The sequence below is a fragment of the Symphalangus syndactylus genome, chromosome X (genome assembly GCF_028878055.3).
Source record: "Symphalangus syndactylus isolate Jambi chromosome X, NHGRI_mSymSyn1-v2.1_pri, whole genome shotgun sequence".
NCBI lineage: Eukaryota > Metazoa > Chordata > Mammalia > Primates > Hylobatidae > Symphalangus > Symphalangus syndactylus.
This window is the reverse complement of record NC_072447.2, coordinates 8,827,150-8,971,328: the sequence shown is the minus strand read 5'-3', so window position 1 is coordinate 8,971,328 and position 144,179 is coordinate 8,827,150.

Here is a 144,179-nt window from a genome sequence, read left to right as displayed (position 1 = left end):
TTTCTGTTCTGTGCATTCAACTAAAAGAGTTGAACCTTAGTTTTGATTGAGCCGTTCTGAAACACTCTTTCTGTAGAAAATGAAAGTGGAGATTCGGAGCGCTAAGAGGGTAATAGTGGAAAAAGGATTATCTTCATATATAAACTACACAGAATCATTCTGTGAAACTTCTTTCTGATATGTGCATTCAGCTAACAGAGTTAAACCATAGTTTTGATAGTGCAGTTCTGAACAATCTTTCTGTAGAAAATGCAACTGGACATTTGGAGCACTAAGAGGGTAGTAGTGGAAAAAGGAATATATTCAAATATAAGCTACACAGAAGCATTCTGTGAAACTTCTTTCTGATCTGAGCATTCCGCTAACAGAGTTAAACCATACTTTTGATTGAGGAGATTTGAAACACTCTGACTGTAGAAAATGCAACTGGACATTCGGAGCGCTAAGTGGGTAATAATGGAAAAAGGAATATGTTCAAATATAAACAACACAGAAGCATTGTATGAAACTTCCTTCTGTTCTGTGCATTCAACTAACAGAGTTGAATCTTACTTTTGATTGAGCCGTTCTGAAACACTCTTTCTGTAGAATCTGCAATTAGACATTCTCAGCTCTAAGAGGCCTATATTGGGAATAATAATATCTTCAAATAAAAACTACACAGCAGCATTGTGTGAAACTTATTTCTGATATGTGCATTCAGCTAACAGAGTTAAACCATATTTTGATTGCACAGTTCTGAATACTCTTTCTGTAGAAAATGCAAGTGGACATTCGGAGCGCTAATACGGTAATAGTGGAAAAAGGAATATATTCAATTATAAACTACACAGAAGCATTCTGTGAAACTTCTTTCTGTTCTGTGCATTCAACTAACTGAGTTGAACCTTACTTTTGATGGAGCCGTTGTGAAACACTCTTTCTGTAGAAACTGCAATTGGACATTCTGATGCTAAAAGGCCTATATTGGGAAAAAAAATATCTACAAATAAAAACTACACAGAAGCATTCTGTGAAACTTCTTTCGGATCTGTGCATTCAACTAACAGAGTAAAACCATACTTTTGATTGAGCCGTTCTGAACACTCTTTCTGTAGAAAATGCAAGTGGACATTCGGAGCGCTAAGAGGGTAATAGTTGAAAAAGGAATATATTCAAATATAAACTACACAGAATCATTCTGTGAAACTTCTTTCTGTTCTGTGCATTCAACTAACAGAGTTGAACCTTAGTTTTGATTGAGACGTTCTGAAACACTCTTTCTGTAGAAACTGCAATTGGACTTTCTAAGCGCTAAGAGGCCTACATTGTTAAAAAGAATATCTTCAAATAAAAACTACACAGAAGCATTCTGTGAAACATATTTCTGATATGTGCATTCAGTTAACAGAGCTAAACCATACTTTTGATTGAGCAGTTATGAAACACTCTTTGTGTAGAAAATATAAATGGACCTTCGGAGCGCTAAGATAGTAATAGTGGAAAAAGGAATATCTCCAAATAAAAACTACACAGAAGCATTCTCTGAAACTCCTTTCTGTTCTCTGAATTCAACTAACAGAGTTGAGCCTTACTTTTGAAGGAGCAGTTCTGAAACACTCTTTGTGTAGAAACTGCCAGTGGACATTCGGAGCGCTAAGTGGGTAATAGTCAAAAAAGGAATATCTTCAACTAAATACTACACAGAAGCATTCTGTGAAACTTCTTTCTGTTGTGTGCATTCAACTAAAAGAGGTGAACCTTATTTTGATTGAGCCGTTCTGAAACACTCTTTCTATAGAAACTGCAATTGGACATTCTGAGCGCTAAGAGGTCTATATTGGTAAAAAGAATATCTTCATATAAACACTACACAGAAGCATTCTGTGAAACTTCTTTCTGATCTGTGCATTCAGCTAACAGAGTTAAACCATACTTTTGATTGAGCAGTTCTGAAACACTCTTTCTGTAGAAAATGCAACTGGACATTTGGAGCGGTAAGTGGGTAATAGTGGAAAAAGTAATATCTTCAAATATCAACTACACAGAATCATTCTGTGAAACTTCTTTCTGATCTGTGCATTCAGCTAACAGAATTAAACCATACTTTTGATTGAGCAGTTCTGATCACTCTTTCTGTAGAAAATGCAACTGGACATTTGGAGCGCTAGGAGTGTAGTAGTGGAAAAAGGGATATATTCAAATATAAACTACACAGAAGCATTCTGTGAAACTTCTTTCTGTTCTTTGCATTCAACTAACTGAGTTGAACCTTACTTTTGATGCAGCCGTTCTGAAACACTCTTTCTGTAGAAACTGCAATTGGACATTCTGAGCGCTAAGAGGCCTATATTGGGAAAAAGAATATCTTCAAATAAAAACTACACAGAAGCATTCTGTGAAACTTATTTCTGATATGGGCATTCAACTAATAGAGTAAAACCATACATTTGATTGAGCCGTTCTGAACACTCTTTCTGTAGAAAATGAAAGTGGACATTCGGAGCGCTAAGAGGGTAATACTAGAAAAAGTAATATCTTCAAATATAAACTACACAGAATCATTCTGTGAAACTTCTTTCTGATCTGTGCATTCAGATAACAGAATTAAACCATACTTTTCATTGAGCAGTTCTGAACACTCTTTCTGTAGAAAATGCAACTGGACATTTGGAGCGCTAAGAGGGTAGTAGTGGAAAAAGGATTATATTCAAATATAAACTACACAGAAGCATTCTGTGAAACTCCTTTCTGATCTGAGCATTCAGCTAACAGAGTTAAACCATACTTTTGACTGAGCAGTTTTGAAACACTCTGTCTGCAGAAAATGCAACTGGACATTCGGAGCGCTAAGTGGGTAATAGTGGAAAAAGGAATATGTTCAAATATAAACTACACAGAAGCATTGTATGAAACATCTTTCTGTTCTGTACATTCAACTAACAGAGTTGAAACTTACTTTTGATTTAGCCGTTTTGAAACCCTCTTTCTGTAGAAACTGCAATTGGACATTCTGAGCCCTAAGAGGCCTATATTGGGAAAAATAATATATCCAAATAAAAACTACACAGAAGCATTGTGTGAAACTTATTTCTCATATGTGCCTTCAGCTAACAGAGTTAAACCATACTTTTGATTGCGCAGTTCTGAACCCTCTTTCTGTAGAAAATGCAAGTGGACATTCGGAGCGCTAAGAGGGTAATAGTGGAAAAAGCAATATATTCAAATATAAACTACACAGAAGCATTCTGTGAAACTTCATTCTGTTCTTTGCATTCAACTAACTGAGTTGAACCTTGCTTTTGATTGAGCCGTTCTGGAACACTCTTTCTGTAGAAAATGCAATTGGACATTCTGAGCGCTAAGAGGCCTATATTGGGAAAAAGAATATCTACAAATTAAAACTACACAGAAGCATTCTGTGAAATTTCTTTCTGATCTGTGCATTCAGCTAACAGAGTTAAACCATACTTTGGATTGAGCAGTTCTGAAACACTCTTTCTGTAGAAAATGCTACTGGACATTTGGAGCGCTAAGTGGGTAATAGTGGAGAAAGGAATATCTTCAAATATAAACCACACAGAATCATTCTGTGAAACTTCTTTCTGATCTGTGCTTTCAGCTAACAGAGTTAAAGCGTACTTTTGATTGAGCCGTTCTGAAACACTCTTTCTTTTGAAAATGCAAGTGGATATTCGCAGCGCTAAGACGGTAATACTGGAAAAGGAATATATTCAAATATAAACTACACAGAAGCATTCTGTGAAACTTCTTTCTGTTCTGTGCATTCAACTAACTGAGTTGAACCTTACTTTTGATGGAGCCGTTCTGAAAACCTCTTTCTGTAGAAACTGCAATTGGACATTCTGAGCGCTAAGAGGCCTATATTTTGAAAAAGAATGTCTTCAAATAAAAACTACACAGAAGCATTCTGTGAAACTTATTTCTGATGTAGGCATTCAACTAATAGAGTAAAACCTTACTTTTGATTGAGCCGTTCTGAACACTCTTTCTGTAGAAAATGCAAGTGGACATTCTGAGCGCTAAGAGGGTAATACTAGAAAAAGTAATATCTTCAAATATAAACTACACAGAATCATTCTGTGAAACTTCTTTCTGATCTGTGCATTCAGCTAACAGAATTAAACCATACTGTTCATTGAGCAGTTCTGAACACTCTTTCTGTAGAAAATGCAACTGGACAATTGCAGCGCTAAGAGGGTAGTAGTGGAAAAAAGAATATATTCAAATATAAACTACACAGAAGCATTCTGTGAAACTTCTTTCTGATCTGAGCATTCAGCTAACAGAGTTAAACCATAGTTTTGACTGAGCAGTTTTGAAACACTCTGTCTGTAGAAAATGCAACTGGACATTCGGAGCGCTAAGTGGCTAATAGTGGAAAAAGTAATATGTTCAAATATAAACTACACAGAAGCATTGTATGAAACAGCTTTCTGTTCTGTACATTCAACTAACAGGGTTGAACCTTACTTTTGATTTAGCCGTTCTGAAACACTCTTTCTGTAGAAACTGCAATTGGACATTCTGAGCCCTAAGAGGCCTATATTGGGAAAAATAATATATTCAAATAAAAACTACACAGAAGCATTTTGTGAAACTTATTTCTGATATGTGCGTTCAGCTAACAGAGATAAACCATACTTTTTATTGCGCAGTTCTGAACACTCTTTCTGTAGAAAATGCAAGTGGACATTCGGAGCGCTAAGAAGGTAATATTGGAAAAAGCAATATATTCAAATATAAACTACATAGAAGCATTCTGTGAAACTTCTTTCTGTTCTCTGCATTCAACTAACTGAGTTGAACCTTGCTTTTGATTGAGCCGTTCTGGATCACTCTTTCTGTAGAAAATGCAATTGGACATTCTGAGCGCTAAGAGGCCTATATTGGGAAAAAGAATATCTACAAATTAAAACTACACAGAAGCATTCTGTGAAACTTCTTTCTCTTCTGTGCATTCAACTAAAAGTGTTGAACCTTAGTTTTGATTGAGCCGTTCTGAAACACTCTTTCTGTAGAAAATGCAAGTGGACTTTCGGAGCGCTAAGATAGTAATAGTGGAAAAAGGAATATCTCCAAATAAAAACTACACAGAAGCATTCTCTGAAACTCCTTTCTGTTCTCTGCATTCAACTAACAGAGCTGAGCCTTACTTTTGAAGGAGCAGTTCTGAAACACTCTTTGTGTAGAAACTGCCAGTGGAAATTCAGAGCGCTAAGAGGGTAATATTCGAAAAAGGAATATCTTCAACTAAATACTACACAGAAGCATTCTGTGAAACTTCTTTCTGTTCTGTGCATTCAACTAAAAGAGTTGAACCTTAGTTTTGATTGAGTCGTTCCTAAACACTCTTTCTGTAGAAAATGAAAGTGGAGATTCGGAGCGCTAAGAGGGTAATAGTGGAAAAAATATTATGTTCAAATATAAACTACACAGAATCATTCTGTGAGACTTCTTTCTGATATATGCATTCAGCTAACGGAGTTAAACCATAGTTTTGATAGAGCAGTTCTGAACACACTTTCTGTAGATAATGCAACTGGACACTTGGAGCGCTAAGAGGGTAGTAGTGGAAAAATGAATATATTCAAATGTAAGCTACACAGAAGCATTCTGTGAAACTTCTTTCTCATCTGAGCATTCAGCAAACAGAGTTAAACCATACTTTTGATTGAGGAGATTTGAATCACTCTGTCTGTACAAAATGCAACTGGACATTCGGAGCGCTAAGTGGGTAATAATGGAAAAAGTAATATGTTCAAATATAAATTTCACAGAAGCATTGTATGAAACTTCTTTCTGTTCCGTGCATTCAACTAACAGAATTAAACCTTACTTTTGATTGAGCCGTTCTGAAACACTCTTTCTGTAGAAACTGCAATTGGACATTCTGAGCGATAAGAGGCCTATATTGGGAAAAATAATATCTTCAAATAAAAACTACACAACAGCATTTTGTGAAAGTTATTTCTGATATGTGCATTCAGCTAACAGAACTAAACCATACTTTTGATTGCGCAGTTCTGAACACTCTTTCTGTAGAAAATGCAAGTGGACATTCGGAGCACTAATAGGGTAATAGTGGAAAAAGTAATATATTCAATTATAAACTACACAGAAGCATTCTGTGAAACTTCTTTCAGTTCTGTGCATTCAACTAACTGAGTTGAACCTTACTTTTGATGGAGCCTTTGTGAAACACTCTTTCTGTAGAAACTGCAATTGGACATTCTGACCGCTAAAAGGCCTATATTGGGGAAAAGAATATCTACAAATAAAAACTACACAGAAGCATTCTGTGAAACTTCTTTCAGATCTGTGCATTGAACTAACAGAGTAATACCATACTTTTGATTGAGCCGTTCTGAACACTCTTTCTGTAGAAAATGTAAGTGGACATTAAGAGCGCTAAGAGGGTAATAGTTGAAAAAGGAATATATTCAAATATAAACTACACAGAAGCATTATGTGAAACTTCTTTCTGATCTGTGCATTCAGCTAACAGAATTAAACCATACTTTTGATTGAGCAGTTCTGATCACTCTTTCTGTAGATAATGCAACTGGACATTTGGAGCGCTAAGAGTGTAGTAGTGGAAAAAGGGATATATTCAAATATAAACTACACAGAAGCATTCTGTGAAACTTTCTGTTCTTTGCATTCAACTAACTGAGTTGAACCTTACTTTTGATGCAGCCGTTCTGAAACACTCTTTGTGTAGAAACTGCCAGTGGAAATTCAGAGCGCTAAGACTGTAATAGTCGAAAAAGGAATATCTTCAACTAAATACTACACAGAAGCATTCTGTGAAACTTCTTTCTGTTCTGTGCATTCAACTAAAAGAGTTGAACCTTAGTTTTGATTGAGCCGTTCTGAAACACTCTTTCTGTAGAAAATGAAAGGGGAGATTCGGAGCTCTAAGAGGGTAATAGTGGAAAAAGGAATATCTTAAAATATAAACTACACAGAATCATTCTGTGAAACTTCTTTCTGATATGTGCATTGAGCTAACAGAGTTAAACCATAGTTTTGATAGAGCAGTTCTGAACACTCTTTCTGTAGAAAATGCAACTGGACATTTTGAGCGCTAAGAGTTTAGTAGTGGAAAAAGGAATATATTCAAATATAAGCTACACAGAAGCATTTTGTGAAACTTCATTCTGATCTGAGCATTCAGCTAACTCTGTTAAACCATACTTTTGATTGAGGAGATTTGAAACACTCTGTGTGTAGAAAATGCAACTGGACATTCGTAGCGCTAAGTGGGTAATAATGGAAAAAGGAATATGTTCAAATATAAACTACACAGAAGCATTGTATGAAACTTCTTTCTGTTCTGTGCATTCAGGTAACAGAGTTGAGCCTTACATTTGATTGAGCCGTTATGAAACACTCTTTCTGTAGAAACTGCAATTGGACATTCAGAGCGCTAAGAGGCCTATATTGGGAAAAATAATATCTTCAAATAAAAACTGCACAGCAGCATTGTGTGAAACTTATTTCTGATATGTGCATTCAGCTAACACAGCTAAACCATACTTTTGATTGCGCAGTTCTGAACACTCTTTCTGTAGAAAATGTAAGTGGACATTTGGAGCGCTAATACGGTAATAGTGGGAAAAGGAATATATGAAATTATAAACTACACAGAAGCATTCTGTGAAACTTCTCTCAGTTCTGTGCATTCAACTAACTGATTTGAACCTTACTTTTGATGGAGCCGTTGTGAAACACTCTTTCTGTAGAAACTGCAATCGGACATTCTGACCGCTAAAAGGCCTATATTGGGAAAAAGAATATCTACAAATAAAAACTACACAGAAGCATTCTGTGAAACTTCTTTCGGATCTGTGCATTGAACTAACAGAGTAAAACCATACTTTTGATTGAGCGGTTCTGAACACTCTTTCTGTAGAAAATGTAAGTGGACATTCAGAGCGCTAAGAGGGTAATATTTGAAAAAGAAATATATTCAAATAAAAAGTACACAGAAGCATTCTTTGAAACTTCTTTCTGTTCTGTGCATTCAACTAACAGAGTTGAACCTTACTTTTGATTGAGCCGTTCTGAAACACTCTTTCTATAGAAACTGCAATTGGACTTTCTAAGCGCTAAGAGGCCAACATTGTTAAAAAGCATATCTTCAAATAAAAACTACACAGAAGCATTCTGTGAAACTTATTTCTGATCAGTGCATTCAGTTAACAGAGCTAAACCATACTTTTGATTGAGCAGTTATGAAACACTCGTTCTGTAGAAAATGCAAGTGGACATTTGGAGCGCTAAGATTGTAATAGAGGAAAAGGGAATATCTCCAAATAAAAACTACACAGAAGCATTCTCTGAGACTCCTTTCTGTTCTCTGCATTCAACTAACAGAGTTTAGCCTTACTTTTGAAGGAGCAGTTCTGAAACACTCTGTGTAGAAACTGCCAGTGGATATTCGCAGCGCTAAGTGGGTAATAGTAAAAAAGGAATATCTTCAACTAAATACTACACAGAATCATTCTGTGAAACTTATTTCTGATATGTGCATTCAGCTAACAGAGTTAAACCATAGTTTTGATAGAGCAGTTCTGAACACTCTTTCTGTAGAAAATGCAACTGGACATTTTGAGCGCTAAGAGTTTAGTAGTGGAAAAAGGAATATATTCAAATATAAGCTACACAGAAGCATTCTGTGAAACTTCATTCTGATCTGAGCATTCAGCTAACAGAGTTAAAGCATACTTTTGATTGTGCAGATTTGAAACACTCTGTCTGTAGAAAATGCAACTGGACATTCGGAGCGCTAAGTGGGTAATAATGGAAAAAGGAATATGTTCAAATATAAACTACACAGAAGCATTGTATGAAACTTCCTTCTGTTCTGTGCATTCAAGTAACAGAGTTGAGCCTTACTTTTGATTGAGCCGTTCTGAAACACTCTTTCTGTAGAAACTGCAATTGGACATTCTGAGCGCTAAGAGGCCTATATTGGGAAAAATAATATCTTCCAATAAAAACTACACAGCAGCATTGTGTGAAACTTATTTCTGATATGTGCATTCAGCTAACAGAGCTAAACCATACTTTTGATTGCGCAGTTCTGAACACTCTTTCTGTAGAAAATGCAAGTGGACATTCGGAGCGCTAATACGGTAATAGTGGGAAAAGGAATATATGAAATTATAAACTACACAGAAGCATTCTGTGAAACTTCTTTCAGTTCTGTGCATTCAACTAACTGATTTGAACCTTACTTTTGATGGAGCCGTTGTGAAACACTCTTTCTGTAGAAACTGCAAACGGACATTCTGACCGCTAAAAGTCCTATATTGGGAAAAAGAATATCTACAAATAAAAACTACACAGAAGCATTCTGTGAAACTTCTTTCGGATCTGTGCATTGAACTAACAGAGTAAAACCATACTTTTGATTGAGCCGTTCTGAACACTCTTTCTGTAGAAAATGTAAGTGGACATTCAGAGCGCTAAGAGGGTAATAGTTGAAAAAGGAATATATTCAAAAAAAGGACACAGAAGCATTCTGTGAAACTTCTTTCTGTTCTGTGCATTCAACTAAGAGAGTTGAACCTTACATTTGATTGAGCCGTTCTGAAACACTCTTTCTGTAGAAACTGCAATTGGACTTTCTAAGCGCTAAGAGGCCTACATTGTTAAAAAGAATATCTTCAAATAAAAACTACACAGAAGCATTCTGTGAAACTTATTTCTGATCAGTGCATTCAGTTAACAGAGCTAAACCATACTTTTGATTGAGCAGTTATGAAACACTCGTTCTGTAGAAAATGCAAGTGGACATTCGGAGCGCTAAGATTGTAATAGAGGAAAAGGGAATATCTCCAAATAAAAACTACACAGAAGCATTCTCTGAGACTCCTTTCTGTTCTCCGCATTCAACTAACAGAGTTTAGCCTTACTTTTGAAGGAGCAGTTCTGAAACACTCTTTGTGTAGAAACTGCCAGTGGACATTCGGAGCGCTAAGTGGGTAATAGTCAAAAAAGGAATATCTTCAACTAAATACTACACAGAAGCATTCTGTGAAACTTCTTTCTGTTGTGTGCATTCAACTAAAAGAGGTGAACCTTATTTTGATTGAGCCGTTCTGAAACACTCTTTCTATAGAAACTGCAATTGGACATTCTGAGCGCTAAGAGGCCTATATTGGTAAAAAGAATATCTTCATATAAACACTACACAGAAGCATTCTGTGAAACTTCTTTCTGATCTCTGCATTCAACTAACAGAGTTAAACCATACTTTTGATTGAGCAGTTCTGAAACACTCTTTCTGTAGAAAATGCAACTGGACATTTGGAGCGGTAAGTGGGTAATAGTGGAAAAAGTAATATCTTCAAATATCAACTACGCAGAATCATTCTGTGAAACTTCTTTCTGATCTGTGCATTCAGCTAACAGAATTAAACCATACTTTTGATTGAGCAGCTCTGAACACTCTTTCTGTAGAAAATGCAACTGGACATTTGGAGCGCTAAGAGGGTAGTAGTGGAAAAAGGGATATATTCAAATACAAACTACACAGAATTATTCTGTGAAACTTCTTTCTGTTCTTTGCATTCAACTAACTGAGTTGAACCTTACTTTTGATGCAGCCGTTCTGAAACACTCTTTCTGTAGAAACTGCAATTGGACATTCTGAGCGCTAAGAGGCCTATATTGGGAAAAAGAATATCTTCAAATAAAAACTACACAGAAGCATTCTGTTAAACTTATTTCTGATATTGGCATTCAGCTAATAGAGTTAAACCACAGTTTGATTGAGCAGTTCTGAACACTCTTTCTGTAGAAAATGCAAGTGGACATTCGGAGCGCTAAGAGGGTAATAGTGGAAAAAGGAATATATTCAAATATAAACTACGCAGAAGCATTCTGTGAAACTTCTTTCTGTTCTGTGCATTCAACTAAAAGAGTTGAACCTTACTTTTGATTGAGCAGTTCTGAAACACTCTTTCGGTAGATAATGCAACTGGACATTTGGAGCGCTAAGTGGGTAATAGTGGAAAAAGGAAGATCTTCAAATATAAACTACACAGAAGCATTGTATGAAATTTCTTTCTGTTCTGTGCATTCAACTAACACTATTGAACCTTTTTTTTGATTGAACAGTTCTGTAACACTCTCTCTGTAGATACTGCAATTGGACATTCAGAGCGCTAAGTGGCCTATATTGGGAAAAAGAATTTCTTCAAATAAAAACTACACAGAAGCATTCTGTGAAACTTCTTTCTGATCTGTTCATACAGCTAACAGAGTTAAACCATTCTTTTGATTGAGCAGTTCTGACCACTCTTTCTGTAGAAAATGCAAGTGGACATTCGGAGCGCTAAGATTGTAATAGTGGAAAATGGAATATCTCCAAATAAAAACTACACAGAAGCATTCTCTGAAACTCCTTTCTGTTCTCTGCATTCAACTAACAGAGCTGAGCCTTACTTTTGAAGTAGCAGTTCTGAAACACTCTTTGTGTAGAAACTGCCAGTGGACATTCGGAGCGCTAAGACGGTAATAGTCGAAAAAGGAATATCTTCAACTAAATACTACACTGAAGCATTCTGTGAAACTTCTTTCTGTTCTGTGCATTCAACTAAAAGAGTTGAACCTTAGTTTTGATTGAGCCGTTCTGAAACACTCTTTCTGTAGAAAATGCAAGTGGAGATTCGGAGCGCTAAGAGGGTAATAGTGGAAAAAGTAATATCTTCAAATATCAACTACACAGAATCATTCTGTGAAACTTCTTTCTGATCTGTGCATTCAGCTAACTGAGTTAAACCATACTTTTGATTGAGCAGTTCTGAACACTCTTTCTGTAGAAAATGCAACTGGACATTTGGAGCGCTAAGAGGGTAGTAGTGGAAAAAGGAATATATTCAAATATAAACTACACAGAAGCATTCTGGAAAACTTCTTTCTGATCTGAGCATTCAGCTAACAGAGTTAAACCATACTTTTGATTGAGCACTTTTGAAACACTCTGTCTGTAGAAAATGCAACTGGACATTCGGAGCTCTAAGTGGGTAACAGTGGAAAAAGGAATATGTTCAAATATAAACTACACAGAAGCATTGTATGAAACTTCTTTCTGTTCTGTGCATTCAACTAACAGTGTTGAACCTTACTTTTGATTGAGCCGTTCTGAAACACTCTTTCTGTAGAAACTGCAATTGGACATTCTGAGCGCTAAGAGGCCTATATTGGGAAAAATAATATCTTCAAATAAAAACTACGCAGAAGCATTCTGTGAAACTTCTTTCTGTTCTGTGCATTCAACTAAAAGAGTTGAACCTTACTTTTGATTGAGCAGTTCTGAAACACTCTTTCGGTAGATAATGCAACTGGACATTTGGAGCGCTAAGTGGGTAATAGTGGAAAAAGGAAGATCTTCAAATATAAACTACACAGAAGCATTGTATGAAATTTCTTTCTGTTCTGTGCATTCAACTAACACTATTGAACCTTTTTTTTGATTGAACAGTTCTGTAACACTCTCTCTGTAGATACTGCAATTGGACATTCAGAGCGCTAAGTGGCCTATATTGGGAAAAAGAATTTCTTCAAATAAAAACTACACAGAAGCATTCTGTGAAACTTCTTTCTGATCTGTTCATACAGCTAACAGAGTTAAACCATTCTTTTGATTGAGCAGTTCTGACCACTCTTTCTGTAGAAAATGCAAGTGGACATTCGGAGCGCTAAGATTGTAATAGTGGAAAATGGAATATCTCCAAATAAAAACTACACAGAAGCATTCTCTGAAACTCCTTTCTGTTCTCTGCATTCAACTAACAGAGCTGAGCCTTACTTTTGAAGTAGCAGTTCTGAAACACTCTTTGTGTAGAAACTGCCAGTGGACATTCGGAGCGCTAAGACGGTAATAGTCGAAAAAGGAATATCTTCAACTAAATACTACACTGAAGCATTCTGTGAAACTTCTTTCTGTTCTGTGCATTCAACTAAAAGAGTTGAACCTTAGTTTTGATTGAGCCGTTCTGAAACACTCTTTCTGTAGAAAATGCAAGTGGAGATTCGGAGCGCTAAGAGGGTAATAGTGGAAAAAGTAATATCTTCAAATATCAACTACACAGAATCATTCTGTGAAACTTCTTTCTGATCTGTGCATTCAGCTAACTGAGTTAAACCATACTTTTGATTGAGCAGTTCTGAACACTCTTTCTGTAGAAAATGCAACTGGACATTTGGAGCGCTAAGAGGGTAGTAGTGGAAAAAGGAATATATTCAAATATAAACTACACAGAAGCATTCTGGAAAACTTCTTTCTGATCTGAGCATTCAGCTAACAGAGTTAAACCATACTTTTGATTGAGCACTTTTGAAACACTCTGTCTGTAGAAAATGCAACTGGACATTCGGAGCTCTAAGTGGGTAACAGTGGAAAAAGGAATATGTTCAAATATAAACTACACAGAAGCATTGTATGAAACTTCTTTCTGTTCTGTGCATTCAACTAACAGTGTTGAACCTTACTTTTGATTGAGCCGTTCTGAAACACTCTTTCTGTAGAAACTGCAATTGGACATTCTGAGCGCTAAGAGGCCTATATTGGGAAAAATAATATCTTCAAATAAAAACTACGCAGAAGCATTGTGTGAAACTTATTTCTGATATGTGCATTCAGCTAACAGAATTAAACCATACTTTTGATTGCGCAGTTCTGAACACTCTTTCTGTAGAAAATGCAAGTGGACATTCGGAGCGCTAAGTGGGTAATAGTGAAAAAGGAATATATTCAAATCTAAACTACACAGAAGCATTCTGTGAAACTTCGTTCTGTTATTTGCATTCAACTAAAAGAGTTGAACTATATTTTTGATTGAGCCTTTCTGAAACACTCTTCCTGTAGAAACATTCATGCTGTAGATATCACCAGTGTACCTTGCCTTCCTGGTAATAATGACATAATCTTTCTTCCTCCCCTGGCCTCTCTCAGCCTTGGAAGTTACTGGCTAGTGGATAGTAGATACTGGATGAGCCATCACACGGTGGCCCTGGCACAGAAAGCCTGGGTGACACGGCTCCACACAGCATAATTCAGACGGGCTGTGGGAAATATCATGTGGGGAAGCAATGTCGTTTCAACAAAGAACTCAGCAGGATAAATACGACCAATCTCATGTCTCACAAATGATCACTTGTGTCTGAATGTCTTCCATTTCTGTTCGTATTCATGCCTTATGGGTTAAGTCTCATCCCCAAGTATGTTTCTAGTTAATATGAAAGACCCTATTGTCACATATTTCTTTCTTTATATGCAACTACCACCATTTCATTAACTTTTGCTTAAAGGAACAATTTTTAAAAGTAATCTGACATGTTACTTTACCATTTTTTGATCAATTTATTTTGTGTCTTCTTTACATATATTTTGAAGGGCCATATCTGAAACAGAACTTTCCTTTTTCATCAAAAAACTAGCATATGTGGGCTATGTGCCTTTATATTCATTTTATTGACTATTTTACAATGAACAGTCTTATATTTTACTTTATACTAATTCCTCCAGATTAATGACAAGTATTTAACCTAACATATTGATCCATCTCACTTAATATTAGTTTAACTTCATTTAATTCCTTCCTTTTTACTCATAATCAACATTTTTCCTGATGAGAAATTAAGAAAGAAGATATGTTTGGCACCTCTGTCCATATCTTTGCCCATTTCTTACTCCTCTAAGAAGGCAAGAGATTCTAATCTGATTACACATTACCAATTAATTGGGCCACATTTACTTGTGGGCCATCTGGCTGAATATTTTTTAATCATGAGCAAACCATGGTGCTCTTCTTCTCTCTTGCCCCTGCCTTAACGCAGTAAGGCATTTTCCTTCGCTTATTTCCTTCTCATTGCAGCAGAGTTGAAATGTGAGACGGGGTGTAGCTTCTCCTAACCCCTGGCACATCATCTGATGGAACTGAAGAGTGAGAAATGACCTCCACGGACCTGGAGCCTCAGCTTCAGGTCTCCACCGAGATGCCACATTGGAGGCAAGCTCAACGCAATGCCTTTATTAGAAACGTTTTTAAAAGGGAACCCGTATTCACGTTTGTCAGGACACTGCTTATCTCTCTAGTTGAACCCGTATAACTTACTTTATAAGATGGTAAGATACAAAGACTCTTAATCTTCCATCTACCAGGACTCTTGACATAAATTGAAAGCTCACTTATAACAGCTCTAGCATCCCAAGTGCCTTTGACTACACTCCAATTTAACTTATTGTTCAGTTTTTATATAAATGTCTTCCTTATATTGTGCTTAATTTTCTTATTAATTTAACATTTTCAGAAGAATACTCATTCTGAGAAGTTCACAAATCAGTTAGGCTTAAGTTTTTAAATAAATGTTTTAAAAATATTAAAGGCACACGTATGAAACAATGATACTAGACTTAATTATGGAGAGCAGCCTCCCCTACAAATTTCAGCCACAACACAAGAGCAGTAAGCAGATCAGTCCCCTCACCTTCATTCCAACATTTCAAGTGACTGGGGAAAGAATAGGGACAAAATAAAATAAATCAAAATAAAGGTTTCTTGTGGAACACTGAAAAATTATTATGTGCTAAAGTGTAAGAATGCTTTATATCCATCCCATCGTTTGTCCTGGGAGGTACTTTCTATTATTGATTTCATTTGACAAATGAGGAAACAGAGGTCTGAATAGGTAGAGAAACAATTGTCAACTTTCTACTTCTTAGTATAACTTTACTACCTCTGAGGCCTGCCTGCATTCCTGCACTGGGGTTTCATGGACATTGCTCGAGACCACTGGCCCTATGTCTGTCATCTTTTATGTTTCATTTATAAACACCCTCAGCTCTTGATCTGTGAGGGTCTTAATAAATAGAGCTGTATTAAATTTTTGCGCTTTAAAAATAATATATGATATTAAGAAATAGTATTTCTGATAACAGCTTAAGCCATAATATGAAGTGTGCTGATACAAGAGGAGTTTGTAGGTCTTAAAAAAAAAAACAAAAAAAAAACTAAGCTTTAATTTAGTACAAGTTTCTGACTTTCCTGCTAAAATTTATCTAGGAGTATATATAAAGAAAAGGCCTTATTGAATAAACTGGTAAATGCATCTCTCAAGTTTTATTTTACATTCAACATAATATGAAGTAAAAATAAAAATAAAATACAACTAAGAAATATAGCATTGGCTACTTTTCGAAACATTTCTCCACAAAATAGGGGGTAAAATATGAAAAAGTTTTGACACAATGTTTTGAGTCTCTATTTATTTATAACCTAAAGGAAATAAGAATTTGATATGCCTCAAGGAAAAAAAATCCAACGAAGAGTTTTTTTGTGGGGGAAAGAAAGTCTACTATCCAGCCTCAGAGATTAGATTTAAAAGCCAAAGAAAACTTTGTTAGATTATAGTGTGACAGAGCAAACCAATCTTTAAATCTACCAAAACACTTCTAGAATGCTAGAACACAGTATGTGTGAGAAAATAACAAGTGTTTTGAGAAACATCATTTTTTAATGTCCTAAACCACTGACTTACAACATATGAAAAGATGTGGCATGACACGAATTTGAGAATATATACTGTAGAACAGCTATTAACAAGCTTTTCTTGGTACTGAAGTGTGTTCCACAAAACAGTTTTTACTCTTACATGAAGAAGACAGTGAACCAAAGTAAATTAAACTACCAGAAACAGGTGTTAGCTTGACATTAAGAACCCACAAATCTACATTTGTTTCCATTCCTAAAAATCAGCTTTCAATTAATAATAATATAATCATTAAAAAATATATATTTTTAAAGCGTCTGTTTACTTTCCTTAACTTGTAAATCACTACTGGTGTTTCCAACTCTCTTAGTGAATTTAAATGACAATATCATTCCTTAATTTTTCTATGACCTGAAAACGTCCGATTAGAAAATGAGCAAATTGCTCACAATGCTGATAAAAATCAAAGTAAAAGCTTGTATTTAAGAACATCAGTCTCTACTAAAACGAGAAATACCTAAAAATACGAATATATCCGAAATGTCGCAAAGCACATAAACCAGGTTGAAATAAAAATTTGAATGGGCAATTATGTAACATAAAGCCAGATAACCCAACCAGTTCATACATTTTATACTCAATATAGGATATTATAAATTAGATAGTTACTGATGAGATAATAGCTTTTATAGTTAACTCTGTAGTAATTAAGCAGGATGGCAAGGCAGCAAAGAGGTCAAATTAATTTCTGAGTTCTTCCATTTATCTTTAGAAATGATAGGGAAAATTCTAACTCCAAAAGTGTTTTGTGGGAATCTAAAGAACAGTTTTGACAAAGAGGGGGTCTCAAGAAAGCATTTATGATTAAGCAACCTGACATAAACAGTAACTGCAAATTATTAGAACCAGTTGATGTTTATCTAAATGGATAAATCATTCATCTGAATAATTATCAACCCAGACAAACTATAGGCCCTGAAATTGCAATTATGAAAGAGAACCAATCAAATGTTAAGACCAAATTTAAAATTTTAGCAATGGTAGAAACTATGAATCATAAAATGCTACCTTTGACTCAAGAAATGCAACCCTTGGTTAGACAGCATATTAAAAACTAGATGGCTAATGAGGTATTTGTATGGTTTCTTTTTATACTTGTTTTTGTGACATTAAGAATCTCAAAGAATCACAAATTCAAATAAAGCAATAGGCCTCTTCTCTCTGAGTTTAGCTTAGACCTTCCCTTACCTAACACGTCTGAAGGTATTCTTTGTTCTTGAACAAGATTTCGCCATTAAAACTCACACAGAAAGAACTTGGCAAGACTTTACTAAACAAAGTTTAGGATGTTTCTAATTTTCATTAAAAAATAGTGTAGGAATTTTAATGAGATTACATAATTTCTAAGTCAGTTATTTAAGACCCACCAAATTACAATAATTTATTTCTTTCAGGAAAAAAAAAAACTAGCCATCAGCCTGCTGTCCGGCTTCATCAGCTCTAGACGCAAACAGGAAACTAAGGCAATATTCCATTGAGAGCTGATGGTGGTTTATACCAAGTAGTGTCAGTGCAAATTACCTCAACAGGCATTCAGTTTAAAAGTAGACTTGCAGGATTTCCTGATGGATTGAATCTGGGAAAACTAGAAATAGCAGGTAAGGATAACTTCATAGAGTTTGGTTTAAATTATCGAAGAATAAAACTGTCATTTATTGAGCTGGCCAAGTTGCGGCAGAACCAGGTTTAGGGAGAAAATCAGAGGGTCAATTTTGCAAATAATAACCTTGAGTTACTTATTAGATTTCAAGAAGTGATATCAACTAGGTGGCTCAATGTACAATTCTAGAGTTCTACAGCACAATGAAGGCTGGGGATTAAACACTTGAAAATCGGCAGTATACGCATAGGAGTTAAAGCATGACACCATCTGAGATAAAAAAGAAAATGCATTTAAATAAAGTAAATAAATGCCAGAATCATCCCTTCTGTGCTGTAACTGAGAAATCAGGAAGATGGTGGTGAACGAAGGAACGCAGGAAGCAGCAGCTGTAACAAGGTGAATGGAACTGACAATACTGTGACCTGGAACCCAGGTGACAAACATGTTTCAAGGAGAAGTCAGTGATTACCTGTGTCAAATTCTGTGAAAAGGACTAAAAGTTGAAGAATATGGAGATCAATGTTGTCCTTGGCAACAACAAATTTTGGACAGTAGAAAAGGAGAAGGCAGATTGGGGTGGAATCTTTAAAAACCAAGATGAAAGGATTTGGGTATAATGGGTGCATGGAGTTTTGCTCTGAGGATCAGAGAACGGAGGCAGTATCTTGAGAGATTTGTAGAATGTGGAAAGGTATTTTAAAATAAGAATAATTGTAGCATGTTTGCATATGAAGAATATTATTAATTAGCAAGAGGAGAATTGATGATGCAGAAGAAAGGGAAAAGTTGGGGGAATGATTTTCCTGCATTAGGTGAGAGGTGACAGTGTCTGGCACACAGGTAGAAGGCTTAGCATTTCCTATGAACACACTGTGGCCTCTTAGGGCACCTTCTCCATGGCACCCACAGTGACAGTTTCTCGTATTAAACCAGACCATAAGGTATGGCTGGTTACAAACTCCTCAGTGGCTTTCCATCTCATTCAAAGTAAAAGCCTGAGGTGTTACGGAGGCCTACAAGGAACTATGTAATTTGGCTCCATTAACCCGCTGTCCCCTTCTGCTCTCACTGTCCTTTTGCTGACTACAGCCCAGTCAGACAGAACTCCTTACCCTCCCTCAAACACACCAGACACCTGCACGCCTCTGTACCTGCAAAGTCTGTGCTCTTAACAACTAGGCTATTCTGCAGGGCTTGCCTTCTCTTTTCATTTGTGCCTTTGCTCACATTTCACCTGCTTAATGAAGTCTTTCCTGACCTTGTAACCCTCCACCCTCCACGTGTACTTCTTCTCCTTAGCACTCACCAATACACGACATATTAAGAGTTTTAAATATTTTCTTTGATAATTGTCTTACCCCTTTAGATTTTAAGAGAACACAAATTTTTACCCGTCGTTCACTGCTATATATCCAGCAGCTAAATTACTATCCATCACATATTACATGTTCAGTAAGTTTGCCAGATAAATGAATAAAATGATATTTTAGGGCTTAACCTCAAATTTTTACTACTTTGCATAAAAATCCTAAAACAACAATGTTTAAACTATATGCAATCATGTACACTAGAGGGTATTGTAGTTTTCAGTGAGATTTCTCGTAAGACTAGAAGGCAAATATAAATACTGGTAACTAGAGCACTGGTGAAAGTTTACAAAATAAATACATTTCCTACTTTGTAATTGGAAGAAACCAGGCCCTCTCGCAAAGGTTTTTGATATGACACCAAGTACAGATAAATGCTACAGGATAATAATAATATAAAAAAGATTCTTTTTCTACTTAATTGTGCGGAGCCTGATATATTTATGGATCTTTAGGTAAACAATAGTTTTTTTTAAAAAAAACATTTCCAAGGCTCTGGTATCTATTGTAAAGAAAAGCAGTGAATCGCAGGAATTCTGTAAACTATTTGACTAAATTTGGCTGCCAATCTCTACCATGTTTTCCAAACATTTGTTCAGAAAGATTCCTCTTAGTCCCTGTTACTAGTATACACAATAGCTGTTATTTGCTGATTATTATGCAGATATTGTCCTCCTTTGATCTTGATATACAATAATTAATCATACAACAGATGTGAGCTGTGTTGTATTCTTTATTATCCCCATTTTTAACAGAAGGGAACTGGGGCTTAGAAAAATCAGATAACTGGCCTGTGATCACATTTCTGATTTGTGTCTAATCTGGGATTCAAACCAAAAAAGCCGACTCCAGAATTCACAACCTGAACCACTTTGCTCAGCTATTGCCTCGGGCTTCCTGTGTCAGCCACACAACCTCAGGAACCCTACAGTCATCGAGCTGGAGACTCGTATTTGTCCATGGAAAGTGTCTTTGTTTCGAAAGAGCTAATAAAGAATTCACATTAAGGCAAAAGACAATTGAAAAGAAATTGCTGGCTTCAAACACACAGCCAAGAAGATAACACCCGGATTCCAAAAGATTCTGATGCAATCTAAGCTAACTTGATTGATTATATCTATCAGCTTAATTATCTTTTAATATTTATATATTATTTCTTAAATTCTTAAAACTCAACATGAAATTTTAAAGAGAACAGAAAAGAACTTATTATAAAGTACCACTAAGATAAATGTCTGAAAACCTAATTTCTAATTTCATTTCTTTGTCAGTCTAACTGATTGCATTCCTTAACATAGGTGAGCCTATGTTTTTTCACATATAAAATTGGCAGACTAAATCATATTTCTCTATTCCTTTCTTCTCTGTGGATTCTAATATCCTTAAAATAAAGTTTTCTCTTAAATTTATTCTTGCTAATTTGAAAAATGTTCAACAAACATCTCAATTTTTGCAAAGTCTTATTAGACTTATGTCTATTGTATTATTCTTAAGAAAATGGTTCATTATAAAAAATATTTGGTTCCGTAATTTAGTATTTTGTACAACTAAAGAAGTTAACTTATATAAAATATTAGCAAATAATTAAATAATTTTGAGTATTCATTTGCATTATCCATTCTAAGTTATAAATTGGTGTAAGACTACAGATTTAATGCAGAGACTGGATGCTGACTAATCATTTTGATGTAAGCTTACAAAGAATAATTTCAACACTCTCCAAACTGGAATGATTTATTAGCATGTCATGCTATTTATTGTGTGATATGATAAATATAATATGATTCATCATGACATTCTATAAATATTGCAAAGGATTATTAAAGCGATAAAATCCATTGGCAGAAATATAATGAGACCATGTCACATTTGTACGAAAGCTACATGATAAGAGGCTGTTGTAACCTTAGACGGATTTAAAGTGAGAATTCTTAGAACAACAAAGCAAAAGAAAACAATCCTAAATCGTACCTAGGGTTCAATTAAGAGCAGCTGTTGAGAGCAGGGAATAATACAGAAGTACAGAAAGCTTATCATCTGCACTGCCATGGGATGGACAATTTTTCAATACAGGGACTATTCTTTAAATAGTTAATCTAAAATATTTCAGACAAAATTTGGAATAACCACTGCACTGAATCAACATGTCTAAGTAAAACTACAAATGGCAGCATATATGTGAGTGTATATATATATACACATGCTTATATTTAGTTTAAAAATTGGTATGAATGTGAAAACTCATATCAGGCTGTATTTTTAGGCATTTAAAATTTTACTTTGTCAAATAATTTTTATTTCTTCCATAACATTACAAAAATATAACCCTTTGGAGGAAAGGTTATTATAAGGGAAATTTCATTTTCTAAGTAGAGGCTTTTTAGGTTTCTGATGCTTTTACAGACAGAATTTGCCAAAGATTTTGTTTCTTATAGTTCAAAATATGGTTAACTAGTGGCCAACAATCTTTGGCATCGATTTGGAAGTAAGTATTCAACACAACACGATTGTTATGTCTTTACCAATGATTTTTGAATCATATACACAGTGTTTTAAAAGCCGCTTTGCAGTCATCTTCCTTGAGATTGTAAATTGTTCTCGCACATTATTTAAAATATCCTGAGAATAAGCACTAATTACTACTTTACAATTGAGCAAAGAAAAACATATTCTATAATTCTAGGATAAGCAACCACAATGATTGTTGAAAGCACTTTTTTGTGAGGAAATCAAGTTAACTCTGACAACAGAGAGATACGGAGCCTGTGTCTCTCACCACATTAATGAAATCTTTACGGGCTACAAATCTTTCGGTTTCTAACAATAATTTTTATGCTATTATATTTATTAACCACTTTTGCTTCATTTCTTTCTGAAAGTTGTTTCAACTTATCTATTTCCCTATATATGGACAATCTGGAATGCAAATATATATATAATAACAATCTGGAATGCAAATTGATTAATGACTATACATATAATCTTTGTTATACTCCTGTGATAAAGATATACAAGTCAAACACAAACAAACAAAGAAAAAAAACTTACCTTTATTTTATGGCAGCATGGCACATTTGAAATAAAATTGGAAAAGATAGGTATTATTAGGTACATACACCCTTTAAAATATTTAGATCTTTCTCTTTTTTATTTTTAAAATGTTATTTCCAGGAGCATAGATTCAAGCTGCCCTGAATAGACACTTCCTCAAATATCTTAGCTCTATTGTGCTTTTACATTGTATGTATTCTTTCAGGCCCCCAACTTTTATTTTCATTAAAAGAAAATCATTTTAAAAGACCTGATTCAGATGTACTTATATTTGCTAAAGGAATAAAAGTAATTATTAGAAAATCTTTCTTTCTTTTTAAGGATTGTTAGAGCTAATCATATATTAGCATTCAGATAAATTTCAAATCACCAATAATTTGTCTTTAAATTTGGTCATCAGAGGACCAAACCGTAATTCTCTAATGAGAGTGGAACTACCTAGGAGCTTGGCCCAGAGGACAAGGGTTGTGCTAGTTCCCTGGACTGGTTCACGGCTGAGTCCTCGAATTTGAAGGCAACCATCTATAATGGGAGAGGCCAGAGGATTTGCAGCTGAGCTTCCTCAGCAAAATACTTAACTCCTCATCAGCTGTGTAACCTTCATAATATGTCAGTTTCCTCTTGCTGCATAACAGATTACAACAAAATTAGAAGTGTAACACAACACAAGTGTATTATTTCACATTTTCCATGGGTCAGGAATCTGAGTGTGTGACTCAACTGCATCCTCTGCTCTGGGTCTCACAAGTCTGAAATCAAGGTGTCAACCGGTCTGCAATTCTCACATGAAACTCGGAGGTCTTTTTCCAGTCTCATTCTGATTGATGGCAGAACTCAGCTTCTTGCAGTTAGAGGACTGACGTCCCTGTTTCTCTGCTGGTTGTCAACGAGAGTTGCTTTCAGCTCTTGGAGGCCACCTTCAGATCCAAGCCATATGGCCCTCTCAACACATAGCAGCTTACTTCTCTAAAGCTAGAGGAAACTCTCCAGCCTGCTATAAGGGAGGCTTATGTAACAAGAAATAATCCCAAGAGGATCACTCTTGTGGTATAATTTGCTTAGTTATATTCACACACACCAATTCCACTTAAAGGTAGGGTATTAAACAAAGCACATGTACACAGGAGACAAAACAGATGTACAGAGATTTTACTCTGCCATAAGTCTGCTGAGTGACCTTTGTCAAGTTACATCTCAGTATATGAATAAGCTTAGCACCTATCTCAAAAGTTTGGTAGAAAGAAAAGTTAACACAGGCTGGCTACAGTGGCTTATGCCTGTATTGCCAGCACTTTGGGAGGTCGAAATGGGAGGATAGCTTGAGGCCAGGAGTTCAAGACAAGCCTGGATCGCAGAGTGAGGTCTCATCTCTACAAAAAAAATAATAAAATTGGTCATGTGTGGTGGCAACACCTGCAGTCTCAGCTACCTGGGGGTCTGAGGTGGGAGGATTGCTTGAGCCCAAAGGGAGTCAAGACTGCAGTCAGCCACCGTTGCACCACTGCACTCCAGCCTGGGCAGCAAAGTGAGACTCTGTCTCAAAAAAAAAAAAAAAAAGGCCGGGCGCGGTGGCTCACGCTTGTAATCCCAGCACTTTGGGAGGCTGAGGCGAGCGGATCACGAGGTCAGGAGATCGAGACCACGGTGAAACCCCGTCTCTACTAAAAATACAAAAAAATTAGCCGGGCGTGGTGGTGGCGCCTGTAGTCCCAGCTACTTGGAGGCTGAGGCAGGAGAATGGCGTGAACCCGGGAGGTGGAGTTTGCAGTGAGCCAAGATTGTGCCACTGCACTCCAACCTGGGTGACAGAGTGAGACTCCGCCTCAAAAAAAAAAAAGGGGGGGAGGAGGGCAGCATAAAAAATTTCTCAGAGCAACGTCTATGGTCTGGACTCAGTGAATGGCAGCTATTTTTAGACTTCGCCCAGTAACTCAAAAGGCCCCATGCCCTCTGCCACATTACATTACGCTCATGATTAACAATGCAAAACTTTTGCATAGCTGCCAAGTATGGTGACTCATTCCCTCTTTAAAGACTATAGTTAGTGTTACCTTGCATAAACATAGGTTAAGTATTTGAGTATCAGTTGTTTAAATGAGCTGATATGTGACAAAATGTAACCAGGCTTTTAGAATGAATGAATCTAATAAGCTTAATCAAGAACTTACAGTAATAGATTTCTTACTTATGAATAGAAAATCACTTAAATGAACTCTGATTGTTAAAAATGACATAGACAAATATTAGTATCAGTAGGCATAATTTTCTCCTATATTAACTCCAACATATATGATTTTAACAATTTTGAAATCTCCCCAAATGTTTTCTGTGATTTCTCACCATTATCTGGGGGAAAACAGAACAAAGCTATGATTTGCTAGGGTCAAGCAACGATTCCGTTCTGACAGCCCTATAGCTAACACTGTTCATGCTTTTTGATCTGCATTTCTTTGAATACTGTGCCTGTGTCTGGGAAAATTTCACCTTATAAATTCTTCTCTAAGATGAAAGCAAAAACCCAATTTCCTTTGCATCTAGAACACAGGCCTATAACCCAAGTAAGAAGAAGAATGCCAGGTAAGACTGAGTATTGACTTCACTTTTTATCAATGAAGGAGGGAGAAACTTGGATTTGAAATTTCGCGTTTTGTGACTGACAAAACCTGGTACAAAGTTTTGCTAATGTCGTAAAACTACAGTGACTCGTACACCTGTAATTGTTTGGGGATCACATTAGTGAAGTAGTCGGACAGCATATAACTCTGCTAGGATTTCTGATAAAAAAAATTATGTTTCAATTGAAATTTGTAAGTTAACTTTTAAAACAAATTATTTTAGACGTGCTGTTTTGATTATCTTATTAATATTTAAATTTTACTGTTGCACCCAAAAATCAGTTATGCCTTTCAAAGATTGTTTTAAGAGTTGGCTCCATCTTTGTGGTGGGCAGAACTAGGCCATATCCCCCAAGAATGTCCGCATTCTAATCTCTGTACACCTGTGAATATGTTAGGTTACATGGCACAGGGAAAGTTAAGATTGCTAGCCAATTGGCCTCAAAATAGGTAGATTATTTAGAGTCATCCCAGCAAGCCCAGTGACATCAGAATGGTCTTTAAAATGGGAAAGAGAAGCTGAAGAGCGAGAGTCAGAGGGAGATGTGACTATGGAAGAAAGAAACAGAGAGAGCAGTGTTGCTGGCTTTGAGGATGCTGTGGGACCAAAGGAATGCGGGTGGCCCCTGCCGGATAGAAAAAGAAAGGAAATGGACCCTGTAGAACCTCCAGAAAGGAATTCAGTCCTGCTGATACCTCGATTTCAGCCCACTGAGACCCTTGTTGAATTTCTAAGATACATAATTTAAGATAATGGATTTCTGGGGTTTTAGCCACCAAGCCACTAGAGGTAATTTGTTACAGCAGCTGCATAGAACTAACACAATTAAAAAGTGTGACTTTACTTTCTCCAGGAGGGAAATTTCTGGTGCTTCCAGCTGTATATCCAAAAAGTATTTGGTAAACAGGTTCATCTAGATAAAATATGTTTTTTTCACAAATTTCAACAGAACATGTCTCTACTATCAAACAACTCTGTTAATAACTCCTGGTCAAATATAGAAAATACAGGCAAGCAATATTTTATATCTGTGTCCACCTTTAGTTACAGAGTAAACAATGACTACAGGTTCCTTTAAAAGTAAAAAATACATCTTACCAAAAAAAGAAAAAAACAATCTGAATAATGAGACTATACTTAAACACAGAGAGCTCAAACAACTCAGCTGAAATGCGATGTGTTTCCTAATTATTAACTTGGTTGCTGACCATGAGATGCAGGATGCAGGTGTTCAAAGGAAGCATGCACTTTACCTGAATTTATTCAGTAAAACAATTCCAGCTTCTAAAATTGGTTTTAGGAATGATAACGACATCTTTTTTAAACTTTGACATTAAATTAACTTGTTGCTGAGAATTTGCACATGTGAATTCACCTTGACATTGATTTTTCGCAATCTTTATAAAGAAGAATAACATAAATAAACATGGCATTTTCCAGGTGGCTGCAAATCATACCAGGGAAAATAAAATCCTCAAATCGAGTGGAGTTTTGCAATAATCTTGTCCTTGGGGTGAAACTATAGCAAGAACATGCTTCTAGGATTTCTAATGTTGAAACACGGACCGCTGTCCAAGGTGAAAGAACATTAAATCAAATTCCAAGGTGGGAACAGGGATGATCATGAGATGGCGAAGTTTGAGATTTCTTATTCTCTGTTATTTCTCTGCCCATAACAAATCATTTTTCCAAGTTAAGAGTCACAGACAAGATCTATTAATTATCTTTCACACAGCAGTAAGAAGGAGATGTCTATTCCTGACTTGAAAAAATTCAAAAGAGTTGTAACATTGGTGTGACACCTTAAGCAAAAACCTTGGACTAGTTATTTACAGTTGTAAAGGGACCCAAATTAGCCACAGCAGTCAGATTATATTTACACTTCCCATTGTTAGGGATGAAAATCCTCGGTGACAGTCACCAGCAGAAATCGCTGCCAGCCTTCGAAACGACCACCTTCTGTGGAAGCCAATGTTTTCCCAGAAGACAACAGATCCGGGGCCAAAATGTCCTGTGCTGATTAAAATAACTAACCCTAGCATAATTTTATAAACCTCAGAGAGATGCAACAGCAGATGGGTTTTATTATTTACTAAAAGGTAAGATATTTCTCAAGATTATGGTTACAGATATAGTTAATCGTTCCTTCACCACATGGGATTATTAATACAATACCCATATTAGGTTTTATTCTATTTCTGATGTACACAAAAATCAGGTCTCTGTGTGAAAATGCTTTTTAATTTATGTATGAATGAACATTCAGCATAGATGTGATTGCTAATAATTTTCCCACAGGTAGTTTTTGGATTATAAGAGCATGGAAATGATTTATAGTTATAGTCAGTGATGATCATCAAATACTCAAATCACATTTTCTTTTTTTAAAAAAAAACATTTTCTAGCCGATTCTGCTGGAAATCACACCAAAATACCTTGATGTGATAATGTCTTAAAAATATATAAAAGAATTTCTCTGGTACCAAAACAGAGATATAGACCAATGGAACAGAACAGAGCCCTCAGAAATAACACCACACATCTACAACCATCTGATCTTTGACAAACCTGACAAAAACAAGAAATGGGGAAAGGATTCCCTATTTAATAAATGGTGCTGGGAAAACTGGCTAGCCATATGGAGAAAGCTGAAACTGGATCCCTTCCTTACACCTTATACAAAAACTAATTCAAGATGGATTAAAGACTTACATGTTAGACCTAAAACCATACAAACCCTAGAAGAAAACCTAGGTAATACCATTCAGGACATAGGCATGGGCAAGGATTTCATGTCTAAAACACCAAAAGCAATGGCAACAAAAGCCAAAATTGACAAATGGGATCTAATTAAACTCAAGAGCTTCTGCACAGCAAAAGAAACCACCATCAGAGTGAACAGGCAACCTACAGAAAGGGAGAAAATTTTCACAACCTACTCATCTGACAAAGGGCTAATATCCAGAATCTACAATGAACTCAAACAAATTTACAAGAAAAAAACAAACAACCCCATCAGAAAGTGGGTGAAGGACATGAAAAGACACTTCTCAAAAGAAGACATTTATGCAGCCAAAAAACACATGAAAAAATGCTCATCATCACTGGCCATCAGAGAAATGCAAATCAAAACCACAGTGAGATACCATCTCACACCAGTTAGAATGGCCATCATTAAAAAGTCAGGAAACAACAGGTGCTGGAGAGGATGTGGATAAATGGATAAATAGGAACACTTTTACACTGTTGGTGGGACTGTAAACTAGTTCAACCATTGTGGAAGTCAGTGTGGCGATTTCTCAGGGATCTAGAACTAGAAATACCATTTGACCCAGCCATCCCATTACTGGGCATATACCCAAAGGATTATAAATCGTTGCTACTATAAAGACACATGCACACATATGTTTACTGAGGCACTATTCACAATAGCAAAGACTTGGAACCAACCCAAATGTCCATCAGTGATAGACTGGATTAAGAAAATGTGGCACATATACACCATGGAATACTATGCAGCCATAAAAAAGGATGAGTTCATGTCCTTTGTAGGGACATGGATGAAGCTGGAAACCATCATTCTCAGTAAACTGTCACAAGGACAAAAACCAAACACCACATGTTCTCACTCATAGGTGGGAATTGAACAATGAGAACACATGGACACAGGAAGGGGAACATCACACTCCGGGGACTGTTGTGGGGTGGGGAGAGGGACAGCATTAGGAGATATACCTAATGTTAAATGACGAGTTAATGGGTGCAGCAAACCAACACGGCACATGGATACATATGTAACAAACCTGCACGTTGTGCACATGGACCCTAAAACCTAAAGTATAATAATAATTAAAAGAAAAAGGCAAAGAAACCATCTTGCAACCAAATAGCAAAAAAAAAAAAAAGAGTTTCTGCTGTTTCGACATGTGATAGTTCATGTGTAACGTTCATCAACAAGTGGAAATTGTCACTCTACCTATTTAATCAATTAGGTCGCAATGAGTTTTATAATTACCCACTAGGTGCTTCAGGCAAAAGGCAGTATTACATTCATAATATGAACTTATTAGAACTTCTAAATACATTCAGTAGTAATAACTATAGTATCTGTTTTCCTTTTAAAAATATTCTCTACAGAAAACCAAACACCGCGTGTTCTCACTCCTAAGTGGGAGTTGAACAATTAGAACACGTGGACACAGGGAGGGGACATCACACACTGGGGCCTGTCAGGGGTGGGAGTTATGGGAGGGAGAGCATTAGGAGAAATGCCTAATGGAGGTGATGGGTTGATGGGTGCAGCTATCCACCATGGCACGTGTAGACCTACGTAACAAACCTTCACATTCTGCACATGTGTCCCAGAAGTGAATGTATAGTTTAAAAAAGGGGAAAAAAAAAGCTCTTTATAATGATTACAATTCTGAAAGTTACAACACTATCCTCCTAAAATAACATTATTGGATTTCTTTTATCTACCTCACTCAGGTTCCATTTTTAATCATAACCCTTCACAAACACATGGTAAAAGCAGTGATTTACTGTACTGGATTTTTAACTACCTATCTACATTTATGCTTTGCTGTTAAATCTGTCATTCCTGACAAACACAGCTAAACAAAAACATTTGTTTATGGTATGAGATTAGGAACAAAAATCAAGAAAAATGATTTAGAACAGGGAATGATCTTATTTTTCAGACCAAAAAACTAATTGAATTGTTACTTCAACAAGGAAAGATAAAACAAAGGACATTTGGTGAATATTTGCAAAAAGGGAAAAAAAAGCTGGTCTCATTGGTCAGCAGCAGTGATCTGCAGCTCTGTATAATACGGTTCCAGCTCTATAAATCTGTTCTACTCCACAATACTTTCCCGAGAAAGTGATATATCTCTAAAAAAGTTCCATCTACGTGTCACCCTGAAAGCTTACTATGCTGAGGATAATTCCAAATGCAGAAGTGTGCAGCACAACCCCTTTTTGTGACCCAAAACTGACTTATTTATCAACCATGAACATGTTTATAAAGGAAATATGGAAATATTCTAGCTTTTTAAGAGAATGCTTGTCTCCTTTAAAGTATTTCGAACCTTCCAAAGCTTCTAAATATTAACATCTCTAAGCATAAGAGCTTTGTTCCTCCTGAGGTACTGAGGATCATTCATACTGAATTACTGAAGTAACAAATGTGTCGTATAAACCCAAGGATGGAGAGTCTAAATGACTTTAAGAAACTCCTTCAATGTCATAGGCACTGCAGGCTGTGAGTGGCACACATTTGAATAAGCCTGCATACGCCTAGTATCAGATTGAAGCACGTATAAATAAAAGGCCCTAGAAGGTGAGAGATGATGGTAACTTAAAATATTACACACAAAGGAACGGAATCCAGATGCTCATGATAAAATATTTTAAGATCTCATTTTGTTTCTAACTGGTCTTTAGAAAATTTGGGGAACTCCAAAATTAGACAGAATATTTAGGTAAATAACATATTTTAAATACATACACATGCATACACAACATAATTATTTTTTTAAAAAAGACCATAATTTTTAGCTGTTTTGTTTTGTTTTAATGAAGGATTGAAACTGCATACTATTAACATATGCCCCAAAATTGCAATTTGCTACATCTGACATTACACTTTCCTCTATTATAGGGTAGACTTTAGCAAATCAATTTGCAGATTATAAAGTGCTACCAATCACCACTTCTGAATTCATAATCTACTGATGTATGTTTAAGATGTGTACCTCCTTAAATTGCCATAAACATCTGCAACCCTCCCATCATAAATGTTCCTCAGAATGTTACAAGACTCAAATTTAAGTCTATGCTAAGTATTCTGAAGGCAATTGCTTCAGTGTAGTGATACATGTAAGATCCTTTTTCTTTTCTTTTTTTTTGGTAACCTCCTCTATAAACAGGCAACAAAACCTCAGTATTTTAAAAGTGAATGGGTTATTTTTTTTCGATTTTATTTTGGAGACCCTTTTAGAACATGTAGTTAAAATTAAATACAACCAACATGATCGTGCCTTTTAAAAAGTCACCATTTTTTAAAGAAAATATCATGTAATTTAAAGGTTTTAAAAGCAGGGTTAGTATTAGAACTATATTATATGGGCCAATGGCTTCTGTTTAAGAATATTTGTTTCAGTCTGAATACAGTCATCCCTTGGTACCTGTGGGGCGCTTGTTCCAGAACGGACCCTCCTCAGAATCTGCAGATACTCAAGTCCTTTACATAAAATGGTGTAATATGTGTATATAATCTATGCACATCCTCCCGTATACTTTAAATTATCTACAGAGTTGTTATAATACTTAATACAATATGAATGCTATGTAGTTGTTATACTGTATTGTTTTTAATTTGTGTTATTTGTATCTTTTTTTGTTTTTCATTTTTTCAAATATTTTCAATTAGCACTTGGTTGAATCCATGGATGCAAAACCAGAGGATGTATTTTTAATCTCCAAAGTGTTGAATGAGTCGTGAGTCACAAAAACCAGTAAAATTAGTCAATCAAGTTTGTTTTTAAAAGCTGGTGGTCCAGCCGGGTGTGGTGGTGGTGCCTGTAGTCCCAGCTACTTGGGAGGCTGAAGCAGGAAAATCGCTTGAACCCAGGAGGTGGAGGTTGCAGCTAGCCGAGATGGCACCACTGCACTCCAGCCTGGCAACAGAGTGAGACTCCATCTCAAAAAATGAAATTAAAAAAATAAATAAATAAAATAAAAGCTGGTAGTCAACAGTTGATTAGATTTAAAAAATGTATATATACACCATGGAATACCATACAGTCATAAAAATAATAAAATCATGCCCTTTGCAGCAATGTGGATGGAGCTAGAGGCTATTATTCTAAGTGAACAAACCCAGAAGCAGGAAATCAAATCATTTCATATTCTCACAAGTAGGAGCTAAATAATGGGGACACATGGACATAAAGATGGAGATAACAGACACTGAAAACTCCAAAAGCGGGGAGGGCGATGGGAATGAGGGTTCATAAACTGCCTATTGTGTATAATGTTCACCATTTGGGTGACAGGTGTACTAGAAGCACATTCCCTACCATCACGCATGGAATAGCCATGTAACAAATAATCTATGTATCTAAAATTAGACATAAGATAAATACAATAAAAAGATGGTGGTGACAATTAGTAAGGTCTGCCTGATATGGTTTGGCTTTGTGTCCCCACCCAAATCTCATCTTGAATTGTAGCTCCCAGAATCCCCACAGGTTGTGGGAGGGACCCCGTGCGAGATACTGAATCATGGAGGTGGTTATTTTCCATGCTGTTCTCGTGATGTTGAATAAGTCTCATGAGAGCTGATGGTTTTATAAAGCACATGCCCTCTTCCCTGCTGCCATGTAAGATGTGACTTTGCTCCTCATTCACCTTCAGCCATGGTTGTGAGGCCTCTCCAGCAATGTAGAACCGTGAGTCCATTAAACCTCTTTCCTTCATAAATGACCCAGTCTCGGGTGTGTCTTTATTAGCAGCATGAGAACAGACTAGTACACTGCCCTTTCAAACTGATAATCAATCAACTCAAGGATATGTCCAGAGATTCCTCACCTCCCCAAACTCCAGCTTAAGGGTTTCAGGGCTGACACGGGATGTGTCAGTTTATGCAAGCTAATGCATAAGCAAGCATACCAAGAGGACAGCTAGAAAATCTCTGCTCTTCTCTCCAACTTTCCCTGATAAACTATGCCAAAAATGCGTTTCAAACTTCCATGTTTAAAATTATTTTTGAAATAATTATTATGCACCTCCACTGATAGGCTCATAGGACTTAATGTGAATAATATAATACATAATCCAAATCCTGTTGGAATTCCCAGTGTCTGTTATCTCTGTTTATGTCCATGTGTCCTTACTCTTCAGCTCCTACTTATAAGTGACAACATGCAATAGGCATGTAAACAAGAAGGCATTAAACTTGGAGGGAATAAAACTAGAAGTATTTTTGGCCGGATAGAAAAATGAAAGTCATGATAACAGTGAACAACAGGGGTATAGTTAACTTTAGTTGACGTTTCTGAATTTCTGTCTAAACTCACTCTATGACTACTACTTTTAGAAGTTTATTCCTCAAGAGAAGTGACTTGACATGTCAGTAAGTAGATTTTCCAATTATTGGAGGTAGGGCTAGGCAGGAGAGGTTTTTCAATCTGAACTAAAGAACTAAATTCAGATAAAATATTTTATACAAATTACACAATACTGTATACAATTTATACAAACATAAACTAAGACATTTCACCTCACCAAATCAGGATTCATTCATGATAGGGGTTGCCTTATGATTGTAATTACTTATAACATTTAAATATTCGAGTAAAAATATAACTCTCAATTACAAAAAGGCAGGACTTAAAACATATTTCCATAAAGACATAAAACTTAAATTTCCCTATATGTTTGTTAATGTCTTTGGTCAATTTAGTTTCAAATAGATAAATTACATTGTTAGACAATGGTAATAGATATATAAAGTACGGATTATTGACTTAAATTTAGTATGTTTGCACGATATTTTTGGGAAATAGGCAAATGTTTATTAAACTATAAAAAGCTCTGAAAAACTATTTTATGAGTACTACTGTATCTGCTAGCCCACTTAATCTACATCAACAAGAGTTCATACAAGAAGATATATCATCAGGAAGCCAGGATTTCAATTTGCCTCTTATCACAGTAATATGAAGTCAATCTCCAAAATAAAAAAGGTGGGTGGAAGAAGTTAATGAACGCATTTATCTTAATGTATGGAAAATCTAATGCCAAAACAGCACATGATATTGTATTCACTATTTTCCTAGTGCATCCTACATTATGGAAGAGTTATTTTATAGCATCTGATAACATTTCTTTTGACTTCTATTTGTATGAAATAATAGTTTAAATATAAAGAAATGTTTTCATGTAGAATGTATTCAAATGCTAAAATATACATACATGTTATTCTCATCACAGTTGTAACAAATCTTTGCTTATTAATGAACTACCTTTAAATAATAGAACATTGTTTAGGTTTTGAAATGAAAGGAAAAGAACATCTACAATGCAGTTTTAACCTTTTTACAACTAGAAAATAGTCTCAGACTTTAAGTGTTTTATTTAAATTTAACTCTAGAAATAACAGTGCACTTCTCAAAGCTCTGTAAGTCTCAGTAACTTTGTATTAGTTGTAAAATTTAAAGAACTAAGTCAGCAGACTTGGCCCTCAGATATTTTATTTTAAAAACAAAAACTAAATGAATCATGTACTTTAACGTAAAAAGTAAAACTGACCCTGAATAAGTTCAGTGGATTATATCAATGTCAGCATCTTTGTTACGATACTGTCCTATAGTTTGGCCTACATGACCACTGCGGGAAGCTAGGCAAGTGGCAATAAAATATCTCTGTATTATTTCTTATAACTGCCTATGAACATATAATTATCTCAGAATTAAAGTTTAATTCATAAAACTAGCTTCTTTCAAATATAAATAACCAAAGGTTATATTTCCAGAGGAAAAATCCAGACTTGAACACTTTCAATGTTTAGAATTTCCCCAGTCAATTTAACATGTGATATGACCATTAGCTATTTTGAAGGTGACAACTTTGTGTTCCCTTGTCCGAAACACAGAATGAGTTTTACAAAATATCACTTACAAAGAGATTGGTCAGTTTATCACATCAGATCTGAAGATATGAATGTTAGATTATGCAGGGAAAATTTCAATTTGGAACCACAAACAATAATTCCTGAGAAATCTGCTGTAAAAAGACATCAACATAGTGAAGGATTACAAAGATTTCTGGTTCTTATATTTTGCTTTATAAAGCAGAAAGAGTATTTGCCAAAGTCCTTACAGAAACACTGAGAAATTTTACTTTAATCAGAAAATAAGGAGATACCCTAAGTTTTAAAAATACTTCACGCAAAATGTGTATCATGCAGTTTAACAAAAAGAATCTCAAGGACAGCATCTGAAATAATTGGGGTAGGAAATTCCATAAGCAAACATTACTAATTTAGATTAACCAAGCATTTCTTTGCTAGAAATTAAACCCATTATTTTATTTCACCAATTAACTTTATTATGGAACACAAACCATCTATGCGTGCATGTGTCAGTCCCAGCATACACATTTGATGCTAGATGATAAATGTTGCAATTTGCAGGGTAAAGTTAGTATTTGCATTACTCCGTTGTCTCTTAATTTTAAACAGAATTGGCACCTCTTCCTGGAAGACATCCTGTCCTTTCCTGTGCCATTTCAAGGGTTGTTAACTTTTTCTGACTGCTGTAGTTCTTAACACATCCTATGACACTGTTGTTTACATATGGGTTTTTAAAATAGATTGAGAACTTTTTAGTTTATGAAGTGTGTGTAAAAGAATGTATGATCATTCATATTCCCATTTCATGAAAAAATAAATCATATTTTGGACGTAAAAATTGTTAAAGGAAAGCTTTTCTATAAATATTTTCTTTTAATAGTACTTTTAATCATTGAAATTTAGATCATTCAATTATGGAGATTTCTTCATTGAAGAGAAAATATCTCTTCAAAACTCTAAATAAGCTGAGCTTTATCAACTAAATTTATAGGAATACAGGCTTCAGAGGCATTAATTTATCTTACAATATTTTCCCTTCTAAAATTTGTCATGTTTTGTCACAGGTTTAAAGTGCAAGGCAACTATTGACATGAAAGATAATGTGGTATATGTAGTATAAGTGAACCTGATCTTTTCTCAAATATTTATTATTTTTATTTTCTTTGCTGTCAAGAAGAGTGGTAACAAATACGTATTATTTGTAAAGCCCCACAAAATTTGCATGAAAATAATTGTTGCATGAACTAGACATGCTTTCTGTGATATTAATCTGCAATATTCTGCAAGCCCCCAAAAAAATTCACATTCATTACAAGAAGCTTATTTCAGCATTTTACCTGTCAGAAACAGTGATTAATGTAGTTCAAATTATTTCATCAGCTAAATTCCCTTGAGATGTGTAAGATAAGGTGGTTCTTCAGAGGAACTTTGGACGGGAACTTATGACTGTAGTGACATGAATACATATGAAAGTACTTCATTTTTAAAATATAGAAAACAGACATGAAGAAAATGTACTTTAGAGTTTCATATCACTGAAATCATTTTTTTCAAATGAGGCACTAAGTAAGTGCATACGTCAATTTTTTTCCCAGCCTAGGCAATATGGCAATATATATAAGAACAAGTAAATATAACAAACAGTACAAGATTCATCTGGAGAAAAATAATTATACACGTGATAAAATACGAAAGAACAGAAGAAAACTCAATTGTTGATGTGGGATAAACTCATCACAGGATATCAATATATCACCAAGGTTTGCACATTTAAAACATGGGCAGGCCACAAGGAGGAGCTCTTGTGCAGGGATAGTGGCCTTTAATCTTCTATCTTCACTGTTTAATGAAAACGATAGGAATGTTAGTAATTTCAAAAAGCATCACAGCAGTATTCATTAGAGAAGAATTGTGTGAACTGCCTTTCACCTGCTGAGCCCTGTTGGAAGGAATCAGCTGTAGGAGGGAAGAAGGCATTTATAAAGGCAAAAGATCTGGAAACAGCTCTGGCCATCAGGTACTGAGAGAGAAGAGGGAGAGCACAGCAAGCACACAGCCGTTGCGAACTCGATGGAGAAATAAACACTGTAAGAGGCAGTGGCCACAAGAACCAGCCTGTGGGTGGTATTGACAACTTAACTGTACCTCCTAGCTGGGTGTATTAGTCAGGGTTCTCTAGGGCGACAGGACTAATAGGATAGATGTATGCATGAAAGGGAGTTTATTAGGAGAATTGACTCACATGATCTTAAGGTGAAGCCCCCAATACGCCATCTGCAAGCTGAGGACCCAGGAAGCCAGTCTGAGTCCCAAACTGCAAAAGCAGGGAAGCCAGCAGTGTCCCCTTCAGTGTGTGGCCGAAGACGCGAGAGACCCTGGCAAATCACTGGTGTAATCCAAGAGTCTGAAAGCTGAAGAACTCAGAGTCCGATGTTCGAGGGCAGAAAGCACCCAGCACGGGAGAAAGATGGAGACCTGAGGACTTAGCCAGTCTGGTCCTTCTGCGTTCTCCTGCCTGCTTTTATCTTAGCCACAATGGCAGCTGCTTAGACAGCGCCCACTCAGATTGACGGTGGGTCTGTGTCTCTTAGTCCACTGACTCAAATGCTAATGTCCTTTGGCAATACCCTCAAAGACACACCCAGGAACAGTTATTTGCATCTTTCAACCCAATCAAGTTGACACTCGTTATTAACCATCACACTGGGGAATAGCAAGCATCAGCTACCAACTATTCTCTACTCATTTAATCAAAGCTTTGCTATGCTTGGGTTGTATTACAACACGAAGAAGAAGAGGCCTATCTTTTTATCATTTTTAATACACTGGGGCAGGAGGCAGAAATACAGAGGACTCTACCAATTGACCTGATTTCCAGAGAGGGACTATGCACTACCAGGAGTGAAAAATTTGCAACATGCCACCCAGGGTACGAGGACACACACATATCTTCCTCGTTTGATGAAAAAGTGGCACAAATTAGAGGACACTGGACAATAACTTTTATGAATTAAATTCAGAGAAGAATATGTGTAAATAATAAAGTAAGAGGAGGTGCTTCTCTAAAGAGCGTGATATAAATAACTTTACTTAGAAAATATTTAAGGTCTAAATATTTTCTCATTGTTTGTCCTTGTTGGAATATTGAATACATAGACACTAAAGGAACGCTTGTGGCCAGGCTCTGTGGCTCTCGCCTGTAATCCCAGCACTTTGGGAGACTGAGGGAGATGGATCACTTGAGTCCAGGAGTTTGAGATCAGCCTGGGCAATATGGAAAACTCTGTCTCTACACACACAAAATATATATATATACACGTAAATTAGCCAGGGATGGTGGCATGCGCCTGTGGTCTCAGCTACTCCAGAGGCTGAGGTGACAGGACTGCTTGAGCCCAAGAGGTCGTGGCTGAAGCAGTGAGCTGTGGTCACATCATTGCACTCCAGCCTGGGCAGCACAGCAAAACCCTGTCTCAAAAAAACAAAAGCAAAAACAAAAAATGCTTGTGATAAACGTGAGACACTGAGATTAAATGTAAAAGGGTGTTCCTTACACCCACCGCCTAGCTACCCAGCTCAAAATAAGAAGTTGCTGAGGCTGGGCACGGTGGCTCACGCTTGTAATCCCAGCACTTTGGGAGGCCGAGGCGGGCGGATCACGAGGTCAGGAGATCGAGACCACGGTGAAACCCCGTCTCTACTAAAAATACAAAAAATTAGCCGGGCGTGGTGGCGGCGCCTGTAGTCCCAGCTACTCGGAGAGGCTGAGGCAGGAGAATGGCGGGAACCCGGGAGGCGGAGCTTGAAGTGAGCCGAGATCGCGCCACTACACTCCAGCCTGGGTGACAGAGCGGGACTCCGTCTCAAAAAAAAATAAAAAAAAAAGAAGTTGCCGAAACCCTTAGGGTCCCTGAGGGTCCCTCAACCTGACAACTCTCTCCCCCAAAGAGATTACCATTATCCTGTATCTTGTGTGGTTTTTAATTCCTCTTTATTTTTATTAATAGTTGTACCATCATATGTGCCTCTAATATGTTGTTTAGTGTTGCATGCTTTGAACTTTATTCAGGTATACTCAAGAAGTATGTATCTTTCTGTGGTGTGCTATTTTCATTCAACATTGTGTTCCTGAGATTAATCTTGTTAACATTTACAGTTCCGGTCCCTCATTCACACTGCTGTGTAGTATTCCATTTGTAAACATGCTATGATTTGTTAACTTGCTCTCCTGCTAATCTTCAGTGCCCCGTTACCGTAGACAGAGCTGCCATGGATGCTCTTGTGTGTCCTTATGCACATGTGTCTGAGCTTCCTTGCTAGCTTTTTAGGGGTTGTGAGCATCTTAAAACATATTGTATAATTTCATATTGTTTTTTCAACCAGTGTGACAATCCATAATCTCATCTGCAGTGCATAAGGGCTGCAATATTCCCATGTTCAAATTGTCATTCATATGATCAAAAACATTGACTAATTATTTACTGCTTACTATATTAAGTAAAAATATTTGCAGTTTACGTACAAACTCATTTTTCTGGCTTATCACTGTCTGTTTGCTACTCTAAAACATAAACCTGAGTGCCAATCATGATGTGTGCCTCCCTGTCATTGCAGGAAAAATTCACAATTTTCAAGTTATACAAATACAAGTTTAATTTTTAATTTTATCTAAAATGGTATGATTTCAATCAGAATTGCCCTATCACTAGCAGAAGATAGAGCTTTGCCAAACCCCACCGTGCAAAGGAAGTGTGCATATAGGTTAAGAGATGTGAATGCAACTATTTTCTTTTTTTTTTAGCATAAAATACCTGCCCACCTAAGGGAATGCAAACAATTTACTCCACTTATCATTCTCAAAATGTTGACAATGCATTCCATAAAATGTTTTACGATGACTAAATGAGATAATATATGAAAAGCCGCTAATACAACGCTCAGTATCAAGCAGACATTCAATAAAGCTATTGTTATTCAGCAGCAACGCATTGATAAATCACCAACTTTGAGGGCTACTCTAATAACGAACAGGTATAATATAACCATATTCATTAAAAATATAATTTCTCCAAAGTTGTAACTTCAATAATATTTAATATTCCAGGTAAGATAACCTTACTATATTTTAAAAGCCCAGGTGTTCTTTATCGTAATAAAAATGTAGTAATCTGCAGATGAGATTATTAGATCAGAGACTAACACACTTCTTCGTAGAAATTAACTGGGGTCAAAGAATGTACATGCTTTCCAGACATACACCATGCACACAGGCATATTGTCTCTGGTCTCAAGACTGAATTCAAGGCTAGCCTTTTGAACATCTACATCTTATTAAATTATGTTTACACTAAGTTAAAAGCATTTTAATATAATTATCGCTGAGGCTTGTCGTCACTTACAAATCCCAGAAGGATTGTGTTGCATGACAAAGCAGACCAGAGATCCAGATCCTAAGTGGTAAACAAGACTCCTTCTCACCTCCACACAGTGCTGTCAATCTGCACTGAGGGCAATCTCTGTATCACTAACATCTATTAATGTCACACACATGTTGAGAGCAGGCTAGGTCTTTTCATAGAACCAGACGGACAGAGAGAAATGGAGAATGAATATTAGCTTTAATGAATGGATGCAGAGGATCAAATATTATCCTTAAAAGAATATTTTTGGTTCTTTTCATCTCTTTCTCCCTATTTAGCTATATTTTTCATGAGGAATATTAATGCATTATTAGTCCACAAGTTCAACCTCTGTGCACTGAGAAATAGGATTAGCATGGCTTATAAAATTTATCTGGGGGGAGGTTTCAGCTATCGAGGAATTATAGGGTGTATTAATTCTTACTTATTTAGGTTACAGACGGTTAAGCCAGGAATTATGTACTTATAATTAGGTACAGAATCGATAGCGATCCCATGGTTGCTACTTATCTATCACTTCTGTTCCCAATGCATTTAAGTTGCTTGCAACTGCATACAATATAGCAATATAAAATACTTAAACTCTTTAGAAAGAACCTTTAGAAAATACAAAAAATAGGGAAGCAAGATGGTGTCAGAAACGTGGTCAGTGAACAAATGGACACTTTGACGAATCATGCACTGAGTCAGGGCAGAGCACAAATTTGGCTTTGAGTTTTCTAATTAACATGCAGAAAGGAGAAAATATAACCAGTAACAAGACCGTGCATGATATATTCTAGTTATTTGGGAGAACACCAATATGAAATAAGAGAAAATATTTCCTACGGCCCCTCAAGAAGAGAAGGTTTTATGATGGCTAAAGCAGTTCAGTAAGAAGCGACTGTGTTGGGCCTAGTATGATGTGGTCCAGTTAGGCTTCATTTTCTTTTTTCTTTTTTTTTTTTTTTGAGACAGAGTCTCACTCTGTCGCCCAGGCTGGAGTGCAGTGGTGCAATCTCGGCTCACTGCAAGCTCCGCCTCCCGGGTTCACACCATTCTCCCACCTCAGCCTCCCAAGTAGCTGGGACTACAGGCGCCGCCACCACGCCTGGCTAATTTTTTGTGTTTTTAGTAGAGACGGGGTTTCACCGTGTTAGCCAGGATGGTCTCGATCTCCTCATCTCATGATCCGCCCGCCTCAGCCTCCCAAAGTGCTGGGATTACAGGGGTGAGCCACCGCACCCGGCCAGTTAGGCATTTTTGATGGTCTCACTTCATCTTGAAACAGATTTTAGATAACAATGCAGAATAGATGGCTTCGTTTCCTCCAGGCCATCTTTCATAAATATTATTTATCTTATCCACGTGTCTGAAAAGTATCCAGCTGCAGTGAATTCGTGATTATAGTCCCTGACAAGTACCGGGAAAGCTGTAATTCTATGTTTTCATTTGCAAACAAAGCTTTACACTCCAAAAGTCAACAAAATTGCATGTAGCACAAACATCCTCATGTGAAAAGCAGGAGCTGGATAAAGATGGGCCTGAACAGACCGCTCAATTTCTGACTTGAAAGGTACACAAGCAGCGCTGGCAGTCAAAGTGAAGAGTTCCTCAGAAAACAATTTTGGGACTACTTTAATGCAAAGAAAAGCAGGAAATAAAGTTCAACAGCTGCATTCCATAAAGCATACTGGCAGTCATTTGTCAAAAAAAATAAATAAAAATAAAATTAAAAATAAAACTCTTCTAGTGAAAAATGGCTCAAGCCTTAGGAAGGAAGAAGGAAGAGAGAGGAAGGGAGAGGAGGAAAGAAACCAGCTCCAGCTACAGTGCTTGGTTTTGAGCAACAAAGATTCCTGAAATACTTTCCAAAATAAACCTGTGGCAAAATGCTGAACTTGGAAACAGAAATAGACAACTTGATGCACAAAATAATCAGTTCTAAAATAGTCAAAATGTACAAAAGGATACAAAGCATTTGTGGTGTTGACTGAGAAATTAACCATGTACATTTGCTAAACGTAGAAATCTGGGGACAGAGACTGAAAAATACAATGATCCCCAAGGCTATTTATTTTGGCATTACTTATTTATAAAGTAAATACATAAAATTGAAAGTCTTTCCTATAACCTGCTTCTCCAAATCTCGCGGAGTCTTTGTTTCAGGTCTAGTCTGGCCTCCCTCATTTTTGTTCTCAGTCTGCCTGGATCCTGAGGTCACTGGAGTCTGTGCTCCCAGCGCGTGTCCATTCCACAGTGGAATGTGAGAAAGTAGTAAAACACAAAAATACAAATAAATAAGATTCTATGTTTGAGTCTGAGTGAGAGCAGCTAGAGGTGACTTAGATTAACTGAAAAAGGTGTAAAAGAATTTTGCTAAAATCATGCCTCAAAGAGTCTACAGTGTTAATCATGTAATACAGCACTACGCCACACGAGGGCACTATATGGTCAGCTTACTCAGATGAAAGCAAAATGTAAACGGAGTTTATAAGAACAAGATTTGATGAAAATAAAACTACATTATCTCCCAGGTAATAAAAAAAATCAAAATTCTGGAACATTTAAAGACCCTATGTGTGGTTTGTAATAAAATGGTAATAGCTTGACTTGCTCTCATCCATTTCACCTGCAACTTGGCCGCTATCCGTTTTTCAAACAGCTTAGGAATTTTTCAACGTAAAGTCATTTACGCATTCTATTTATCTCTGCCTAGGACACTCTCCGACCTCATTGTAATCTTTTAGGTCTCAGCTGAAATGCAATTTCCTCAGAGACAGCTAACCTAGACACCTTACCTAACGCAAGTCTCTCTTACGCAACATGCAACTGTATGTCAGCCCTCGGTGTATTTTAGTCATGGCACTTACCGAAAGTATTTTATCTATGCACATCGCACATTCCTATGTGAGTTTTGTCTGTTCCCTTCAATATGCTTTAAGCTCCATGAGGCTAAATACCTGTCAGTTTTGGTCACTGTCTAATCCCCAGAGCCTAGGACACTGGGGCATAATAGAAACAAAGCTATGTGTTGAATGAATGAATGAATCTCTGTGACTGTGGCTTATTTCTCCCTACAAAGTTTGACTGAGCCCCACACTCTCACAGAAATCTTTACAATAATAACAAAAAAGTAGTGAATGTCACCATGTGTTTTCTGACCAATAAACTTGAGAACTTGTCTGGAGGTTATATGAATTATGGAGCGTTCTGATATACTCTTTATTCAACATTGCTTCTCTTTTATTTAAAAACCTGCCCTTCTTTGGAAAGGGTGAAGTGGGACAGGCTGAAGAACACAGATGTTTGAGGGAAGAATGCTTACATTCACCCACTTTGTGATAACTCTACCCTTGTTAAAACGGAAATACAGAAAAGAGGTTACAGAGGAGTTTAATGCTGCCCTTTCTTAGCACAAGAACAACACAATTCTCTTTTCTTTTTCTCCAACTTTACAGCTACTTACTGTGGCGTATAAAATGGTCACTTACAAATTAGACCAACAAAAGGGTATTAAAAGTATTTGTTTATGGGACATTGGAGTGTAAAACACACCACTCAACATCGTGATGTAACTTTACACAACAATAGGGAAGGAGATAGAAAAGTCAAAATGCACGGGGTGAGGTGAACCACAGCAGGGCAAAGTGATCCGAAGACAATCTTCACAGAGTTCCAAGATCATGTGGATTCCAAAAGGCCAGAGGCCATTTGATCCTTGATAATAACTCCATGCTTAGCGTGATACTACAATGTAATTGTGGATTAAGTAGATAAGTGCGTCTTGAAGGCTTAAACCAAAACTATGGTTGGTCATAAAGAGGTGGCCGTATTTTTTTGTTTGGTTTGGTTTGGTTTTGGGTTTTTTTTTTTTTTTTGGCCGAGGAAGAATTGGTTAGGGTATAATGACTGCATTTCAGGCTTCCATCATCAAAGACTGACAAATCCAAGCGAGCTGGAGTGAAGGTTAGGTCTTCCCCAGCCATGGTCTTCACAGAGTAGAGGATCAGACCCCAGCAGGACTAAGGGGAATTCGGTGACCTTGTTACTCATAGGTCAGTAGCTTGGGGTTGCGCTTTCTCCTTTTTTCAACCCGTAGTCGACGCAGCAAAAAGGCCCAGTACTGGCGAAGGAACAAAGCAGCAAAAAGTGAGGCCCAATAAAAGCTTCAGGCTCAAGAAGACCCCTGAGAAACGAAAGGGAGAGACTATTCCAGGGGACAGTAGGTGAAAAGGGGATAACTAAAAGCACAGTGGCAAAATGTTCTTACACGTAAGGGATGTTCGTTAATGGACAAATATTCATGGCACTATGATCTGTTAGAACAAATGTAGAATCATCTGTATGCTTTAAATACCTTGTGTGTAAGATTTTAACTGTTTATTAGAAGTCCGAGAACCCCATTTAAGATATTTGGATATTCCCTCCCCTTCCTTTCCAAGATTCAGATACTACTAAGGGTGTAGCAGGATGAGCCGCAGACAAAACCCCTCAGACGCCGAGTTGTAGAAGGAAGGGCTTTATTCAGCGGGGAGCATCAGCAAGCTACTGCCTCAAAACCCGAGCTCCCCAAGTGCACAATTTCTGTCCCTTTTAAGGGCTCACAACACTAAGCATTTCACAAGAAAGGGTCGTGATTGATTTGAGCAAGCAAGGGGTACGTGGCAGGGGCTGCATGCACCGGTGGTCAGAGTGAAATGGAACAGGGCAGAGAGTTTCACAATGTTCTTCCATACAATGCCTGAAATCTATGGGTAACATCGGGTTCTAAGTCATGAGTTGATTTTTAGCTACTAGGTTTACGCCAGGCAGGCCCAGGCCTGGTTTTGGGTCTGGCGCTGAGCTGCCTGTCTTTGATTTCACTTCCTAGTTTTTTTCTTAAAACAAGTACTGAGTATAAAACAATATAAAACAATATGAGAGGGTCTCTCTCTTCCCTCAAGGGTAAAAGTAAGATTGCAACAAATCTAAACTTTATGGAAGTCAAATAAAAAACACTTAAACATATGTAAATAATTGCATACATAAAATACTGCATTAAAATGCCTCCTAAGTGTCACGTAGTCTTTAAACAAATATATTTTCAATGATGGCACAGCTTTTTGGTTCCGTTTCTATTTTAATCTCTGATATTCGCACATACCTGTGCACACCTGGAAACACCTATTACTGTTTCAAAAAGACAACTATTAACAAAGTTCTTACATACACCTGCATATCATGCATTAGAAACAAGTACTTTATTCATTTCATGTCTTCAAAATTATGTTAATATACTAATCAGGTATTCCATCCTTTCTCCAATATGATCGTCCTAGAATAAGCTACCCAACTTTCTCAAAGATGCAAAATGACCATATTTAAAGTTTGGATGAAATTTAATTCATCTTTAATTTGTTTCTGTCACTTTACTATGTTCTGGGGTGTTTTTTTAATCTCTCTCTCTCTCTCTCCTTCTCTCACTCTCTGTCACACACACACAAACACACATGCCTGGTGCTGTCAGCTCTGAGATTTCTGATGATCAAGAGAAACAGGACATCTTTTAAACTTGAAGTACATTCATATGTCAATGAATGACAACGTGTTTGCGCCATTACAGACAAAATCACAGCAGTCTTTATTTCCAAAAGCCAAAAAAGTAGGGCTCAATCAACATAAAATGTCATAAGCAATAATTAAATAAATGCCAATAGAATGACCTTATAATTTTCAAACCCATGTCAGATAAAGCTATAAGAGATATGCAAATGCCATATAACGTATGATATTAATACCTGTGTTTTGTGGTATTAAGAACATGAAAAATTAGAAAATTCTATGAAGTTCAAAGTTCTTTAAAGTTAGATGGAAAAGGCATTCATTGGTATTCCCACGAAGTTTTACGGTTTAGTTGGAAAATACACATATGTTTCTTAAGAGCTAAAATAATGCATTCGACATACAGACAAAGGACCAATGTAGGTGGGAGGGCAGAGTTCTGTGATTAGACAGGAGAATTAGAAATCTGTTCCAAGGAACTCCAGGGAATGGGTGGTATAACTTCCTCCTTGAGGTCTGAGGGTCACCAACATAAAAGCTCTACATAAGTTTTTATTAGTAGCTCAGAAAAAAAAAACAGAATCTAAAAATATCTGTCAAAATCCTGGCAAAGATTTCCGGTCATAATAAATCATAGTCGCGCAGGATGACATGATCTCCCACAGCATAAGATTTAGAATTAAGCGTTTGGTATTGTGAGTATCTTCAGTTACAAGATAGTCGTTGCTTTCATGATGTGTACACGTCTCCTTAGCCTCGGCAGGTTTCCAATTAAGCATAGAAATACTTTAAAAATCTGAAATCCTAGTAAAGATAGTTTGGCATTGGAAAGGATCCAATCTGTGTTGGAAATCTACATACGTGTAATGTTTAAGAGAACTTCGCTTATGAGAGAAAGCTTCGTTTTGTTTTTTGAGAGAGAGTCTCACTCTGTCGCCTAGGCTGGAGGGCAGTGGTGGGATCTCAGCTCACTGCAACCTCCCCCTCCCAGTTCAAGCAATTCTCCTGCCTCAGCCTCCTGAGTAACTGGCACTACAGATGCACCCCACCACGCCGGGCTAATTTTTGTATTGTTAGTAGAGACAAGGTTTCTCCATGTTGGCCAGGCTGGGCTTGAACTCCTGACCTCAGGTGATCTGCCCTCCTTGGCCTCCCAAAGTGCTGGGATTACAGGCATGAGCCCCCATGCCCAGCAGAGAGTGAGTTTTAAAGGTACAATATCTAATGTGCAGTTAAGTACTTGAAACAGATATTTGATTTTAAATTTCTTACTAATATAAACAATATTGGAACATTTGGCAAAGCGTTTGGATTCACCATATTGATTGTTCTTACAAAAATAAAATTATCGGGGAAATTTTGTTTGTAGATGCAGACACTAAAGAACTTAAGTGAAATAAAATATATTACATTTGGAATTCTTAGTGAATTGGAATGATGGTTTCATAATTTCAAACTTAAAATATGTAATTATTCGCTTGATTTTGACATGGTATTTTAAATTGATATTTTAGTATTTATATATTATTTTGGAACAACTAGATGCATTTTAGGGTCACTATTTTTATTAATTAGATTTATAAAAGTTATTTAGATATGCATAAAAAATTTACTGTCCTAAATTTGAAGCACTCAAAAAATAAGTTATAAAGGTTTATAAATAAATTTAAAAATATTTGAAAATGTTTTACATTTGTAACCAAGATTAAAAAAATTCATAAGCCCTTAAAATAATTGCTGCAATTTCCCATTTTAAAAATAAAATAATCTCAGTAATGAAAGAGACCTAGAGAAGAACTAGGCTTATAAATCTATAAATTGAATAGCAAATGTTAAAAATGAGCTTTAGAAGTTTTCTCTGCACAAAAAAGAAGACAAAAGAAGTCATTAAACCCTACATTCATTTTTAATTACAAGTCGGATATTATTTAAGAGAACAATAATATGTCCCCTTTCATGTAATGTCCAGAATTCAAAGGAACCACAGGATGTCCTGTCGTTTATTCTCCGAAGTGGAATGCAATCATTTCTGCAGATAATACTGATTAATTTGAGCCAGGCTTCCACCTACATCTCCTATGCAAATAAACTTTACAAGGCCTTTCATTACATTATATACAAATATTTATTCTCTTCATCAGTCATATTCTAATTATAGAGGCTCAACAAGGTAAGTTTAGACTGACAAATATCTATGCTTATTGTTATAGATTCACGAAGTGCTCCTTCTTCCTTATTAGTCAGATAATGTTCTTTCCTTTTACCCTATAGACAAAGGATGTGATTCATTAGGAAGTATTCCCCAACAGAGAAAATGTTTATTTAAGCTTATTCATGTGTTCTTTTCAAATGCAAGATAATTTAAATATTCTTTAAATGTTTTTCTTTTCTTGAGAGTAAAAAAAAGGGAAACAGATGTTTTCATCACAAACACCATTTACCAACCAACCCAAAATGCATGGCCATTTATATTAAACAAGAAAACAAGTAGAATATGTGATTGCCTACATTTGTGCCATATAAATTCATTGTCGTTACTCTCAACTGAACTCCTGATGCTGCCTAAAAAAAAGAGACCACGTTTATTTTCTCAATTCAACCCATCACCCTTCAGAATGACTATTTTAATCTTTTACCACAAACACAACTCTGTATTTCCCTCTGCTGTCCTTAATCTTTGTCTCTTTCTTCCCTGAAACAAACAAAAGCCAAGACAGGAAACTGTGCTGCATCCTCCTCTAGTCAACCTAACACCAGTCTTTCCTATGGCCGCTCCCCCACCTGTGGAGGAACATTCCAAAGTCAATGTCATTTCTTCCACCTGAAACAAATTTTACATGTGCTACCACTGTCCTGATTTTGTGTTTCCTCCTAAGCTCTTCAGTAAGATTGTCAACATTACCCATCCTCAGTCTCCCTCTCTTATTCCTCTACACGGTCCAATTCCATTGCTGCTGGCATGACTTGACCAATTTAGCTGCATTCACTACTGAAACAAAAGGGCTAATCACTACTTTGTTCCTATTGCAGACATTATTTATTGACTGTGCAGGATTACTAGACACAATCTAGCACACTCTTTAAACACACACATACACACACACACATACACACACATACGCACATACATACACACACATACACACACACACACACGCAGTTTTCCATGTGCTACCAGTTGTGTTCCCAGGGAAGGAGAATGTCAGATTGATACTAACAAGAAGGATGTCTTTTATGGAATTCTCTTGGGATCAATACCTAGGAAAGCAGAGAGAAGCATGGTAGGACAAGGAGAGAAAGTGGGCTGGATGCAGCTTCAGCCTATGGGGACACTGGTGTTAAAATAACACTTCAGAGTTGCATAAAGGCCAAGTTCTAGTTGGAACGGGTAGACTGTGCCTTCATATCCGTCTGTTGATCAGTCATTGGTTGCAGGCAGTTGAGGCCACCCTTAAAGAGGGCTGTGATCACAGCACCCATCATACAATGCAACCTCATTCTGAGGATGTTCCTCACACCTCTATAATTCTTGCTTCTAGATTGTTCGTTACCAGGTCTTACTTTTCTACTTATTTTTAAAGTGTTTTCCCCACACTTTTCCCCACTCTTCTTGCAATATACACTCAATGGAATCTCACCTACTCCCATTCTTTCCTTTAATAATGATAGACTGAAGGGACCCAAATTTATATCTGTACCAGATATTTCTTCTAGCTCTAGACATATATTTGCAAAACCTGCTTGTAGAATTCTGCTCATGATTTTCCCCCACTTCCTGTTCTTTCCCAAACAATCTTTCTTTTTTCTTGCTCCACAAACAGAAACTAGAATGATTTCTTTAAAAATACAATTGAGGCCAAGTTACCCTTCTGCTGAAACTTTTCGGTATCTTCCCAGTACCCTTCAGATAAGGTAAGAACATTCTTAAAATGACTGTTTCAAAGCTCTGCACATTCTGATCTACGTTTCTTCCTTAAGTTCCTCTCTAGGTTAATTTTACTTATTCATAGTTCCTCCTTGATCCCTGTCATTCGGTGAATCTTTCTTTATTTTTAAAGTATCTGTTTAAATGGCATTTCTTTAAAACCTCTTCCTCATTTTCCAAAAGTAGTTAAGGATTTTGTTCTATAATATCACTCTATCTTTGTGTTTATTCAAATGACAAAATTATGTACTTTATTCTTTTGTTTCATATATTTTTCTCCTGTTTGACTGTGAGTTTCAAGGGGGCAGGGGAATAGATTATCCTATTTTTTTTGTTTTTAGTCTATACCCAGTGCCTAGAATAAGGCTTCATGCACAGAAAACATTTTATGTATGTATATGCTGAGAAAAGCAGTATGATTGAAGAATGCATAAATAGTGACTGGAAAATGAACATGCGAATCCCAGCACTTTGGGAGTCCGAGGAGGGCAGATAACGAGGTCAAGAATTTGAGATCAGCCCAGCCCACAAATGAAACCCCGTCTCTAGTAAAAATACAAAAATTGGCCAGGCATGGTGGTGGACACCTGTAATCCCAGCTACTTGGGAGGCTGACGCAGCAGAATCACTTGAAGCCAGGAGGCAGAGGTTGCAGTGAGCCAAGATCGTGCCAGTGCACTCCAGCCTGGGCAACAGAGTGATACTCTGTCTAAAAAAAAAAAGAAAAAAGAAGATGTATATGCATAATTTAGCATGTGTTTCTACCACTGAACACAGTGTGGGCAACATAGGAATATATATCAGGATGATGCAGATGAGGAAATAATTCTGAATTATTTAATCGTCAGGATTTACAGCTAGGATTATTTTCAAAGGCCTATTGATATACAATGGAGATGGATGAGCATGTACTACCTGAGGGCAGAAGAAAATCTCAATGAAAAATAGGGAGTAGAAATCAGAAGACAACAAAGAGGATGGCAAGATAATAGCTTTTCCAAAGTAATACAAATGAACACACTGAAAAACAGGCATGGGTAAGTTCAGTATGGCAAAATGTCCAAATATATACTGGGAAGCAAATGGAAAGTTTTATCTTGACTTTCGAGGTGAATAGAGATCTACAGGGATAAATAATATTTTATAGCTGAGAAAACACATGTGAAAAAGGGGAGAAATGGCCGGGCGCAGTGGTTCATGCCTGTAATCCCAGCACTTTGGGAGGCCAAGGCGGGCGGATCACCTGACGTCGGGAGTTTGAGACCAGCCTCACCAACATGGAGAAACCCCGTCTCTACTAAAAACATGAAATTAGCTGGGCATGGTGGCGCATACCTGTAATCCCAGCTACTAGGGAAGCTGAGGCAGGAGAATGGCTTGAACCTGGGAGGCGGAGGTTGTGGTGAGCTGAGATCGCGCCATTGAACTCCACCCTGGGCAACAAGAATGAAACTCTATTTCAAAAAAAAAAGAAAAACAGGAGAAACTTGCCCCAAATCATTTGGTTAAAAAGTAACATATTTAAAATGTGAACCAGCCAGGCGTGTTGGCTCTCACCTGTAATACCAGCACTTTGGGAGGCCGAGGCAGGCAGATCACCTGAGGTCAGGAGTTTGAGACCAGCCTGGCAAACATGGTGAAACCCCATTTCTACTAAAAATACAAAAATTAACTGGGCGTGGTGGCGGGTGCCTGTAATCCCAGCTACTTGGGAGGCTGAGGCAGGAGAATCACTTGAACCCGGGAGGCGGTGGTTGCAGTGAGCCGAGATCGCACCACTGCACTCCAGCCTGGGCAACAGAGTGAAATCCTGCCTCAAAAAAAAAAAAGTGAACCAGTTTCTTTCTAAACTCCAAATGCACAATATTCCACGACACCAACCCTACACAAAAGAAATGTGTAGAAGTTTATAAAAATCGTTATTAACTGATTTTTTTTCAGCACCAGAATCAACTATCCTGACTCTAGCTTTAGAAATGTAAGTTAAAAAAAGAGGAAAATAACTTCGAAGGAAGTAATTCTTTGAAAGCCGTTAGGACAACACAATGATTTGAGTGTCTTGTGCTTTTCCATGAAAAGGTGGGGCTAAGTCTGTTGTAGAGGGTGAAGGAGACACAGGAGTTACAAATGTGCCAACACCGTGGCCATTGGAAATAATTTGTAAGATCAAATGAAAATCGCAATCGAGACTGTCACTTTTCGGTCAGATTGTTTTCAATAGATAATGAGTGCAGGCCCGCAAATGTGTATGGGAATTATGTGGCATATCAAGGTACATTTCTGCAAAACATACTCGGTGCAATAAGGCTTGTGCATTCAAGCAGGAAACACAGCAGGACGTACAGGAAGCCAGTGTCCAAAGAGCTGAAGGTGACCCTGTGGCCTTTCAATATTCACACTAAGAAGCAAAAGCAATAGCACAGCCTATCCTGGTCGGTGATGTGTGTGTGTGTGTATGTGTCACAGCTGCATTAGACCAGACCACGTGGTAATATTGTCTAAAGAAAGAAATAGAAAATACATAGAAAGCTCTAAACTTGTTTTTCTTTAGAAGTTATGTCCCAACCATGATAAAAGTGCTATTTTTTCCCCTTGAGGAAACAAAGAATAAACAACGATAACATTTCTACCCATTTTTTTTTTTTTTTTGCTGTTATATCCATTTTATGATGCTTTGGAAGGACTATTTATTCTTACTTTTAAAGCCAGTCAGAATGTGTTTGGGTTTCTCTTATTTCTGTCTTTTTAAAGCTTCAACATAAACGTTCTTTAGTACATCACACATTGCAATATTAAAAGAAAACCCTATCTTGCCTAAATAAGCAGCATCGTATAATATCCAGTCGAAAATAACTTCAATGTGTGTGATATGAATATTGCTTTCGGAAAAATTTATGGTCTGTTTGGACCACTCAATATGTAATTATTAAACTAGGATGCCATAGTGTTTAAACAGTTTTCACATCAGAAATGTAAGAAGTGCTTCTCCTCAGCAAATGTAAAAGAACACAAATCACAACAAACTATCTCTCAGACCACAGTGCAATCAAATTAGAACTCAGGATTAAGAAACTCACTCAAAACTGCACAACTACATAGAAACTGAACAACCTGCTCCTGAATGACTACTGGGTACATAACGAAATGAAGGTAGAAATAAAGATGTTCTTTGAAACCAATGAGAACAAAGACACAACATACCAGAATCTCTGGCACACATACAAAGCAGTGTGTAGAGGGAAATTTATAGCACTAAATGCCCACAAGAGAAAGCAGCAAAGATCCAAAATCGACACCCTAATATCACTATTAAAAGAACTAGAGAAGCAAGAGCAAACACATCCCAAAGCTAGCAGAAGTCAGGAAATAACTAAGATCAGAGCAGAACTGAAGGAAATAGAGACACAAAACACCTTTCAAAAAATCAATGAATCCAGGAGCTGGTTTTCTGAAAAGATCAACAAAACTGATAGACCACTAGCAAGACTAATAAAGAAGAAAAGAGAGAAGAATCAAATAGACTCAATAAAAAATGATAAAGGGGATATCACCACCGATCCCACAGAAATACAAACTACCCTCAGAGAATAATATAAATGCCTCTATGCAAATAAATTAGAAAATCTAGAAGAAATGGATAAATTCTTGGACACATACACCCTCCCAAGACTAAACCAGAAAGATGCTGAACCCCTGAATAGACCAACAACAGACTCTGAAATTGAGGCAATAATTAATAGCTACCAACCAAAAAAAGTCCAGGATTCACAGCTGAATTCTACTAGAGGTACAAAGAGGAAGTGGTACCATTCCTTCTGAAACTATTCCAAACAATAGGAAAAGAGGGAATCCTCCCTAACTCATTTAATGAGGCCAGCTTCATCCTGATACCAAAGCCTGTCAGAGACACAACAAAAAAAGAGAATTTTAGACCAATATCCCTGATGAACATCGATGCGAAAATCCTCAATAAAATACTGGCAAACCGAATCCAGCAGCACATCAAAAAGCTTATCCACCAAGATCAAGTTGGCTTCATCCCTGGGATGCAATGCTGGTTTAACATACGCAAATCAATAGATATAATCCATCACATAAACAGAACCAAAGACAAAAACCACATGATTATCTCAATAGATTTAGAAAAGGCCCTTGACAAAATTCAACAGCGCTTCGTGCTAAAAACTCTCAATAAATTTGGTATTGATGGGACGTATCTCAAAATAATAAGAGCTATTTATGACAGACGCACAGCCAATATCTTACTGAATATGCAAAAACTGGAAGCATTCCCTTTGAAAACTGGCACAAGACGGGGATGCCCTCTCTCACCACTCCTATTCAACATAGTGCTGGAAGTTCTGGCCAGGGCAATCAGGCAAGAGAAAGAAATAAAGAAATAAAGAGAAATAAATATTCAATTAGGAAAAGAGAAAGTCAAATTGTCCCTGTTTGCAGACGACATGATTTATATTTAGAAAACCCCATCATCTCAGCCCAAAATCTCCTTAATCTGATAAGTAACTTCAGCAAAGTCTCAGGATACAAAATCAATCTGCAAAAATCACAAGCATTCCTATACACCAGTAACAGACAGAGAGCTAAATCATGAGTGAACTCCCATTCACAATTGCTACAAAGAGAATAAAATACCTAAGAATCCAATTCACAAGGGATGTGAAGGACCTCTTTAAGGAGAACTACAAACCACTGCTCAATGAAATAAAAGAGGATACAAACAAATGGAAGAACATTCCATGCTCATGGATAGGAAGAATCACTATTGTGAAAATGGCCATACTCCCCAAGGTAATTTATAGATTCAATGCCATCCCCATCAAGCTACCAATGACTTTCTTCACAGAATTGGAAACAAACTACTTTAAAGTTCATATGGAACCAAAAAAGAGCCTGTATTGCCAAGCCAATCCTAAGCAAAAACAACAAAGCTGGAGGAATCATGCTAACCAACTTCCAACTATACTACAAGGCTACAGTAACCAAAACAGCATGGTACTGGTACCAAAACAGAAACATAGACGAATGGAATAGAACAGAGGCCTCAGAAATACCACCACACATCTAAAACCGTCTGATCTTTGACAAACCTGACTAAAACAAGAAATGGGGAAATGATTTCCTATTTAATAAATGGTGCTGGGAAAACTGGCTAGCCATATGTAGAAAGCTGAAACTGGATCCCTTCCTTACACCTTATACAAAAATTAATTCAAGATGGATTAAAGACTTAAATGTGATATGTAAAACCATGAAAACCCAGAAGAAAACCTAGGCAATACCATTCAGGACATAGGCATGGGCAAGGACTTCATGACTAAAACACCAAAAGCAGTGGCAACAAAAGCCAAGATAGACAAATGGGATCTAATTAAACTAAAGAGCTTCTGCACAGCAAAAGAAACTACCATCAGAGTGAACAGGCAACCTACAGAATGGGAGGAAATTTTTGCAATCTACTCATCTGACAAAGGGCTAATATCCAGAATCAACGAAGACTTTAACAAATTTACAAGAAAAAATCGAACAGCCCCATCAAAACGTGGGCAAAGGATATGAACAGACACTTTTCAAAAGAAGACCTTTATTCAGCCAACACACACATGAAAAAAGGCTCATCATCACTGGTCATCAGAGAAATGCAAATCAAAACCACAATGAGATGCCATCTCACACCAGTTAGAATGGCGATCATTAAAAAGTCAGGAAACAATAGGTGCTGGAGAGGATGTGGAGAAATAGGAAGGCTTTTACACTGTTGGTGGGACTGTAAAGTAGTTCAACCATTGTGGAAGACAGTGTGGTGATTCCTCAAAGATCTCAAACTAGAAATACCATTTGACCCAGCAATTCCATTACTGGGTATATACCCAAAGGATTATAAATCATGCTGCTATAAAGACATGCACACATATGTTTATTGTGGCACTATTCACAATAGCAAAGACTTGCAATCAACCCAAGTGTCCATCAATGATAGATTAGATTAAGAAAATGTGGCACATATACACCATGGAATACTATGCAGCTGTAAAAAGGATGAGTTCATGTCCTTTGTAGGGACGTGGATGAAGCTGGAAACCATCATTCTGAGCAAACTATCGCAAGGACAGAAAACCAAACACTGCATGTTCTCACTCACAGGTGGGAATTGAACAATGAGAACATTTGAACACTGGGTTGGGAATATCACACACCACAGCCTGTCATGGGGTGGGGGGTTGGCGGAGGGATAGCATTAGGAGAAATACCTAACGTAAATGAGGAGTTAATGGGTGCAGCACACCAACATGGCACATGTATACAAACCTGCACATTGTGCACATGTACCCTAGAACTTAAAGTATAATAATAATAATAAAGAAATGTAAGAAGTGCTAAATTATAGATTTTCAAATATTTAGGAGACATTAATATAATGCCATGTTTTTTCTGAACACTTATTAATCACAGTTAACAAAAACAAATAGGAATGATAAAGTTTTGTTAATATTTCATGTTAACTCCCATTTTTATTTTAATTAATTTCTGGTTGGAAACCATTGGAAATTTGTTTTTAACGAACAGAATTAAATATATTAGGTCCTTGATAGAATTCTTTTCCTCCAAAGAATATCCCCATCCCCCACTTTTAGCTAAGTGTCATAATATGTTCTTTTTTTTCCAGATGCTTCTTGTTCCAGAACTGTACACACAAGTTGGATGACTAAACTGATATTTGCATAACAAGAAAAGTGGTCTTTAGACAATTTGGCAAATATGCTCATAGCATCATTGCCAGGAACTAGCCCCCAAAATAGGATCACAGCAGAGTTGGAACGCCAGTGATAGGGCTTTAATTCCAAGCACACAACCAGAGTTAGAGAACACATTCAAATAACCAAGGCCTTTTTTTATGTAAAAATTTTTAATCGTCATGGCATTTCCAATGCAAATTTAAAATCTAGTCAGTAGCTTATTTTATTAAGAGACTTCATGGTTTTGACAGGTAATGATCTTTGGTAGAAAGGTCCCCCTCCTACTCCTCTTCCTCTTCCTTCTCAGGTCTATTCTTGATTCTGAAATTCACACCACTGGAGTTTTATACCACACCACAGTTAAACATTTTTTTCTGAATTTTACTATATTGCATTTTCCTGAAGATTTCTTTAATGCATGCCCTAGTTCTTTGGAGATTTTCAATGCCTGTTTAACAGCTTTCCTTATTCATTAGCAACTTCCTTTAGAATCTAACAAGTCTCTTATGATCCTGGAGTTCTGTCAATTGTAGTAATTTTTTAATGTTTTTATCACACGGTTGGGAATATTTCTGTTACTTTTTAACCTCACTTAGAAGCTTAATATAACTACTAAAAATGTTATATAACTCTTATTATTGTCTTCATCTTTTGTCATTATGAATGGCCTAGCCCCTCCACAGACAATTTGAGCCTATGATTTTTCATGGAAGAGGGCCTAGTTTAGCTTCATGTACTATTATCCTCTCTCATATTTGCTCTATCAGTATATATTTGAATATGGTTGAATTCTATAGCATGTATTTTATTGCTTTCACACGTTTTATTGTGCTTATGTTTGGATTTCTTCTCATCTGAGAAAGGATTGATTTTCTTATCTCAGTATATTTTTAATAAAATCATAGCTAAGAAAGAACATTTCATACATCTAAAAGCTAACTTCCTTTCTTTTATTTTGTCTTGAAAAATACTACACCCACACTTTTTGCCAATAGCCTAAGACATTTAGCCATACTAATCTATCCTATTGGCTCCTTGGCTTTGATTGATGGACGAACAAAAATAGGTTGCTTGATGTTTCCAGAAAATGTATCTTACCCTAATCTGTCTAAAGTATTCCTAACATAGGATTGTCAGATTTAGCAAATATAAATAGAGGATTTCTAGTTATATTTCAATTTCATGTAAAAAACAAATAACTTTTTAGTATAAGAACATCTTAAATACTTAGAGGCTTATCTGAAGTTCACATTTAAATAGGTGCCCTGTAAGTTACCAGGCAATCCTGTCCTAAAGGAATAATATTCAAATCTCTCTTTAGCTTTTCCTCCAAATGTTGCTTAAAAATTTTCTGGGAAAATCATTAGTTTTATCTCCAGAAGCAAGACACTGTTGTCAGGAAAGCATGGGTTTCACTTTCTATTATTTTCATGTACTTGATTATTTATGATATTAGAACTGGGATCTCAGGAGTGGCCTTGTGTAGCAATCAATGGTGGCTGACCATTGGTTGCTCTTTAGGAAAAAGGGTCATAAGCCCCCTTTTGCTCACTTCCCTGCCCCTTGAGATTAACTTATTGATTTAAATTAAAAGCATTGCATGCCTACTCTACGATGAATATTGTGATGTCAAGAATCCCACACAAGCAGCAAGATTCTGTCCACCAGAAATGTTAAGCATATGTAAACCGGGGGCGGGCGACTGGGAGGTAGCAGAATATGCTCTTTGTATTGATTTTAGTACCTGAACTTATGTGCTTTAATTGAGTTATACTTACCTATAAATTGATGCTCCCATCATTGAAAACAGCTTATGCTGTCACAGAATACATTGCGTAAGTGTATGGATTTCTTTACAGTCAACAAAAGGGTAAAGGTGACATGAAGAAGAAAAAATACGCTAACTAAATGAAAATTAGGAGTCATAAAAATATTTTTATAGAACTGTAGAAATGATCTAAATCTCTTTTGGTGGGCTTTCTTTGCATCAGTACTACAAATGTTGGATTGTCCCAGCTCAGTCCTCAGACATCTCTGTAATCAGTATCTTTTCAGAGATCCCTGAAGAGGGGTTCTGGAGAGCCCTGGAAGGTTCTTGAGACCTCTCGAGGCAATCCAAAATGTCTTCCCCAAATGACTTGGCCCATCATTTCACTCAGATATCTATATAAAGTCTCCCCTTAGACAGATCTTCTCTGACAACCCATTAGAAAATAGCAGCCTGTGTTACTTCATCACCTTCCCTACTTCACATTTTGTATAGTTCTGTTGCAACCTGAAATAAAGTAAGTTAAACCAAAATATAAATAGCACATTTGTTTATATTGGGTTTCCCACACAAGCTCAAAGAATGTAAGAACATGTACTTTTGTTTATTACTTTATCCTCAACACATTCAATAGTACATACCATATTGCATGTCTACAGAAATCGTTCATAATTCTTTTGTACAATGAATGTATTTTATCTGATAGTTTTTCTTGGCAGTGAAAATATGCTTTTTCCTTACAGATGCTCTTATTGAAAGACATTCCTCTTAAGTGAGTTTCCTCACTCCAGTAATTGAAGAAGAAAAAGTGTATATTGAGAAAAAGCATGAATAGTATTTTATAACTTATTCCTAAAAAAGAGTTGATTAAATTTTTATCATTAGTGCAGCAATGAAATTTCTTTTAAACTCTGAAAATGAGGGCACATTCAGTGCCTTATATTTTCAATGCCTTGTGTAGACCAAAAATAGATAAAAACAAGAATCAGTAGGAAAGTAATATTGTATAAGCCAATCTCTAACAGAGTCACAATAAAACAAATTAATGTTTGAAATTATCACCATTCGGTCAAATCTATGTCTTGAGCTTCAAAATACTTCATTCATTCAATGGTTAATCAGTGACTGACTACTGTAGGCTGGGTACTGGGGAGCCAAAAGAGAAATTAATCGCAGTCATCAATTTAAAAACCAAAAACTCTGTCAGCCAAGTGTATGCAACAGTTTTGCAGAATAAACACAGTGAGTTTGGTTTAAGCAAAGAGAAATTTAAGTTTTCAGAATATTGGGGAGAAAGTGTCTAATAGGATGATGGAGTTCATGTAGAGATTCTGGACTGGAGAAATGATTTGGCCACCATTAGCATAGGACTAGATGCCACTGAAGTGGCAGAGATCACTTAGAATAAATGGCAAACAAAAAAGAGGCCTTACTTCCTTGAGATTCTTGTGACTAGGAGCCAGACACTACAGAGCATGGAAAATATTTTGTAAGGTAGAGTTACCGAAGACGGCCTTTTTCTCCGAGATATGCTGACATGCTTAATGTGGGCTTTCTTTACAACAATGTGATCATTCCAACAACTACTAGTTCCACGATGTTTTTAGAGTTTACAAATGTGTTACTATAGTGAGTTTTATTGTATCTGAGCCTCGTGAGAGATTTACGATTATCCCTATTTTATGCAAAACTTCAGAAAGTTTAAATGAAAGGTCACAAATAGATGATTGATACCTAATCCACAGCTCTTGGATGACCTATAGCGTCAATGTTTTCAAAGAAGAGAAGGTGATTTTCACCCCGTCCTTCACTTCTAGTTTTTCCTAATTGTTCTATATGACTTTATTGAAAGCTTCACTTCAAAATCAATCTCTCCCCTTCTCAAGCTATCTTTCTTAATAAGGATAATTGTTAGGAAGTTCCCACAACTACCTAACACCCTCTAATTCCCAAGACCTTGTGAATGCTTCTGACTATTAATTTTGAAGGCATCCCAGAAATAGAGTTTCAGTTTGATTATAAAGAAAATAACATTTTGGATATTATTATATTTAAATATTAAGAATTATTTAAAATTAATTTTCTGCCAAAAATTCTTGGAGGGAAATGAGAACAAGAGTTTATTTAAGAAGTAGTATTTTTCTTTTCTACAGATCGACTTAGTAACACTGTGGTTCTCCATAGAAATAAATAAAATTGACATACATAAAAAAGGTAGAGAATACTAAATATGCCAAATAACGAATTCCTTTAAGCATACATATATATACACATATATACACACATATATATACATATATATAGGCACACACATATATATACATATATATACACACACACATACATACACATGTATATATACACACACACATACATATATATACTTTTATACCTGCCCAGAAAGGTAAGTTTGTCACTGCTTAGAGAATGCTGAAAGCAAAATGAAAGAGTTCCATCAAGTGGTCATATCAAGACACAGCAGTTAGTATTTCACCAATACAAAGAGGAAAACAGTTTCTGTGAAATCTAGTTCAGACATACATTTCTAACCGAGCTATCAAAATTTTATGCCATGCAACATTAAAAAACACAATTAAATGCATTTTAAACATTATTACTAATTCATTTTCCAATTCATTTTTAAACTGCAAAGAAAATAGAAACTATGTAATTTTTATTTTGTCTTTTTCATATCGAATACTCTTTCCATATAGTTTGCAGTTGAAAATGCGTGGTTATAATCTTAATTTGCATGTTATAGTCATCTGTTTAAATTAGCAGGTAAACCACAGGTAATACTAAACTAAGTATTTGGATTGCACCGAAAATTCAGCAACTAACTACTTGCAAATGACCTATACATCTTAAAATAGTACAAAATAAATACAAAGAAAACTCAACTCAAGGTTGTTTTAAAAAATAAAATAAGTTATACAACATAAACATGAGTTAACTTGCTTCTTTTAACAACCTAAAGTTTTTGCCTTGCCAAATTTCATCTCCTTCATAAAGACAGATAAAACAGGCATCTTTCTTTTTAAAGTATAATTGATTTAAGGGGTCATTTTCTCATTATTTTGGAAAAACCATCATGGCTTATTTTAATGTTATAAATCCTAGTTCTAAATATATATTACAGATTAAGATTTGTTTCTTGCTTAATAAAGCAGTAGTTCATTTAAGTAACCATTGTTTAAACTTTCTGAATATTATATATATATTACTAATGAGATGATGTTAAACAATAGATTTTTATATAAAACCTATGAAATATATATTATCTAGACATAAAATTGGAAGCAATGTATTTAATGATTAAGATCATGGATTTTGGCATCACAGAGATTTGATTTGAATCTAATCTCTTCCACTTTTTCTCTCTGTAACCTGGAGCAATGGCAAGCGTACTTTGTTTCATTGCACTTTTCTTGTAGATGTTGTGATTTTACAAATTGAAGGTTTTGACCAGCCTGCCTTGAGCAATTCTATCCACACCATTTTTTCCAACAATATGTGCTCACTTTTGGTTTCTGGGTCACAGTTCAGTACCTCTCACAATATTTCAGATTTTTTCATTATCATTATATTAGTTATGGTTATCTGTGATCAATGATCTTTTATGTCACTATTGTAATTGTTTGTGGGACACCATACACTCTGCACATATAAGACAGTGAACTTAATTAATATCATGTGTGTTCCCACTTCTTCAGCAACTAGCTGTTCTTCCATCTCTCTTCTTCTCCTCAAGCCTCACTATTCCCTGAGACACAACAATATTAAAATTAGGCCAAGTAATAAGCCTACAATGGCCTGTAAGTGTTCAAGTGAGAAGAAAAGCATCATACATCTCTCACTTTAAGTCAAAAGCTGGAAATGATTAAACTTAATGAAGAAAGCATGTTGAAAGCTGAGAGAGGCTAAAAGCTAGGTCTCTTATAACAAACAGCCAACTTAGGAACACAAAGGAAAAGTTCTTGAAGGTAATTGAAAGTGCTACTACAGTGAACAAATGAACGACAAAGAATGTAAAACAGACTTGTTGCTGATATGAAGAACGTTTTATTAGTCTGGATAGAAAACCAAACCAACTACAACAAGGCCCAAATTATTTTCAATTATCTTCAGGCTGAGAGAAATGAAGTAGAAAAGTTGGAAGCTAGAAGAAGTTGGTTGATAATTTTTAAGGAAAGAAGCCATCCCAAAATAAAAGAAAAAGTGCAAGGTGAAGTAGTAGCATGTGCTGATGTAGAAGCTTTAGCACATAATCTGGAAAATCTAGCTAAGATAATAGATGAAGGTTGTTACACTAAACAAGAGATTTTCAGTGTAGATGAAACAGACTTATATTGAAAGGAGATGCTGTCTAGGACGTTCATGGCTAGAAAATAAGTCAATGCCTGGCTTTAAAGCTTCAGTGCACAGGGTGACACTCTTGGTAGGGGCTAATGCAGCTGGTAAATTGAAGTTGAAGCCAATACTGATTAACGATTCTGAAAATAGTAAAAATTGTGCTAAATCTACTGTCCCTGTACTCTATAAATGGAGCAAAGTCTGAATGACAGCATATCTGTTAACAGTATGGTCTACTGGATATTTTTATCCTGCTCTTGAGACCTACTGCTCAGAAAAAAAAGAGTCCTTTCAAAATATTGCTGTTCATTGACAATGTACCTGAACACCCAAGAGTTCTGATGGAGATGAACAAGGATATTCGTGTTTTTAAGCTCGTTAACACAACATCCATTCTGTAGCCTCTGAATCAAGGAGTAATTTCAACTTTCAAGTTTTATTACATAAGAACTAAACATAGTAAGATTATTGCTGCCATAATGACTCCCTTGATGAATCTGGGTAAAATAAATTGAAAATCTTCTGGAAAGGATTCACCACTCTAGATGACACTAAGGACATTTGTGATTCCTGGGAGGAGTCCAAAATATCAACAATAACAGGAGTTTAGAAGAAGTTGAGTCCAACTCTCACAGATGACTTTGAGGGGTTTAACTCTTCAGTGGAAGTAAATGCGGATGTGGTGGAAACAGCAAGACAACTAGAATTAGAAGTGGAGCCTGAAGATGTGACTGAGTTGCTGCAGTTTCAAGATACAATTTTAATGCATTAGGAGTTGTTTCTTACAGATGAGCAAAGAAAGTTGTTCCATGAGATAGAATCTACTCCTGGTAATGATGCTGTGAACATTCCTGAAATAACAACAAAGAATTTAGAATATTACAGAAACTGAATTGATAAAGCAGTGGCAGAATTTGGGTTTGAAAGAAGTTCTACTGTGGGGAAAAAGTTATCAAACAGCATCACATGCTACAAGAAAAAAAAAAAAAATCTTTCACGAAAGGAAAAATCAACCAATGTGGCAAACTTCATTGCTGCCTTGTTAGAAGAAATTGCCACAGCCACATTAACCTTAAGAAACCATCACCCTGATTGGTCAGCTGCCACCAACACTGGGACCAAACCCTTTACCTGTGAAAAATCACAACTTGATCAAGGAACAGATAATCCTGAGCATTTTAGCAATAAAGTATTTTAAAATTAAAGTATGTGCATTGTTTTTTAGACATACTTCTATTGCACACTCAGCTGCTTATATTGTAATGTAAACATGACTTTTTTATGCATTGGAAAAGCAACAAATTTATATGACTCATTTTATTGCAATGTTTGCTTTACTGCAGTGGTCTGGAACTGAATCTGCAATATCTCCAAGGTATGCCTGTATATCTTCATGTATAATAGGGAAGTAATTCTACTGATACAGGTATGGTAGAGCTTAGATAATATCTCTTATATCAAGCATCTAGATTAGTAGCTGACTATCATCAAAATGAAAACTCATGTTTGGGAAATAATATTTCCAGTGTTCTATCTTGTTATTGGTATGTGAGAGTGGTGGTGCACTTTCACCTCAAATTGTTTGATTTAAATAGTTGAAAAAATATAAACAAGTAAGGAGACAAAAGACAAATGTATTGCTTCTATGATGGCAATACGATCATATTTCTTCTGAGAGTGCTCTATGACCTTCCTCCAATCTAAGCAATATTTCCATTTTTACTAGAAGCCATAGAGAGATTCACACTGTTACCCTTCTTTCTGTCTTTTGGAAATTTGCAGTGATAATAAGCTGATTTAAAATCCTTACTTAATATCAAGAACAACTCTTCCTGTCAACATGGTAATAAAATGAACACTGAGGATGAAGAAAGAGAGAGAGAGAGAGAATGATAAAGTGCATTCAGTAAAACATAAACAAGTAAAGGATGTGGGCGCAAGGTATATAGGAAGTATTAATATTTGTACTCCTCTCACATATTTTGTCATGTTTGAAATAATTCAAAAGTAAGATGTAAGTAAACCTAAAAGAAAAACTAAAACTCCCTTTAGGAAACCTAAAAGTGAATAGATTCACACTTCAACAAACTTTTGATGATATGTCAACAAGATGGAAAATAACCACAAAAGGAAAGCTGGAGATACAAGAAGAAATGCTGAGTGAAGAACGTGGAAAGCATGTAGATAAACCACAGAGTCTGCGTGAAATAACAAAATATGAAATTTGGGAATAAAGAAAGGATATAATTAAAATATGGGACAATAAGTAAGACTAAATAGCAGGTGATTTGATTTTTATAATTCGAAGCTCCCTATGTTATATAAAGAAGGAATAGAGAAAATGATTAATGTAGACTTTAAATAAATCTGTTAAAATTTCATGGTAGCTATTAAAAGAATAAAGAGGGAAATAGAATTTAAATAAAAACTTCATGTAAAGGATGCAGAAAAAGTGATAAAAAGTAAAAGCGATGAAGCAAAATAGGAATATACATAAAAAGAAATAGGATGGTAATGAATCCAAATATAACAGCAATCCTAATAAATGTAAATAAATTAACTTTCTAGTTAAAGGTTAAATTCAATAAAAGATAAGATCCAGGATTATACTATCGAAGAATCACACATGAAAATAAAAACATGGGAAAACTTATACACAATGGATAAGAAATTAGGCAGCTTAAATATTAGTCAAAGGAAAGCTGGTGTATCTATATTAATATTATAGAGTGAAGTCTTGAAGGCACAAAGCATCACATAGAATGGAAAACATCATAAAGCAATGATAATTATACACTCATTTCAACTTCGATGCCTCTAATAACTTTCCTCAAAACATATGAAGAAGTCAGCAAACCCATCATACCAAGGAATACACAGTGTTCTCAGGTACGCACGGAGCTTCAGAGAAAACCGAACCACGTGGGGAAGACATAATGCACATATCAGCCAATTCCAAGGAATTATCAGACAGATATACTTCTCTAAGCACAACGAAGTTCAAAGTCAGAAAAAAACAATTTTTTTTGAAAAATTTGTAGATTTGGAAATAGGAAAGCATATTTAAAACATACAAGAAAGCAATAAAGTCTGAAAACAGATAAATTCAACAGTTAACTTAAGATATTAGGGAAAACATAAGAAACCCAAGCAGAAGAAATGCAATTATAAAAACCAAAAATAATAATGAATGAAATAGTAAATAGAGATACAGCAGATTAAAACAAAAAATTAACAAATCCAAAGGCTAATTCTTATATACTTAATATATGTGTGTGTCTAATCTACTCTCAATATTAAACAATTAATCCTTTCTTTCCTAAATATATATCAACAATGATTGTTATATTTTTTCTATTTTTATATTTACACAGGGAAATGTGATATTCACCATGTTTCACTTAGTGTTTTTTAACTCAGTATCATTTTTGAGGCCAATTTTGAGACCCATGTATATAGAGAGATACATTATTCCCTTTAACTATTGCCCAGTAATATATAGAATAAATTTTTATCCATCTATCCCCCATTTGCTATCTACTAATAGTATTTCAAAGCACATCCCTGAATTTTCCTATGCATCTCTGTTACACGTTACCCTAAAGAGAAATGACAAGCTTTTTAGGGAAGTGGCATACTCAATTTCCCTAAATGTTGGCAAATTGATTATTTAAATGGCATTTAGCAGAAAATCTAACAAAACATTTTTCTTCACATTAAAAAAGAAATCTTTAAATTGCTTCTTAGTTTCTATAAAAATGGAAGAGTGGAGAAGTATTCAGGGCTTTATGTTTTATTCAATTGGATCAATATCCTCCATAATTCTGTGAATCATCTTTTTAAAAAATTTGTACAACTTAAGACAATATTTTATAGTTTTGCACCACATTATTTGAAATTTAGAAGCTTTTATTTCTAATTAGATTGCTATGACATTGAGTGTCTGTGTGTGTGTGTGTGTGTGTGTGATTGGTATGTATATAAATTATCTACTACATGCAAGATATAAAAATATGATAAAGTGTTTGGACCTTACCCTTAGAAAACAATATCTCAATAACTGTGGTGTGGCTGAGATGATGTTCAGGTATCATCTCATATTTGCCTACATTTCTAAGTTTATTTCTACATTGCCAAGTTTGTCACTATAACATGGCCATTTCTTGTATAGGAGACAGATGCTCTTTAGGTGTGCCCATCATAAAACTAGTTTAATAAATCAGGACACATTGAAAATAAAATAAGCCTCAAGCATAAAGCAGGACCAATCCTTGAACAACGTGTATATTCAATATATACTCCATTGGCTTCAATAGTGAAAATATACTGTGAGCTGTCACAAAGTTGGTAGGCTCTGATCCCCAGCGGGTACTGTGCCTGTCCTTTGCATAACTAGAGGGATTGTTAGTCCTCTTTGCATACATCACGATTGTTAATAAAGTGGCATTTGTCAAAATGAGTAAACACCTGTTGCCATGGAAGGTGCCATAAGCAAGATTATAAAACAAATTGTTGTAGTTGGCTAGGAACCAGGAGGAAGATGAACACCAGAAGAAAAGGCATTCTTTCCTTAATTCCTCATACCCGTTTTACAATACATTGCATACAGTTGTTTATGCAGAACACAGGCTGTTTTCTTTTTTTCTGAAACCTCATGTAACCGAAGGTATTTTAAATGAGCTCTAATACAAAATGCCTCACACACTGCTATCCTGTGCCTCATTTAACCCATTATATGGGTTCCCTCTTGAAACATTTAGTCTTCATTTGTCTATTTTTCCTGTAACTTATTTTTAGGAATAGAAAAATCATGTCCTGAGAAGCACTGTCTTCTGGCACATATTTAAAATACCTAAGGGGGCTCAGGTAACATCAAGACCCTAGTAGGTGCAGACGGGTCCCCACCAATATCTCGGCATTTTATTTCAATTATTTACTATCTTTCAATATGGCCCAGAGCATGAAGATTTTGCATATACCAGTTTATTTTTTTAATTGAAAATTGAAATAATACCAATACTCATAAAAATATCCATTCAATTATATTCAGTAAACGGTCTTCCTCTTCATGCCAGTAGATATCTGTAACTCTTTCCCCAGGTTCCTTATTTAAAGTATCGCTACCAAAAAAAGCAGACAGGCTTCAAATAACTGTCCGACATTGGAGAATGACAATATTTTTTCTTGTGAATTAGCATCCTAGCTAGGCACTGACATGAGATATACTGACATAGCTTTCCTGCCAAATGTCATTCTTGTATTGTTCATGAATAGATTCATTATTTTGGTATAAAGACTTTAAATATCAAGTTTAATTGAGCTTTGATATCACACTTCTTCAGAATTTTTTACTGAAGGATAAAGTTGTTCCTCTAAAAAGTACAGCCTGTCCTGAGCAGATGCATGCCATTAAAAAAAAATCACATAAATGTCTTCTTTTGGTTCTATCACAGCCTAACTTATGAATCCATGTTTATTGTGGTAATGATTCAAACTAGTAAAATGGGGTATAATTTTTGTTTGTATTATAATTGCAATGCTCCTCATTTCTAGGTACCCCATACTGGCTATTCTCATGTTTTATGTGAATCACATGGTGTATTGACTAGCTCTGTGATCTTGGAAAAAATCACTAACTGCAAAAAGTTCTCTCATTTTTTCTGCCAATCCCATTCTGTGAAGAGGAAAATGTAAGACTATGTGTGCAAAAATTCTAAGACACTGTGAGTCCAAAGAAAATAGAGAATAGATTTTTAAGCTTGAGAACAGAAAGCATTTGTGATTATTAAGACTGAATTCTTGTGACTTTGAGTCAGAATGGCTTGTTTTAGTTGGAAGTTACCTTCTAGATCCTTATTCTCTGATTATATGCAATTTGGAAATGTCCTACATAAAAACTGCTGCCTAACTTGTCACCTGGTTTTCTTCCAATGCATGGAAAGAACTAGAAGCCCTGCAACAAATGGATTGTGTGCACCATCTGGCCATTTTGTGTCACATACTAAATTTTAAACTAAAAATGCCTTTCTTCTTCCAATACTAGAACATAAGAAATTTGCGATCTTTTCTGGCTTGCTGTATAACTTAATTTAGTTGTTAATATAAGTTGTTGATGGCTAAAATGGTGTAAAATGCAGTTATGCATAATTTTTAGCTTCAAAGTCACAAATTCTGTCACTTTATTATGGAGGAATTGCAAATATCTCTAGGGTATAAACTCAGCCTGATTTCTGGATATCTGTTTTTTTCTATTTGCAACTTCAAATATGTGTGTAACACCATTGCGAACTCTCAATTTTGTTAGGTATCTTTTAAGTACATATGAGAAGTTAACATATGCATATTTTATATAATTTTTACATGTAAGTGCATATGAGTTGCTCTGAACTTTGAGAAACTAAACTGTCCAGAAAGGTATGTTTTTACATGTAGCCATTTGTAATTTGGTAACCACAGGAAATGTAAATCTGAAAATAACTATAAAACAGTTAAGGGTAAGTATATAGTGTGATTCTTTTCCTTATCTAATATAAATTTTTAAAGCCACAGGAAAAGGAGCCAAAGACTGGACTATAACAGGTTTGGAGGCTATGGATACATAGAATGATACCAATTCATGGAAATACAGATTGATATTAGCTCATGTTATTGAGGGCCTACTCTTTGCCTTATTTTTTATGTATGTATGTATGTATGTCTTTATTTCTGTATTTATTTTTAGAGACAGGGTCTCACTCTGTGGTTCAGATTGGAGTGCAGTAGCGCGATCACAGCTCACTGCAACCTTAACCTCCCAGGCCTAAGCAATCCTTCTGCCACAGCCTCCCAAGTAGCTGGGACTACAGGCACGTGCCACTGCACCCAGCTAACTTTAAAAATATTTTGTAGAAACTGGGTCTTTCCCTGTTGCCCAGGCTGATCTTGAACTCCCGGGCTAAAGCGATCGTCCCACCTGGGCCTCCCAAATTGCGGGGATTACACGCACAAGCCACCGTGCCCAGCCGCCATTGCCTTTATACATATTACCTCATTTAAATACTCATTTTTCCAATGGAAGGAACTGGAGCTTAGATAAATTCTATACCTCTCAAAATAACACCACGTGGATTTTTAAAAAAATCTTTAAGCATTTACCTACTTATTTATTTGGCTAATGGGAAAAAAAAGCTTCCAGTCGCAAACATCCCCCGTCACAAACATCAGGATCCATGATGATAGAGCAAAATCAGATATGCTAAATATAGCCAAATGTATTGCATACAGTAGGTCATCAATACATGCTTATTGAATTAATTAAAATCCAACTTGAAAAGGAAATTGACCCTGTCAAATATTTGTATATTTTATCTCATCAAATTTAGTTGTGTGTGAGCCAAAGAAAACATATAAAAAGTGTTTTATTTTGCAGGGACAGATGTACAAAATATTATCTAATTTTAATATACTAAAGGCATAGTTATAGTTTTCCTTTAAACATCATTTTGACCTTAATGATGTGACTTACTATTTTACCCTCCAAAAACAGTACACTTTATAATTATAATTGCTGGAACATGCCACTTTCTAGAATTATGAAAAATAATTCGCTACACATAAAGGCTTTATTTTGGAATGAATAAATGAATTTTGGCTGTCATCCTAATTTGTGCCTCCCAAAAGATTGGTTTCCAAACTCTAGATAGAGAGAAAATAAAATTTAATCTTTAAGAATTCACATTTCTTGTTTGGCAAGAGTTTATATTGCTACTAATTAGCTGAAATAGAAATTAAAGAATCTCGGCTACATTGAACAACTGGGCTTTGAATGTCTAAAACTGTTTCCTCAGAAGAGAACGGGTGATGTCATTGCATCAAGTCACTGGGCTGAATTGCTGAAAGGGAGATGCATGGAAGCAATATTGTATCCTCAACATTTCCATTGAGGAGCACAATGTCTCCATATACACTATTACCAGTTTCCCTTCAGAATTTTCTCTATGTCTGCTTTTAATTATCCCAAATTCATTTATCCCCAATATTTAAGTTCCCGCTCCCTCTTCCCCTATATTTCCCCTTGAACCTATCTTTTCTGTATCCATTGCAGAGAGATCACTTCGTTGTAACTGAATACAGATCTGAATGCTTACCACTTGCAGAGTCCAATTCACAAGAGTGAGGTCTGCTAGAAAGAAAGGGATTTTACTAAACAAAACTAGTAAAGGGGATGTGGCCGGATTCCCATTCAAACCAACCACTTCAATTTTGGGGGTGAGGGTAGGGGTTTAAGTGTGGAAAAATTGATAAGGAAGGCGCGCAAGAATTGTGCTGAGTACAGTGTCTGTGTGTTTTGCTCTGGTGGCTATTTTGTGTCTCAGTCCTCCTGAATCACGAGCTGGCAGCATCTCAACAATGGCGGGGTTGTTGACTAGCCAGCCACCTTGCAGTAATCTTGGGAATTTTGCAGCTGAGTCTCCAAGCTTCCTTTGTCAGACTCAAGATTAGCCCCTGCAACTTCTAAGAAGGCATATAGACGACAGCATACAATTAGATAAATGTGAAGGGAGTATACATGGTAGGAAAGGGGGAGAAATGGAGTCCATTTTATGGCTAAGAGTAAAGGCTTCTACAGTTTTCTTCAAGGTTTTATCTTGAAACCCAAGATTAAGAAAAATAAAATGCATTTTGAAGTTAAGCTATCTGGTTTTTTAATGATTTATAGCTCTGGGGGTCTTCTCTTTTCTAAATATCCCCAAGCCCTAGGATGGATTTTGGGCAATATTTTGTACTAAATATGTGAGTTCAAAATGAGATATTTATTTACCTTGTACTTTATGTTGCAAATTTCCTAAAACTGTAATTTTAACAATCTACACGTTTATATTTATATGATGGTTTTGTTAATTTCATTTCAACACTTTTCTCCAACAAGTGGATTTATACAAAACTGACAATGTGAATCTTCTTCAGCATCCCCCTTCAACATCTTAATAGGATAAAATGAATCATAATTTTAAACTACATTTCTTAATTTAAAGAAAAAAATTATGTGGACATATTCACATTCAAGGTGAGCATCCAGCAAACAGTAAATCAGGCAGGTGGTTATGTTGGGAAATGGTAGCAAAACATTTACAATTGATGCCATATGGCTTTCAGCCTAGTAGGGCCAACTAGCTGTGTTCAATGACTCTGGGGAAATTAAGCTGTTTGAAGGTCATTAATGCTAATTCTAAACCTCTGGTGCAGTGACAGGAAGTTTGCAGCAATATGCAGGGAAACCATCCCTCCAACTGAGTGGATAAGACTCCCTCATAAGTGGACCGAGGATTGTTCTTGTTGGGCCTGTGCTCTGATTTGGAGACAAAGAACCAGGTATAACCGCTATTGCTGCATATACACAGCAGGCAGTAACGTATATTCTGATCCTGTCATTGTCTTTCTTAAACTGACCAGGAGTCCTTATCATAAAGTTCAAATCCCCTTCCATTATCTTCCTGTTTGAGCTGATACCACTGTCCTCTGGACTAAGACCCAGGCACATTAAGTTTCTAAGTTGACATTTTTAATTAAGTTTTAAAGACATATTTGGAGAATTTTTTAATGCACAAGTATATGTCCAGCTCAAATAATTCCACTTTCAATGTGCTTTCCAGGGTTTTTTGAATGCCATTGAGAAATTACAGTACATATAAAGAAAATAGAAAAGAAATAGTAATCACTGAATCACTGATTAGCGAAAAAAAAAAAAACAGCAAAAGCTGAAGCTTTTCAGCAATTAAGTTCACGAATTTTCAGTAAATAACTCAAGTGAAAAAAATTAATTTATCTACTTGAAAATGGCTAATGCAGAGTCAAAGATTAAAATGTTGGAAATAAATTTTCTTCTTACAAGCCAACCTTTAAGGAAAATATTATTGAACTCTTCTGGAACACAAAATCTTTGCAACCAGCATTATTATGTATCTTATCCACTTACATTAAACTAAAACTATATATGCATGAGGGAATGTTTCTTCAAATATTAACCATAAATAGAAATTAGAAAAATGTATAAAATTAGGTTGTATATTTCATTCCCAAGATTTTCTAGACTGGGTTTTCTGAAAGATGCAACACCATTCTCTTGATATTCTACAAATAAAAACACGTTACCCCAGAGCATTGGGTTCAGAATGTGCTACCCCAGAAGATGGCACCTTCACATTTGAGAAAATCACAAAGGACAAAGGTCTCTGACCTTCTCCAATCCTTCTTCTCTGAAGCAAGCTGTAAAAGAATCTAATCTTCAGCTGGGTGCGGTGGCTCACGCCTGTAATCCCAGCACTTTGGGAGGCCGAGGTGGGTGGATCACGAGGTCAGGAGATCGAGACCATCCTGGCTAACACGGTGAAACCTCGTCTCTACTAAAAATACAAAAAATTATCCGGGTGTGGTGGCAGTGCCTGTAGTCCCAGCTACTCGGGAGGCTGAGGCAGGAAAACGGTGTGAACCCGGGAGGTGCAGCTTGCAGTGAGCGGAGATCACGCCACTGCCCTCCAGCCTGGGCGACAGAGGAGACACTGTCTCAAAAAAAAAAAAAAAATCTGATCTTCCTCTGAAGTATGTGATAAGAGCCTCATGTGCCTCATATCTGGAGACAAGGAATGTCACACTGGGACACAGAAAGTAATATGAACAAACAGGCCTTGCTAAGTTCCCCCAGCTTATTACCATTAGATCATACTCCCTCTGTTCAATCATGCTTCCTCATGACTGTCTACTCCCCATCCAACCTAAGCATAAATATACATAGATTTCGCCATTTCTTTGGGTCTTCATTTCTGAAGGTCCACATGTCACATAAAATTTACATTAAATAAATATGTACGCTTTTCTGTTGTTAAACTGTCTTTTGTTATAGGTGCTTCAGCCATGAACCTAGTGATGGATGAGAAAAAAAAATCCCTTCTACCCTACACTAACAAGGAAGGACGAGAGAGAGAATTCTAATTTCTTACCATAGGTATTCAATGTGATGAGAGGGTGGTCATTTGATGTATAAAATTAGGAATTCATTCTAAAACATGTTTGAAACTTTTGTGTTTAGTTTATTGCAGAGGAAGGGGCAAGTTTGGTGCTCCAAATTCCTGTTTTATTTGCCATCATAGAAAGGATTTCAATTTGCAAGACACTTCACAAAAGTCTGATTTTTTTTTCACTTTAAATGTGGTATTGTGGTTACTGTAATGAGGTGGCATCGACACTGCTAATACTTACCCTTTGGAGTTTACCCCAAGGCTTTACCATAAGACATCATCCAGATCACTGTGCTTTCTTTTAAAAAACAAGTCTTTATTAAAAAAGAAAAGCACAAACTAGACCATCACAAATAGAAATTAGTAATAGCCAGAAACGTATTTAGCAGCGATATTTTTTTCTTTTTTTTTTTTTTTAACAGTCTTGCTCTGTCTCTCAGGCTGGAGTGCAGTGGCGTGATCTCGGCTCACTGTAACCTCCACCTCCCAGGTTCAAGCAATTCTCCTGCCTCAGCCTCCCAGAGTAGTTGTAACTAGAGGTATCCACCACCACACACAGGTAATTTGCATATTTTTAGTGGAGTTGGGGTATCACCATGTTGGCCAAGCTGGTCTTGAACTCCTGACCTCAGGTGACCCGCCTACAAAAGTGCTGGGATTACAGGAGTGAGGCACTGCGCCCAGACTTATTTAACATCAGTTTTAAACATTGTTGACATATTGCAGTATCTTTCTAATTTTCTCTAAAATCCTTAATTAATTATATAATGTGATTTTTGAAGAATTCTTATATACATTAAGATAAAGTTCAAGAAGGCCATTAGCAAAGGATTTTAAAAAGAGTAGTTTTTTTACAAAGATTTTCCATTTTAAACAGATTTTTCTTATGAAATAAATTTCTCCATGTCTTTTAAAAATATGAAACTTGGCTCCCATTAAATATGCTCATTTTTAGTTACCCATGGGATACCCTTACTTATCTATGATAACAGACACTTGTCATAATTTCCTGTATACTCCTAATGTCAGAGGTATGTTTACAAGTGGTATCATTTACTTCTGGATTTCATTTCCAGCTATTTAACTTCCAGATTCATGAAAAAGCATTTTTAAGATTATCTCTGAAAAAAATACCTGCTTTTTATTTACTCAAAATATATCTACACTTAACATAAGTACACTTTGGATAAGCAGTTATTTTTAGTCAAACCTTTTACTAAGATAAGTATATGACAACATAAATAATGGAGGATATCCATGTGTAGCTAAAAGTGAAAATATTTATTTTACCTGGAAGCTGTTTTTTTTTAAAAAAAAACCTGAAATAATTGATTTCATGCAAAAAAAAGTGCTAAAAGAAAAATGCGTAATCTCTGTATGATAAAAACATTTTCTCGAGCTGTGCAAATGACCTTGTTGATTTTTATTTTATCTAAGAATGATTTTAATATGCAATAATACAACTTACAGCAACATATAACAATGCATTTAATAGTAATGCACAAAAGTAACAAAGCAATGCAGATAAAAATGTTATACTGAACTCATCATTTGACATACTTCATGTATTAGAAAAATTTGCTGAATAATGTCAATTATCAAAACATGTAGCTGCTATGTAGTCCCTTAAAAACTGATATTTCCAGCATGTATATAATACACATATAAGTATATTCGTGTTGAACATAGTTTTAATACTTTTTATATTTTTTTAAAAAGAAATTGTATGCCTTTTGTTCAAAACCACTATAACTTACTTGACATGTGTGTGATTTTTATTTTCCATTAAAATATTTAATTTCCAATATAGTTTGGATGCAGGACAGTCTGCATTTTAGGAAGCAAAAAAATAGATTTTAGAAAGGTAAAATATCAAAGCCAGTTTTGTAGTAATAGTGATGTCTAAAAGTTAAAATAGCAGTAGCTGTCATTAAATGAGCACCTACTATATTTCAGGCACTAAACTAGATTCTTATAGACTCTTTAATGTTAATATCATACTTTATAAGTGTGAAATTTTAGACTGCAAAGTACATAACTTGCTAAAAGTCACAGATGTAATAAACCATCAATCCAGAATTTGAACTTAAATCTTTTGGCTGCAGAGAGGAAAACAAAAGAAGGGTAGGTAAATAGCTAGATGAATCCGTTGACTGACAGTCGTATCAGCTTCCCTTTACTGAATGCTGATCTCATCACACCAGCATAACTTTGTAAAATGTGTTTATTATTTCTATGTCCAAATTGAGTGATTTAAAGCTAAAAATGATAAGAAATTGTGTCCTTGATGGCAGCTATCACTGGAAGATCCAGAATTTAAACCAATATTTCACTATCCAGTATTCCTCATTTCAAAGCACTCAGGCTTTCTGCTATCACTTACAATTTCCACTTCAAGTAACAAATTCAAATATAATCAGTACAAAGTTTATTCTACCCTGAAAATGAAATGTATAATATTCAAGAACAACTTGATGATTCGGATCTGAGAAAACATAGTACTCTCAAAGTGACAAATACTGAATAAATAAATATTACCTCTGTATTGGATGTCTAAAAATGCGTAAGGACAAGATACTTCAAGCTGGAAAAATTAGAGTGCAACCAAAAGACAGTGGAGAAACCAAACATAGCTGGTCACATATGTATTTTTGTAACGATGTTTAAGTCTGGGAGTCTTGTTTCCTAAGCGAACATTTATTTTGTTGTTAGCCAGAAGTTTATATCTCCCTAGATTATGTAAAATACTGAATAAAGAAATATGAAAACTTTATTTTTGGTTGTGTCATCAAACAATGCCTTACATATTTGAATGACTACATTTTCAAAAGCTGCCAAACTTTAATTTCTTCAGTTAGTATCTTTATATCTACACATATTCAACATTCAAAGTAAGGAATCTTGTAGTGTGTGTTATATTGTTCAAGTATTGATCATTTTGTTGCAACTCTGGAAACACTTTTTAGCCCCTGAAGCCTGAATTAGGGGTATCTATATAGAGAGGAAATTATTGGCTTATCAAAAGTGTGCATAGATTCTGTAGGTCAAGTCTATCCATCATAGACTTCCTAAAAGGTGGATTAGATTTGAAGCTCTCCCAATTTATTTTGTTATGGTTTATTGGCACATTCATTTTGCACAACTGTTTATACAAAATAAATGGCTGCTCATATCTTAAGCCCCTCCATTAGTGGAGTCCAATTCACCATGTAAGATAACAAAAACATAGGAATCTTCAGTTCCTACTGCTACCATTACAGAAGGCTCAAGCTGTAGAATATTTGATGCTTTCTGCTCTCAAAGTTCTGATCCAGTCCTTTCTCTTACATAACATCTGTCCATGTCCTTGCTCAGAGGGACCCAGTGCTCATTCAAAGATTCCTTTATTGTGGTGAAAGTTTAATTTCTTACTAATATTCATTCAAATGCAATGCATGTATAGTTCCATTCAGTCTGTGCTGCTATAATGGAATATAAGAGACTGGGCAATTTGTAGAGATTCTTCATGGTTCTGGAAACTGGAAAATCCAAGATGCAAAGGCAAGTGTCTGGTGAGGACCTTCTTTCTGTGTCATCTCATGGTGGAAGGTGAGACAGCAAGAGATTGAACTCCCAGCCTTAAGTTATTTTAAATCAGCATGAATCTGTTCACAAGGCTTCTGCCTTCATGACCTAAACACCTCCCATTGGGCCCCACCTCCCAACAGTGGTTCATTGGATTATGTTCCAACACATGCCTTTTGGAGGGACACAACCAAACGATAATTATATATAACAGCATTTTCTAAGTGTTCATTTTGATGATTTTTGACAAATGTTTACAGTAGTGTAACAACCACTTCAATGGAGACATTTCATCCTAAAAATTCCCTTCTTCTATAGATTCAATTTTTATATTCTTCTGAAATTTTATGCTGAAATCTAATACCCAATATAACGGTATTGGGAGTTGGAGGCTATGGAGGGTGATTAGGTCATAAGAACAGAGACTTAATCAAAGGAGATAGTGCTTTTTATAAGAGACCCTGGAGATATCCCGTCCTTCTACAATGTGAGGAGACCAAAGAATGACAGCCACCTCTGAATCAGGAAGTGAGTCATTACCAGGCACTGAATCTGTCGGTAACTTGAATTTGAACTTCTAGTCTCCAAAACTGTGAAAAATAAATTTTGGTTGTTTATAAACTACCCAGTCTATGATATTCTGTTACAGCAACCTAAAGTACTATGTTACCTAGTGCCCCTTAGTAATCAGTCCTCACCCCCAACCTGACACCTAGCCCCTGTCTACCCCACTCAGATTTGGGTGGCTACATTTTTGGCTATTAAATAATGTCACAAAAATTGAATCATATACTATGTAGCCTTGATTGTTTTTTATTGAGTTTACTTAATGCGTTGGAGATTTATTCATGCTGTTACATATGTCTATATTGTATTTTTTTTATCGCAAACTAGTGTTCCATTTGATTATACCTTTACTAATACATGGGCCTCTGGATTATTTCTAGTTTAAGGCCATGCAAATAAAGTTGCTATAAACATTAGCAAATGGGTCTCTGTATGAATATGCTTTTATTTCTCTTGGGTAAACATCCAGGAATTGATAGTTGAGTCATGTGATAAATGTATATTTAAATTTAAAAGAAACTTCCCTATTGTTTTCCAAAGCAACTATACCACTGATGTTTCTACATATCCTCATCAGTACTCCGTCTTCTGTGATTTTATTATAGCCATCCTAGTAGCTGTATAGGGCATCTCATTGCAGTTTTAATTGCGTTTTCCTAATGACTAGTGGCGTTAAGCAAATTTTCACTGCTTATTTGCCATTGGTATATACAGTGCTTCCACGTTCTCCATGAGGGAATAGTTCTAGAACCCTGATGGATGCCAAAATCCAGAAATGCTAAAATTCCAACATTGGTCCTGTATAACCTGGGAAAATTAAAACTGAGCCCTCTGCATCCTTGGGCTGCCCAATCTGGGAATACTGTATTTTCTATCCATAGTTGGTTGAACCTATGAATGTGGAGCTCGTAAACATGAAAGGCCAACTGTATTTTTTGAAAGTCCAGTTTTTAGTCTCTTTCTACCAGTTATAAAAATTTCCAGTTCGCATATATGGAAACTGTTTTTATGTGGATGGCTGAGGATTCTTTTGGAAAAACATACTGTCAAGAAAAGAACATAGGGATTATAAGCATGACTTTATAGCAAAATCTGATTTTTTAAAAAGGAATTTTTATTAAAATGTCTAAAAACACTGGGGCCCTGTTGACATCACTTGGATACCCGGCTGGTATAATCTATGACAGTATAAAGAGCCTCTCTACGTATTCTTGCATGGAATATGAGATGTTGAGGACTTTGGCATGTTGGTAGTTATGTCCACTGGTATTTATTTAGGCAGAGTATGGGGGGCTGCCAGGATTAAGAGAGGGCATAGGGTCAAGTGTGCATCCTGAGAAGCCATAAACAGAAAAGAAAGTGTAACCTAGTAAACCGTGCAGTTCCTGCAGGAATCTGGCAGGAATGGGACACAGTGGGCCCAGCATGGTCTACCAAGCCCCTGCTGAATCCTTGAAATGCCTTCTGAAAACCTCCAGAAAGAAAGGATAGAGTACTACATGGAGGGTTGAAGGTTCTGGTTTCTCCTGGCTCTTGTTTCTTTTTAAGATTTGTAGCTGTAGTACTTTCCTGGGACTGCCCTAACAAAACAGCGCACAGTGGGTGGCTTAATCAGAAGTGTACTGTCTCAGAGTTCTGGAGGGTAGAAGTCTAAAATCATGGTGTTGAAAAGGTGGCTCTTTCTGAGAGCCAAAAGGAAAAAGCTTTCCAGAGAAGTCTCTCTCCTAATGTCTTGCAGCTTTGGGTGTTTCTTGGTGTTTTAGTCTGTTCTCCTGCTGCTCATGAAGACATACCAGAGACTGGGTAATTTATACAGAAAAAGAGGTTTACTGAACTCACAGTTCCATGTGCTGGGAAGGCCTCATAGTCATGGCAGAAGACGAAAGGCTCATTTCACATGGCGGCAGGCAAGAGAGAATGAGAACCAAGCAAAGAGGAGACCCCTTATCAAACCAACAGATCTTGTGAGACTCATTCACCACCACAAGAACAGCATGGGGAAAAAAACACCGTGATTCAATGATCTCTCACCAGATCCCTCCCACAACACATGGGAGTTATGGAAGCTACAACCATGATTCAATTACCTCCCCCAAATCCCTCCCACAACACATGGGAGTTACGGGAGCTAAGCCAGACCATATCGCTTGGCTTATCAATGGCATTCTTCCTGTGTCTTCACATCGCCCTCTCTGTATGCCTATCTTTCCCTGTGTCCACATTTCTCCTTTTTGAAAGGACAGAGTCATATTGGATTGGACCCATCCTAATGACCTCATCCTGACTTGGTCATCTGCAAAGGCTGTATTGCCATACAAGGTCACATTCACAGCTACTGGAATTACCGCCTCATTATTTGCTGAAGGTACACAATTCAACCCATAATACTGTCAGTTTAGTAATTGTGCCCTTTTAGGTAATTTCCGTTTTCCACTTATAATTTAAAATGAAAGTATCTTGAAATTATAAAAGACAATAGTGCTAAGAGAAAATTTCCATCAACCTATGATTTTAAACTCTTCAAAGTGCTAAGAGAAAATATCCATCAATCTATTATTTTAAACCTTTCTAAATTATTAAGAGTAAGATATATAAAATAATTTTCAGGACAGCCATGGTTGTTCATGCCTGTAATCTCAGCACTTTGGGAGGCTGGGGAGAGCAGACTGCTTGAGCTCAAGAGTTCAAGACCAGCCTGGACAAGATGGCGAAACTTCATTTCTACTAAAAATACAAACAATTATCCTGGGGTGGGCGTGGTGGCAAATGCCTGTAGTCCCATTTACCCAGGAGGCTGAGGTGGGAGACCTGCTTGAGCCCAGAAAGTCAAGGCTGCAGTGAACCATGATTGCACCACAGCACTGCAGCCTGGGTGAAAGCCTGAGACCCTGCCACAGACACACACACACACATTCAAATAAGTGATTGAGTTTACATACCAAAGAGCACCAAAACATAAGCTTCAATGAGAAGAAAAGAGTGAGATCTAAGTGGCACTGAGTTATACAGAAACTTGAAAACACGTTGGTGTATCTAAATAATCAATAACCAAAGTAACAGCAATAATAACATTAAGGATAATGACTATTTAGCTTGGAACTTAAAAAACAAAACATAATTATATTTACAAGTTGCAATAACATAAAAACTGGAAGAGATGATCATATCTAAAATTTTCTATAGCCCTTAAATTGTTCAGGTAGAAGGAGATGATTGATTCAAGTTGTACTTTGTTAATGCAACCTTGTGCTTCATTAGTGCTAATGCACTTTATTCAACATTTAATAACTAAAGAGCAATGAAAAGCGACACAGATTAAATAGAAAAGGAAATATACAAACAACACACCCCCGAAAAATATGCAATCAAGTCAATGAAAAGCAGAAAACAAACGAAAAAAGTAAAGAAGTAAAAATACAGTGAAATTTTATTAAAGATGCAGAAATATATCCATATATGTCAAAATCATATTTAGTATGAATAGATTAAGTTCACTATTAAAAGACAGAGTGTACAAGCTATAATGACAAAGGATTTTTAAACGCTGAGGGATATAAAATGATATGCCAAAATTTAGATTGTATAGTAACATTAATATCTCATTAAATATGCTAGAGCAAAATGTGAAATATATTCAAAAATTAACTTTGGGAGCCCGAGGTGGGTGGATCACGAGGTCAGGAGATCGAGACCATCCTGGCTAACATGGTGAAATACCGTCTCTACTAAAAATACAAAAAATTAGCCAGGCATGGTGGCAGGCGCCTGTAGTCCCAGCTACTAGGGAGGCTGAGGCAGGAGAACAGGGTGAACCTGGGAGGCGGAGCTTGCAGTGAGCCGAAATCGTGCCCCTGCACTCCAGCCTGGGCGACAGAGCCAGATTCCGTCTCAAAAAAAAAAAAAAAAAAAAAAAAAAAAAAAGCTTTCCAGTTGAAATATCTTTATAATGTAATATTGAATTCCCATGGCTAAGGAAAAATAATTTTATAATTAATCAGGTCTAAATAACATAAATTAAATACTGAAAGGGCAAAAAATTATCAAATTATCTTAAAGCTTTTACACTTCAATGCTCAGTTTTGCTGTGAACCTAAAACTGTTTTAAAATTAAAGTATGTTAAATAGAAATAATTATTTGGGGGACATTTAATGTTTCTTGATTAACCCTTGGACTTGTAGAGATTTTAGCTTAGAACAGGCATAAAAATTTTAACAATTGTTATTGTGAATAGAATAGAATATTGTTCTGAGAACAGTAAATATTTCTTGAGAATTTCGATGTGTCAGAGGCTGGAATATTTTCACATATTGTTTATCTCTTTTGTCTTATATACTATTTTGTCTTTAAAACAATCAGATGAGGAAAATGAGGCTCAGATAGCAACTAGCCTGACCCAAATCACACAGCTAGGAAGCAGAAGATGCAGGATTTAAACCCAGAACCTGTTTGACTATTCACTACACTCTACCACCTCCAAGGAACGTGGTGCGTATATGATACTTGAGGACATATCAACAATCACGACTAAGGTTTAGTAAAACGGTGGAGAAATGAAGACAATGTTGAAAGAGAAAGAGTTCTAAGCCAACCACAATTAAAGTCTGAGTATGAAGAAGTCATGCAAAATATTTAACAATTTTACAAATGAAGAAGATGAGGCTAAGAGAGAATTCATTGCTTGCCTTATCGGACCTCACAGAAGTTACTGGCCGAGAATCAAGGAAAGCCAACATAAACATCTACATGGCACTCGGACTTTTTTCAGAGATACATGTGTCCAGTCAGATCCTCTTCAGATTTAAGTGAATAGCAGTGCTTTGAGTCTTCTAAATTATCACTGTTTAGATGCCTTATGTAATTTATACCAATAATTAGGTGCAGCCCAGCTTTGTATAGTTTGACTACAGAAACTTGACATATTTCATGCGAAAATAAACTGCTGCCTCTTCCACAGTCATGGATGCTGATGCATGAAAAGATTTGAGGTAACTTACTCACATCTGTTTGCTTCACAACAGTTTTTTATAATTTCAAGAGTAAGTGTGATAATGAATACTAAGCAGAAAAAAAAGCCATATACATTTGGCTCAGACTGAAAGTCAAATTCAAACATCATCAGAAATGCTTCTATAGAAGATGAATGGAATAAGTAATTGTTGGATCAGGAACCCCTAAAGACACTGAACTGTTTTCCGTTTTCAAGCACTGACATCATTCTGAAAGCAGAAGGCAGAGAGGGAGGCTCATGTTCCACATACTCATAAAGTTTATACATTTTAGGAGTTCAGAGAATTCATTTAATAAGAGAAATGGAAGCACTTTCTTTATGAAATCTGAAGTCCATGATGGCAAAATACTTTGCCCTGTATCACTTGGAAATGTGGAACGTGAGGACTTTAACTGGTATTACTACTCATCCAGCTAATAGTAACGGGAAACACCTACTACAAATGGAAGACAAGTTTATGTAACTTGAAAAACGTCACTGATTTTTAATTTTGTATTTTATGCATATAATTTAGCATTTTCATCCTTATCCAAGGCTCCCATGGGTATTTTTTAGGAAATGGAATTTCTTGAAAAAACAGTCTGAAAAAATAAACTAAGCAACTTACATAAAATTAAATGGCATACTTCCTAAATACTGGATTAAAGGATATCAACATCTCTACAAAATTTATACTTTGGAAGAAATTAAGAATTAACTAAAACAATGTGTAGCTTTCAGGCTTAGAAGAAATAAAGGTTGTGTTTTACTGGTCATTATCTGAATTTCAGAATGCTGAGGCTCTTAAGAAGTTTATATAGACATTGAAGGGACACAAGAAACACACAAAGCACCCAACTTATTTTGGACACTAGTAGACAAGGCATTTTAACGCATGTTATGTCCTAAATCTCCATTAACAACTCTAAAAATTATGTGCCAGAAGAGAATTTCCATGTGCTCCCGATAGGTTAGAGTGTGAAAAAAAACCTGTCCTCGGAACCATTTTTCCAATGTAATCACTTACTAGATAAACTTATATCCATTCTTGTGGGGTTCAACACTATCCACTTGGGCTGATCCTATTCTCTGCTTTCTATTCAAGACATTGTACAGCACTTCCCCTGCCTGTCTTGGATAAGATAATTAGTATACAATTAAATAAGCAAGTCTATTATTATCTCTCTCTGTATATGTGTGTATATTCCCTTCCTTTAAAAATATAAGGTTCACTCATCCCTTTATCCCTAGCCAGTTACTGTCCCACATATCTTTATCATGCCATCCTAGTATGATAGAGCATCTGTTAGTTATCACTGCCATAACTTTTTATAACATACCACCTCCAAATTTAATAGCTTAAAACAATCACTTATTATTTTTCAAATGTCTATAGATTAGTTAACTGGTTCTGCCTATCTGAGCTGGGAGCAGTGGATCTTACACATGCATCGGTTTTCAGCTGGTGGGTCAGGCAGACATTGGTTGACATAGTTTGCCCTCAGCTGAAAGTATTCACCTGTGTTCTAATCTCTCATTCTTTAGCACACTAACCCAGGTATGATCTCACGGTGGAGGGAGAGGAGCCAGTGAGGAAGCAAAAATGCACAAGCACTTACTCCCGCTCCATCCCACATGTGCTCTGCCCCATTCCAGTGATACTCAATAACAAGATGTGAGCTTGTCAAGAAAATGGCATAGTTTCCTAGCAAAACCTCACTTTAAAGAGATTACTGGTATAAATCACTGTGTCTATGTATTCTGTAAAGTTATTCACTTGGTTGGTAAAATTTTCATGGAACTTCCATGTGGCTTTACCACACAGTGCAGTTTTACTACTGTTGAGAGTTCAGATCAATTATTAACTCTTAAGGACGGATATCAGTTAATAAGCTGAATACCAAATACTGCATATTAAATATATATAACTACAGTAATTTTAAAATTTTCAGACAGCTTTTTACTTTATTGTCTCACTTCCTTTAATCAATTTTTTAAATATTTTGCTTTATTTTAAAATTGTGAAGCATTTAGAAAATATTTTGTTTTTGGGGGGTGGAGCCAAGATGGCCGAATAAGAACAGCTCCGGTCTCCAGCTCCCAGCCCCAGCGACACAGAAGACGGGTGATTTCTGCATTTCTGCTTGAGGTACCGGTTTCATCTCACTAGGGAGTGCCAAACAGTGGGTGCAGGACAGTCGGTGAAGCGCACTGTGTGCGAGCCGAAGCAGGGCGAGGCATTGCCTCACTCGGGAAGCGCAAGGGGTCAAGGAGTTCCCTTTCCTAGTCAAAGAAAGGGGTAACAGACGGCACCTGGAATATCGGGTCAGTCCCATCCTAATACTGCGCTTTTCCAACGGGCCTGGAAAATGGCACACTAGGAGATTGTGTCCCGCACCTGGCTCGGAGGGTCCTATGCCCACGGAGTCTCACTGATTGCTAGCACAGCAGTCTGAGATCAAGCTGCAAGGCGGCAGCGACGCTGGGGGAGGGCCGCCCGCCATTGCCCAGGCTTGCTTAGGTAAACAAAGCAGCCAGGAAGCTCGAACTGGGTGGAGCCCACCACAGCTCAAGGAGGCCAGCCTGCCTCTGTAGGCTCCACCTCTGGGGGCAGGACACAGACAAACAAAAAGTCAGCAGGAACCTCCTCACACTTAAATGTCCCTGTCTGACTGACAGCTTTGAAGTGAGTAGTGGTTCTCCCAGCACACAGCTGGAGATCTGAGAACGGACAGACTGCCTTCTAAAGTGGGTCCCTCACCCCTGAGCAGCCTAACTGGGAGGCACCCCCCCAGTAGGGACAGAATGACACCTCACTCGGCCAGGTACTCCTCTGAGACAAAACTTCCAGAGGAACTATCAGACAGCTGAATTTGTGGTCTCACGAAAATCCGCTGTTCTGCAGCCACCACTGCTGACACCCAGCCAAACAGGGTCTGGAGTGGACCTCTAGCAAACTCCAACAGACCTGCAGCTGAGGGTCCCGTCTGGTAGAAGGAAAACTAACAAACAGAAAGGACATCCACACCAAAAACGCATCTGTACATCACCATCATCAAAGACAAAAAGTAGATAAAACCACAAAGATGGGGAAAAAACAGAGCAGAAAAACTGGAAACTCTAAAAAACAGAGCACCTCTCCTCCTCCAAAGGAACACAGTTCCTCACCAGCAACAGAACAAAGCTGGATGGAGGATGACTTTGACGAGTTGAGAGAAGAAGGCTTCATACGATCAAACTACTCTGAGCTACGAGAGGAAATTCAAAACAATAGCAAAGAAGTTAAAAACTTTGAAAAAAAATTAGAAGACTGGATAACTAGAATAACCAATGGAGAGAAGGGTTTAAAGGAGCTAATGGAGCTGAAAGCCAAGTATCGGGAACTACGCGAAGATTGCAGATATCTCAGTAGCAGATGCGATCAACTGGAAGAAAGGGTATCACTGATGGAAGATGAAATGAATGAAATGAAGAGAGAAGGGAAGTTTAGAGAAAAAAGAATAAAAAGAAATGAACAAAGCCTCCAAGAAATTTGGGACTATGTGAAAAGACCAAACCTACGTCTGATTGCTGTACCTGAAAATGATGGGGAGAATGGAACCAAGTTGGAAAACACTCTGCAAGATATTATCCAGGAGAACTTCCCCAATCTAGCAAGGCAGGCCAACATTCAGATTCAGGAAATACAGAGAATGCCACAAAGATACTCCTCGAGAAGAGCAACTCCAAGACACATAATTGTCAGATTCACCAAAGTTGAAATGAAGGAAAAAATGTTAAGGGCAGCCAGTGAGAAAGGTCGGGTTATCCACAAAGGGAAGCCCATCAGACTAACAGCTGATCTCTCGGCAGAAACTCTACAAGCCAGAACAGAGTGGGGGCCAATATTCAACATTCTTAAAGAAAAGAATTTTCAGCCCAGAATTTCCTATCCAGCCAAACTAAGCTTCATAAGTGAAGGAGAAATAAAATACTTTACAGACAAGCAAACGCTGAGTGATTTTGTCACCACCAGGCCTGCCCTAAAAGAGCTCCTGAAGGAAGTACTAAATATGGAAAGGAACAACCGGTACCAGCCCCTGCAAAAACACGCCAAATTGTAAAGACCATCGAGGCTAGGAAGAAACTGCCGCAACTAACGAGCAAAGTAACCAACTAACATCATAATGACAGGATCAGATTCACACATAACAATATTCACGTTAAATGTAAATGGGCTAAATGCTCCAGTTAAAAGACATAGACCAGCAAACTGGATAAGGAGTCAGGACCCATCAGTGTGCTGTATTCAGGAAACCCATCTCACGTGCAGAGACACAAATAGACTCAAAATAAAGGGATGGAGGAAGATCTATCACGCAACTGGAAAACAAAAAAAGGCAGGGGTTGCAATCCTAGTCTCTGATAAAATAGATTTTAAACCAACAAAGATCAAAAGAGACAAAGAAGGCCATTACATAATGGTAAAGGGATCAATTCAAAAAGAAGAGCTAACTATCCTAAATATATATGCAGCCAACACAGGAGCACCCAGATTCATAAAGCAAGTCCTGAGTGACCTACAAAGGGACTTAAACTCCCACACAATAATAATGGGAGATTTTAACACCCCACTGTCAACATTAGACAGATCAATGAGACAGAAAGTTAACAAGGATATCCAGGAATTGAACTCAGCTCTACATAAAGTGGACCTAATAGACATCTACAGAATTCTCCACCCCAAATCAACAGAATATACATTTTTTTCAGCACCACACCACACCTATTCCAAAATTGACCACATCGTTGGAAGTAAAGCTCTCCTCAGCAAATGTAAAAGAACAGTAATTATAACAAACTCTCTCTCAGACCACAGTGCAATCAAACTAGAACTCAGGATTAAGAAATTCACTCAAGACCGCTCAAGTACATGGAAACTGAACAACCTGCTCCTGAATGTCTACTGGGTACATAATGAAATGAAGGCAGAAATAAAGATGTTCTTTGAAACCAACGAGAACAAAGACACAACATACCAGAATCTCTGGGACACGTTCAAAGCAGTGTGTAGAGGGAAATTTATAGCACTAAATGCCCACAAGAGAAAGCAGGAAAGATCCAAAACTGACACCCTAACATCACAATTAAAAGAACTAGAAAAGCAAGAGCAAACACATTCAAAAGCTAGCAGAAGGCAAGAAATAACTAAAATCAGAGCAGAACTGAAGGAAATAGAGACACAAAAACCCCTTCAAAAAATTAATGAATCCAGGAGCTGGTTATTTGAAAAGATCAACAAAATTGATAGACCGCTAGCAAGACGAATAAAGAAGAAAAGAGAGAAGAATCAAATAGATGCAATAAAAAATGAAAAAGGGGATATCACCACCGATCCCACAGAAATACAATCTACCATCAGAGAATACTACAAACACCTCTATGCAAATAAACTAGAAAATCTAGAAGAAATGGATAAATTCCTCGACAAATACACCCTCCCAAGACTAAATCAGGAAGAAGTTGAATCTCTGAATAGACCAATAACAGGTTCTGAAATTGTGGCAATAATCAATAGCTTACCAACCAAAAAGAGTCCAGGTCCTGATGGATTCACAGCCGAATTCTACCAGAGGTACAAGGAGGAACTGGTACCATTCCTTCTGAAACTATTCCAATCGATAGAAAAAGAGGGAATCCTCCCTAACACATTTTATGAAGCGAGCATCGTCCTGATACCAAAGCCTGGCAGAGACATAACCACAAAAGAGAATTTCAGACCAATATCCTTGATGAACATTGCTGCAAAAATCCTCAATAAAATACTGGCAAACCGAATCCAGCAGCACATCAAAAAGCTTATCCACCATAATCAAGTGGGCTTCATCCCTGGGATGCAAGGCTGGTTCAACATACACAAATCAATAAATGTAATCCAGCATATAAACAGAACCAAAGACAAAAACCACATGTTTGTCTCAATAGATGCAGAAAAGGCCTTTGACAAAATTCAACAACCCTTCATGCTAAAAACTCTCAATAAATTAGGTATTGATGGGACGTATCTCAAAATAATAAGAGCTATCTACGACAAACCCACAGCCAATATCATACTGAATGGTCAAAAACTGGAAGCATTCCCTCTGAAAACTGGCACAAGACAGGGATGCCCTCTCTCACCGCTCCTATTCAACATAGTGTTGGAAGTTCTGGCCAGAGCAATCAGGCAGGAGAAGGAAATAAAGGGTATTCAGTTAGGAAAAGAGGAAGTCAAACTGTCCCTGTTTGCAGATGACATGATTGTATATCTAGAAAACCCCATTGTCTCAGCCCAAAATCTCCTTAAGCTGATTAGCAACTTCAGCAAAGTCTCAGGATACAAAATCAATGTACAAAAATCACAAGCATTCTTGTACATCAATCACAGACAGACAGAGAGCCAAATCATGAGTGAACTCCCATTCACAATTGCTTCAAAGAGAATGAAATACCTAGGAATCCAACTTACAAGGGACATGAAGGACCTCTTGAAGAACTACAAACCACTGCTCAATGAAATAAAAGAGGATACAAACAAATGGAAGAACATTCCATGCTCATGGATTGGAAGAATCAATATCGTGAAAATGGCCATACTGCCCAAGGTAATTTATAGATTCAATGGCATCCCCATCAAGCTACCAATGACTTTCTTCACAGAATTGGAAAAAACTACTTTAAAGTTCATATGGAACCAAAAAAGAGCCCGCATCGACAAGTCAATCCTAAGCCAAAAGAACAAAGCTGGAGGCATCACGCTACCTGACTTCAAACTATACTACAAGGCTACAGTAACCAAAACAGCATGGTACTGGTACCACAACAGAGACATAGATCAATGGAACAGAACAGAGCCCTCAGAAATGATGCCGCATATCTACAACTATCTGATCTTTGACAAACCTGACAAAAACAAGCAATGGGGAAAGGATTCCCTATTTAATAAATGGTGCTGGGAAAACTGGCTAGCCATATGTAGAAAGCTGAACCTGGATCCCTTCCTTATCCCTTATACAAAAATTAATTCAAGATGGATTAAAGACTTAAATGTTAGACCTAAAACCATTAAAATCCTACAAGAAAACCTAGGCAATACCATTCAGGACATAGGCGTGGGCAAAGACTTCATGTCTAAAACTCCAAAAGCAATGGCAACAAAAGCCAAAATTGACAAATGGGATCCAATTAAAGAGCTTCTGCACAGCAAAAGAAACTACCATCAGAGTGAACAGGCAACCTACAGAAGGGGAGAAAATTTTTGCAACCTACTCATCTGACAAAGGGCTAATATCCAGAATCTACAATGAACTCAAACAAATTTACAAGAAAAAAACAAACAACCCCATCAAAAAGTGGGCGAAGGACATGAACAGACACTTCTCAAAAGAAGACATTCATGCAGCCAAAAAACACATGAAGAAATGCTCATCATCACTGGCCATCAGAGAAATGCAAATCAAAACCACAGTGAGATACCATCTCACACCAGTTAGAATGGCCATCATTAAAAAATCAGGAAACAACATGTGCTGGAGAGGATGTGGAGAAATAGGAACACTTTTACACTGTTGGTGGGACTGTAAACTAGTTCAACCATTGTGGAAGTCAGTGTGGCGATTCCTCAGGGATCTAGAACTAGAAATACCATTTGACCCAGCCATCCCATTACTGGGTATATACCCAAAGGACTATAAATCATGCTGCTATAAAGACACATGCACACGTATGTTTATTGCGGCACTATTCACAATAGCAAAGACTTGGAACCAACCCAAATTTCCAACAACAATAGACTGGATTAAGAAAATGTGGCACATATACACCGTGGAATACTATGCAGCCATAAAAAAGGATGAGTTCATGTCCTTTGTAGGGACATGGATGAAATTGGAAAACATCATTCTCAGTAAACTATCACAAGGACAAAAAACCAAACACCGCATGTTCTCACTCATAGGTGGGAATTGAACAATGAGAACTCATGGACACAGGAAGGGGAACATCACACTCCGGGGACTGTTGTGGGGTGGGGGAAGGGGGGAGGGACAGCATTAGGAGATATACCTAATGCTAAATGACAAGTTAATGGGTTCAGGAAATCAACATGGCACATGGATACATATGTAACAAACATGCACATTGTGCACATGTACCCTAAAACCTAAAGTATAATAAAAAAAAAAAGAAAATATATTATTTTTGTAAAACATAGGTAAAATTTTGTTGAACACCATCAATTGCATATTAAATTAAAAATGAAAGATCTTGAAGTTTGAAATACTAGCTAAGATAAATATTAGTAAAATAATAACTAAACCTTATTGAATAATTTTGGCATTCTAAGTACTTTTTTAAAATTATTGACTACTCTACAAAACCCTGCAAAAAGAGAGCCCATTATTATATTCACTAGACTTATGAAAAAACAGAAAAACAAAGAAGTGAAATGTTTAACAAAAGCCAACCAGTTTTTAAGTGGAAGCACCATGATTCCAATTCAAGTTACTGTGAACTATAATTCTCTACACCATATTTACGATGGTAAAATTTAATATCTACAGAAAACTACTATTGCTGATTTTTTCAGATATAGCTTTACAAACTGTTTTGATGTGTAATATATCACTATTTTGAAAAATTGGGACATATTTGAACTAACGTTGTATTACTTCTTGCTCATTTAACTTCCTTTACATTATAACATCTTTCCATAGAGCTGGTTTCAGGATAGTGTCTCTAAATTGACAAGTTCAATGAGAAAATGTTAAAGCTATAATAATTTACTCATTGTTTTCAAAATTGTTCATGTGGTATACAAGAATGTCTCATTGTTACCCAAAATACCACAAGTTGTAAATAGTGAAAATAATCAATAGCAGAAAGTAATGTATAGTGCAATTTATCTTTGTCACTCTACCTTTTCTGGATCTTTGAGTACAAAGTATATGCTGATGTGTATGTATCAATATGGCAGTTGACGCTTTTCAAATTTCCTTATCATGAACATTGATCCATCCTAGTTAACTTGCAACTAGCATACCCCTACTCATTTATTTAGCTAAATTCATATCCTTATATTTTAAGTAAACTCAAATAATGGCTCTAACTAGTATAAAATATGGCATGTAGAAAGAGTTGCTTGTGGCAGAAAAGCCTTTTTAAGCATTTTCAAAAAGGAAGAGTTTTCAACTTTATGGATTCAAAACTAAAATTGTTCTCCATTGAATCAACTGAAAACCAAATATGGAGACGCAACTTCTTTATGTCTACAATTAGCTATTTGACTTTAAGTTAGATATTTCCGACAAGTAGTAGTAGGTTGAGATAATCCATTGTACCAAGCACAGACCATGAATTTTTTTTCAACTTTACTTTTCAGCTATGTGTTTGGTGTATGTTTGGACCTTTCTTCTGATCTGTGCTCTAGTCGTATCAGAACCTATCAAGTGTCTATTACGTTGCCAGGCACATTTGTGAGACAGAGTAAGGCCAGGCGAGAATTCCTTTCGTTAAGTGTTTGATCTGTTAATTAGCATGTTTTCCTGAATTGGTTGCTTTTAATCATATTGTAGAACTCTATGCACAAAAGTATTATTTTGCAATTCTTTGATACTATATGAAAGAGTGATCCACACAACACCTTATAAAGAACAGAGGGATAATTGAGAATACCTAAGCTACATAATGGGAAGCAAACACTAAGCCATTTCCTTGATAGGTAACGTAACTTTTGAGGCAACCAGCTAAAAATAAAACACACCATATAGATAATGAGTCTTTAATTATTCCATTCTATGGTATGGAGTAACCCTTTCCACAGACGTGTGGCAAAGAAACATGGTTTGTGCCATTCATAAGTGGATTTCCCTCCCTTTTATTTCCTCCGAGTCTTCTTTTTGTTTCTAATTCCTCTTCCGTATATTACATAGCCCTTGTCTTACAATGCTCTGTGTCACAATGGAACTTCCTTAGATTTTGTTTTTAATATGAATTATTGAAAATAACCATTCTTTCTTTGTGACAATGAAAAATTGATTTTTAAACTTTTATTAACATGTAATACATTTGGAGAATGTATTATACGTCAATACCCATGTAGCCAATAGTCAAATCAGATAAGAAATATTGCTAATGTCTTTGAAATTCGTCTCTTCCACTCCAAGAGTCACAAAAAATTTCCTTCCTTTCTACTTTGTATAAGTGGAATTAAACAGTATGTATCTTCTGTGTCTAGATTTCTTCACTCAACACTGTATTTTGGAGAGTCATTTAACTACAGCCCACGGTTGTAGTTCAATCTTATTGCTTAATAGTATTACACTGCATGAATGTGCAATAATTAATTTATCTCTTCTACATTTTCTGGGCATTTGAGTGATCTCCAGTGTGTGGCTATTTTGAATACTGCTGACACAAACATTTCAGTACGGTTTTTTAAACACATGTACACATTTTTATTGAGTTTCTGGGTCATGGTATATGCATAGTCACATGTAAATTTTTGGCAGAGTTTCTTTTTAATTAAGTTTTATAACTTGTGCTTCTGCTGTTCCCATTTGCATGGATATTGACACTATTCTCTCCTCTCCAATGAAAGCTCATAGGCACAAGCCAAAGACCTCTATTACCTGGCAATGGGACTTCTGCTTCATGTACACTGAGAGTTGCTATTCAATGATTTTCAGAATTTCATGGCAGTGACTGGAGTTCTATGGCCCAACTTAGGCTCAACCAATAAAAAGCCCCCTGGTCCTGTAGAAATCAGATTAATACTACTTCCTGTCTTCCATTAGTGAGTGTCTCTCCCAATTATAGCCAGATAGGATTTTGCTGTTTAGTGATTTTATGCTAATAAATTATAGATCACAGATTCACACATAATCTTTGATTTAATTCTCACACACTATTTCTATATGGTCATGTTAGCATCTCCTGTTCACTGAGAAGTAATCAGAGCAGGTAATTTTCTTAAGGCTTCTATCAACCACATTGTTGATTGAATGTCATAATTGTTGATATCAAGGATCATATTACTTCAAAAAATAAACATTGGTAAATAGTGATAGCCAAATAATGGGAAAAAAAGGGTTTATATATATACAAATAAAGTATATTTAATATATATATAAAGTATATATAAATAGAGTATATATAAAGTATATATACATAAATAAAGAGTATATATAAATAAAGAGTAGATGAAATTGATCTAAACAGAGGCTACCAAAATATATTAGTACATATAAATAAAGTGTAGATGAAATTGATCTAAACAGAGGCTACCAAAATATATTAGTACATATAAATAAAGGGTAGACGAAATTGCTCTTCAAATATTCAAATATCTTAGTCATTTATAAAAATTATTCATTTTTATATAAATAATTCGATAAAGAATTTGGCCTTGCAAAAGTACCTATAAAGAGACCAACAAACTATTAAATTTGTACAAATATGTTTAAATTTGTATCTGTGGAAGACCTTATTTACCCAATTTGCCAATATTCATGTATTGTACCCAATTACAAAATAAACCAATATATGACAATGATAATTGTCTAGATATCTGCCAACTATTTTATATCTAGCCAATTCTAATCCCAAAGTATGTATCTTCTTCCAAATTTTAAGCATACATTATGAATCTCAAAAATAATTCAATCTTTTTCAGCCATTGTGAAAAAGATTATTATACTTGTTAACAAGTTCATTTTACTTGTTATTATTTATATTTTGAGGACAGGTTAAAAATATGTTATAGCCCGACAAAAATAAAATAAAGCTCATCAATTTATCAAAAACACTATCTGTATAAACACACATCTCTCTATGTTTTACATGGCATCAACAACTATTTTCCTGCTGCCATCGAATAAATATAATGTGACTTAAGTCTAAAAAGTTGTGAAAGTAAATGTATCTACATATTTTAGCCTCTCAAAACTGCCTCTTATTGTGCAATATGGAAATTTACAACTCACTAAACTTTTCAATAAATCTCTTGCAAAATTAAACTCAAATAATTGAAAACATTATAAATGTTTACCTAACATTAGAGAATAACTGCTAACAGTAAAATCCGAAACATTGTTTAGCCAAATTTACATTTGACGCAGTACATAGAATTACAAGACAAGCCATAATTCATAAAATTAAATTGTCTGTTAATGCCAACAATACTTTGACAAATTTTCGATAAATTTTACTTAATTAATGATTTTAACCCCCGAAACATTCCCATGATAGCTACTTTGAAGTATAGCTACTCTCAACTGTTCAAATGCACCTATCTTTCAAAATACAGGGTGCATAATATTTCCTCCTATTATGCTGATAATAATTGCAACAGCGAACATAATTTCTTTTGTAACTGAGTGCCTCTGAACAAAAAATTAATACTTATCTGTTTCTATGCACTGCTATGCATTTTGTGCCTACTATATTTTACATTTACCAAATGCCTGAATCTATTCTTTCTTGCGTTGAAATATTTTCATACATTGCTTCTTTCACCCTCTCCATTTTGTATTCACCAAATGCACTATATTTAGCAATCATAATCACCTCACAATGGTCAATCCCAATGTCCCTTCAGTTTCAGCAAACTGTAAGCTGTTCGCAGTATTTGGTCCTCACCATTACCTATTGCTGTTTTCCTTCACTTTCTTCTTTAAAATAATTACCCCTTCCTTCCATATTATTCTCATGTTATATAACCACATTACCATGGTTTTTCTCCTCCCTCATCCCTACCTTAACTACTCATGAGCCCTTTCCCACCATCTTTACTGGCTTCTTTTTTACGATTTTTTTCTAACCCTGGGTAATTAATTTTAATCTTCTGCCTTCAAATTTTCTCTTTTCTTCTACCTCTGAAATCTCAACTATTATTTTTATTTGATGAATCGGAAGCCACTCCATCTAAAACTTCCTATCACCAATTCCCTCTGCTACTTAGCTCCTTTCATTTCCATGGCCTGCTGTCATTTCAGTAATCCAAAATCAAATTAACATTCTTTCTATAAAATTAGTTTCCTTTTCTTACTCTCCTGTTTTTTCAAAATTTCTATTATTCCAGACAAAATTTTCACTGTTGCTTTCAGGTAACAGAGTCTATCTATACTTTTTTTGTTGTTTTAATTTTTATTTTTGGTGCGAGGTCTCACATCTCTCCCTCTTGCTCCTTCCATCACTATTCCTTGCCTTTTTAGTTTCTGGGCTTTTAGGCCTTCTGTAGGGCAATTCCTCTTTCCTGTCGCTCATAACACACACTATTGCCACGTTAGTCTTCCTAAAAGCCTAATTCTATCTTTATACTCCGACACCAGATTCATTAATTGGATCATCAAATTCCTGGATAGTCTGGCCAAAATCAGCAGTACTAGACTCAACTAGAGATGGCAAACAAAACCATATCTGCCATCACGAATGGCCACAAATCTGCACATTGCCACCTGGACAACCCTTTACATTTTCATACTTTGCATGGATCATATTTCAGCATTTGAATACCCTTGCTCTCAACCTTACTTTACAATTAGTCTTCCATAAAGCCCAAATTACTTCCTCTAAGAAACGTCCCTGAACTTGCCTCCGTGCAACACTATTTATCACGAAGCACAAACGTACCTTCCTCTGACCCCTCACTCTTATTGAAGTGGACATCCACTTGGTTCTTTCACATGTAGCCTTATGTTGTTGTTGTTCATATATAGGACACCAAATATTAGCTAACCTAAATGTTAGTATTTTTTAAAAAGAATATATCTTTGTGTTGTAAATATCTTTGGATTCGAGTATTTTTATGATTATAAACCTTACATAATTTTTATACTTTTATTTTAAAAAAATTATTGGATATTTTATTTATTGAGTAATTACAACACCAAGCACCTTCCCAACCCCTATAAATAATTTATCCATTTAGCCCTGATTAAAGATAGGCATTACCTTATCACTATTTTAGAGATGGAAAAACTGAGGTTCTGAGAGGCTAAATTACTTGAGTTCACCACAAAGTGACGGGATCAAGGTTCATGTGAGTTAGTCAGGCTCTAGAGAGTGCTCTGTTCAACACTATGCTGCAAATCAATAATGATACTAATAATATTTATTATTATGTAATTACCAATGAATCTGCCAGTGTGAGATAATCAGCCTTATGCATTGTTTTGCTGAATTAACTTTTCATTTTTTCTAGGCATGTTTTTATTTTGACAAAGTTGACAATTCCATGTAGAATTTCATTTCTTGCTTTGTGATTTCATGGTTTTATGTCTATATATTATGGCATCATGTAGCCATAAAATAAATGGTGCTGATTTGTGGGAATTTAAGTCTATCCACACACACACAATTATTTGTCAGTGCTTGATGAACTCTCTGTATCAGAGAGGAATCCACAATCACACTTCACATTCTATACAATCAGTTTCCTTTTCTTACTCTCCTGTTTTTACAACATTTCTATTATTCCAGACAAAATTTTGACTGTTACTTTTCCTTAATGTTCATATACAGGTAACAGTGTCTATCCATAATTTTCGTTGTTGTAGTTTTAAGTTTTATCTTTGGTGCAAGGTCTCACATCTCTCCCTCTTGCTCTTTCCATCACTCAGTCCCTTTTGCCTTATCAGTTCCTGGTTCTTTAGTTCTTGGCTTAGATTTCTATTCCCTTAAGGTGATTGTTTAACCGTATTATTGTGTCAATGGCCATATTTTTTAAATTCTTGATAAATTCTGCCAAACTGAGCCTAGAAAGTTTGTACTAAAGCACTCTTCCAATAATGAAGATAAACCACTGTGAAGGAATCTTACAATATTTGTTCATTTGATAATTAAATTTTTTTCATTTTTATAATTTCTAGTGTTACAGAATAGATGTGTAGTTATTCATCTTATAATCCTTCTAATAGGATCTACCTACCTGGCTATGCTTTGCCTATGTAAATGACATTCTGATAATAGTTTTATTTATTTCTTGTTAACTAACCACTAATTAGTAATTGATTGCCTGGTCCTTTGACTCTATGTCTTCTTAATTCAGAAAAATGTTGTTATTTAGAATAGCTTAAATTCGAGTGAAGTACCTTCTAGTTAGAAGATTGAAAATAGATTATTTCGCGGATTATGGTTTACATACAAAATTGTACCCTATCATTTGTTATCTTTCCATCTGCCACTAAACTTTAATAGATAGAGTGAACAAGGGATGGTCCTGCAGGAGCCACACTTAACAGGCTGCCACAGCTAGTGCCAGACGGCCTTCGAGGGACTTCGGTTATTTGTCCACAGCAGTGGTTTTCAAACTCCACTGTGCAATGGAGTCACCCAGGGGACGTGCTGCAAAAGAGACTGCTGAGATTTCCTGAGTTTCTGATTCAACAGATCTGGGGGTCCAAGAATTGACGTCTCAATGTAACACCGATGTTGTTGGATCAAAGACCACTCTTTGAGAATCAATGATCTACATGATTTGAATTCAAGAAAATTATGCCCTGAATTTCTCCAAAATCCAAGTCTCTGTCCAGGCAATCCCTAACATAATCAAATTTGGTTTCATTTATTTAGAAGTTGCTTATATAAGAGTAATAATTCAAGCTGGTATCACAAACATAATTTTTCTCTCAAGAGGCCATCCATTTTCCAGAATCTGTCTTTGATCTTTACTATTTGTTCAACATGATGCCCAGTGTCCCTGCCTCAACACTCCCTTCTTGCTTCCTTCATTGAAACAAAGTCCTCGTCAATGGCCAAAAAGTACTTTCCAGAACTTCACGCTCACCTTAGAATACTTTAACTTTGCACCCCCATAACAATCAAGTATACTATTGTGTGGTATTTCACACATTTTGATTTTATTGATCATTTCTATGAATATTTCACAACTCTCTTAAAAATGCTTGTGTCTTAATAATATTTCTTCTAAATTATGTTGCTCAAAATAGTTTTTTGATAAGCACTTTTTCAATAATCATTTACTGGACCCCCAGGAAACGGGAAAGAAAGAACAAATAACTGACTTAGCAACCTTTTCCGTTTCCATGATGATGGCAAATTATCTAAAATTGGGTCTGAAATCTCACTTTTATAAGCACAGAACAGAATAATTTATTTGATTTACTTTGCAATAAGCTTCGATTTCACAACATAAGCAATAAAAGTAACAAATACTTATTTAGGATGCCATATTTTATTATGTACTTTGGACAGGTGTGACTGATTATATAATGTTTTCTAATTAATGGAAGAGGCTGAAGGATATATTTCTGAATTTGTAGCAACCCTTTTTGTGAATAAGCTTCTGTAAAACTTAAGAATCTCTAAAATGTTACAAGAAAAATTTGATATATATTTGTGTATACATGCTCTATTGCCCTCTGATTTAGCCACATAGCCTGAAGTTTTCCAAACTTGAAAAATTATTTTTTCAAAGTTATAGAATTTATTAGAATTTGTACTTCAAAAAATAGCTAATTTTTAAATGAATTTTTAATAATCTAGATGGTTAAGAAATTCTATGCTACCACAAAATTTCAAAGTTATGCAGCTTTCTCACAGAGTTTGGCAAAGTAGGATGAATTGAATTTTTCTGTCTTTATCGATGAAGACAATGAGAAATCAGAGGTTACTTACTTGACCAAAGTTTTACCACAAGCAAGAGAACTAGAATTTAGACCTAATTTTTAAGCTATTATTCTGCTTTAATCTTATTTTGTTCCAAGTTTTTGATGCCTTCATCACTCCAATATTACTGAAAAGAAACATGTTCAGGTTTTATGATGTTGTTCAGAGATCTCTGAGAGAGATGATACCTCATTATTATATTTTGATATACAACACGATGATTTTCTTTTCTTTCATGGTACAAAGAACATGATTTAACCATAAAATTCTAACTAGTGTTTTACTTTTAAAGCCTGAAATCTAAAAATGTATATTGTTCTTAGTTATTTAGTGGTCATAATCACACCTAATTGTTTATGTCCTAAACATTAGAAATATAGGGATACACAACTTTGATGAAGAAAAAAAGTAAAATTTCTTCTTATTCTAAGAAGACCTTTTAAATATTCTCCATTAAAAGTTTTGAATTTATTGTCAAAATTTCTCAAAGAACAAATAGGAGGATTAAATGTTTTGGCCAAAGATATTTAATTAGCAAGAAATAAGAGTTCAAAAATAAATTATTTATTGAGGTTAATTTCATATTCATGAGAATAGTTTCCAAAAGCATATTTCCTGAAAACATGCAACTAGATATAAGACAGGCTTTTGGTCTTTAAATGCTACAAGAATAATAAAAAGTAAAAATGGCCTTCAGTTTCATATATAATTGGTTATGTTTTCCTCCAGAATTGGCATTTCAGCTGAAGAGAATGTGTGCTTCAAACTTGGAAATAAATAATGCATTTACTTATTTGATTAAAGATTGCACAGTGAATTTAATAAAGACATTATGGTCTTGTAATGTAATATAAACTCAATCTTCTACTTACAAACAACTTTAAGATAGAATTTAGGAGGAATGTCCTTTGGAAAATTATCTTTCCTTCCCCCACAGATGATTCAAATAAACAATACATACTGTTTGGAACATTTCATTTTATCTGGAACTAACCCTCTGTTGGCATGTCTTCTTCATCACTGAAAATGTAAGAAAGCACAGCCTCATCATGAAAATGCTGGGTATCCACATCTCACACAACTTAAAAATCATAATGAGTTGCAGGTTTCATTGTCAAGAATTACCGTGTGCTTCAAAAATGTGCTTGCTTCTTATGAAGCAATATAAACCTTGTTTTTAATCTTGCGAACTGTATATTCTATTGGATATGTCTATTAAAGACCGAATTATGAGTGAACAATAAATGTCTTTCCTGAGAAGGTGCATTTTCTGTTGCACTTAGACTTGAAGGTGGTGTAGAAGGCACTTGGCCAAAATTGGGGCAAAGAATGGTTCCTGTGAAGAAGCAACAGTGAGAGTCTGGTTATCTACATATAAAAGAATAAAACTGGACCCTTATCTTAGACTGTACACAAAACCAACTCAAGGTGGATTAAAGGCCCACGTGTAAGACCTGAAAGTATAAAATTCCCAGAAGAAAACACAGAGAAAACAACTCCTTGATATGGGCCTTGACAATGGTTTTTTAGCTATCACACCAAAAGCTCAGGCAACAAAAGCAAAAATAAACAAGTGGGACTGCATCAAAATGCAGTGCATAAAAAGCTTCTGCACAGCAAACACTCAACAAAATGAAAAGACAGCCTGCAGAATGGGAGAGAATATTTACAAACCATATGTCAGATAGGGGTTGACATGTGAAATAAAAATCTCACACAACTCAATGTCAAAAAACAATCCGACTAATAAATAGCCAAAGTATCTGAATAGACGTTATTTAAAAAACACATACGAAGGGCAACAAGTGTATGAAAAGGTGCTCAACATCATTAATCAGAAAAATGTTAATCAAAACAAATATATCATTTCACAACTGTTAGGATGGTTGTTATATAAAAAAGAGATAAGTGTGATGAGGGTGTGGAAAAGGAAACCCATGTTCACTGCTGGTGGGAATGTAAACTGATACATCCATTTTGGGAAACGGTATGAGGGTTCCTCAAAAATTTAAACTAGAGTTACTGTATGACTCCACAATCCCCCTGCTGGGTATACACCCAAAGGAACTGAAATCAGTGTATGAAAGATACATCTGTGTTCCCATGTTTATTGCAGTATAGTTCACAATAGCCAAGCTATGAAAACAATTGGATAAACAAATTATGATATCTAGTTATAATATATATTATAATCTTATAAACTCTGTAATAATAATATAAATATTATGTATATAGTATTCAATCTTAAAAAAAGATTAAAATTGCCATTTTTGATGATATGGATGAACCTGGATGGCATTATGCTAAGTAAAATAAAACCAGACATGGAAAGAAAAATGCTTCATGATCTCACTTCTATGTGCTATCTAAAAACAAGCCAAGTATACAGAAACAGTAGAATGGTGGTCATCAGGGATAAGGATTAAGAGGAAATGAAAAAAAGCAGATCAAAGGGTACAAACCGGCAGTCATGTAGGATGAGTAAGTTGTATCTAACGTATAGTATGATACCAATAGTTAATAATATTGTATTCTATACTGAAAATTTTCTAAAAGTATATTTTTTAGGTGCTCTTGCCAATCACATAAAAATAAAACTATCAAAAGTGATGGATATGTTAACTGGCTTGATTTTAGTAATAATTTCATGGCATATATGTATGCCTTAAATATGTACCATGAAAATAAGTAAATAAACTAAAATGTAGGTTATCAAAACTTAACAATTTATACACTAAAAATTTCAAAACTTGAAAAAATAACTCAATGGGAGAGATTTACAATTACTTCGATCCTATTAGAGCGGCAAAGACGGAAGATAAGTAGAGGAAGGAGACAACCTGATACACGTAGACTCATCAGCAAAGCCTGAGGGACAGTAATAACATCCATAGCGTTGACAGCCAAACCATCAGTAACTTTGCTGTGAATATATTATTTTTGCAACATATGAAACACAAACAGAACAGCAAATCTTGATTCAGGCATCTATCGTCCTAATTAACTGCCTCTCTGATCATGTATGCATGTGTCACCTTGATCGCAACCATTTTCGAAAACAACGAAACAAAAATAAACTATTGTAATTTAAAAAAGTAAATTATCACGTGAAGTTTATATTTGAAGTTATTTTTCAGGAAAACTTCTGGACACTGAAGATACTTACAGTCAATATTACCTCAAGGCAATCATGGCACCCTAACTACTGTTTTTAGTAATATCTGCTTCCAAATACTCTTAGAAATGGGCAACTTGATAAGGTGATCCCTGAAAATCTCTGCCATCTTGATTGTGTTAACTGTGTTTATTTAAAGAGGCTAAAAAGAAAGTTGGTTTTTAATGCATGGTAACTATGCATTAAAAACAAAATTATATATGAAAAATGAAATTATATATGAAATTATAATGAAAAATGCAAGATTACTCCATGCCTTCTAACATTATTCTTCCTACTTGGGTACGTTTTTGCCATCAGAACAAATTTTTAGGATAAATAAATATGTAAGGGCCATACATACCTATTAAGTCTGAAGGCCATGAATTTGTTTGTAATTTTATGTTATTTTAATTATTGTAGTATGTGGTTATAACCCTTTTTGTGTTAGTATATAGTAATCCTAGAGACACCTAGGATTATTTTAAAAGTTGAGTCAGTTGTCTCCAGTTATAGAAAATTGACTTACACACTTTTAGTAGTGAAGTCAAAATATCTGAACTGAGTTCACTTCTGCACAAAGGAAAACTCTGCAAGTAACTGAAATTTTGTCAAGACTGGCATATAGACAATTCTAAAAAAGTCCTGGGATATGAACTATCTCAAATTGGCAGCATATACTGGCATGTGCCTCATCCTGCTGACAGTCATTTCAGCTTGAGATACTTACAAAAAAGAGAAAAAAGATACCTTAATAGTTCCAAGTTTAAATAGTTATATTGGTATACTCCTTAAAAGAAAAATCAGCACCTTATCGTGGAGTAAAAATTTTACTTATGATTTCTTCACTTTTCTCCCATCAACTCAACAGCCAGAAAATAAAGCATATTAATAAATACACATGCAGACACACACATTGTGGAAATCAAAGACCTGGGTCTATGTGTAGCAGTGTGTTGATAAACTATCTGTAGAGACCGGAGGTCAAATTAATTATATATATGAAAATTATACAACTCCAGAGACTCAAGAAGATATACAGATAAAAGTTACTACATAAGAAAACACAGATTTCTCTATTTTTCTACAACAGAAATCGTAGAGTGGAATAGTGATTTTAAATGTAGCTTCTGTTATCACTTGGGGGAATAGAAAAGTGAGGGAAACAGAGATCAGAATATAGGCACTAATACTTGAATGCCTGTTATGTGTAGCTATTGTGCTTTGACAGTTTTACATAACTTTCTTATTTAACCAACACACAACATTATGAGATTGCTGTTTCTATGACTATTTTTCTGTATGAGAAAACGCAGGTTCTGACTTGACGTCATTCATACCATATTGGGTGGCTGAGGCAGGATTCAAATGCAAACATGGCAGCACCAGTCTATATTTTATTAATCATACAACCACTGTATCCAACTAATTATAAAGTCTGTATGGAAGCCCAGAAAAATAGGCCAGCATTAAACTGAAAACAGCATTAAAGAGAAAACTGTTGATGTAAAAACATTTAGTTTTACAACTTTTAATTTACCATAATTGTGGTTGCTACTGTGACTATTTTATAGGGAAACCATGCACAAATTAATTCATGATACATTCATGTTTTTTTGCATATGTCTCTTTAAAAAAAAAGTTATTTAGGCAAAGTGATTTGGCTACTTCTATAGATGTATTAATAAAGCCTTATTTGCATAATAGTCAAGTTAAGATGAACATGTTTGTGACCTCTTGCAGAAATAATGAAGATTCTGCCATTTAAAGAGCAATAAAATGTAAAGATGTAATTACCAGCTCTTCATTATCTTATGGAATCTCAAGATAAACTCACTTTATTTCAATGTCAAAAGAGCATTAAAGTCCTTTTCAAAATACCATTTAATTAGATAGATTAAGATACTTTAATACATTAATTTCATTCCTTGTTACTGTATATTTCACGATAAGAATGCAGGGATATATATTGGAGTTCTGGGAAATTGAAATTTGTGTAACTTACCAGTTAATTCTAAAATCTATTAATCATGTGCTTTGGTTATCTTTCTTCCTTGGTAAAATAGGGATGTTCAAAGATATTTTCTTGTTGTCTAAAGCATCTGCATCTCATATGCAAGTATACAAAATATATAAAATATTAACAGAATTATGCCAAATATATACAAAATAAAAATATACAAAATATTAATTTAGCAGAAAAAAAACTGTTGTATGAAGATAAAGTACAGGATGAGTAGCTGAATTTGAATGACCAAGAGACTCACAAAAAGATGGGTATGCACAGTTATACTAATCACAAAGGACAAAGATCCCTGTGCACGTGCACGTCACACATATCTGAATAGCTCATATACAATATTGACCGCACATTTAACAATTCAATGAATGGCAACTATAGAACAAGACAAATATGTCCATTCCTAAAGAAACAGTAATCAGTCACTAAAGTGCAAAATACCCAGCCTGTATAAACTTGTAGCAGTAGCCTCTTCATATCCATATCTGCAACACAGAGTTAGAAATGTTTGGATTTAAACAGTAGTGAAAATATTACTGCATGTCAGAAAGGTATGGCCTCAACAGTATGGAGTTTGAATTTTAGAAAAATATATTTCTAACTAGGTTAAAGCTTGGGTGAAAATTTCAATTGCTTAAGATAAGCAAGAATTAGGGAGTGCTGATGAGGTAAGTATAGATGAAAAATAAATTAGCAGGCTAGTCCAAATGTAGTGGTGTTCAAAACTAATTAATCACAACCAGTTACAGATTTCTTGTTTTCTTTTCCACTCGCACTTAGCCTTAAAAATAAACAGAAAAAATAAATAAAATAAATAAGTAAATTGACAGTTGGATAATAGTACGACATCCTGAAACCACTATTCTGGGAAACATATACCTATAGTGGGAATACTTAGGAATATTTGTCATGAAAAATTCATGCATAAATGGTGGCAAAATATAAACTTTGAGATTATGTGTACAATATAAATAAATGTAACAATAGGCAACAAAATGGTGTTTTCTGTATATTTCATAATAAGAATGCAGGGATATATATTAGAGTTCTGGGAAATTGAAACTCGTGTAACTTACCAGTTAATCCTAAAGTCTATTAAATCATGTTCTTTGCTTATCTTTCTTCCTTGGTAAAATAGGGATGTTCAAAGATATTTTCATGTTGTCTAAGGCATCTGCATCTCATATACAAATATGCAAAATATATAAAATATTAACAGAATTATACCAAATATATACAAAATAAAAATATACAAAATATTAATTTAGCAGAAAAAAACTGTCGAATGAAAATAAGGTACAGGATGGTACTTTATCTTATGGTTTTTTTGTGAACCATAGTCAGAAAAATCAAGGGATCAAAAATAATTAAACAAAATATACCCATTACCTTAGGGAAATCGGTAAATGAGAATTATATTTTTAAAGGAACTATATAAAATCTTTATGTAAAAACCACAACCATATTTCTTGTTCCCACACATTCCAGTCAATTCATTAGATTGTTTTACACATTCTGCAAAAATATTCTAATGCAGGCAGAGAATTTGAAATGTAAAAATTATCATACTGTCTCCTATATTTACAGCTCAGCTACGTATCTTATATGTTAAAATGCTACTTCTGTGTGACACACTCTTACACCTACTGAGGAAAAAAATTGCTTTGTATTAAAAAAGTGAATTATCTCTCTTGAGTATGAGTAACTTGGTCAATAGTTACTTACCGTGTGTTAGTTATGGGCTGAACTGTGCTCCCCTCTCTCCAAATTCATATGGTGAAATTCTAAAGCCTAGTATTTCTGAAAGTAACCATATTTGGATGTTTTAAATAAGAATTCAGTTAAAATGAGGCCCTCAGGGTGGGTTCCAATCCAACAAAAATGAAGTCCATATAAAATAAAATTTGGAAAGGGGTAAAAATCAGCTACATGCATGCACAGAAGTACAACTGCATGAAGGCAGACACCTACAAGCCAAGAAGAGAGGCCTAAAACAGATCCTTCCATCATGGTCCTCAGAGGAGCACTTTGACCTTGGATTTACAGCCCCTAGAACTGTGAGAAAATAAATATCTGTTGTTTAAGCCACCCAGTCTGTGCATGTGTGCATGTGTTTAAGTGCCACCTTAGAAAACGGACATAATGGACTTTTTAAAGCCAGCACCCAACTAGGTCAGAATCATTTTCAGATGTTTATTTTATTTTATTTTATCAAGTATTCTAATGATAATTTAAAAAAACAGTTTCGTGAGTTGGTTCACACTTTTAATCCCAGCACTTTGGGAGGCAAAGGTGGGAGGATCACTTGAGGTTGGAAGTTCAAGACCAGCCAGAGCAACATAATGAAAGCTAAGGTCTACAATTGTTTTTCTTTAATAAAAAATAAAGCTGGGTGTGGTGGCACACACCTGTAGTTCTAGCTACTTGGGGGCTGAGTTGAGAGGACTGCTTGAGCCCAGGAGATCAAGAGTACAGTGAGCCATAATTGCACCACTGCACTCCACCCTGGGTGACAGAGTGAGACCCTAAATAAAAATAGACAAAAACAATTTCAAAACTTAAGACTAAAAGACACTCAGAAAACTGTCAATTACATTTTGTTCTGATTTTTCTATTTTATATAGTATGATGAAATGTTATATCAACTTGCCATTTTTAAAAACAAAAATCAGATGGATTTAGCTGGGCACAATACCAACTGTATTGAGAATTTCTAATGTGTTCGGATGAGAGACCTGAAGGAAAGGAGACAGATTTAGAAGGAATGATGGTTAATCAGATCAGTCATTCAAATAATCTACCTACTAGTAAAGTTAGACAAACAAACAAATGGCAACAACAACAACAAAACCCCACCCATCATCTATAGAGAAAAATCATAGTCTCCCACTTGAAATAACACATCTGTCTGGCAGCTTCAATAAAAGGATGCATATTTTCACACAGCACAAAAGAATTATTTTTATATTTCAAAAACAATTGCTGCAGAACTATGAAAAGAAAAAAATACAGACTGTAGAGAACAAAATAAGACAAGCTTCCATCAAGAAGGAAACATAAAATATACTAACTTGAAATAACAGATATACACTATATTGGGAGTCCAAGCTTTTAGTGTTGACTCCAGCCCAGTTATATCAGAGGCAAAGATAACTTGAAATAACAGATATACACAATATTGAGAGTTCAAGCTTTTTAGTGTTGACTCCAGCCCAGTTATATTGGAGGCAAAGAAACAAAGATTTGCAAAGGATTCCTGAATTATCCAAAGTTAAACGCGTTATATCTAACCAAGCCAGATCTAGAACACATTATTGGTCATATTCTTTCCATTGACTATGTCTAATTCCCCTTAAAGTTTTTCCCCTTTAAATATAAATCCTACGCACATTATAACTTTGGTAACATAAACAGAACAAGACACTTATTCTTTCTTTCAGCACTTTGGATGTGCTATCCCATTGTGTTCTGACTATCATTGTTTCTGATGAAAAGTCAGGTGTTAATCACAAAGTCCTTTCCTTGTATGGATGAGTTCTTTTCCTTTTGTTTCAAGATTAACTCCCTCACATTTTATTTAATCCAGAATTATTAGAAACTTCTCTAATTTTGAGACTCAAAGTCACTCGTCAGATCACCAGAAAATTTCAAAATATACATTCTAAGTGCTTGTAAACTATCAATATACTACTTGAATGTCTTCTTTTATTAATACAAGGTCATGGTTTGGAATATTTGGGAAAGGAATATAAGTCAGAGCAAGAGCATCCTAGATTAGTGATTGCAAGTTCAATCAATGTTTTTGTGACAATCAATTAATAAATTACTTCTAGTATTTTTGCTGACATATTTCTTTCCCTACTTTCAAGATTCACACAGAAATATACCTAAAATAATATAGTTTGATTCTCTTGAAAAAAATTTTCTTTCTCCTCAATCTTTCTCAATATTTTTAATACAATATTTTTTGTTTCTATATCCATCAAAAAGTTTCAATTTGATGAGATAGCATAAAAAAATCTATTTAGAGGATCAGTTTGGAAGTCAGATGTGCAAAATGTTTCTTATCTGCTCTGTTCTCTTTTCATTATCTTCTCCCTGACCCAACCCCAAACATTATAAAGAATGCTAAACCCTTTATAAAGAATTTTACCAGAATCGATATTAAAATTGAGTGAGCTATTTCTTACTTAGAAGTAATTCTCAAACTTTAACCTGTAATCTCATATATTTACAGTGGAGCATAGTATTTAGAAGAAACCTGGCTCAATTATAGGTGAATCACTCCTTAGCAATGTATCAGAGTTCGGCAAGTTACCCAACCTCTGCTAATAACAATCTATTAATCTGTAAAAGTAAATATAAATATATCCACGAAGTATTCTTAAGGTTAAATGAAATAACTTATATAAAAGTAAATCACTTAGTGTAATGTTGAATATATTATATGTTCTAGCTTGAATTACTACTAATGAAAAACTACATTTTGAAATTTTTGAAGCTGACATCAATAAAAAAAATAGTGCCGTTCTCCAAATTTTTCTAGGTAGTTTGCAAGAAATAAGAAAGTAAAATAGACTAGGGCCCAGTTTCTGGATTTAAGGATCAGAAATCATCTGCTGTGTTTATTATGAACCCTTTATATCCCTTCAGTTCTTCCTATAAATTTTTACAAAGAACTTACTGAATAAAGAGTTAAAACACCTCAAATTAACAAAATCTTCTCTACTATGTCTCCATTATTTCAAAAAAGAAAAGAATAATAATTTTGTCAATGATAGTTAAGTACATGTCAGTCACTAACACTATAGCAGATACCTTCTTATTCCTATTTCTAATATTTCCAATACCTTCATATTTATATTTCTCATTCATATTTGAACCCAACTCTGTAATTTAGGAAGTTCTCTTTTTTTTTTATAAATTAAGGCATGAAGTGTCAGGTGACTTGCTCAAGATTACACCACTAGTAAATTTAAAAATATAGTTTACTTGCCTACTGTCTTAGTGATATAGTTTACTTGCCTACTGTTTTAGTGAATTATTGATCATGCACAATTCTTTTTGAAAACAGAAATTCATTTAGCATACCACATTTCAAGATCCATTGTTAAAAGCCATCTTATTAGCTTAATCAACAAAAATGTCTAGAAAATGTGAGCTTTTATTAACTGATAAAATATTAGAAGTTATTTATACATATATATATATAAACCACCCCTATAATCTTTATAAAATTATTTGGGAAAGGAGGGAGGGGATGAAATAAAAATAAGCTTCCAACACATCCAGTCTTAAACATTAAGTTAACTTGCTATCTGTCCTGCTTCCTCATAATTGTTTATTAGGTACAGCCCCACAATCATTTATATCCTGTCACAAGATTATAGTTAAACTTAACTACTCATAGATAACAACTTGAGCATTGTGAAGTGTTAAGTTTTCTCTCTGAGGTATTCTTTCAGATCCTACATACCAGTGAAACTACTGACATCAGCTCCTCCGAAGGGCTCCAGGAGAAGCTGACTCACTAAAAGGCGAAGTTTCCACATCCTGGTGATTTAAACCCCCTAACCCAAACCAGTCAGTGACCCCATTTATCCAGCCCGTGGCCCTCTACAATCCCTTCACCCCAACCAAGTACTCTCTGGAAAGACAGATTTGAGGGTGCTCACATCTCCTCACTCAGCTGTCCTGCAATCATTAAACTCCTTCTTTACTGCAAACTCTGTTTATCAATTTATAAGACTGTGACTGCACAGCAGTCAGAGCATACAAACACGTGAGTCCTGTATCATTTATAAATATTTAACTTTTATATATATTTAACTTCTATACACATAATTGACTATTTTGTATATTAATATTAGTAGGTAATAATAATATTTATATTTCCTCCATAGGTAGCTTCTGGGGCATTTCTGCCTGGTAAATTTTTATTCTTTAATGACAAAGACTAAAGTAACTTCAAAATATTATTGAGAATTTTTTTTCTATTGACGGGACACTGAATTTGTAGGTAGAAATAAAAACCTAGCTTTTTACTAAACTTAATTTTAAACAAAATTCAAAATATAAACATAAAATTAAGAATTTCCAAAATTAAACTTAGTTTTAGAAACTCACATAAGCAAGTGTAATACTGAAGAGCAAAGAAACTGTGGTCTACAAAAAGAATTATAAGTAATTCATGAAATCTAAGGGCTAATTTGTGAAGTAAATTAGGAGGATATTTTATGCTGTAGCTCCATCCTAGAGACCGAGAGAATCGCTCTAGGAAAACCTGCTCAACTGCTTTTAACCAGAAATTCTTTCTTTCTCCAGAAATCCCTTTCAGGTAATGCCTAATAATATCTCACTGAACATGTATTAGAAATCGTAGTTTAATTTTTAATTAAATAATTCAGTGAAAATACATTAATTGTAAAGATAAGTTTTAACACATATAGGAATACTAGACTTACGGTGGTCATCAACCCAAAATGCTACAAAATTACATGGAATGGTTAGTTTGGCAAAAATAAATATCACCACTACCACCAAAAACCTAGGTTTCAAAAAGAAATAAAAGAAGCATTCCAAAATGTTAAAAATTTTTCATTTGTCTACTTTCTAAATGCTCTTTAAAATACTTACGTCATCATAATTTTGAAGTTTAAAAGTAAAGAAATAGTTCTCCTAGTTAATATACTGCCTTAAAGTTACTCTGGCTCACAAACAGAACAAATCAAAGCATGACTTGACAGCTGTCAAATTACAGGAAATTGAAGCTAAATGAAATTGGACACCTCACCTCATCTAAACTCCTTGCTTTATAAGAAGGAAAAGCCTCACAAAATGTTGAGGTCATTTAACTTCAAGTCATCAGGTGAGTTAGAGATAATCTGAGAACACCACTTTTTTTCTCTTTGTTACTATTCTCTCATGAAATTTTGCCTGAAAACAGGTCTACTAAAGAGAGAAGAATTTGTAATGAAGATGAACATATATCATTGCGTTTCTGCTTAGGGTTGTTCAATATTTTCCCATTGATAATATATAAAATCCTACCTACTTTGACCTCCTCTCCTACCATTTCCTTGCTATTTCCTAGAACTTCATTCTTGACTCCAAAGCTGCACCCTCCTGCATCAGTTTCTTTTGTTTGAAATCTTCAGCCCTTCATAAATTTCATCCACCAAACTCCTATTTATCCTTTAACTCCCTATTATTTTTTCTTACAGTGCCACATTTTCCTTCATTAGCACATATCCAATTTAAAGTTATATAGTTTGAGTTTTTGCTTGACTTTCTGTTTCTCCATTAAAGCATAAGCTCCACAAAAGCAAGTATCATGTCTGATTTAACAGGGTATATTCTATTCTTATAAGAGTGCTGCCACGTAAGTGTCAATGAATGTTTGTGAAATAAATGAAGGACTAAAGGAGTGACTGAACAAATAAAAATAAGTTCTCTGTGTGTATTGTATGTGTGAATAAGATTTTGAGTTCGGCCAAGGCAGTTAATCACACATTAACAACTCATTAAGGTTTATAGCACTGAGGTACAAAATTGGTTCAACACCACATTCTAAGATGAAACAAGGTTTGTGTTCAGAAATATAGTGTCACTTTTTCTAATATCAGCTGTCCCCCAACTATCAGCATGACACAAGCAAACCATTGATATGTGTTTTTCTGGTTTTTTTTGTATTGAAGATTCCACATGAATGAAAATTTTTATATTTCTAATAGGAAGTCCTGTTCTAAATGACAGCAAATCTGAGGGTGAACAGATTTGTTTAAAAGAGAGAGATTAAAAAGATGAGATTCTGTGTGTACATTATATAACTGAAGAGAGTTGTCTCTAGCAATTTGACAAGAAAGGTGAAACAGAACATTAACCTGAGCACACAAGTTCAGCTAATGATCTGGGATAGGGAGTTGCGGGTAGAGGGGAGGACAAAGACGAAAGACAACCATTTACCCCAAGTTACTCTCCAAAGATGAGAAAAAGCCCTCTTAGTAATGTCTTTCAAAATCTAACTACTTTCAAGAACACATCGATGAGATACAGAGAGATAGTAATCAAGTTGGACATTAAATTAAAAGTCAGATGACTTTTTAAGCAAAAGTAACTTAGAACTGTAAAGTAGAAAACACTAAATGTCATTGACTTTAAAGTGGATACTGAAGCAAAAAAAAAAAACCCTTCTATTAAAAACTAGACTATATGCAGTAACTTATGTAGAAAACTTAGCATAAATATTTATACAAAATTGCCCTACCATATTTTATTAAAGTATTACATTATAAATTAAGAGAAAATCATTTTAAAAATGAGTTATATTTTAGGCCTTTTTTCTCAAAATGGGTTTCATAAATTGATATGGTTATTAGCATAGGAATTTCAATAATAGGAACAAAGAAACCAAATGAAAACCTAATGTGTGTGTGTGTGTGTGTGTGTTTTGTGTGTGTGTGTATACAATTACGTGGCATTCCAACTTCAACATGTTTAAAAATATTTCAGTAAAAAATGTTAGATTTATTTTAAGGTAGTTTGTAAGATATTTATTAGGTTTATTTGTAGGCCTTGCACACTAAGTTAAGCAACACTATCATAAAATAAATTATTTAATAACGAAACAGAAACTCAAAGCTTCATATTATAATTAAATAAACTCTAAAAGATCTAGTAACTTCAACTGTATGCCCTAAAATAACATCAGGACTACAGTGTCTATCAACTTGCCCACAGAAAACGCAACAATGAAAGAAAGAAAGAGATATCTATTTTTTCATAAAAGATCAACACACTTTGTCCAATTTTTTTGTCCAACTGCTATAAAGTGGACCAACGCTAATGGCAAATAAAAGAGCTGCCATTCAACATGCATTCTAGTAGTGAATATTAACTGACTACTATGTGAAGGCAGTGTTCGTTGAACAAATAAAAGAATCTTTGCCTGCGTGACGCTTATATTTTGGTCACTTTACATTTTACTGGAGGAAACGTGAAGAATAGAATACCAGCAATATTAACAACATTATCCCACTAGAAGGTCTCCAGTGACTCATACTTTCAGACTCATCTCAATGACCCTATATGATCTTTATATTCCAAGGAGCATGGCAATGGATTTTAACATTTCCAAATTAAAAGGTAATGGTAAAGTAATGATAACCAACATAAAAATGACTCCCTGGAAACGAAAGCAACTCATTTCAAATGGCTTTGGAATGCCATTAGGACAGCACCTTTTTCTTTGTAATGCAAAAGTCTCACAATCCAGAGAGCAGGTCTTGTGAATTTTGTGAATTTTGATGAGAGGTAAGGCATTACAGAAAGACCCAAAAGTCATGCTCCAGATTCCAGCAATATAGCTAGTAGGACAGACACAGAGTACATAGTTTTACTACTGATCACAGTGATTTAGAGATTGGAACCCATAGTTCTGTGAGATCAGGCATCACTTCAAGATAAATTTACATTTTTAATAAATACAAACTTTGGCTCAGCTAAACAAGGTACCTTGGGCTATATTAACTGTAGATAGATAAATTTGGCGTAATTAACCCTTGCACAGTCTAAACATACCATGTGCCAAAAATGATGTAAAGCACTGAATATGTGAGATAAAGTATGATGAATTCTATTGACAAATACAGGCAATAGCTTCCATTTAATTGAGAAGAAACCGTATACCTAGCACAAGTCTTTTTCTGTGCATTAACTTTTCATAATACAACTATATGAAGTATATAGTATAAAATAGTATATGAAACTATTTTATATATAAATACAGGTGTTTCCAAAGGTTAAGAAAGGGCACGGTGAGAGTGAGAAGCACAGTCTGGGTGGGCAGGACAATCTAGTTGTCTATCTGTGCTTTAAACTCCAATAAACATCATCTCCCACACCACGGCATCTAACTCAGAGTCACATTTCAATTGCCAGCAAATGGAAGCCTCATAAACCCAAAGTGTGAACGGTAATGAAGTTCATAGAGCACGCTTTGAGTGCACAGAGTATCTTTGCAAACATTATCTTTTTTTATTATACTTTAAGATTTAGGGTACATGTGCACAACGTGGAGGTTTGTTACATATGTATACATGTGCCATGTAGGTGTGCTGCACCCATTAACTCATCATTTAACATTAGGTATATCTCCTATTGCTATCCCTTCCCCTCCCCCCAAACATTATCTTTTAAGACTTTCACAATCACGCCATGAGATTATTCCCATATCAAAAAGTAGGAAATGAAAGCCTGGAAAGAAGTTATATTGACATTAAACTGCTCTCAAACCCAAGTGTACAAATGATTCTTCTTGCAAAGAAATTCATATTCTACACAAAGTTCTATTTCAAAATGAATTCTGGAATTCAATTAAACACTCATCTGGAAAACGAGAGCTTAAGTGGAAATTCCTCACTGGTATTCAAGCAAATAAATTAAATAATGATATTAAATCTACATCTAATCTCTTATTATTACATATTGAAAGTTTGCTATATAGCTACCACTAAGTTATACATTTCCAGTGACACAAACCATAAAATGAATTTGTTTCTATTGGTACTAGCAAAAAAAAAAAAAAACCTGCGTAGACAGCAAAAGGGTCAATCTACTAATTTATCTTCTAATAACTTTCCACCCAGGAACATTCGTCCCTCTCATTAGACAGTTGTTCTATGCTTCTTTTTTTCACATTCTAATTGCCTCACCTGAACCAAAAAAAGAATGTGGATCTAGGATCAATACCTTTTGAAAAGTCATTTATTTCATTATATTATTTTTTCATATATCTGCATTATTGCATAGAATACCTGATTGGTCTTATGCTAAGTTTTTCATGTAACATTACCTCTGCAAGATGTTAATAAGTATCCTTCCAAAAATGTTTGAAAAATCTTGGGTAAAATATATTAAGTAAGTTCCTGTTTTATAGTTTTCCAAGAGTTTTACTATCCTTGGCCAATGACAAAATTCAAAGCAGAGATACAGTACACAACTTTTGTAAAACTTACCTATTTTTCTTATAAGACTGTGGCTTTGTTTTGTTTTGTTTTGAACTTCTTTTCTGTGATGTGACATGACACTGTGTGTTGAGTTAGGGGTGGGGACATACATTAACAGAGGTTTAAGAACTGCTTTGCTAAAGCAAGTTTGAGGAGAAAATGGGGAGACTAATACAAGATTTTCCTTTAAGCAGTGGGAGTTGAAGGGGTAGGTGGTTTTTGGAGAAAGAAGAGACCCATTCATGGCACAGGCTTCTTTATGTTTCTGCTCTGTGTGATACTTAATGAGGATACAGACATTCACTTCCTCTATTTCCCACACCTGGCTGGGGGTAACACAAAGGTACCTGATAAAGACACAGCCTTATAGCTGTATCAAGTATCCCTGAGTGTGTTAGGACTGGAGAGGCCTGAGGAATAAAAAACATACATGCATTAAATGGAACAAATACAGAGAAGAAGAAAACTCAGACATGGTACATTAATTGTGTACCTTTCCTTACAACCCAGCACATCACAGGGTACATGACCTGCTTCCTTTTGACCTGCTTCCTTTATGTTCACTGCATGAACAGGGAATGGGGTTGGGGTACACGTGGGAGATAATTGTGTTTATTATGTACCTGGTATTAATACATCTATAGAGACAATTGGAATGACTATACTGCAGAAATAGCAAGGGAAGAACTGAAAAGGCTAAAATAAATACTTGGTTCTCTAAAAAATACTACAAAAAGATTTCTCATGTCTGACAAATTACATTTTAGTCTAATAGTAATAAGTGACCAAAACTAAGGCGATTTGATAAATATCATAAGGTATTTTATTGTGAAATTGATATCTATACGTATTGCTTATAAAGCTCAGTAATCTGTTCTTGAATTGAGAAATTACTGAGACAACATCGAAAGCTGTCATTTTTGTTTCTATGTTGTCGTTGTTATTGTTTGTGAGGTCAGAGCTTCTAAACTTTATGACTGTTTGAAAGGGGCCTATATAGACCTTGCCTGAATGTTAAGTCATGTGAAATGATAAAAAGCTTTCTGATTTATTGGGTTAGACAAAGAAAAAATTGAGAAATTGAGCATCATTAAAATTAAAGACTTTTGTTATTCAAACTGTGCTTAGAATGAAAACAAAAGCCACAGGTTGGGAGAAAATCTTTTCAAAACATATTCAAAACATTTTCAAAACATATCAGATAAATTACTGGTATTTAAAGTATACAGAGAACTCGAAAATAAGAAAGAAAACAACTCATTTAAAAAATAGTCCAAAGGTCTAAATACAGCTGTCAAATGGGGATTTTGAAGTTACTAGTCATGTATCATTAGGGAACTGCAAGTCACAGCAACCGTGAGATATTATTACATGACTATTAAAATGACCAATATCCAAAAGTCTGATGATACCAAAAGCTGGCAAATGTGAGGAGAAACAGGAACTTTTATTCATTGCTGGTGAGAATGCAGAATAGTACAGCTACTTTGGCAGTCAGTTTGGCAGTTTCTTATAAAACTAAACATACCCTACCACACAACCCAGCAATTACATTCCCGGTATTTACTTAAAGGATTTGAAAACTTACATGCACACAAAAGCCTTCTTCCCATGAATGTTACAGGAGCCTTATTCATGATCACTAAAATCGAAATGTCTTTCAGGAAGTGAATGGAAAAATAAACTGTGGTATATCCAGGCAATGGAATAGTATTCTGTCAAGCTACAGAAGACACACAGGAACCTTTAAATGCATATTGCCAAGTGAAAGAAGCCAGTCTGAAAAGTCTACATACCGTATGATTCAACTACATGACCTTCTGGAGAAAGCAAAACTATGGAGACAGTAAAGAGATCAGTGGCTATTAGGGATTTGGAGGAGATTCGTGCAGTCTAAACATGTCATGTGCCAACAATGACGTAAAGATATGTGAGATAAAGTATGACGAATTCTATTGACAAACACATGCAATGGCTTCCATTTAACTGAGAAGAAACCATATACCTAGCACAAGTCTTTTTCTGTGCATTAACTTTTTGTAATACAACTATATGAAGTTATAGCCTATTTTATATATGAATAAAAGCATTTCCAAAGGTTAAGAAAGGGCACAGTGAGAGTGAGAAGCACAGTCTGGGTAGGTAGGTCAATCTAGTTTTCTATCTGTGCTTTAAACTGCTAGAACCATCAACTCAATCTACTAATTTATCTTCTACATAAATTAGTAGAGGAAACGATGAACGGATGGAGCAAGGAAGAATTTTAGGAGAGTGAATCCATTTTTCTGTATGACACTGTAATGAGGATTATTTGTCAGTACACATTTGACAAAACCTATAGAATTCATAAGACAAGGAGTAAACTCTAATATAAACTACATACTTTAGTCAATAATAATGTACCAATATTGACTCATCAACTATAACAAATGTACCACACTATTGCAAGATGTTAAAAATCGGGGAAATTGGGGTAGAGGCTGAGGATGACGTGTGAATGCTTATTCACTTCTTTCTACAAACCTAAAATTGCTTTTAAAGAGTCAATAAAAATTAAAACAAGGCAGGGTTTTCATGCAATGGAAAAAAACACACAACTTTAGTAAGTGACTGATAATTATGCTTATGCCACTTTGCTAGATTACACTTCATTAATAAATATAGTTTCATTCTTTATGTTATAAAGCAGAATAAAGTCAGATATCTAGAGAAATTGATTTTAATGATTAGAGTAAAAGCATTTTCACCTCCAACGTCAGAATGAGTTCTTCAGAATCAGTCCATTTTATAGTTAAATCAATCATCGATTTTAAAAAAATATTGAGAAAAACATTAACTTCACTTTTTCCATCAAACTCAATGTCACGACAGCATTGTGAGTCATTTCAATCTAGGATTAAAACCTATTTCTGGACCCAGTGGACTTACTGTGATAGATTCTGAAAATGTAAGACGTTAAAGTCCAGTCTTTGATCTGCTGTCCTCTGCAGTTATCAAAAGGTCAGTTTATCCTGCTTCTTTTCTCTATTTTCATATATCTTGCACTTCAGCTTAATATTAGTATTAAGCTAAATTTCTTATTTTATTTTGATTGATAAAGGAAAACAGATTGTTTCGATACAGTTACTGAGAATAAGCAGCAAAAGGTACTTATAAAGTACACAAGAGAACTATCAGATAAAAATGTGTTCAAAAAAAGATTTGGAAATTTTTATTGCATGAATGTTCAAATGGACAGGAAAACTTTCTGGATTCTTTTTCCACCACACATGAGTAGCAGCAATAAAGTAGTGAATAATGTCCATTCAATTGGTAGTTTTCATGTATTTCTGATATCAGAAATGGACTGTTAGTAACTAGTTTTAAAAGCAGAGCATTTTTGTGCATGGCATTCCCCTGAATTCCAAAGCCCAAACTTAACTTAGGCTAATTTCTCTCTGCTGGGAGCACCATTAATTTCTCATAGATAACATTTCATATATATGCGGCATTCTGATGATGTAAAGGAATTCACACTTTATGGGCCTACAAGCCAAATTTAATCAATGGCTTGCTTCATATGGCTGAGAGCTAAAAATTGTTTTGGCATTTTTGAAGTGTTTAAAGAAGGAGAAGGAAGGGGAGAAGAAGAATGAGTAGATGAAGGAGAGACAGAGACTACATATGGCCAGCCAAGCCTATAATATTTACTGTCTAGTTCTTTACACAAAGAACTTTTCCAATCTTGAACAAAACACACACATTTTTGTTATGCCAAAAAAGGACTACAATAAGTCTTCACTTAACATCATCGACAGGTGCTTGAAAACTGGTCATAGGTATATATATTTATGGTCACGTGATGTTTTGATACACGCATACGGGGGGATAAATTGGGGATGGTTAATTGGTACAAAAATACAGTAAGCGAAACCCATTTTACCATAGGTTGACATCAAAAGAGTTAAGCTTCTATGGCTTTTGGTAACTAAAACGTCAACAAACTTGTAAATAGAGATCAAAACACTTCTAATATTAAATGCTGAAATAAATTTCAGCTATTCATACGTTTAAGATTAATAAAAGCTAGTAAAATCATTATTTACCTACTTATTTCAGTTTGGGGTTGCAGTTGACCGCAGCCTATCCTGTCAGCTCAGGACGCAATGTGGGAACCAGCCCTGGACAGGGTGCCGTCGCATTGCAGGTGCACTCACACATACCCACAGTTACTCAGACTGGGACCACATAGACACGTCAATCAACCTCACATGCACAGCCTTGGGAAGTGAGAGGAAACTGGAGCATCCAGAGAATATCAATGCAGACATGGGGAGAATATATAAGCTCTACACAGACAGTGAACCCCAATTGGAATCAATTTGTTTTTTCTCATCAACATCATAATGAAATGACATTGAATGAAACGTCGTTATTCAAAGACCTGTTGTACTCAGTTCTAAACATTTCAGAATTAAGGGATCTACACACATCCTCTTCTATATAATGGAGTGGGTCTCTTAAAATTTCCTGGCAACATACTCTTAGCCTGCCTAGGAAACACTTTAGAATAGAACTGCATTATAATAAATTTTCATATTCTATTTATATCTTCCTATTTCTCCCTCTACTTATTAAGGTATAGTCTTGTATATGTAATCCTTCAGTTCCTGAACAAGGTGAACATATGATCTCATGATGTGTGTTTTAATTTCTTAACTTTGTTGAGATTTGGGAATGTGAGGATGATGGAAAGGAAATAAAGGAACTCAGCAGCTATAAAAGAAATCTGACCTTTAATTTTTTTATTGAATTTGTTTCTTGTTTTATTTTTCCTTCCTTTGCACAAATGAGAACTTCTAGTTTTACAAAGGGTACCACCAATTTTAGGACAAAAATTTGTATTTGTGGTATAACACAAGTTGGAGACACAATGATTTAGAGATTGCATATCAATTTTATCAAATAAATGTGATAAAGTAGGTGATATGCACACACACATATGTAGTGACAAAACCATTGACACAGATACTCAGATGGCACTTAATGTACTTTCAGCCTTAAATTCTTTCTCAAGGACAAGCCATTTGTTTGCAAATGATTTAGCATTTGGCCGGGCGTGGTGGCTCACGCTTGTAATCCCAGCACTTTGGGGGGCCGAGGTGGGTGGATCACGAGGTCAGGAGATCGAGACCATGGTGAAACCCCGTCTCTACTAAAAATACAAAAAATTAGCCAGGCGTGGTGGCGGGCGCCTGTAGTCCCAGCTACTTGGAGAGGCTGAGGCAGGAGAATGGCCTGAACCCGGGAGGCGGAGCGTGCAGTGAGCCGAGATTGCGCCACTGCACTCCAGCCTGGGTGACAGAGCAAGACTCCGTCTCAAGAAAAAAAAAAAAAAAAAAAAAAAAAAAATGATTTAGCATTCAAAAATGATTAAACACGGGAAAAAATGCATTGCACATAAAGTTCAGATTACAAGTGAATTAAAGTCACACTAATATAACTATAATTTATAATGAATTCAAATGGCTTTCAGAAGGGTCATCTGTGGAAGGTGAAGAGCAATCTGAATTTATTTTTCTGGTAACTGGTCACAGCAATGTTTTCTAGACTAGTGAGTGAGTGCTCATACAGCACCATGTGTGTTCAACAACACATAAAGTTGGATGACAAAATCTACTTTAGTGAGAAGGTAGCTATTTCCAGGGGCACCAATAGTAATGTCAGTTTTGAGTCTTGGGTTTGCTTTTGTTTGTTTACAAGGCGATGAAATGTTTAAGGAAAAAAAAAATTCTACCAATCCATGTTGAGTGAACATTTCAATCCTTGTAAAGACCAAAGTCAGCTGCCACCATGCCATGCAAACCTTATAGTACATGACATGTTAAATCGGTAACCTCGAAAGGGACTTCTGAGAAGCTATGAGTAAAAGGCACACACAAAATGCCTCTGAGATGAATTCACAAATGAAATGGAAAAGGATAACTGTGTACATCCAAGAAGAATAGTAATTAACAGAAAACAAGAACACTTCTAAATTGAAAGAATCCCTAAAGTAAAAGAAGACCAAAGAAAAAGAAATAAAGATGAGAAGTGAAATGAGGCGGAAATGGTGAGCGACAAGGAGATACACTGAGAAAAAAAGTAGCTAAAGTTAGTGTGTTATTATTTCAGCAAAATTAAGTATATCAATACTGAGAAATATGACTTGAAATAGATTCAGTACCTCAAGCAGAAACATAAACAAATAACATCTGGGTTTTTCTTTTGATAACCAGTATTTTAAATACAAAAATCTAAAAATTGTGTCTTTGTGTAAGAGTTACACATTTATCATACCAATCAATAACAAAAAGGCGCTATAAATACTGTATGGAAATAAATGTCCTAACAGATGTTAACCAGACATCAGTCTTCACCGGTAAGGATTAGATTTGAAGGTGTTTGCAGATAATTAAAACTTGTTTTTATAACATAACTTAGCAGCTAAGTAGTATAATGAAAATGGGATATTCAAATTATAAGATATAAAATATTAAAGATAGAAGAACATGTTTATTTTTTCAATATAAATATTGTTACAGCTCAGAGAAACAGTATGAAATCTCAGGGCTCATGAAAGGCCACATTCTAGAGATAGTGATTGACAGGTATGGTAATTCCCCTACAGCGTGGTGCCTGTTGTCATGGAGTAGCATGTCTCCTACAGGGTACTACCAGCAGGTTCATGTAGGAAGAGCCAATAGTCCATGTGAGAAACCCCGGAAGGCTAAAGATAGAAGGAAATATTTGTGCCACGTTGAAGAGCAAGTTCACCAGGTGAATTGGCATGTGGCTAGGGTACAACTTCCCATACATATATAAATAATGAAACACACAAAAAATTATCAGAAAAGTATTTTATTATTATTAGAGTCACGATTAGCACTCTCCTCATCAGGAGAGTTTTAGGTTTTTTTCTAGCCCTACTCTATACTTTTTAAACACAGTCTCCAAGTTTCAAAATAAAAGTTTCTTATTTTTAATTCAAATCTCAATTAAAATAAAACAAAAACCGAAAATGTAGAAGTTCCTTATTTTGACCATCTATATATCATACACAACAAAAAGACTGATAAAATTCCACTAAACACAACAGCTAGATCCGTATTCCCGTTACTGCTTAAGCCCATTCCAATAAGGATTTTATACCAAATCTGCCCTTGCCAAGGCTACCTGGGGCCTTCATTTTATTATTTGCAATGGACAATTTTAACTTCACATCCATGTTGGCTTCCTTACATCCTAGATGCACATACAGCCAGATTTTTTCCATCAGATGTGATTTGATCCTCCAAATTCGGAATGCCTTGATGACCTCCTCTTTATCTAAAGATCACTTTAAAAAGCCTGAAGTATTTGGCTCTTCCCTAAATCTTTGGCCAGATGTAATGTCATCCTCCCATTGGCTTTCTTTGTCCAAACTACATTAGCCTTATCTCAGATCTTCAAACAAGTTATATTTCCTGCCTAAGATCTTTCTATGAGTGAGTGAAAGGTGTGACGAAGATAGTTCCTCTTTGCCCCCAAAGGTTTCATTGATCACGCTGATAATGAATTTACTGTTATTTTAATCTCTTACTGTTATACTCAGGCTTAAATTCTCTACCCTACACACTTCAGTTGACATAATTTTAATTTCCACTGTGATGCTTCTCTCTCTTCTGTCAACACTCTCTCCTCACAGGGTTTCATCCAGATCAGGAGTCAGTAACATTTTTGACAAAGAGCCAGATAGTAAATATTGCAGGCTTTGTGTTGCCAAGAGGCAAATTTATGGAACTTTCCCTGCTGAAAAATTTCCCTGTATTTTACATTTTAGACTTATAAATGCCACACGTACTTATAACTCATGAGCCATACAAAAATAGGTGGCAGACCAGATCTGGCTCATGGGCTATAATAGTTTTCCAACCCCTCACCTAGATTCATGACTTTAGGCATGCTCTATAGGCTACGATGATCTAACTCACATCTCTAGCCAAGTCAACTTGTCAGTGCCTACTTGATGTCTCCACTTGGATTCTAACTAGCGTCTTAATTTAAGATTAAAAAATGTAAAATCAATCACACATACGCACCTACCCACACCTCTGTCACTTGCAAACTGCCTCATGTCATCAAGACTTTGCCATATCACTAAAAGTGACCATAATCCCCCATGTCCCTAAATCCAAATACCTTGATATAATTCTTGCTCAGTAAATTCAATCATCTTCAAATCAACTTCCAATCTCAACTGATTTTCTCCAACTTTATTGCTACACTCATAATCCCAACTACCATCATCCTTCAACTGGACAGGTGCAATAGTCAGCTAAATGAACCCCCTTCCTTCACTAGGGTACCCTTCCACAATAGTACACCCTCCTAAGAGCTAACCTCATCGTATCACACATCCATCATACACTTTTCAATGTAGTTAATTTATATTCACATTTTGATATAAGATCTAGATTTGGTCCCTGAGAACACTCATGTAATCTCTCTCCATGCTCTTCCTTCATGGACATTCCAGCCAAACCGGCCTTCTTTTCTTTGTAAGAAACTATCAAGCTCTCTTTTTAAATTACAGAATCTTTATATCTGCCCTTCTTTCTGCTCAGAGCACCCCAGATCTTCAAAGTACCTTCCTCTTTGTCTTCACTCAACTCTCAAATGAAATATTACCTCCTCAGAGAGAAAAATGCTCTGAAATACCTACAGCCAGATCAGTGCCTTCCTCCTTGACAGTTTTACTCAGCCATGTTATCACATGTAATCTTCTTCGTAGTAGTGTACTTTATAGCCCTTCACACCATTGCTTTTTTTAGGTATTTGTATGTCTTCCTCCTCTTTCCCTCCTCACTACAGTATAGCCAATTGTGTCTTTGCCTTCTTCACTGCTATATCCCCTAGTGCCTGGTAGGCTTTCTATAAACAGCCATTTATTGACTTATTGACTACATGTATATGCTAATCCTTTTTACTAATTGTTGTTACACTATAAATTTCTCTTCTCCCTCTCTTCGCTTCCCTCTTCTCATGTCCCTTGATGCTTCCTACTCAATATTAACATGGACATCATTTTGTGTCTTCAGCATTTCTCTTTTCATTATATTATGATAGGTTAATTTTCCTAAGAAAACACTATTTTGACAAAAGCAAAGCATTAAAGTAAAGCAGCATAGGATCAATTTTTTCCTATTGAAAAGGAAACACCATCTTTCCGAGAAGACAATTCCACCAGGAAACAAAAAAAACACACACATTTCCGGTAAGTCCTAGTTCCCAAGACTTGAAGCCAGTATGTTTTTCCACTTTCAAGTATCCTTGACTGTAGAGATAAAAGGTATCCACTTAGAGATATTAACTCATTACCACTGCCTAAATTTGGTTTCCAGAAACACAACTTAATATGACATCAATGGATGTGATAATCATTTGAAAGTAGCTTTATCAAAATCATCCAACAGAACAAGTTACTTTCCTAATTAGCATCCTCGGTTAAATACCTAAATCTGATGAATAATAAGTTATGCATTATGCTAAATTGCATTGGCTCACTATCTTAGAATGCTTTCAAACTAATTAAAAATGAGATATTCAGTGATGAGAAACATAAAAAGATAAAAACCTATTTCAATCAGTTTAAATTAGAATTTAACATTTCTTCAATACGCTCTTTTGTAGTCAATTGCAAGAGTAATAAAGCAAAATTATTGAGTCTATAATAGTGACCGTTCAAAATTCATAGTGAATTATTAAAAAGAAAACTAAGGTCCCTGCCAACTTTCCACCTCACTTCAAAGCATAGCCAAGGTCATTACAACAGCAAGTAAAAGACTCCACACAATTCCCACTTCTTCGCCTCTATACTGTTACTTCTGGAATCTTCTACTGCTCCAAATTGTGTGTTTGCTCCAGACTCAGCAGTTCTCACCACCTTGTTCTTCCAATTGCCATCTTCTCTGTGCGGCCTTTCTTGACTACCCAGTTAAAAATTATCCTATCAAAATTATCTGATCCCCATCCAGGATTACTTTTCACCATCTAACTTACGATACTTTGCATATTTATGTGGCTCATTGTCTGTTATCTGTCTCCCTAAGTTAGAATGCGAGCTTCATGATGGCAGAGTTTTGGTCAATTTCCTTCACTCAATAATTCCTGACGCAAAGTAAACACTTCATTAGTATTTTTTGAATATACAAATATATAGTCCGAATTATCAAGGAGCTTATAAATAAAGACACAACCCAGCATATAGTGCAGTTTGAGAAATATCGATATTGTGGTATAGGAGGAGGTATGTAAACTATGAGAAGCAGCAGTTAAATAAGAAGCAATCCAGAAAGACAAACAGTGTGGGTGACATCGAGTTAAAGGACAGAAGGTAAGAAGATAACCAGATGGAGAAAAGAGAGGAAGATCTTACAAACAAGCATCAGAAGTTACCATAAGAAAAGCAAGTACAAAATCATCAGAAGAAAAACAATTGCATCCCAGTTATTACCATAAACATAATTAACTATGAAAACCCAGAACAGTCCATGCTTTGATAATGCGAAAGTTGATATGTAGATTAAGATGTGATATAACAATCTGCAAATCTTAGTGCTTCCTAACTTTTGAGAAAACATTTTTGGCAAGATATGATGATTTAAGGAAGAAAAGTTGCTGATGGATGAGGCATGTTGTCCCTTAAAGACAAACACTATGAAGACTGCGTACAGCCTTTATAATGGAAAGGTGCCACGTTTTTTTTTTTTAAGTCCTTGGAATCTCAGTTGGCAACTTTGAAATTCATGTGTAATTCATGAGTTTTTTAAAAGAATTGTAATAAGTAACACAAGTGATTCTAGATCTTGTCTTTAGGCTGAGGTAGATATTGGCATTATAAGTTGAAGTGTTAGAAAGGAACAATAAGAATTAAGAATAAGCAGTAATTTCTGCCAAGATCTGTGACACCCAGTCTCACACATAAGGCTTTTTGGAATCTCTTGGTTTCCAAGGTTCAGGCTCTCATACTTTAGTTTGTACATAAAGGACTTAAGTTATTCTTAAAGCACAGTTTTAGCACTTCACACCAGGAGATGGTTATGAGACTGATCACAGGATAAAGTGAAATAGGATGTGTGCCTACTTGTAGAAGGAACCTCGTTCCTTTTGCCATTCTATTCCTACTTTTCTGGCAGGAAAGTCCTAGAAAAAATTTCATATACAGATTAATTTTAAACAATTTACATTATATTTTACTATTAATAGCTTCTAGAATATCTTAGCTTAGGCTGGCCCTGGTGGCTCACACTTGAAATCCCAGAATTTTGGGAGGCTGAAGTGGGCGGATCAACTGAAGTCAGGAGTTTGAGACTAGCCTAGCCAACATGGTCAAACCTGGTCTCTACTAAAAATCCAAAAATTAGCCGGGTGTGGTGATGCGTACCTGTAATCCCAGCTACACAGGAGGCTGAGGCAGGAGAACCATTGAGCCTGGGAGGTGGAGGCCGCAGTGAGCCAAGATTGTGTCACTGCACTCCAGCCTGGGCAACAGAGCAAGACTCTGTCTCACAAAAACAAAAAACAAACAAACAAAAAAAGAGTATCTTAGCTTATATATTTCTCACATCTGATCCTACCACTTTACTTCTTTTTTCCTGTTTATACCAATTATTTCTATTCCTCTTTACATATAGGCAGAAAGATAAGACTAAAATGTGTCATAGACAATGACATCTAGTAAATTGACGTATTCTTCATGTTTAATTCCACAACAGATTTCAAATACAACCAAAATCTCCAAATAAAATCTTAATTCTAAATTGAGTGCTTGTACAGTCTTCAAATATGTTCAAATAGAACATCAAAGCTCAATAAAAATAGTTATATCACTTGGGATGGTGTTTAAAATATTTTTTCCTAAATAAATTCAGCTTCAGAGGATGAGAAAACCTTCGTTAGGAGATGTTTTAAAGAACAAATTAAGTTAAATGTGAAGGAAATCATACTTTATTTTGTTGAATAGTAAGATTTTTTTGTTGCTATTGTGAATTAATGCCATCCAAATATTGAGTGATGTAATTCAATTTAGTAAAAGAAAAAAGTCTAAATTATCAACTTCTTTCCTTATAAAAATGAAATATGCTATAACTTGCATTTTTTCCATGGCAATGACCCTGATGATCAGAGAGGTTAAAACCTAAAAACATTTAAAATCATCTAATCTAAATTATAAAAAAGAAATCCCTTTCTTCAGAAAAAATAATTTTTTAAGGAAGCACTCATAAACAAATCTCTACTAGTAGATATACAGCATACACATCTCTTACTATCTCCCATGCAGACTGCATAAAAAGGCGTGCTGGCTACTTTTAAGAAAACAACATTCAGATGTCTGGAAAGTATCTGAAATGCATGATTAATCTACACAGATAATTTTCTCAAGAAACCAAATTTTGAAGACAAGTAATTCAAAAGTCTATTGTCTATAAAGTAAATCCGCTGGTATACTTAAACTGCTGTAATCCTTTCTCTGTTTACCTTATAGTGTGCACCTCTCAAGCTATGGGAATGCATGTCTTCTCTAAGAAGAGCTGACTTCTTTTGTAGGAAAAAGCTGTTGGAAATGACTGTTAGGATTTCAAATGTTTGGGAGTGTGTATTCATGTGGGTTTTACGTGTTGAATATTTGCATTTGTAATTTTAAGATGCTTAAATCAAAAACTAAAATGACCTATGCAACATAATTCTGCCATAGGATAAATTAAATTCAATTAAATGTTCCCATACAAATTATTATCTACCACAATGTAAAAATATTTATATATCACAAAGATGTAAGAAACACTGACTTCTATTATACAGCAGAGTTCAATTTCACTACTACTTAGCTTGATGATATTTTAAGGTCATGTCTCTTGGAATACACATTCAATATTCATTGCCAAACGTCTGAGCTCACCTCTCTTGAAGCAATATTCAATTATCAAAGGAAAATAATTTACCAAGCAACCTCACAAAACACAAACTCTAGGTAGCATCAAGGTTTTTCAAAGTGATTATTCCTTACTGGTCGAGATCCTAAGATATTAAAACTCATAGATCACATGATCTGAGATTTTCTAATTGAAAAGCTGTAGCTGTAAACCTTTCATTCAAAGTCGGATACTACTTTCAGCTGTCAAAAGAATTATGCAATCACTTAAACTTCTGGAATGAAAGAGAAAATGAAGGGAACAATAAAAGTAACTGAAATGCACTGAGAAATGAACATAAGGAACCAAATGGAGGCAAAGACAGAGAGAGAGAGAGAGAGGGCTGTTTATCTAACCTTCCCTTCTTGAGTGGGTTTTCTCTGATATCTCTAGAGAACAATTGGATGTGTAACAATGAAATACAAAACACAAGATACTGTCTTCGTATAATTACTTGTAATGATTCCAAGATGGCATAATTTGAGAACTTGCTAAATAGGACAACAAAGTGATCTGCTTTTCCAAAATTTTGCCCCTTAGCTTATATATTATTTCATGGTGAAGATCAATAAAACTGAAAATTGGAATTGCCAGATATTATCAGATTTTATTTTTTGAATGCTTAACAGCTGACCCAAAATCTGGTCATAAAAATGGAAGTTAAATTAAATTGTCCTCAAAATTTAAGTTTGCTACATTTGTAAGAACCACTTGCTTCTTCAAAATCTCAAACTTTCTCATATCTAGCAGCAAATTGAAATTAGGAATTTAAGCATGTAAATTCATCATGGAAACCAAATTGATTAAAATTTTCTGTGTATTCATGATAATGTTTAAAATTTCTGCTACATTTAAACCCTAAGTTAGTTACAAAAACCCTAAAATTATGCTTGTTTAAAAACTTGGGCTAACTTGCTTTTGAAAACATACTGACATATTCGTTCCATTCTTCTTATAATTATTTTTTTGTCACTCCCAAGCAGCACACCATTGTATATATCCCCAAAACGGCACTTCTTTGTTAAAGCCATTAGGACAGAAATATTTTTGAGCCAGATGCAATGGCTCATGCCTGTAATGTCAGTACTTTGGGAGGCCTAGGTTAGAGGACTGCTTGAGGATAGGAGTTTGTGACCTGCCTGGGCAACATAGCAAGACCCAGTCTTTACAAATGAAATGAAAATAAAATATAAAATAAACTGGCTGGACAAAGTAGTGCACACCTGTGGTCATAGCTACCAGGAGGCTGAGATGAGAGGACCATATGAACCCAGGAGTTTGGGGCTGAGAATGAGCTATGACTGCACCACTGCACTTCAGCCAGAACTATGGGTTGGTGAGTTAGAAATAAGTTCTCAGTTCTGAATATAATAACTGCTCCTGGCACTCCCCAGAATGAGCTGGGTTTTCTTTTGCCTCTCTATAGTCCCTCTTCCTCAGGAAATACCCCCATGGTTCTGCCCGCTGTGCTATTAATTACACCAATGCTTATTATATGTCAGTTCAGTTTTATCTAGATTCTCCCAAAGTCAGTGCTGAACTTAGTTGTTTGAAAATGTATATATTGTAATAGTTACCAAAAAGACCAAATACAGCTAGATATTTATGCTATTTGTTTTATTTCCATCGTAGGTATATTTCCTTTTAAAATTCATATATATCTTTCTCTAAGGATTGTCTCCGTTTTCAGATGTTAAGCACTTTCTCATGCACACACCACCTAAGCAGCAAAGACAGAGTCCACGTCAGGGAATGTCACATTCAGGATAAGTACCTATTATTCTGTAACTCAGAAGTAGGAAAATGGATGTCCTCAAGCAGATGCTTTTCTTGACAGATACAAAAATTTGACAAGGATCACTGACTGACTTCCAACCCACCATTCATCCCTTTTATCTTATTTTGACCCTAAGGGTCCCAGAGGGATAATGGCACTACATTCCTATTTAGAATTCAGATTTCAGATTGCATTTCTTATATCATTGTTTATAAGTAGTGGTTGCACACAGTCGCGATAATACTATGACATTAATCTACATTCCTCGTTAAATCGATTTTTGTCTTCCGTTTTTGAGCTTAGCTACAATTTCTCACACGGTTTCTCTAGGAAGATTCCTCAATGACTGAAACATTTAGAACATGGTCGATTCATAAATACGACACTGGGATTCCCCAATGACTGAAACATTTTGAACATGGTCCATTCATAAATACGACACTGGGATTCCCCAATGACTGAAACATTTAGAACATGGTCCACTCATAAATACGACACTGGGATTCCCCAATGACTGAAACATTTAGAACATGGTCCATTCATAAATACGACACTGGGATTCCCCAATGACTGAAACTTTTAGAACATGGTCCATTCATAAATATGACATTGGGATTCCCCAATGACTGAAACATTTAGAACATGGTCCATTCATAAATATGACATTGGGATTCCCCAATGATTGAAAAATTTAGAACATGGTCTATTCATAAATATGAAGAGCTTGTGTAGAAAGTATAATTTACTTATCCTATTATGCTTAAGAAATTATGTGAAATAATGTGAAAATAATCTTAAAACATTTGCATGCATATTTGCTGCAAGAGTCATCTTTCATTGATACTTAATCATAATCATGGACATGGTGGGTCCCAATAACCAATATTTAATGCAAGACTGTAAATTTAATAGAGAGAAAACCTTATTTATAAATTTTCATGTGTTCTTTTCTTGACAATAAGGAGCTGTGAGATTTGTATTTTAAAAGATACTTAGTAATAAAAACTTTAATTTTTAAAACTTTTATTTTTAAATTCTGCTTAATTGCATAAAAGTTAAAAGGTAATATTTAATATTTAATGAGGCTTATTGAGCTAAATGATGATATGCAGCTTGGGTTATACTTGCAATTATAAGATTTGCTCATTATACCTAAGCAATCTCCTTCACTCAATCTAGCTACCACTAAGGAAGCAAAATTCCCTGAATCATAGTATCAAAGCATTCCATTATGTTTTCTATTAAGTTGTTTTGTTCTTTGAATCATTGTCTATTTTAATTTATCCTTTTAGAAAGAAAACAAATTACTTAACTTGCATTTCCCACTAGAAGCTTCACTACAGCTAGACTTGGAATTGATTTCAGGCCATTTTTTAATAAATGATGGTCCCTAGTGAAAGATAGAATACTTGAGCCATCAATATTGAGTAAATAAAAGGGTTTGGGTAAATAAGAGAGAAGATACCTATTTTTCTCAAATATTTTAAATATCTAATAACCTATTCCTCATCTAAAACAAGCCACAATTACTGGAAATGATGGTCAGAGGAAGGTATTAGCAACCCTGTGTAATACTACATGTCATGTTGGATCACTATTACAGAGAAACAGTTGTCATGCTACATTTTAGTAATTCTACACATCACCAGAGAAATAGACAACTCTTATAGCCAAAGAAATCCAACGTAGCTACTGTCTACATATTCTTGTTTTAGACCTTTGGTGAAAAAAACTACTATGTGTATTGAATATATTTTACATTAGTTTTATCACAAAAGAAAAATGAGAATTCTATTAGATGCAAATACAAATTCTGAATGACAGGAAAGAAAAATTAAAATCAAAGCTGATCTTAATTAACAAAATGTATTATCTGCTTACATGTATATACAACTGTTCATATACAAAGGCACAGATGCATTTGTGGTTTTGAAAAAATATCTATTTCATTTCAAATCTTCAGTGAACAATATTACATATGGCAAGAAAACTGATCTTTTTGAAGGATCTTTTAAAAAGTGTTAAACTTTATTAGATACTCCAAACTAGCAAAGCTCAACTTCATCACAATTATATAATAACACTGCACACTTTCAATTTTATCTGGAGAAATATATCTATCCCTTGAAATAACTCTGTAAACTTCCTGCTCACAGATTTCATTTCAAGCCTTGAAAATGCAGAAAATCAATGCTGAATATACTTGCCCCGAAAGGAAAAGAAAATTTCAGGGGTGTCAGGATGTTTTATCACATAAAGTACAGAATTGCAATTTGTATATGAGCAGGCAACACACCTCCAAAAATAATACAATACTTATCACAAAATACATTCACAGATACTAGATTTGGCACAAACCACTCCATACAGCTATTGATGAAATCAGTATTGAAAGCCTTATTCCAAAATCTATGGCCCTTTTCTACTCTCCAACTGACATTTCAGGATGCCACAACCTTGCAGCTCCACTCTCTCATTAATTTCCCCTAAATACCCTTGGCAGAAGAACGAGAAACGTCACATTTTTCATTTAATTTCTAAAGAACATCACATCCTTTAAGAATAGGTTCTTGAAATTTTAAAATGTTAAACATAAAAACCCTAAAGAGACAAACATCCAAAAACATAAAAACCCTAAACAGACAAACGTCCAAAAACTTTTCTTCAAAATCACAACAACTTTATATGCTACGTGTTCCTGTAAAATACCACATACACAAACTCACAGGCACACCCACCCACCCAAAACCCACACACTCGAATTTATATGGCCTCGTAATACCTCACATATATATACATGTCACCAAATGCAACAGAGACACACGCATATATATGGCCTCATAATACCTCACATATATATACATATCATCAATTACAACAGAGAAAAGCCAATTTCAGAAACATGGCTTCAATTTTGATGCATTTACTCACACTTAATTCTATTTCAATTTAACTGCAGAGATATTACAATACCCTGTAACAAAAACCTGACGGAAGATTGTAACAAATTGCTTAAACATCAAACCAAACACTAAACATAATTTCATCACAAAGTGAAATTCGCATCCAACTCGCAAAGAATTAGAAAATCCTTGCACTTACCTTGGCCTTGTCCATTCCCCAGATGACCCCAAAACACCACCGTCATCATCAACAGCCCCGGAGCCCACGTCCACATCCTTCTAGTGACACGCTCGTGTCTTCTGGCCATTGCATCTTAAACTCTGCATATTCAGTGGGGTGGATGTGAAAGTACAATAAATTACATTCTTAGAGAAATACACTACGACTCAAATCCCATATCTAATATGCACTGTGCATTTCTGAATTATCCTGCCTACAAGGAGGTACATTTGAAAATCATGCTTCCCTTTAGGGTTGTCATATTGATGATTAATACGAAAGCTCATTCATTTTTAATCTTTAAGCATTCATCTGAATTCCATTTTTAATATCATTTTCCAAAACAGGCCACTTAACCTATGAATGTTAAAAAGTACTCCCGATATACATATTGGAGTTCAGTCAAGCAAAAGCATGGTGTATGGACACTACTTAAGTATAACTTGATATTTAGGCAAATTGATGAATTTAACATACCATGTAATCTCTACATATATAGAAAAGGACTTTTCAACACATTTATGTAAGTTTTGCATAAATACCCTTGAAAATATTCTCAAGTTTTAAGTGGTATTCTAATTATGTCAGTAATTTTAACTGAATAAAGAGATGCATCATGTGCAAAAACTAATCTTGTTTACTTAAAATTGAGAGTAAAATTAATTATAGAAGGTACAAAACACTTGTAATTTTGATTTCAGATATATGACCCACAGGAACCTTCATATATACAAATATTATACACATATATGACAATGTATATTTGAATGTTCATTTTGAAACTGCTTTTCATACTGATACATGAAAATACTTAAATGTCCACCAAAGCAAGGTTATTTATTCATACATTTGAATGATATACAGTAGCTCAAAAGAATAAACTTGAGTTGCATGTACTAATATGGATAAGTGTCCAAAATGAATAGTGAAGCAAAACTAGCAAATTTAATAATGATAAGTTCAAAATTACACCTTTCATATGTAAACATGTGCAATAGTTAAAACTATAAATTTTATGTTGCATAAATATATAATACAGTATAATAACGCATAAGAATGAGAAACACCTTCAAGACTAAAGTTAGGAAATTACAAGACTACAATTTAAATGGTTAGTAGGTGGAATTTTAAATCAGAGGTTACTCCTAAATCCCAATTTTTCCACAGTTGACAAAATAACGGAGTTAAGAAAAATAAACTTAATGATTTCCAGAATGAATGCTTTATTCAAAATGCTACGTAATTACAATTCTAATAAACTTGCAAGGGAATCCAGTCACCCAGAAATTTTTTATGCCTTTCTCCTACATCACGAAAGGGGAAGATTTAATTACCAACTTTGCATTACTTAACGTCAGACTCATAGTATCAGAGCTAAAGAGAAATTTAAGAAACACCTAACTCAACCTCTCCATTTTAAATGACCAAATGAGTTGAGAAGGTTACAATGACATTTCTAAGTTCATATGTAAAAACAGAATTTTGATGACAATGACAGTTTAAGTACTAATAAACACTCCTGGAAAAGTTACTGTAATCCAGGTTATTTTACTGGGCTAAATGCCTTACATTCTTTACCCAATTCAATTTTCACAGAAATCCTATGAACAAAGCACTTCCAAAATTTACCACTTCACAGCTAAGAAAACAAGGCTTAGAGAAATGCTACACGATCCCCTAGTCATGAGGTTAGTAGGTACCACTGTGGAGACTGAGGCAAAACAGGACGATTTCAAAGCCTATGCTCTGAACAAGTAAACACTAAGCAGGAATTTAGTTCTAGATCTCCCAGTTGTAGTCCAATAATCAGCCAAAAAATGGTGCTGAGAAGAGGGGAAAGAAAGATGTCTTGTATGTGGAGCCTCATGTATTTGATCCCAAATACATCTTCATATTGAAAATCATTAGAGCACAAGGCAAAAGAATTATTAGTTTGTTTCTAAAATCATCAACCTTTCCCAAGTTGAACATACAAATATATTTTATCATATATATACTATATGTGTGTATAGCGTGTGTTTATCTAAGTATTCCTGTGGTTTATATATCTGGATGTGGAATTACAAGTGTTTTGTGGTTTATTATATATTTATTATTATACTTTGAGTTTTGGGGTACCTGTGCACAATGTGCAGGTTTGTTACATATGTATCCATGTGCCATGTTGATGTGCTGCACCCATTAACTCGTCATTTAGCATTAGGTGTATCTCCTAATGCTGTCCCTGCCCCCTCCCCCCACCCCACCACAGTCCCCAGAGTGTGATGTTCCCCTTCCTGTGTCCACGTGTTCTCATTGTCTCCCTCTGTTGCTCTGGCTGGAGTCAGTGGTGTGATCATAGCTCACTGCAGACTCCAAGTCCTAGGCTCAAGCGATACTTTTGCCTCGGCCTCTCAAGTAGCTCGGACTACAGGCACGCACCACCATCCCCGGCTAATTTTTTTACAGAGATGGGTCCCACCGTGTTGCTTGACTGGTCTCAGCCTCCTTAAGTCAAGGGATCCTCCCACCTGGACTTCCGAAAGCACTGAGATTACAGGTGTCAGCCACCGTGCGTTTTTTGATTTCTTCAATTAATTTTACTTATACACTTGATTACACAAGATTAATTTTGTGTACATAATGAATCTCTTTTGAGGTTTAAGTTACTGATTAATTAGAGTACCACTTAACAAGCGTGTCATCCCAGCACTTTGGGAGGCTGAAGTGGGCGGCTCACCTGAGGTCAGGCATGAGCCACCGTGCCCGGCTTACACACATTCTTTTCACTCCTGCTTGCAGATCTCTGTTCCCTTCTAATTCCAGTGGAACCACTTTCACTTAGTATCAAAATATCCAGATACACTCATCAAAGTGTAAATAATCCTCCAGCAAATTACCTTTGCAAATCTATTTTTATGTAATATTTCCTTAACTTCTTCTTACCTACATCCAGTAGTCATTTTACAAGGCAGAATTTTTTCTATTTTATATAGAACTGAGGCAGTATTTGAAAAAAATCTCAAAACACTCTTCAGGAAGGACTGGCATCTAAAACACCAGTTCAAATATATATTTCAGTAACATTTTAAAGGACAGATGCTTTTCAAAATGTTATTATAATTTAAAAAAATGTAACCTTCCTCTCTGAGTTCATGTTTATGGAAAACTAATATTTCATAAATGCCAAGTTACTATGATGTATTATCTAAATGCTGCCCCTGCCATTCGATAAATACAAAAATCATAACCTTCTAACTAACTTTGGTATTAGTCAACAACTGTGCTGATGAAAAGTAAAATCAATTCATTTAAAATAATTTTCCATGAACAAAATCAAGTAACTTGTAAGTAGTATGGTAGATGAACCAAAAAATAAAGTAACATTAACCAGAAAGACATGCCATGGACTTCTCTAATCTTTTTTTGGAACACCATTTTCATGCATATGAAAATAAAAATTAAATATAAAATACCTACTTTATGTATGTACTTTTACTTGTGTCTATTGTCCTTTAAAGATTAAAATAACTCCTAAAGCCTGGATAGCTGAGCCCATTGTGCTCTTCTGCCCATAAAATAGATCGGATGTGCAGTGAAAGAGGTAAAACTTAGGCTTTCAGGTTAGTTATGACGACGGAAACACAATTCTATTCAATAGTGTTCATCTTGGTCTTTCAAATGTTTAAGGTCACAAGGCAAAAGAGAACAGACTTTAAGAATGTTCGTGTATTACTTCTCGTCTTACCCAATAGCTACATTAGTTCAATTAGGCCAGTGTTTTGGAGTAAACAGCACTGTGAAATGTGTCGTGGAGTCCGGAGGCTCCACCACCTACCTCCATGTAGTTGTTCTGTCCGATGGAGCCTAGAGTAATACCTTAGGAGATGCATTACATCTACAGGTACCAACCAGGAAGGGTAGTCTTGAATTAAATGGCTTTAGAACACGTTATAAGAGCAAATCGAAGCTTCTAGGTATTAGAACCACTTCAATCACAGAGCGTCTCTGGGTTCTATCTGTGGCCAGCATCAAGTATCTGTCTGCCCTCCCCGAATGCTTTCTCTCATCATGTGGATCTTCTAGATGGTCTTATTCTTCCCCAGCCAGCCAACTTGATCAACAAGCCTAGGTATATTAGATATGTATAAAGTTGGTTCTTAAATAAAGTCCATTTCTGTATCTAGGTAAGTAATGTCTTCAGACTTACAATTTCATTGATATCTAGAAAGAGTGACTCTAGTTAGCTTCTAGTGTCAGTTTTTCTAGCAGCTTCTTTAAAAACAAAAATCCTCTCTGGAACAAAGCTTCCTTGCAAGTATTGCTGTTGGCAATAGTCCTCTTTACTGAAATGCTTATCCGGTGAAACTTGCGCTGTGCCAGTGAGCCTGCAGGTTGATGGTCCTTTTGTTCAACTTCTCCATTATAAAGCAACCTCTCTGATCACCCTTTTAAAACTAAAGACCAAAGAATCAAATGAGATCAGGAAGTGACCAGAGCTCACAGGTCATCAACTCCTCTTCTTAGCATATTATAGCACACAGTCTAAGCCCGAAAAACACAGCAGAACCCATTACAGCTCTCGAGTTCCAGTTATTAACATTGATTTTTTCCAATGGGAAATTTTCATTAGAAGCTATCACAGGACTCACATTCAGTAATAACTTAGATTAGGATACATACTGGAGCCTTTGTCCTTAGAGTAGGTGCCACTGAGTCACTATTAAAAGGAGTCTTTTTGATCTTAGTAAATTCTCACAGGGCTTATCTCAGTCTAAACTGTAACTGGCCTTTACTAGTGATGTCATGTGTAGTTCAAATTAATATTGTAATGTATATAAATTGTATATATAGGTATAATACATGCATGTATTTACAATTATTTATTTTATTTTATTTTTTAATAAGATAAAAGTTAGAGGTTAAAATATGACTCTAGGCCATTGTGCTTTAGAATGAAGAGCACAGACATGGGTTGGAAATGTAAATTTTGGCCCAATTTAATTTCTGTGACAAATTCATTAATGTCTTCAAGGTTCAGGCTCTATGTATGAGACAAATGAAAACAGCTCTAAGATTCCTGAAAACCCTAAAATATTAAAATTCCACTCTGCCATTAGTTCAGATAAATCATTTGCCAATTTGCCCCACAAGAACCAGGCATCTTTAAATGGTAACATAACATGCACTTCTCTCTCCCAAAGTGTGGTGCATAAACGTTCTGCTTCTCAATAACACAGGATGCCTGCTAAAATGTGCTGTCAGGGGGATTAGTAAGGAAATGTTGTATCAAAACTTCTGCAGATGTGGCCCTGAAATACACATTGTAATAAATCCTCCAGGCCTCTCAAGTTAGGAATAACTGGTTTATAAAATTGTACTTACTTAAAAATTATAGATAAACAGATTTCACCGTAACCCATTCTTTCTGTTCTGAATGAAATAAGGCTCTATATTCAGACTGAATTTTCAGTGAAAAACAACTTAAAATAGTGACAAATCATCTATAAGTTTAAATGAATATAACTAGGAGACCTGAAAACTCAGGTTTAGCAGTCATCTTCCAACAGTTTGAGAGCCCACAGGAGCCACAGAGCCCTCATGTCTCTCCAGAGAAGCAGGGTGATTCTTCCCCCTAAACACCATGCAATTCTTGAAGTGAGTGAAAGCATCCCTGCTCACACTGATACCCTCTCAAGTGAACTCAAAGTTAAGCCATCTCCAGCCAGACCAGATATCCTGGCCCATATCTCATTCATTAATATATGTTGAGAAGCCTTTGTTTCTTGGAAACTACATGAAGTGAATAGGCTGTGGACTCCACTGGACCTAGTGGTCTATATTTAACCAATTCCCTTCACACATATGTATCAGATGCTCTCTTAGTTACGGAGCTGCAGTGGTGAATAAGAAAGCCACAGTCCTGTACTCCCAGGGTTTCAATTCTGAAGACGAAGACAGGCACAGAAACCCAACTGAGCAAAGAGAAGAGATTATTACAAAATGTGTTCACATGCAAAGTGAAGCAAGGGACTGAATATACAACAAGGGTTTTGGGGCGAACATTAGATACAATCTTAATTCAGATTATATAAGATTCATACATATAATTTTTATATATAGATATATTAATTTGGGCCGGGCGTGGTGGCTTATGCCTGTAATCCCAGCATTTTGGGAGGCCAAGGCGGATGGATCACTTCAGTCCAGGAGTTTGAGACCAGTCTGATCAACATGGCAAAACCCCATCTCTACTAAAAATAAAAAAGTTAGCCGGGTGTAGTGGTGTGCGCTTGTAGTCCCAGCTACTCAGGAGGCTGAGAAAGGAAAACTGCTTGAACCCAGGAGGCAGAGGTTTCAGTGAGCCAAGATTGTGCCACTGCACTCCAGCCTGGGTGACACAGCAAGACCCTGTCTCAAAAGAAAAAGAAAAAAAGAAATATTAATTTGGATTATACAGATTCTAACCACTTCTTTCAAGTGAGAATATTTAAGGTAAGACCTGAGAATAAAAAGAGTTAGCTTTTCATACACTACAGAAAGATTCGTCTTTTAGGAAAAACCCCCAGTGTTCATGGACCCTAATATATGAGCAAGATCTTGGCATGTAGAAGAAACCTGTGAATTGGATGAAATGAAAAACTGAAAAGTAGGAATCTGGATGAAGTACAGAAGGGAGAAAGACTAATGTGAGACGTGGCTGAAAGAGAAGGATATGTGAAACAGTACAGGTCTTCATTAGTAATGATGAGGAACATAAATCTTAGTCCAAGTACACCAGAAAAGTGGGAGAGTTGGAAACTGAAAGACATGTTAAGAGATCACTTTGGTTTCTCTGTAGCTAACAGGGTGTAGGAGATTAAGAATTAAAGTAGGTTGACTAAGGATGACCTAAGAAAATAAGCATAGGTAAGAAAATATGTGGCTCTGGCTAGGCTGGGGACATTGGAAATCAAAAGAGGTGGAGGAAATTACAGATGTATTTGGAACCAAAATATTTTTTAAATGAATGTTGAATTGGATATTGTCAGAATATTGAGGAAGGGCCAAAAATGACTTATAAGCGTCTAGCATGGCTGGCAGTGCCACTTACTGACATGTGGGAAACCAGGACATGTTACCTCTGAATTATTCGAGTGCTATTGTCATGTAAATCATCAACTCCCAGAATAAAGGTCTGGGCCAAACTCTAAGACTGGAAATTATGAGCTGTTTAGTAGTGTTTAGAGCTTAGAGAGAGTATGTGTGTGGAGAGAAAAGAAGAGCAATTAGGACAGAACCCTTAGAAACATCAATATTTAAAATTTGGGAAGAGAAACAGAAACAAATAAATTGTGGGAAAATGAAGCTCAGGGTAGTTGCAAGGGAATGCTAAAAATGAACTATGGCATTTGAGGAGGAAAACGTGGAAACTGAAAGCAAGAGAGTACGGATGGATCGTGAGGGAGCAGCAGCAGCTGTGTCCTAAGAAGAGTCTCAGTGAAAATGAAGGGTTGTAGGAATGAGGACATCTGGGCCAACGAGCTGGCAAGGAGTGATGTCCAGGAGGCAGAATATTTGCATCTAGATCCTGGTGGTATATACCCTTATAGAAAATGTTTCAGATTTGATGACAATAAAGTGGAGGAAAGAAAAAAAGTAATGGAAATAAAGATGTCAAAAAACGAGGAACCGAGGTTTGTACTGGTCCTTTCACGTGAAAGCTGAGCCACTAAAATGATGGCTGAACTTGCCTGAAGATGATATTGAGCAAAAGATCTACAGCCTTAAATAAATGGCAAGAGGCCAGGTGCAGTGGATCATGCCTGTAATCCCAGAACTTTGGGGGGCTGAGGCAGGCATATCACCTGAGGTCAGGAGTTCGAGACCAGCCTGGCCAACATGGCGAAACCCCGTCTCTACCAAACATACAAAAATTAGCTGGGTGTGGTGGTATGCACCTGTAATCCCAGTTACTCAGGAACCTGAGGCAGGAGAATCACTTGAAACCGGGAGGAGGAGGTTGCAGTGAGCCGAGATCACACCATTACACTCCAGCATGGGTGACAGAGCAAGACTCCATCTCAAAAAAAAAAAATAAATAAGACCAGAGTGCCCAGGAGGGAGGTCTGTTGATGATGGTAATACCAAAGGGGCATGGCCGATATTTCCAAGGGGTTTGAGTTTCAAAGGAACAGTCTAATTTGCAAGGAGCGGAGAAATTAACAGTCTAGAAGTTGTAACGGGAACCAAGAACAACCACCTCGGCTTCCAGCCATAGGTATGTGGAGGGTGAGAAAAAGACCTGTCTCAATTTATGAAAGCTAGAGGAAAAACTGCACTTTAGTATCAACCAACTTTTGTTTTAAGATAATTACAAACCAATATGGAACTTAGCAAGAGTCAATTTTGACAGTTTCCTGCAGCTTAGTAAATTCTGCACAAAATTAAGATTTAACACAAAAGTAGAGAAAAATTTTAATGGCATAGCACATTTCTTCACAATTCCTTAAACCAAATAATTCCCTGTTCTTCTAACTCTCACCTTACACTATCAACTAGGCTTCTTATTCAATGAACGGTTTAAGTCTACTAAGACACACACACACACACACACACACACACGTCTTATCCAGCTGCAGATCTCATTTTTGAAGGTACACTGAAAGTACATAGATCATTCTATAATCATCAACTATGAAGATTGTGAGCAACTGGAACAAGTATTCTTGGAAAAGAAGTTTCCTGTGTATAAGAAAAAAAAGAGTCCAACTCTGGGAACTGACTTGGCTGAGTCATCATTATATGCCACTGGCAAGAAATCAAGAAGTAACTCAGGACTGATAAACTTTGTTAAAGGAAATGGAAACAGCCTATCTGTGAAGCTTAATTCTTGATAATCTGGCCAAGATATAGCATCTGGATAAGAGTTCACTGACTCAACTAAATTTTGTGAAGGTGAAGTACTTGTTAAAATGAAAGATCTATTTAGAGAGAAATAAGTAGACATAATGTCTGCACTATGGATAGGTGTATACCTGTTTTTTGCAAAAACAGTTTGTATCTTTGAAATGCTGGTTTGCCCTGGACAGAGCTAACTTAAATAGAGACCTGGCGCGGTGGTTCATGCCTGTAATCCCAGCACTTTGGGAGGCCGAGGAGGGTGGATCATGAGGTCAGGAGATCGAGACCATCCTGGCTAACACGGTGAAACCCCGTCTGTACTAAAAATGCAAAAAATTAGCCGGGCATGGTGGCGGGCACCTGTAGTCCCAGCTACTCTGGAGGCTGAGGCAGGAGAATGGTGTGAACCCGGGAGGCGGAGCTTGCAGTGAGCCGAGATCGCGCCACTGCACTCCAGCTGGGTGACAGAGAGAAACTCCGTCCCCAAAATATATATATATAGTTTTTTTATATATATATGTATATATACCCAAAGGATTATAAGTCATGCTGCTATAAAGACACATGCACACGTATGTTTATTGTGGCACTATTCACAATAGCAAAGACTTGGAACCAACCCAAACGTCCAACGATGATAGACTGGATTAAGAAAATGTGGCTGGATACATATGTAACAAACCTGCACATTGTGCATATGTACCCTAAAACCTAAAGTATAATAAAAAAAAAAGAAAATGTGGCACATATACACCATGGAATACTATGCAGCCATAAAAAAGGATGAGTTCATGTCCTTTGTAGACACATGGATGAAGCTGGAAACCATAATTCTCAGCAAACTATCACAAGGACAAAAAAAACCAAACGCTGCATGTTCTCACTCATAGGTGTGAATTGAACAATGAGAACACATGGACCCAGGAAGGGGAACATCACACTCCGGGGCCTGTCATGGGGTGGGGTGAGGGGGAGGGACAGCATTTGGAGATATACCTAATGTAAATGATGAGTTACTGGGTGCAGCACACCAACATGGCACATGTATACATATGTAACAAACCTGCACGTTGTGCACATGTGTCCTAGAACTTAAAGTATATATATATATATATATATATATATAAATATAAAGAGAAAACCATTAAAGAAAGGCTATAATACACAGGAACACACAGACATACATACACCTGTGTGTCTATATCTTCAGTTATCACACTTTTTCTATACAGACTCCACACGAGACAAACATGTTACATTTTATGAGAAACCATAAGTGGAAAGAGGAGAATTTGTGAAATCAATATAGAATGTTCCTTGTTTAGCATAATTCTAACTGTTTCTCATTAGAGGTCTGAGTATCAATCTGTATTATATGTGGCCATGCTGGCATTTGGGAAATTCCACAAGAAACTTTTTAAATATGAATTTGGAAAAGGGAAAAGGATTTTTAAAGTGTCTTTTTTTGTTCTGCATTCTATGTGGAACATCTATTTTGTGCTAACTGCTCGTGTTAGCTTGTGATTGCCTGTGACTATGTGGAAGATATACTTTACGTGACTATGTGAGCAATAGTCTTAAAGTTAAGAAATCTAAAATTTGGTTGGTTTAGTTGCTAATTAGGTAAATTACCTTGTAATGGTTACTTAACCTCTCAAAGATTAATTATCTTCAGTGGTACATTGAAGGCTCCATTCATATTGATTTTACTAGACTTATCCTACTAAAAAGTAAATTTAACAGAAATTATTCTAGACCTCATTATTTCAGGAGACCCCACCCCAGCTTTTATTCCTAACTTCAAGAAATGCAGAGAAATTTAAAAATTCGATGTTCTCCCAATTCAACAGAATATAACTGAACTAAATCGATTTATGTATAATTCATTATTTCAACCTTTAACGCTATATCCGAGCGGTTTG